General features: G+C 38.2%; 1 protein-coding gene across 4 annotated transcripts; it reads right to left on the reverse strand.

Annotated features, from left to right (window-relative positions):
• Positions 1 to 3,906: 3,906 nt before the first annotated feature.
• Positions 3,907 to 109,621, reverse strand: Pcdh19 (protocadherin 19). Of its 4 annotated transcripts, none has more exons than XM_021730693.3 (6): positions 105,761 to 109,621; positions 102,853 to 102,993; positions 101,841 to 102,168; positions 53,012 to 53,070; positions 44,556 to 44,725; positions 3,907 to 9,670 (listed from the first exon to the last, which is right to left on the reverse strand). In XM_021730693.3, the coding sequence occupies exons 1-6, from the start codon at positions 107,941 to 107,943 to the stop codon at positions 9,072 to 9,074; spliced, it is 3,480 nt and encodes a 1,159-aa protein (XP_021586368.1). In that variant the 5' UTR covers positions 107,944 to 109,621; the 3' UTR covers positions 3,907 to 9,071. The 4 variants fall into 4 exon arrangements, with proteins under 4 accessions (XP_021586368.1, XP_005331818.1, XP_005331820.2 ...); XM_005331761.4 differs by having other exon boundaries at positions 44,556 to 44,728; XM_005331763.5 differs by lacking the exon at positions 102,853 to 102,993 and having other exon boundaries at positions 105,761 to 109,620.
• Between the last annotated feature and the right edge of the window lie 34,558 nt (positions 109,622 to 144,179).

The raw sequence follows: 144,179 nt of genomic DNA on the forward strand, positions 1-144,179 counted from the left end.
ATGGTTTTTAAGCAGAGGTGTGATTTAACTGGTGGTATATTTTAGCAGGATCCCTCTGGCTGTAGTGTAAATAGAGTGATAAATAGAGGCAAGGAGAATAAGAGGAGACAAATTAGGAGACTATTTCAGTCATTCAGATGAGGGATGCTGAGGCCTGGACTCTATGGTAGCAATGGAAATGAAGAAAGTTTATCAGACATTTTTGGAAAAATTCCTGAGTATTGATTTGGAGGCATAAATTATTTCTGTCTTAGTCTCTGACACTATCCATATTTTTCTGCTAAAAGTAAAAGAAAAAATGCTAGAATAGTGTTGGCAAAGCATCTCAGTGCTTAGCATTGCATGTAACTCAGCTCTGACAACCAGAACCCTGTAAATTAAATTCCACACTGAGGAAGTACTGGGACACGAGGCATATTGGACAACAATACTTCAACAACAGGAATGTTAAATTGAGTTTTTCTTTCATTTCTATATGGAGGCCTCCTTTGAGCAAGATGAACCATTCATTACCAAAGGCTTTATGTATGCAGAAGGAATCATTCCTTTCCTCCCTTCCTTCCTTTCCTTTGACTGAACTTACTGCATAGTTCAGCTCCATGTCAGGGCCCTTTCTGACTTGGAAGGACCCAATAAAGGGATCTTGAGGGCCTAGAAATACCTTCTAAACTCCACCTGAACTAGGCAGGCATTCCTATAAACTGGTGCCTCAGTGCTCACAACTGCTTCAGCCACTTTTCCCAGCTGAATTTTTGCACCCCCTGACATCCTTCCCTGCAGTAACCAGCAGTTTTAATTTCTTTTTCAAACATGCCTCCCCTCACCACTACCATTACCACCCTGCTTTAGCCTTTAACCTCTCTCACCCTCTACCAACCTTCTGCATCTAAAAAAGTAACCCAGGTCTATTGTGAAAATATATTGAGATTGACTCCAGCTGTGCTGACCTGTAATACACATGAATACATCCTTGACAGATTGCTTGAAACCCAGAGGGACAGATGAATATAGGGTTACCAGACCTTCATTTCAAGGGCTGTTGACTAGCTAGAGTGCACAGACTCTAAAAGGAGCCACAGTCTGCCATGCATGACTAATGCAACTTGAAAGGGAGGCACTGTGTAGAGAAGGAGTAGGGAGAAATGTGGGAGGCCGATCAAAAGTACACTGGTTTGGGCCAGCACACTGGTACATGCCTATAATCCCAGTGGCTCCAGAGGCTGAGGCAGGATGATCACAAGTTCAAAGCCAGCCTCAAGGCCCTAAGCAATTTATCAAGACCCCGACTCTAACAAAATATAAAAAGGGCTGGGGATGTGGCTAAAGTGGTTAAGCACCACTGGGTTCAATCCTTGTTATTAAAAAAAATGTTGGCCTGAAAATACTGCTGCAATAATCACTTCTCTAGGCCATGACTTTGGGTTCTTAAAGATTGCATTGCAGTTAAAATGTTAATATGTTCTCTAGGATGAATCGCTACCTTAAGACAACAGCACCCACTATTAATACTCTAGTCAGAAAGAACTTATCAGTTTGGTTGCTGATTCCTCAGGAGGATTTGAAAAGGTTAATAATTTCTAAGTAGACTGACATGTGTTCGAATCCTAGTTCTGTCCCTCAGTCACATAACTATGTTGGGCAAGTTCCCCTAAGGACTCTGAGCCCCAATTTATTTGTGTATAAAACAGAGATATCATCATCTATTACACAAAATTGCTGTGAGAATAAATGGGATAATGATTGAAAAGTGTCTGGCATAAAATAAGGGCTCAAGCAAAGTTCTGGTTCCTGAAATCCTAGCAGAGAAAAGGCCTAAAAGGTATGGGATAGAGCTCAATTTTAGAGATAATTTAGAGTACAAAAGGAAGTAGGGGACATATTTTCAAGAGAAGGGAGATCTCTGGTTATAGAGAAAGGTCTGTACTAGGAAATCTGGACAACTAAGGGAAAATCAGGGCTTTGGGTACCTGGGGAAAGTTATAACACTAAATAACAAATAAAAAGAAAGTATGGAAACTCTGGTATCAATAGCACAGTTACCTTACTCCTCACTTTCAGACAAAACAGAGATTCCTGACAGGGCTCTGTGGAAGCTCGGGCAGTGCATTGATCACTAAGACTGATGGGTATAGTTAGAGCCAATAAGCCAGAAATGGCAGATAACTGGGAGAGTCTTGTCTCACCACTTCCCACCCATCCTCTTTCTCCACATCAAAAGCAGCACAAGGAAGTGTTAGATTCATGCAAGTGGGCAGTTTGACAAAGTGGGCAGCAGGGTTCAGAACTAAAACTCTAAGGAAACATCTCTCTGTTCCCATCCTGGAGAATTTTGTTTTGAGGCCCTATTTCTTTATAAGTGCTGACAGTGACATCTAGGGTATACCTTTATAAGTCATATCTATACCCCAAGAGCAAAATAATGAAAATGGTTAGTCATGTTTTTGTGTCTGGAGCAGCTTTTGTCTGCTGTCAGAGAGTATTGTCTTAGGCATCAATTATCACCAGGGTTTCTTGACCCCATACAGCATGCCAGTGACACATACAAGTTGTGTCACAAGCACTTGGTTACCAAAACGAAATACATCATTTTAATGATTTGCTTTGTTTTGTTTAATAAGTGTAAATGTATTTGAGTTGATGCCAATAAACCCACACTTAGGCAGTTACTACCATTACCATAAACTTGGATATGCCTGTCTTGCTTGTGTGAATCCCCTTCATCATGTGAGAATTTATTTTCTCTTGTTCATTTCTTGGAGGATCTTATTTTAAGGAAGAGTTGCCTTTCCTTTTTGTCCTGCCTATGAATGGTACATGGAAGAGGGTCAGAGTAACTTATTTTCTTTTTGTGTTAACCCAGAATCGCTCACTTTGCTTCCTATGACTTGAAGGCCTCTAAGTCAGTGACAGACTAACCACCTTCCAACATGCCTTTATGAACATCTGTGAAACTGTTTGAACACCTGTACATACACCAGTGTATATGTATCCATGTGTCCCAGCATGTCTGTGTTTGCATTCCAACACCTGTTAAACTGTAATGCCATCTCACTGGCTATTGCTTTGGCTCTAGGGCTAATTCTGTGGGTTATGATGCAATCTCAATTTAATCCAGGTGGATAGAGATAATAGTAAGATGGAAATCCAGGGAGTCAGTGGATTTCCTTGAGATTATTTTTAATTGTTCAGAGAGAATAGGTCATGCTGAAGCAATTTAGCCCCTAACCACTAAAGGCACAATTTGGAATGTTCTGTCATGCCCCTGATCCCGCCTCCCATGGCTCCCACCCTCCACCCCCTGCCAGTTGCAACCAGAATGAATACTTACAGCCCAAGTGCTAAGTCCCAGAGAATAATGGTTTGGATAAAGAAAGCTTGTCAGGGCTTTCTCTGCAGCCTTGTTATGTGCAAAGTCAGAGCCTCTCCTGTTGCTTTGCTTTCAAACCTGAAGGCATCAAAGGGGCAGCCAGGTCATCTTTGTTTTAAACTCTCTTTTTCCCTGCTGTCAGCCTCTACTATTTTTCACCTTTTTTAAGATTAATTCTTCAGAGAATCCCACTGTGAAGTTGCCCTGAAATGATTTATTTTAAAGAATGGTTTTAGTGCTCTTGTTTAAAGTACCACCCAGGAAAATCTTCACCATTATGGATGTGAATGGACCCCCCTCCTCTGGCAAAGGTATTGACTGACAGGAGTGGCAAGAAAGAGAGGTGCACAGGAATAACTGGAGTCTGAATGGAGGAAAAGGCCCCTCTAAATTGGAGAGTCAGGGTAAAATGGCAAAGACAAAAGGAACCTTTTGGGCCTGAACATCAATGATTCCAAGGATTCATTACCTCCTGGGTCTCAATCACCCCCACCCAGAACCAAGGAACACTCTCCAGACACATTTCATCAAACACTCAATAATTTTTCCATAATAGCCTTTAATACTAAAATGCATTTAATTTTTGAAGCAGAGAAAACACATTTAAGGGGGAAACAGAGAACCACCAGATAAAAGGAAACAATGTGGCAGATAACACCATTTAAAACATAACTGTAATAATTTAATAAAGCTGCTTTATCATCTTCATAAAATAGACAGAGTGTTGATTCTTTTTTGTCTTTTTTTCTTTTTACAATGATTCAATCACTGTGAAAATGTACATAACATACAGATCAGCATATACAACAATTTCATCTTCATATAATCAGCAACAGAGACTGCTTAATGAGACATACTGTACTTGCATCCCTCTAAACTTCCACCCTGGTTTGACAGGTAAACAGTAATAGTGTCATCAGGCTCATTCCCCTCACTAGAGGAGCGAAGGCGTAAGCCTTTTGCAACTAATACCTTAGCATTCAAATAGCATGAGGAGGTATTTGTTGCTGAATTTCTAGCTTGAGCTAGTCTGGCTCTTGGTCATTAAAGTCTGTATCCTAGCCTTCCTCAGCTGAACGCCAGCCAGTGCCAGTAAAGTCTACTTAACCAGTGCTGTAATGGTGTTAGCTGGTTTCCTTGCTAACTAAGGTTGACAGAGACTTTAGGTTAGTAACAAGGTCATCTTTAATTGCCAACACAGCTGGAGCAACAGTCAGTATCATCAGTTTTCCCTAATGACCTACAATGCTTTCCAATCAAGATCAGGTGTTTGTGGGTTTTTCTTCACCAAGAGCGCCTCACAATATCTATTTCAGACAAGGTGGTTGATTTTCTTTGTTTTACAAAAGCAATATGATTCCTATTTGAAAATAATTCACTTTTGCACAACAAGTGACCCACAGGCCAATTTCAGCCTCACAAGAAAACAAAGAGAGCTGCAACAACTTCATTAGGACAATGTGTTTTGCTCTGGAATATTTCATTATCAATATAAAGCCACCCAGTCCCAGCCCCACCCCCACACATCCCCTTTGAATATTACTTTATTACATACTTAAACTAAAGAACAACATCTCAATACACTTCAGTGTCAGCAGATACAATTTGACTCATGAAATGACATCCTTAAATGTAATTTTTCCAAGAAGGCAAACACTAGGACTGTATACAATGGACTTCTTAAGCTCATTTATGCCAGTTTTTCAAAGTCAGTAAGGGTCTTATTACCCTGGGTAAAGAGCCAAGTGGACCAAACTTGTCAGAATGCCTTGGGGAGCACTCAACATCAAAATGATCCCCATAAAGTGGTCCTTGTGATTCCAGCCAGAACTGCTATTATGTACAATAATAATTTTTTCCACCTTGGATGCCCAGCTGAGCTATCTCCCTTTACCCCTGCCTCTGCCCAAACAGCCCTTTATCTTTGCTGCTTCAAGTGGACCACTTTGTTTTCTTTTTAATGATATGATAGGTATATATAAAAAAGTCATCTAAATTCCCCCATACAATCAGTCAGTCATATGTGAAGTGACACATCGGGAAAATACTCTGAGTGGTTCTGTCCAGTTTTCAGAGTTCTGAGTTGTATTTCCTTTAACATTTCTCATTAGTGACTAGTGCATCACCATCTCAAGGAATTTGTTTGAATGGGTACCTTAGGTGAAATTAGCCCTATTAAACATGTTTTCTCTAGAGCAGTGATACACAAAGTGCAGTCCCATCAGCATCATCTGAGAATTTTTAGATATACAAAGAGGGAGGCCCCATCCCAGACCAACTGAATCAGAAACTGTGAGGGCAGGGGCCCATAAACCTGTGGTTTAAAAAGCCCTCAACCTTCAGTGGCATCTGATTCATATGGATTTCTGGGCACTATACCCATAGTTTCTGGTTCAGTTTGTCTAGGCAGGGAAAGAAGATCCCTAGTGATGTTGTTACTGATGTTCAAGGGACTACATTTTGAGAACCACTGCTCTGCAGGAACTGCAGGATCCCTTTGCCCATTACCTATTTTGATAATAAGATGGACCATAATTTAATGTGCTGGCTTTAAGAGGATCAAAGAAATGCTAAGTGCCATTCTGAACAGGTTCATAGACTAGTCACCTTAGGGAAAGAAAAAAAAAAGATACTACATTCCATCATGGCTCTCTTTTCCTATCCCTTGTTATATAGTATATCCCCCTACTTGTAGGAAAGCAATCAATCAATGCAAACTAAATCCCTTAGATTGCATGAAGAAGTTTTCTTTCCCAGGGAATTTCTGAAAACTGTTGTTTGAAAAGTATGTCAGACTCCAAAACCAAGGGATTCAGGATAAATGGAATAGAGCTCTTTAGGACTTAGGAACCAAAATTGTCCCTCATATTTAAGTGTGTAACATGTTTTTGGAAGGAAAATAAAGAATATTTGGCCTTCTGGCCCTTGTAACTTTTCTTCAGGCATGTTTAAAAGGAGGAAAAAAACATTGGCCAAAGAGAGATTTAGGATTCTTGCACAAATTTTCTATTTGCAGGCACAGCCTGCCTGTAAAATCAGCTTACAAAGCCCTCCTAGGATGCACTTGTACTTCTGGGAGGACGCATACATCAGAAAATTGTAGGGGAAAAAAAGATATTTTCTTAATGAGAGGAATCCTGTGAACATGCTCAGTAAAGGCTATGGAAGCAAAAAAAAAAAAAAAAAAAAAAACTCTGACTGCCCACTGAGAAGAAAGTATTTGGATAGGGAAAAGGGATAGGTTCACAGTTTAAAACTGAATTCTGGGGAGAAATGAAGGCGAAAGAAAACTCAATAAAAACAGCAGTATCAACGCCACTGCTACTCTAACCATTTTAAACTTGGTTGGCAAGAGGCATGGCAGTCATTGGAATCTCTGATTCAGCAGCCATATAACATTCCATAGTCTTGCACACCTGTAGAAAACTGTCAAATCTGACGTCAAAGTGACCTTGAGGTGGTAGCTAACAACATAATATCAGGATGGGTCAGGGTAAGGAACAGTCTAAATTCTATAGGCAGCCATCATAACTTAAAGAGGAAACTTTCATTTTTAATATGTTAATCAAATAGTCACTTGCAAAAAGAAATAAATACCTAATTCAGAATCTAACAAAATGAAATAAATCATAAGAGGAGAAATTATATGAAAGAGAATGAAATGGGGCAAAATAAAGATGTTATGGTAAATTGATCTCTAATTGTGTCAGTTTAGAGGGAAATTTGCAGCCACACCAATATTTTGCATGAGGTAGTATTCAGCACTGAATAAGAAATAAGAATGGATTTGTAGCTCAGTATAGGTTCTTCCTCAGAAATGTTCTCCCCTACCTAACCCCACCCCCACTGCTTTACCCACCCTCCTCCCTCAAAACCCTTCCCCCTCCCATAAAAGAAAATATTCCTAGTAATGTACAAAGCTAGAAACTCAGGCAAAAATAACTAAAACATTTAAAAGACATGACATTATTTACCTAAACTTAAGAAAATAAATTATCTTTTGCATTCTAGTACTCTAACCTAGGGCTTCTTTCTGGGTATTCCTGAATTTCAAAAAAAATGAAACAGAACAGATCCACAAAACTTGTTTCTCAAGAAACAACTCTTTTAAGACCAAGGCAGAAGGTAACATATTTCTTGAGTTTTATTTCTAAAGAATGAACTCTTAGGCTGCAAGAATACTATGTTGGCTAGTGAATATTAATAGACAAATTATAAATTGTGGATTTAGAGGAATGTTAAAACAACAACAAAGAAGAAATGTGCAGTCTGTTAATAAAAAAGGTGTATTCCTAGCCTACAGCAAAAAGAGTTAGCTAAATCTAAAAGATTTTTGTTTTAATAGTTTCTTGTTCACATTTTTAATCAAAAAAGTATTAGTCATAAAAAGACGAGTTCAAGTGTCCAAGTGTCTCCATTTAGAAGGCACAGTAATTGGATTAGTGATGCTGTTGCCTATTACCTGTCTTTTCCTAAATGTACATTTTGTACTGCTTACTCTATCCCTATTTATAAACCTAAGATACAGAGCAACATGGAGTTCTCGATTCAAGCCCATGACGTGCTTTACAGTCTAATTCCAATCATGATTGGGAAACACTGAATCAGGAAGTGTGTGTCTAAAGAGACACTAATTTAGATCTCAAAATAGATTTAGTCATTTTGAGTTTTAGATGATTGGAGACAGGGAATTTCTAAGCCTGGAACCCGATAACTTCAGGAGCAACTTTCCAGTTCAGGGTCTGAAAATTAGAAAAATGGATCTCATGAAAGTTTAAGCACAGTATTTCTGACAACTGCAAATTAGATAGCAGCATATCCAAAAATGACTTTCTGTGATGATCTATCATGGACCTGGGCAGAAGACTGAAAGGCAGGAAAAATACATTGCAAGGTGGTGAGCAATCACTACTTCATGGGTTAAAAAATGTGAGTATCCTCCAAGTACTCAATCTATATGTGTGGTGTTGCTCATTCATTTGCTGTCTCAGTTGTTTGCTCTTTGTTTTTATCTGTATTTTTATTATTTTTTTAAGAAAAAGAAACACCAACCTTTAAAAGCCTTTTTGCCATCACCACACACATAGCAATTTGCAATATCAAATACAACAATAGCACAGCTAGCAAAAGGGTTCTTAAAGCAGGGGTGTCCACAGCAAAGTAGCGGCATTAGAAAGTACTCGAGCTTCAGAAACAACCTTTTGGGGCTCGATTTCACATCACTGAATCAATGAATAGTACACAATAAATGACCATTAACTTGTCTACACTACAAAAAACAGTGGCGAGCTTATTAAAGGTGTCCAGAGCTTTTTTTTTTTTTTTTTTTTTGCTTTTGCTTTTTTTTAAATGTAATCCTCCACAAACAATGGTAATTTATATTATAATTTTGACATAGAAAAATATATAAATTCAAACACTTAATACATAATACTTTTCACAACTGAATTTGTCTCTGTTTCCCCAACATCAAGGCCCCATGAACAACTCAAGCCAAAGCTAATTTGCTCTAACTGAACACCCCTGCTGCCTGTTGAAACGAGAGGGATTGTCACAGAATGATAGTCATTTATAAACAATACATTTAGGGAAAGCTCTGAAATATAGCCACTCAAAAACCAACCATTGGTGAGCAATTAAAATGAGTAGCTCCTACATCTTCGCTAGCCAGCGTAGTTTCTTTCTCTTCTTCCCAGAGACTGGTTTAGAGAACGATATCCTTCAGACGCTTCACACCAGGGGACTCTTTGTCGCGACCCTCCTTCAGAATGGGGTTGACCTCATGCATGACTTTCTCGCTGTCAGCTCCACGGGGCTCAGCTTCAGAGGGACGGGAAGGGCCATTGTTGACATTATTGACATATTGCTCCAGATCACGGGCCGGGGGAGCCAGGGCAACGGTGTAAGACATGGAAGGCTTGGTGGGCAGAGGGCTCTTGAGGTGGAGGGGGGAGGTGACAGGGCTAAGCGCCTCACAGCCGTTGCCTGCCTCCCGGATAGCGCCGTTGACCTTGGGACTACAGACGGTTACATCGACAGTCCTCTTCCCTTTCAGGGTGGACTTCTCCTCAGCTGGGTGATCGCTGACATCTTTCCCAAAGGTTGCAAAAGTCCGCTTGGTGGGGCCACAGTCGTCGTAAGCTTCAACATCAGCAGCAGTAGCTTCAATGGAGAGCGCGATGATGTTCCTCACATGCTCAGGAGACTTGGAACGAGTGGGCATGGGATTCCGGGGCATCCAGCACCTGTCAGAGTGGCCAAGAATCCGGCATTCTTCTCTGCAATGAAATCCTTCATTCTGATCTGTTTGGAGAAAAGAAAATGTCAATTTCATCAGCTTTTCCCCAGGAATCAGTGTTACTCCCCAGTGTTCTGGTTTCTTAGGCATCCACAGGCCCTTCTGGGAAATGGTACTTTTAGATAGTCCTTTATTGCCTTTTGGGACAAGTGTGAAGAATTGTATTTTTAAAAGGCTATAGATCTCCCCCTATATACTCCTCTGTTTTTATTGTTGTTGCTGTTCCCACTGCTGACAAAACAAAAAACCTAAAGGGAAACACATTATGATGAAAAAATATATTTTAAAAAAAGTTTATCCTGAGTGTCAAGATGCTGAGAGTCAGCAATTTCATCAATACCTCCTATTAAAAATCATCTGTGTTTGAAAATGGATTCAGCAGAAGAGGGAGTACAGTTAGGGCAGGAAATCCAACAGGCAGTATATCTAAAAAGACTTGGCCATATTTTTGAGCAACAGAGGTGCCATCCACCCTTGTATCCTACCCATCACTGACACATAGTGCTTAATTTAAGTTTAGTATCCCACTCCCATTAAAAGTCCACTCACATAATTTCTTCTTTTTTTGAGAGAGAGAGAGAGAGAGAGAGAGAGAGAGAGAGAGAGAGAGAGAGAGAGAAGAGAGAGAGAATTTCAATATTTATTTTTTGGTTTTTCAGTGGACACAACATCTTTGTTTTTTTGTATGTGGTGCTGAGGATCAAACCCTGGCCGCACGCATGCCAGGCGAGCTTGCTAACACTTGAGCCATATCCCCAGCCCAGACATCATTTCTTCTTGACCACTATTCCTATCAGCCAATCTCCTCACTATACCATTTCTATGATTGGATTTTCCATAAGATGAACTACACTGAGATCCCTTCCTTCCAGATAACCCATATGCTTCAAATGGCCTATGCACACATCCCTCATATGTTGGGCATCATTTAATTAGATCCAAATATCCATCCCTCTTTATCTTTGTCATGTACAGTTTTATTAGGAACATATTCCTTAAACTAAAGAAATATAAACTGATGATGGGAATGTGAATTAGTATAGCCATTATGTATAATAGTATAAAAGTTTCTATAAAAATAGGTCTACCATATGATCCAGCTGTCACTATAGCAGTAGTGATAATTAGACACAATACCTTTATTTTATTTATTTTTATGTGGTGCTGAGGATTGAATCCAGCGCCTTGCACATGCTAGGTAAGCACTCTACCACTGAGCCACAAGCCCAAGAAGGAATAAGTTTTAGTGTTCTACAGCATAGTAGGGTGACAATAATATACAATAATCTATTGTATACTATATTTGAGAAAAACCAGTGGAGAGGAGCTTGAAGGCCCCAAACATGAAGAAAAGGTAAGGAGGTGGAAATGTTAATTACCATGATTAGTACAGACTGTATACATGTATTGAAATATTACACTGTACCACACAAATACATACAATTCATTATATGTTAATTAAAATCAAATATAAATACTTCATGGATTACTTTTAACCCTATTATTGAAGATCTCAGCAGCTAGAATTCACAGCTATTGGGGTGAATATTTTTCTCTTTACAGATTAGGTTCATTAAGGGTTAACTAGTTATTTAACTCTCAGAGGGGCTATCTACAGAGACTGTTTCACCAAAGCATGGCCCCATGGTTAATATCTGTCACTTCATTGGAAAACTGTTCATTTCAATGTCTAGTCTATAACCCTAGTTCCCCAGACCCATTTGTATTTATGTTACATTCTTGCATTAGGATGACCTAATGAAAATTTTCATCATTTTGCACAATGCATCAAAATATCAGAAGCCTAGCATTTATAGAAAACCTTGAGGCAGAGTTGGAGAAATTGAGGAGATTAAGGGAGATTGCAAAAATGAAAAGAGAGTGTGTGTGTGTGTGTGTGTGTGTGTGTGTGTGTGTGTGTGCGCGCATACCCAGGCACAGACTTGTACACCAAAAACAAGTTGGAAACATATGCTCTGACTGCTTTTTTACAGGGGTAAAAAGCCTGCAATTCAAGTTCTTGCTTGATATCAGTATTTATAAAACAAGCCAGCTTTGTACACTTGCATTTCTATTTTTGGAGTGTTTTCTGTTTGATTCTTGATTCTAAAGAGTAAATGGCATGGCAGAGCAAGGTACTGCTCTTCCTCATTCACCAAACACTCATTGGTGAATGGGCCCAGGGAAGGGAGCTCAAGGAAAATGGCTAAATTGGTTGTACATTTCAACATTTGGAGAAAAGGGATTGGAAGCAGTTAAAGGTCAAGGATCTAATCCAAGCTGAGTCCAGATTTGAACACAACTCTGGGCATGGTCCATGGCTTCATTTATTCTACTTAAAAGCCAATTAAAAATAAGACCCCATCTGTGTACCTGGACACAATTTGCCAATTTATCTTTAATAGGGACATTTTCTGCCCCCTTTCAATGATGGGGAATGAAACTTTCAGAGTTTTGCAAACTAGAGTGGGGAACTTGAGCTTCTCAGAAACTTCTCTACAAAGACCATGTTTACCTTCAGTTTACCCACTGCCTAAAAGAAATGAATTGCCCTTCTGAAAGGAAGAGACAAAAGTAATTTATTCAGCATCCCAAAAAATGCATTCAATTTAAGTCTACCAACCAATCTTGCTAAACCTACCCTATATGAAGTAGAGTAATATGCAATTATCTGAGATGACTTGTATTAACTTATTATATATACTACTCTTACCTCATGCAAGTTAAGACTTAAATCTAAGATTTACTCACCCTTGGCCTAAATCTGATACCTGTGTTTCCTTTTGTCCTTACCAAAGACAGTGAGTTGCTGCTTATAATTTTTTTTTGTTTCACACAATACTTCATGACATTTATGTCAATACAGTTAAAACAAATCTAACCTAGCTTTAAAGTATTTATACCCATTTTATGTATGAAAGAAAACACAGTTAATGTATAAAAGCAGGAAGAACATCTCTGCCCAGCAAAAGGTAACCTACATACATAAATGTACTGCAAATGAATTTCCTTTCAAAAATCAAAACTTCAGCTTAGTAAATAAATTAAGTGTTTTATTAAAAGTAAGAAATTTATAATATAAGAATGGCAATAAAGAGACCTGATGAAAAAAAGTGAAGATACTATTTCCAGAATGACAAAGTACTGGTAAAGATTATGTGCTAGACACCATGTATTCCAGCAGCTTGGGACAGAGCTATGAGACTAGAAAGGAACCATTTCATATCATCAAAAATAACTTGTTAAGATGCTGGCCCCTGCTTTAACACAGGTAGGCCAAAAATTCACTAACTCCCTGCTAAAATTCCTCTATGAGCCTATTTATGACTTAATATTTTGCTACATCTTTATCTGAAAGTATTGACCTAAACCTAAGCAAGATAAAATTGAAGAACCTAAAATCTACACATACTTGTGGAAATTCAAACACATTACTCTCTATGGATGAATTAATTTGAAAACTAGTCTCCCCTGCTTCTTAAGTTGTCCCTGGGATTTGCAAACAGAAAAAATAACATGAAGAAAGCATATAAATTTGGAAGGACTCAAATCTTGAGGCCTGAAAACTCCTTAGTTCAAAACAGATCCAGTTATTTTAGATGATGAAGAAAGAGGAGGAACAGGAAAAGTATGTGGAGGAGGAGGAGGAGGAGGAGGAGGAGGAGGAGGAGAGTGATAAAAGAAGAACAAGAAGCAAAAGCAACAGCCATCTCTGCCAGAGACAAGATAAAACTTCTTCGATCTAGACAGTAATACGTATTTTTGGTCACAGTTTGTCATTAGGGACCTAGGTAAGGGAATTGCAAATCCACTGGCAAAAATATATTAAATCTTAAATAAAATCTTAAATCTTAAAAGCATCAGACTTGTGAGGGTTTGGGAGGAATAAGAGGCAACAATGTCTAAGTCATGATGGATAAGGAAGTAATTCAAACAGAAAAAGGCCAGAATATGCTATTTTGTACACACAATAGAAAACTTTGTGCAGTGATTACTACCTTCCTTGGGATGTGAAACTGCTGTTTCTTCAGATGTGGGCAAACAATGTGCTATTATACTAGAAAGAATCTACCCATGGTCCCAATCAAAGTAATACAAGAATATGTTGAAAACACCATCTTCAAGTTTTTCTATAACTTTAAAGTTCTAGCAGAATAAAGGAGCTGAGGTTCTATTGGGTTTGTAGAGATATCAAGTCACGATGGATATTTTCAATAATCCTGGCAGTTCTTTACTGTGATTTGGAGTTTGGATGTATTAACTCAAAGATCCCAATGATCAGAGACAAAATTCCAAAGCTAAAATAGTTCAAAGTTACACTTATGCATTATCTCTTCAGAAGCAATGTGAAATCAATGATGCAGAAAAGTTAAGTTAAAATGAGTTCCAGTTCCTGCAAACTCAAATATTTGGCTACTTCTAAGTAGCACTAGTAACATAACCTACAAAAAAGTGGTGTGTAAATCAGAATACCTTCCTAGATTGTGCTTTTTACACATCAATTCAGTATAATCTGTATCAGTTCATGAAAAAGGCAATCTATGACCAAAGCAGGACCAATTACTATGAAATATAATGGAAGGGATTGTGGCATTAATTATGAAAAACTTAAGTACTATTAAAATTGGTCACATGTGCCTAATCAAGAAAACAGAAAAGCCAGGTGTGGTGGCACATAATACTCAGGTCCAAGTTTAAGGTCAGCCTGGGCAACTTAGTGAGACATAATCTCAACATAAAAAGGGATATGGACATAGTTCAGTTGTAGTGCATCCCTAGCTAAGTTCAATCCCCAATACTGTAGTAGTTGTACTAGTACTAGTAGTAGTGGTAGTAAAAAGAAGAAGAAACAGAAAACATAATTCTTGAGCAATATCACCCTTGAGCTACCTAACTCCCACTTATCTAAAGCAGAGATAACTAATTGCCTAACAAATATCTTTATTTTTTTAAATAACAAAGACTCTCTTCTATTAGGGATGGCAATATGTGTAGCTAAAAAGTCAACGAACATTTCTAGGTCCTCCCTGATAGGGATAACCATATAACTAAGATTGGACCAATGTTATGAAGGCAAGATGTCAAGAAAACTCCTTAAAAGAAGGGAGTTGACTTAGGTGGGAGACGATTTTGTCTTTATTTCTTGCCATTTTGTCTTTTCCAGAACAGAATCATAATGTCTAGAGCTAAAACATGCATCTTACTACTAGAGAAGCAACCCTAGGATGGAAGCCATGTGCATATGGATGGCAGAATAAAAAGATGCAAGGACCTTGGGAGATTGAAGATACAGAGCCATCTCATCGGATCTGAACTTCTTTATTATGTAAGAGCAAAGAAGCCTCCCTCTCATTTAGGCCATTGATTTATTTTCCTTAGCAGGAGAGAGGAGTCTTTATTACCAATAGTTAAACATAATCCATGACTGACACATTATCCCTGAAGCCCTAACTGCAATTTCACTTCCTCAAGGAGTTCTTTCCTGATCCTTTAGACTAAGCCAGGTTTCATAGCACCTCCCTTTTATAGCACTCATCATACTTGCAATTACCTCTAGATGGACAAAGATTATGTCTGTCTTATTTCCTACCCTGTCCACTGAAACTAGAAAAGGGTCCAGTGCAGAGCAGGTAGTCAATAACAGTTTAACTTAATTTAATGAAAAAAGTACAGAAAGAACAAAGACTCTTGATCAACAACCCAGATAACTGTGCCACAGATGTGACTCCAAAAAGAAGAAATAACTATTCTATCTGAAGGAAACAGTATAAAAACCTGCAAAGTAAACTATGTTGCTTTGTCAAAGGCAATAAAGTAAATGTAGAACTTGAGAAACATTAGTTCAAGTGTCAAGTGCCTCTGGGTGGTTTCTTGCACAGGATATGCAAAAGAGATCTAGTGTGCTTTGATGTCCAATTAAAAATATACTTGCTTGTACCTGAAAGTATTCTATCTTAACAATAGTTAACAGGGTGTGTACTGTGATAATTTAAGAACACAATAAGCAGAAAAGTCTAAACTGAGCTGAAAGAGTTGTTCAAATATTAACCATTGTTTTTGACATGAAACAAAATTGTCATTATTTCCTATAAAATAAAAGGCCAAAATGTGACCTATGATAAGCCTTTTAGACCCATTGCAGATATTGACTTTTTCACTAATTAAAATATACATGACAAAACTAATATTCCAATCTAATATGCTAGGGAATTGTGAAGAAAAGAAATATCCAGGAAAGATTTCTTAAATGCATTTGAAGGCCTTCAGGGGCAAGAGAAAGAATGCCTATCCTGTTTATGTAACTACAAGGCAAGTGGAGTAGCAGTGGGCTCAATGTAAAAGGAAGAAAGGAAAGAGGGAAAAGTGGAAGAAAGGAGAAAAGCAGGAATTACTAGTCTTCAAATAGTATATCTTGTTTTTATTTGACTGACATCTTAAGAACTGGGCTTCTTTGGGGTGTTTAGATACCATTTTAAACAAATCAGACATAACTTTTCTATGTTCATACACAACCAGTATAACTCCACATCATGTTCAACCATACAAATGGGATCCTAATGAGAATAAGTTATACTCCATGTATGTATAATAAATCAAAATACACTCTACTGTCATGTATATCTAAAAAGAACAAATTAAAAATATTTTTTAAAGTATCTGCTAATCATCTAGCAAAAATTCAATAAAGACTTAATGACAATTTCCCAGAACCATCAGAGTCTGTGATGCCTTGCAGGGGGGGATTACATTCACTTCTTAAAATAAAATTTTAGCCAGAAAAATATAACTCAGTATGTGCAACATCCAAGGGAACATCAATGAATGATGAGACATTTTTAGAGACGCAGGAACCAATGACACCAAACTATCCTGTAGCAAGTCTAATTAAAATGAAAAACAATCACAAATTATACTACAAACAGCTACTTGTCTCTTTCTCAATACCTTCTTCCCTTTCCTTAAGCAATTTTTTTTCTATTTTAGTTTCTCCATTAAGCTTTCTTTTTGTTCTCTTCCCTAGCCTCCTGCTTATTTGCAGCCCTTCCTGTAGTATTATGCTCTAACAGACAGCGGGGAGGAAGGGTAGGATGTCAGAACTGTGACTGGCATTAGAAATACCTATCTGTATTATTTGACAGATGCCAAAAAGTGCTATCCAAAAACAGCCCTTGTAACATGGGGAAAAAATCACATCCTTCATTTATATGGGTATACACATTAAGAAATGCCTGTTAAAGGAGGCAAGGTAGTGCATACCTGTAATCCTAGCTACTCAGGAGGCTGAGATAGAAGGATTGCAAGTTTGAGTGCAGCCTGAGCAATTTAGCAACACCCTGTCTCAAAATTAAAAAAAAAAAAGGAGCTGAGGATGAAGCTCAGTGGTAATTCACCTGGGTTCAGACCTTAGTGCCCAAAAAAAGCCTATCAAAATAAGAGAATACATTGCCAATTTGAGATCATCAGATTTTCTTTGATTATTTAGCTGGGCCTTGGGTGAAGAGGACCCAAATCAGAGAGTTTTGACAAGGTGAGAAAGACTAGACATGTCTGGGGAGTGGAGATGCCTTGGGAAGGATAAGGGGGACGGGGGATAGGGCACAGAAACAAAGTTCCCAAGGCTGGCATGAGGGATCTTGCCAATAAAGAGAGAGGACAGATACAAAAAAGCCTGCTCTGATTAGCATAGCTTTCCATTTTCAGGATGTCTGACTAAAGAGCAGGAATTCTGTAAAGTTTAGTTTTAGCTTTGAGATAGGGAATATAGCTGAAAAGATTGATGAACCCCCAACCTGTCCTAGTCCATTTGACAGATCAGCATCAGTTAACAATGTCACCCAATATTTGGCCTCTGTGATGCCAAATGGCACATAGGCCTCTCTCCTCATTCACAGTCTATGTACCTGAAATTCACTTACTCCCAGTGCAACATGAAAATAGATTAAAAAGATGCTCCTTTTAGAATTCAAAGCAATTGAATTATCTTCAATGGAATCTTTAGTGCTGAGCTGGTCGAAGAGACAAAGTTAAAACATATTGAAGTATAAGTGCTTGAGAATTTAATATTTATGATAGATGATAGTGTTACATGTACAGTCATATAATCTAAGTTGCAATTTGGGCAATCACAATAGTTCCTGGAGTTTTCATTTTTGTACTGGGGCTCAATTCAATTCGATCCAAAAAGAAGAGATTTCAAGATGTGTATAAGTATAAATCATTGGTGCTGATGCATGGGGAGCAAGGAAATGAAGCAAAAGGCTGCCTGGAAAATTGAGACTGAGAAATAAGAGGTGCTGACAGTGACTGAGATAAGCAGAGATTGACTAGACTGGAATCTTTGTATTTTGGCTTCTGTGATGGAGAAAATTACATGACAAAGTGCTGGACTTCATCTAGGTGCTTAAAAACCATTTGAAAAAGCATCTTTATAAGTAAAATATGAGATGACACAGATAGGCCACTGAACTATTCCCTAAAAGGAGGAACACTGAGATATCACAACTCTGAGCAACATGAGGCCATTTTCAAGAGTTTCATGCTAAGACACTCACAGAAATGTCCCTTAGCCTATATCAGTAGGATGCCTACAATACCTAGTCAGTTTTCTGAAGAGTTCAAACCAGTTGTTTGACTGTGTAGATTAAAAATAAGCTGTTTCACACATTATACAGGTAGTTATGCTACTGGAAAGACCTAGTCTTTAGATCAGGCTGATAAGCTCCTCTAAAACTGAAGTTGTATGCAACTTGGTTTTTCTCCTTTTCATGGAATTTAGGCAAAGTGTTAATGCATCATAAGCTTGTGGAAAAAAAACATTTTTATTATGACTGTGAGCTTCTTGATGTCTGAGAAAACAGGTAGTAAGTATGGCACAAACAATGCTGGTACAGAAAGCAAGAGAAGGTAGTACATGTAGTCCATGAGAACAAAAATCTTCCCTTTATAATGAAAATTTAATGCTGGAGGTTTAGAAAAAGGCACCCAGAAGCTGGTGTCCCCCTGACACTTCCTTCAGTCAAGTCCCAGGACACTCAGTTTTGCAGAATGCTTGATATAAGCCAATGAAAAAATATTGCAACTTTAACTTATAGATTCCTTAAAGCTTCTCGATGGCTAAAATATTTGTGGTATTTGGTGGGAAAGCTAAGAAATAGCATTGATAATTTTCCAATCACTTCTTCCACAGATGAAAAAGTAAATGCTTAACTAAGCCAGTCACTGTCTCTTGCAATATTTCAAAAGAATAATATGTCATGTCATCAACTGAGCAGTAATCACTAGAGACGATCACTGGAAGCAAATAGGAACATTAAGAGAATCAATGTGGATTAGGTACCTAGAATGGACTCTTTGTACTAACATAAACCTGGTATAAAAGGATAGCATTATCTCAATATTTCATCATAACTTCAGCAGCCATCTGGAATACTATAGTGCAATGACACTGCTTCTGGGTACAACAAACAGCACAATCACTGAAAAAAAATCCATTCCAAATATCTTCCTTCAAGCTAATAAATTTTACAGCAGTTTCAATCCTTTTTCATTGCAACAAAGAAAAGCTTAGTTCCAGACAAATTAAAAGTAAATTGATTGCCTTAGGGGAATCCATTCAAATATCACTTTTCCATGTTAGAAATCTTTTTTTTCCTAAAACATTAAGAAAGGGAGAGCAAAAAAAAAAGAGAGAGCAAAATCGTGGGTGGGAGAGTGAGATGGATGGGATGGATGATAGAGATAAAGAGTGTGAAAGGTATAAAAGTCAGTATACAAAAAAGATAAGCTATAGCAACAGAGGGAGAGGGAAAGACAACTGAACCCATTAAATCTTTGTTTGCAAAACGAGGTAGAAATCAACTTAAAATAAAATGCAAATGTGTCACTGGGGTGTAAGCTTAACATTTGTGCTGGAATTTATGAATAATAAATATGAATAATGAATACTAAAATTGAAGGGATCAAACACCACGTTCTATGTTTACTTGTCATTATCCATCTTTCATGGACAATACTCAGTTCATTTTTTTGTTCTTTTCCTTAAAATTACATAGAATTATTCTTTTTCAGTTGTCCACTTAATCATTCTAGTAGGGGAAAGCAAGCTGTACTTTATTAGGGCGTTGCCTCAAAAGCAATTGCACAAATTCAGAAGAAAAGCCAATTAATCAATTCTTTGAAGAAGTCTGATAATTTGAAGCCATCCTACATTTGTCCCAGTGCTCTTATTAAGAAGAAAAAGTCCTTTATGACTTTAGCACATGGATGTTCCATCATGAACCCCTGACCTCCAGCTTATCCAACTCATCTATGATGGAGAGAATGGCTGCTCCATCTGAAGCATCAGGAAGAACTTGGAATCTATTTGGGCCACAGCTAAAAGGATCTTTCTGAGTTGGCACAAACTTTTGCCTATGGGGTTAGCAGAAAGCTCTCTGGTTGATATCACATGAGCTAAGATACTCTGTCACAGCTCTAGAAAGATTTACATAGGAAACAATGCATAGAAAGCACACACACACACACACACACACACACACACTCAACACCAATGCTACCACCACAATTAGTCCTCGTCATATTTAACACTCATTTAAATTCACGAATTAAAACAATAAAACAATGGAAATCAAATGCTCTGCCTATCTGTAGATTATGTATCTTTACACCCTTGGAATAATCTCTTTTTCACAGCATTGCATCTCATTTCAATTTTATTATATTTGCCTCTTGTTGGTTCAAATGCCAGTCTTTCATAGCTAGGTTTGTGAAACACGGGGCTAATGAATGAATGTCATACTGTGGTGAGAGGAGCCCTGAGGAATCTAGTTCTGTGTACAGAAAACAAGACAGCATTGGGAGTAGAGAATTTGAAGGTTCATTCAAGCTTGCTTGATTTCCATTCTCTGAGATTCTAATTTGGCAGTTACAAGAGGAAGGGTGCTGATTTATTAAATAAAAGATTTTGGACTCTAGCATAAAAATATTCTAAGAGTAAACTGAAATTATTATTTAAAGGAAAAGCCTTCTTTAGCCCTGGAGCTTCCTTATCTGCTTACCTTTACTTTGCAATATTTTTTATTTACTTCTATCAGTTAGTGAACAGCAAATAATCTGGTTTATTATTAAAACTTCAGATAAAATAATCAGCTTTGGCAGTGCAAATGGTGCCTAGCTAAAGGGCTAAGGATCATCATTTGCTCATATATTAAGACAGCACAAGTCCTTCATCTATCCTAATGGCCCTGGATTGGTGGGTGTGGGTGGCAGAGAGGTAGAAAGGCATTGGAAAGAAGAGTGGGGCAGATGCAGAATGATATTTCAAAACTCCTGCTGTTGTTCAAAGAGCTCTCAGCTGTCTCTCTCTCTCTCTCTCTCTCTCTCTCTCTCTCTCTCTCTCTCTCTCTGTGTGTGTGTGTGTGTGTGTGTGTGTGTGTGTGTGTGTGTGTCTACACAGAATTATAATGCTGACATAGCTTTCTGGATAAAATGCTTATAGGAGAGTAACAAACAAGGACATTGACAAATGATTTTCTTCTCCTGGGGAATCTTTGTCCGCCTTCTTCTAGAGTTTATGCAAACTGAAAAGTTTATATTTTTAACACCCTGTTGTCCATTCCAATATAAGAGGTCAGTGATAGTTCAACAAAGAAACCACTCATGAGTAATGATCTTACAGAGACAAGAGTAGGGAAATGAACTGTTTGAAATGAGTCTAATTCTTTGTGTGACGGCTAATAAAAAGAAACATCTGAACACAGTGCTTGAGAAGCATTTTTGTACTGTTCAACAGACTGAAAATAATAGCCTTTTTTCTGGTCTGCATTACCATTAATAACAGCCTTCCCTTCTGGTCATGTGTGTTTACAGAGGGAATAAAGATTGATACAAGAGCTCATCTTTCTTCTGTACCACCCAACTAGACAAAAACTGGCCAAATGATTTTTTAGCATACATCAACTTTAATTTGAAAAAGCAAAATTAATCATAGCCTTTAAATATTTCAGAAATTACCTGGGAACTGAGGAAGCCAGAAATTGTTCAAGATAGTTCTCAGTAAGAGGTTGTTTGGAAAGTTAAAGGTGACACTCACATCTCATCTTTATTTAAGAAAGCTCTTGACCTCTCTTCAGAGAAAATCTTTCATCTTTTTGTATTTATTTTCTCCTGACCACACCCTGCAGATTGTCCAGGCCAGGGGAATAACCCACAACCTGCATGCTGTCAACTCACCCAGTGCATTTAAGATGCAATTGCCTTTACAAATTTTCAACATATTCAGACATTGCATAAAGGAAGTTTCCCCTGTTCAATAAACCTTTTATTCCAATCTATAAATAATAAGTGCTTTCATGAATTAATTTCCATTATTCTCATCTCATCTCCCTGATCTCCATTCTGTAGTGTTTATCTCATCTCTGCCATGACCAAAATACTCTCTCATCTTACCATTCACCCTATACAGACCTCATGTCTCTTCCTTCAGTTTTGTGGCCTTTTTTCACCACAGCAAATCCTTCTGCTTAAAAACTCATACCACCAAGAAAGCTATAGGGAGGCAATCATAGACAATAGAAGTGACCAAGTCTCTGCCAGAAAATCCACTGATATGGAAAAGGTCTGTTCTCTTGGGGCATTTCCTCCTTCCTACCAAAGAACCTTTAGAGTAAGCTGGATTGTTCTGTAGGGCCCCTCCTATTATTAGAAACAGCTGTGTCTGGTACGTCCTTAGCAGGATATGTTACCAGCACCCCTCACAAGAAAAACTTAAGAGGAATATTAAATGTACAGTTACATAGTCTGCACACCCTATAAAGAGAATTCACATTTCTCTATGAGAGGAGTAATGGTTAACATTTACAATACAATAAAATTTTTAATATTTCAATTCCCTCGAATTCTAAAATGCTGCCATGAATTTTGTGTCTGCCAAAAAAACACAATAACCAAAAACGCAATGGGGAATTCAGTAAATCACGCAAATATTTGCTCATTGGAAACTCACAGCCTAATGTAACACTGGTCCTCTCTTGTTCTTCATGTCAAGATCATTGGGCCATTGGCCAAAGCCTAGAGAAGTGAATTGGAATTCACCAATTCATCTTGGTGAATTGGAATCTCTGTGTCAGATACAGTCAGCCTGACTAATGGGAAGCACAGCTTGCCAAAATCTACAGCCTCCTTGTCTGTTCCACCCATCAAATATGCTTAGAAGTCCCATGGCACAGGCCAACAGTCTACAGATCCCAATCAACTATCAATAGTTTAAGTGTAAGTGATTGTGGATAAAGTACAAGCCAAATGTGTTTCCTTTTTAGTTGCAGGAATTCTAATGCTATTATGGCACCCATAATGCTCTCACCTAATGATTTAGACAAGAATCCAGGAATTGAGTGTTATGGGATGCTCTGCACATAGTACAATTACAACATTCAGTACAGCACTAATAGGCATCTCAATTTCAAGATCCAGGGACACCATAGGACAATACTGACAGGACTTCCCCACCCTAGTTGAATATGATGGAAGATGGAGGTGTTACCATATGCCCTGCTAGTCTTCTGGAGGAATGTTTCTCTTTCTTCAGGATCCATAGCTGGTGAACAAAGGAATGCATGTATACAGATCACAGTTTGGAACTCTCTAGTGAGTCTCTTATCTCCCTGCTATTCCAGTATTGCATTAATGGTAATTCATTGAATTTTATTTCCCTTTTTATAATTAAACACTTTTCATATGATTCAAACTCAGTGTACTCTATCAGCCCAGATTTTTCTTCTCATTGCAGAGCATCCCATCCTATAAAAAAGATTTTGTCTCAGAAACAGCATTTTGAAATGAGCTGCTTAGGAAAAAGGGATTGAATATCACTGACTGAATTATTCCTAAATGCAATAACACCGAAGTGCATTGAAAACAATGTTTTTCTTTCTTTCTTGATCAGGACCCTGTCCTTACATTCATATCCAGCGAGAATCCAAGTACCTTTGTGTTAACTCTTAGTCACCCTACCCCAAGAATAATCTGGAAAATCTGAGGCATCAAACAATACCTGATATCTCATAAATAACCTCACACTTTGGAGCTCAGGAATATGTATGCCCATGTGCCTCTTTAGAAGGACAGAACAATTACTAGATCTCAGACTACTGAACTGAGAAAGAGTCAACTTTGTATGTAATTGTGGGTGGTGGTGGGAACAAAGAATTAGAATGATCCATAATATTTGTATTTATTATAGAAAATCACACTTCCATATTAATAGTTCTCATATATCAGAAGTCTCAAGCATTATTTAATTACCCATTATTTAAACAAATCTCAAGAACAAAGCTGAGCCCAGATATCAGATAGGATGACAATAGTTTTTTCCAATCAACATAATATCTCTCTGCCCTTGCTTCCAGTGGCCAAAGAGAAAATCAAATGGAATATAAATACAGCTACAATTTTAGTAGATTTTATTGGATTTTTCTTGCCATATTTAATATTTTAGGCTTCCTATTTTGTCCAAAATCTTCCATTTCTTTGTTTCCTACTGCCATAACTGGAATACCATTGAGTATATGATTTTATATTTCACTAACTCTTTACTAGTCCTCATCCCTTACTGATAAGCAGCTATAAAACAGTATAATTAACTCCAGCTGCCCCATCTTCATTTCTGACTCCAGGAGCTGAGCAAGCCAACCCCGCAGGGTGTGGACTGAAGTGGGTGGAAGAATGTCTGGCTCCATCCCAGTCATGGTGTGCCTCTCCCAAATTGCAATCCTCCCCCACTAGACAATACCTAAGTTCTGCAATCATGTTTACACAGCTGGAACTAAGCAGACCCTGAATATCATGCAAAGAAGACTGAGTAAGACTGTCCCTTCCTTCACTCTGAATTTAATCCTATTTATTGAAAGAATAAATGAATGTATTAAACTTCCTGTGTTAGGGTAAGGGCTACTGAAAAAGAGAATGAGTGCTCCCCTTCTGAACAGAATGCTCATTACCATGATTGCAGCAGCTCACAGGTGTGAATATTTCTGTCTGCTAGTAAATAAGCAGCAGCCAATAAAATCTCAGTCCAGAAGGAAAAACCATACTAACTGAAAACACAGCCATCCACCTCAGAAAACAATTCATTGAATCACTTCCTTTAAAAAACGTCTTGTTAGATAAAATGCTGGCACTACCTGATTAAGGCAGGGTTTCTAGCCATTCTAGTCCTTGAGTGTGTGAGTCTGCTCTCCCTTCACAGAACCCCTGCCTTGGCCTGGAGTCTATCATACTTCTGCTGTCTAACATCAAGGAGAGACCTTACATGGTCCTAAAGTAAGGAAAAGATAGAATGTAAGCTTGGTACTGGGTATTTAGAAAGAATCCCTGAGAAGCTAAAGCTATAGGGACTTGTGAAGAAACTTTAACATTGCTAACTATGGGGTGCAAAAAAGCAAAAACAAAACGTTCTGCTGCAGCACTGTGCCCAAAGACAAGCTTCCATCTAGAAAGAATGAGGCATAAGCCAGATCTGTTCCTCACCAAAGGAACAGATTACTTCACTGCAGCACATGTGAAGTTGATTCCTCTCAGTGAAGTATACAAGCACACAGGACACCAGCCCTTTCCCAAAGGCAGTGTAGCCATGGGTCAAAGAATGTGGGGTTTAGGGGCTGGACATGTGACTCAGTAGTATAGCGCTTGCCTAGCATGTGTGAGTCCCTGATTTAAATGCGGGCTCTGAAACAAGACTGTCTTAGGGTTCCAGCTCTAAGTCTTAATAAACTGTCATAGCCCTGTCCTATGAAAGTTACTTAAACTTACTCTTTGGGCTTTATTGGTTTTGTTTCCATCTATAAGATAGGACTAATAGCACTGACCTCATGGGATTGTTGGGATGATTAAAAGAGAAAAGGCATGTAAACTGAGCTTTAAAAGTGCCTGGCACAAAGGAAGAATTCAATACACATTAGGTACTCTTATCCATCAGACAGCTCTAACTCTTCTGGATAGGTGATGTCCAAGTTTACATTATTCTTATACCATGTAGTTAACTACTGTTGGGATATGAAGGAAAGGATTCTGAGAAAGAGCTCACCTTAAAGAGAACCACTCCATCAGGTTTCACTGGTGACCCAAATGCCTCTGTTATTTTCTTGGATTATCATTACATTAAGATATAAATGCTATCTGGAAAGAGAGGACAGTTCGTTTTCAAGGTCCCTAAAAATAAATAAGGCTTTGGGGAAACAGAACATGGAACAGGTACCTTTTTGCATGGGAAGTGGGAAACAAGCAAAGAAAGGCTGAGAATGCAGAGCCATGAGTAGAAAATTAGTGATGAGGGAAACTAAGAAAAGCCAAAGACAACAACATTCAATGCCTATGCTCCCAGATGAAGGGAAAGGTGTAGTCAGATACAGCAGCACTGCATACACAATTGTGCCAAGAGTGGGACCTTGCACAAAACTTCTGAGAATGTGACAAATTACCCTGTGCTTTCTTTTCCTACTAAGCACAGAGCTATTATTTCTGTTGCAGATCGCATCATTTAAGTGGTGGTGGGGACCACATGCAGAATGCATTCAAATTTAAAAGACAGACCTCAAACAGGAAATATTGATGAATGTGCCTAATATGCTAAGTATGTGGAATTAAATTGAATGAGCAAAAAGAGGCTGCACCACACACATTTGGAAATGCAATACTAAACCCACAGTATTGAGTGCTTTTGGTTGATTAACAAGGGGCATAATGTGAGAGGGGAGTTAGAAATAAGTGGAGAAGCTGACTTGATATCATAAATGAATAAGATGAAATCCCAACAATTAGCAATGGGTGTGGAATGATAAGATTAAAGGCCAAAGGGGTAAAGTCAAAGCACTTGGGGAAAAACAGCAATATCTTTCTTAAATGCTGGTACATAAAACTAAAACATAAAGACTAATAGGCAAGGGAGCTTTTTAGAAATCATTGGCAACCCCATGACAAATGAAGGCCATTTAATTCAGGAACAAAATACATTTAGGACTTCTTATTCTCTATTTCTTCATCAAAACCATATCAGAGATACCAGGCTGGGTTTTCCTCATGGATCAGTGTCTCAAATGATTGAACAATAGAATCACTGGAGATAATAAGGTAAGTGGGGCTCTGAAAGATTGATAAGTTCCATACTTCATATGAATTAAGCTCCCAGAATATCAAAAGGCCTCAAAGGCAAATTGGGGCAACTCTGGCCATGGGATTTGGTACTTTTTCACAAGAAATGGGCTAGTAGTTCTGAACTAATGGCCAGTTAAGAAGTCAAAGAAAAGAGCTAATCATTCCATTTTGGGAAAGGAAGAGGCAGCTGCCAAAGCATCAGAGGGGAAACAGCTGTGTTCTTCACTTAGGGGAAAGACCTAATTAAGTTGAAAATTGCAAACTATTCAGAAATGGATGATTCAGTAAGGGAGAAGGAAGATGAGAACATGAATTGGGTGTACAAGGAAAAGAGGACAATTTCCAACAAAAATACACACACTTGAAAGCAGAGTTAAGTTAAACATATGCAAACAAAAGCCAAAGAGGAGAAAGAAGCTGTGAGTATTTAACACAAGCTAGCTCCACCAATTTTCCATCCTCATTTCCCATCCACAATGGAAGGATTTTTACTACTAAAAGCCTCATGACTAAGTCAGATTTCTCACCCTAACTTGTTCTTTAGAAATATGGGAAAATTCAGCCAAAATATGCTCTGCTTTCCCAATACTCCTTTCATGCTAAATGAACAACAGTAGTAGAATATTAGCAATAGTAAGCCCTGTATAAATCACTCCTGTCCAAACTCCTCAATACCTATATAGAAAGTGGGGCCCAAAGAAAAGAAGCAGAGTACTTGATATCACACATGGAGTTAGTGGCAGATCTAGGACTTGAGTTCAGAAACTTGATTGAATTTTTCCCACTCTTTGTACAAGAAAAAAACACAATAAAAGGAAGCGAATGATAGGAAACATCTTAGTAGTCAAGGGTGATCACGTTCCACATTTTGACAATGTAAAAAAACATATTTTAAAGATCATCACTGAGAAATGACCATCTCCAAACTGCCCATACATACAACACCAAAGAAGAAAAAGGAGGGGAGGGGAAGGAAGCAGCTACCACTGCCAATCTAGAAAGGCTGGGCCTCAGCAAATTTGCTGTCCAATAACCCAAAAAGAATGGAACCATCTGATAAAATCTTTGACATTTAGTGAAAACATCCAGCCCATATCAGCAGAAATGATGAGGGAAGCAGAAGCTAAAGACTTGAATTTCAACAGGTATTTTTGAAAGAAAAAGATTTGAACACCAATCTGAGTAAGAAGTCATCAAGGTTGGAAAGAAGGAAACAAGGAAGCCACAGTTGTGATTCAATGGGAGTGTGTAGTCAATGGAATGAAAAGTGACAAGGATAACAGCAAGCCAACTCAGAAAGTAAAATGTAAGAAACAAAGTGAGAGGCTAGTATCTGTACAGATACCAATGCTGTAGAGATGCCTGTTACTAAAAAACCCTCCCCTTGGGCTAGTTAGCCACACCAATTATTTCCTCCCATGTCACAGTAATGTTTCTGACTCCCCAGTCTTTCTGGTTTAACTGCTATGTTCTATTGCAATTTCCCTAAGCAACATCTCTTCTAAACTAGAGGAGGTAGCTCTTTTATAACAATGAAAACTTCCTGCCAGTCCAGCAGCCTTTGAGATTTCAAATGGAAAAGCAACAATGCCCTAGAATAGCATAATATATGGAAGAAACAAAAACTCTTTTTTGATCTGTGCCCTATCTTGGAATAAATCATTTCACCTCTGGCATCTGTAAAATGAGGTGGATAAGAATTGCCCTGGGAAGCAAAGATTGGTAGATAACATGGGTTCTTTGGTAGTGTTTAGAGAAATGAATTTATCAATACTTGTTCATTGAGTATCTTCTTTATTCATAGTATTATGCTATCAGCTCTGTGGGGAAAGGGGAAAAGTATTAAAGAAGACAACTATAGAGAATTTTAAAAAGCCATAAAAAACTTCATAAGGGAAGCCTGAACCATGACATCCAAACAAAAATTTTCATTCAGTCTCAATGAAAATATCTCTACTCTCTGTAATAATACAATAATGAATTAGAATTTGTCCCTAGAAGGAAAGGGGATAAAATTAGGCTGACTTGAAAAGAGAAGTTTAAGGAAGAACTAAATGATCATCAAGGAAATACTGTGTAAAGTGAGAGGGAAAGGAAGGAAGAGGGTGGGAAAGATTATAGTACAATTAGCCTTTTGCAACTTCAAGTGTTAGAATTTAATAACAAACTGTGAGAGGTCTCACACATTAGCCAAGGAGGAGGAGTCTTCTTAATCTTTTTTTTAAGGAAAAAATGGAGGTAGTGATCAACTAGAAATAACTACCTTGCTTAGGAGAGGAAGAATGAACAGATAATTAAGGCTGTTGTACCCTTAAGAATTATCTGGTCCCCAATATTGGGGTTAAAAGTCTCTCCCTTGGAAGAACTTCTCTAGTTCTTAGTTTAACTGTAATGCCTTTTTTAGACAGACAAGTGACCTGATACTTCAGTTTGATTCTCACCTCAAGCTTTATGACATTGCCATTGAGCAGCTTCCAAGGAAGGAATGCCAAAGGGAGGAAATTAAGATGAAAGAGCAATTACCCCCTCAAAGCAAGCACACCATACCATCTGTCAACTTGAGTATGGCACTCATTAAGATCTATTGGCAAATGGCTATGTGCTCAGGAATTTGAAAAGGTTGTGCCCAGAACCCAAAATCAGAATAAAAGAAGCTTACAAGTTAAAGGGACTCAGTAATTACCAACCCCCTCATTCTGCATTTTTTTAAAAAAAATAAGCAAAACATGAATTCACACCATACAAATCATAAACATAGATGTTGAAGAGTGTGCCAAGTAGAGTTCAGGATGAATTAAGTGTTAGACAAGAAAGGCTTCTTAAAGGACTCAAATATTGCCCTTGATTTTAAAGTGAAAGAGAGACATGGAATTATGAAGAAGGAGAGAGAAAACCAAGGAGAATGTTTCATTAGCATCATCTTACCAACATCTATGAATGCCTACTCTAGAATAGGCATGTGCTAAGTGTTTTATACATATTATTTCATTTAATCCAAACAACCTCCCTATAAGGCAAGTACCACCAACATCCTGCATTCTGTAGATGAGAAAAACAAAGACTAAACAGACAATCAATTCACTTATAGTCACACAAAGATTCATTTGTGGAATGTAATGAGAAGCTAAACCTTGGTTCTCAAGTCAGTCCCCTTGCTGCTAAAATAGATCATGCTGAGATCAAAGTGTTCAGGTCAACAGGTCAAGGAGGAAGGCATGAAAAAAAAAAAGAAAGAAAACACTAGCTATCTGATTCATAATTATACTGTACTGGAAAAAGCTACTGCACATATATAAATATCAGTTTGGTTATTGATCTTACCAACATTGTTCATCATCCCACTTATAAATATATGAATTGAGATTTTAAGAGGTCAGTGACTTGCCCAAGGCTATATGATGAACAAATACTAGAGTAAAAGTTAGAATTCTCATTTCCCATTAGGCCACATGACATTAAATTATTTTAGAGTCCAAAATGATTTTGGACTATTGCATACATCATATGGACTTGAATTTTTAGGAAGGCAAGAGTTATGTACTTCCATTTACATTGTCATCATGGAATGCAATATTCAAACTATGAAAGAAAGTTATTTTCACAATGAATCTGCCTTTTTCCAAACCATGATGTTTTTGCATGTGTTTTAAGTTCTTTTTGCATATCCATAATGGCCCACAGTTCTGTGTGTGTGCATGTTTCCCCTCCCTCCTTTCCATTTGTATATCAAACAGAAACATGTCATGAGGTCTCTCACAAGCCAAAATATTTTATGTCACAAAACCGCAGCCTGCCAGCTAGATTCAACACCCTAAAACCAGTGAAGGTGAGACATCTAACTTACTTAAAAACAAACAGCTTTAAACAAAACAGTGGTACAAAAAGTTTGTTGTTGTTTTTCCATTTATCAATTGTGAATCTGAGTTGCTTTCTCCTGGGATTTATATAGAGAAAAATGTTAAGTCTTTTTTTGCAATCATTAACAAAGTCATTTTTCCACTACAAAAAGAGGCAGAAATCCAAAGCCACATAAATTCCCATCATTTCTCAGATGACAGTGTCCCTATGGACATGCTGTGAGCTCATTCATATGGCAAGGAGATGTGACCTTTCAGGTAGGAGCTGGGCATTTTTCAGCCTTTTGTTAGGAAAAATGAAAAGGAGATCCTTTGCAGGGTGACTTTTTAGAAGAAAACTAGAAATGAAAAATGCATCTTCTCATTTATTTTTTAATGAAAGTCTGGGCATGAGGTGGGAATGACAACAACAACAACAAAAAGATCAAAATGATGTCTGCCACCCATTAGCCATTTAAGAACAGTAGGGCAAGAGAAGGAGGATAACCTAGAGGAAAGAGAGACCCTGGGGGATGAGGTGTACATTTTTTGACACAGGGAAGGGAAAACAGAGTCAACACCACCAGAAAAGAACAGAGTTTTGCTCATCTCACCACAAGTGCTCAAGAATATGTGCCTTTTGCTATTTAGATGGACACAGACCTCTGTTTAAACCTTTGGTAGGCATCCTTTAAATTGTCAAACCAAAATCTAGCCTTATTCTGAAAAATAATTTGATACTGAAGGCAGCTTTCTAACATCCAAACATTTCACAGTGAGTAATTTAAACGACAATTACCTCATGCTCCTTTGGACACTGACAATTCCCTCGGCAAACACCTGAGGTTGGCACCCCTTTTCTGTGCATTTCCCTTTTCTAAGATTCTTAATGTTCAGTGTTCTAGAAAACATTCTCCCCACATCCTCATCAAATTCCAAACATGGGGAAAAATATCTCATAGCAGCTATTTACAACTAAGTGTGAATTTGAATAGATACATTGCTTCTTCTTATGGGTTGCTTGAATTTTGAACAATAATTATTAAATGAAATGCCTTACCCTCTGTTAAAAGGATAACAGACAGCAGAAAACAGAATAGGAGTTCTAGGTGGTGGGGACCCTGAAATCATACAAACTGAAATATCTCATCGACTCAATGTACTTTCTGTTTTGGACACTCATTGGGTACAAGGAAGAATGCTAAATGCTTTACCTGGATCATCTCACAAACATCCTGGTAAGCAATTTCTATTATTACTTCCATCTTGCCAAAGAGAAAATTGAGTTTAAAAAAATAAGTAACTTGGCTGAGGTTAATGTCTTTAGGTGGCAAAAGTAAACATGAAATTCAGATTTTTTTTTTACCCAAAGTCTATACTCTTGGCCACTATGGTCTTCTGTTTGCCTTTAGGTTTACAGGCAGACTAGCAATGCATTCTTGAAGATAATGGAATAGTGTGGAAGTATTTATACTAATTAGGACTTGCTCATTTTAGTTGGAGCCTCTATCTGGAAGACTCCAATAAGAAAAAGAAGTCTCCAGTTTACCTATGAGGATAAACTAGATAGTATATATTAAAGAATCTGGATTATAACCCTCAAATCCCTGCCAATCTTAGTTTCAACCACAAATATTTGTATCTTACTTCATTTTTCTCTTATCAAATCACTCTAACTTTCGGAACTTCTTTCAATCTACTAAGATTCTGACTTGGTTCAAGTCAATTTAAATGGCTATCATTTCTCTCGACTTTTTGGAATTCAATTCACTGTTGGTGTAAGTGATAAATAATACCATAAAATGTGCTCCCTATTGCAATGATTTCATGGACTTTTTAGTACTTTAAACATGATGCATTGATATCAGAGGAAACTTCAGATACCAAAGGGACTCTTGGTAATGCTGCAAGTGGAATACTAGGATCTGTGCCTGAATTTTAGCCTGTAAAGCTTCTGGATGATTAACATTACACTTTTAGAGGTACCCCTTTTGCAAATCACATAAAACAATGTCTAACATTCAAAATCTCACTTATTTCATAGACAACCAATTCCTAATCTAGAGATTCTGCCACATACGGTCATATAAACCATTTATTTTATGTAATTTTTTCTTTTATAATTAAATTATTTATTTATTCTAATTTGTTATACATGATGAAAGAATACAATTTATTTCATATTACACATATAGAGCACATTTTTCAAGTCACTGGTTGTACAAAGTATTTTCACACCATTTGTGTCTTCATACATGTACTTAGGGTAATGATGTCTAACTCATTCCACCATCATTCCTACCTCCTTGCCCCTCCTTTTCCCTCCCTCCCCTTTGCTCTATCTAAAGTTTCTCCATTCCTCCCATGCTCCCCCCACCAACACCATTATGAGTCAGCATCCTCATATCAAAGAAAACACTCAGCCTATGTTTTGGGGGATTGGCTTGCTTCACTTAGCATTATATTTTCCAACTTCATCCATTTACCTGCAAATGCCATGATTTTATTCTCTTTTAATGCATCTTTTCATTTATTTTTTAATGAAAGTCTGGGCATGAGGTGGGAATGACAACAACAACAAAAAGATCAAAATGATGTCTGCCACCCATTAGCCATTTAAGAGCAGTAGGGCAAGAGAAGGAGGATAACCAAAAGGAAAGAGGAGAGACCCTGGGGCCTGAGGTGTACACTTTTTGACACAGGGAAGGGAAAACTTTAGAGTCAACACCACCAGAAAAGAACAGAGTTTTGCTCATATATATCAAAGTTTTGTGTATATATATCAAAGTTTCTTTATCCATTCATCTGTTGAAGGGCATCTACATTGGCTCCACAGTTTAGCTATTGTGAATTGTGCTGCTATAAACATTGATATGGCTGTGTCCCTGTAGTATGCTGTTTTTAAGTCCTTCGGGTATAAACTGAGGAGTGGGATAGCTGGGGCAAATGGTGGTTCCATTCCAAGTTTTGCAAGGAATCTCCATACTGCTTTCCAGATTGGCTGCACCAATTTGCAATGCCACCAGCAATGTATGAGTGTGCCTTTTCCCCCACATCCTCACCAACACTTATTGTTGTTTGTATTCTTGATAGCTACCATTCTGCCTGGAGTGAGATGAAATCTTAAGAGTAGTTTTAGTTTGCATTTCTCTAATTGCTAGAGATGATGAACATTTTTTTCACATATTTGTTGACTGATTGTATATCCTCTTCCGAGAAGTATCTGTACAATTCCTTTACCCACTTATTGATTGGGTTATTTGTTTTATTGTGTGTGTTAGGTTTTTTTAGTTCTTTATATATTCTAGTGATTAGTGTTCTGTATGATGTGTGAGGGGTAAAGATTTGCTCCCATTCTGTAGGCTCTCTATTCACCTCACTGATTGTGTCTTTTCCTGAAAAGAAGCTTTTTAGTTTGAATCTATCCCATTTATTGATTCTTGGTTTTAATTCTTGCACTACAAAGTTGGGGGCTAATCCGACATGATGGAGATTTTTTATTTAGAATAAAAGAGAAGTAAGACACTAAAAGGTGCAGATCGATAAGCAAAAGCACAGGATGAACACATGGGTCCAACATGCTTGAAACACTTATAATGCTCTTTTTTTAATGAAACACTTCCTGGTGTAAACACTAACAAAGAGGGAGTGAGATGGGGACTTATAGGAGCTGCTTCTCCATCTTCATCATACAAATAGAATAGTTTCAATTTGGGGTATGCCTATTTGATAACAGATCATTTTGAGTTAAACAGTGCTTCAACTCAGAAGACATTTTTTCTTCCCAGTAGTAGTACAACATTTATTCCTTGGCTCATCACCCCACAGAAGGGAAGCAAAACACACCTCTTACACTCCTCAAGCAAAATCTAGAGGAATTCAATCCAAAACAGAAGGCAGACAGGCAGTCTGGCAAACAGGACTACAGCCTGGAAATGGGTACCTTCAGACCGTCAACACATAACAGTGGTGGAAACATCTGCCACCCACTTCAGTACCACCAGAATCTGGAGAGCATTATAAATTATACCAACTGCATCAGCAACTTTTTCTGGCATTTTAATTACCAGAACATTACAGATTAATCATCTCAACTTGATTTAAATGGCAAGTCAGTCATTTTCCTTCATAAGAGGAAACACTACACAAACAGAAGCCTTAAAGTGGACTGTGTTTCTTTGAAAACTCTATTTTAAACCAAAGATCCAGGGCAGATAGCTTTATGGGTCTCTAATTAACATCACAAAGGCAACACCAAAAGGTTAATAAGAGATGGTTAGTTAGGAGTGGAGGTTTCCTGGTGCCAGCTCCAGCCTCTCAGTATGTTCGCAGACTCATTAGCTGCATAGATTGATTATCAGCTGAATTCAGGAAGTGCTCACTTGCTGTGTTAGCAGAAGGCTAGTGTGATTTGATACAACCCTCCAGCTAACTAGCACCCAACAGTAAGGTAATGTTTTCTACAATCAAAGAAGGAAGGTTTTCGTTGCCTTCAATTTCAGTTGACATCAATTATAAATCTGAAGTGTTTGGTGAAGCTCAGAGAGACATAATGAAGCCTTCTCAGTTGACAGTTGGCACAAACAAAGGTCTGGCTCTACATCTTTAAAATTCACTTTGTGTATAGGCACTGTATTTCTGAATTCTCATCTTGCCACTAAACAAAATTATCCAGTGTAAGAAAATTCAAACTTAATAGAGTACTCACAAGATAATCACTCAACTTTTCTAAAATGTAGAAACAGTCTGATGGGCATTGAATCAAGCAAAAGAATTTGCACTTCGGGTTCACTCTGGACTTTGCTATCGATTTGTGTTCTGGCATTTATAAAGTCCTTAAACATTTTGTCCATTGGGTTTTCTTCAGAAAACAAATGGAAGAAATATTTATATGCAGCATATCTCTAGAATACAATGGCTCCTTGATTTAAAAGGACTAAATTTTCTGGCTAAAGATGATAATAATAAACGTTCTCCAAGTTTAAAATAGTTTACTTTTACATATGAGTGACGGCTCAGCTTCTGCTTCTGACTTGCTTGGTTTGTCAATAGTGTACAACCTGACTCTTATAAGCTGGAGGCATTTTTGTTTCAATAAGCTGATTTTTAAATTAAATTAAAATCAAAACCACTCTTTTGGTTCACCTCCCAGATTAGAGCAACTGACAGCCTCATTAATGATTAAAAACAGCAGGTGGTGATGCCTTGGAACAGTTTGACCAGTCTAAATATCTTGGAACCTACATCATTCCTCTTTTCCTCTTCTGTGTACTAAAAGGGAAAGACTCTTGTTCACACAGGTTAGAAACTCTATACAGACTAAAAAAAGAGGGAAGAAAGCAAGATGTCCAGCACCTATTAAAAAGGGGGAGAGTATGAGATGAGAGAGATGGAGAGAGTAGTCACACAAAGTTGGAAAATAAATCTCTGGCACTGGATTTGAATTTGTAAACTCATGCCTGGGAAGCTGCCTTGCTACAATCAATTAAGGCTACCAAGTTTTTCCAGGTAATCAGAGCAGTGTATGCCTACAGGTTTCTACCTTAAAAGGCATATTATAAAAGTTATGTTTTTATTCAAACCAGATTACAGTTACACTCCTGCATCACTTAAAGTCTAGATACTAGACTACAATTTAGGAATACTCTAGGGCTTAGCTGATTTAAATAGAGGCAAAGGAACTTGTGTGAGGGGTTCTAACTTCAGTCAGGGTAAAAAACTTCCTGGTAAACCAAGGAAACTAAAGAGTCTCAAAAGCTATTAAACTGGGTACTACCAAAGTTAAAAAGAACTAAACTTACAATAAGACACTGTTGTCTGTTCTTTCATATTTAACCACTTGCCTGTTTGTCGTCTAATCTGTTACACAGGATAACAGACTAGAACTATTATTTCTGATTACGAAGCACCCTTAAGAGACAAACTGTCTCTCAAGAGGCAACCTCATTTGACAATGTGAATTCAGCCACAAAGAGTTCATATTCAGATAGACTCCTTTAGCACCTTCTGGATTCATTACCTTTCAGTCTCTGCTAAACACCATATTTCACATACCTACAACCATACAAGTAGATCTTTGACCCATATTTTTTATATAAAGTCCAGCATTTGACATAAAACCCCAAATCCCACAGTACCTTTTCATTTTGTTACCTGCACACCCATATCTGTAGCCAAATGATTTGTTCCAGACCAACTATGGACCCTACCTCATCATTAATCTCTTTAGCCCTAATTGTCAATAACTGCTTTGTATTCTCTAGAGATGATAATTGATTGGTTTATGAAATTACATTCTGCCCAGTTGCAAAAAGAGTCAGTTTTGTCCATCTGCCTTGAACTAAGGTGGACAAAACTTGAACTAAGATGGACAAAACTTGAACCATCTAAGACTGGTGCAATGATATATGCCTATAATTCCAGTAACTTCACACACTGAGGCAAGAGGATTGCAAGTTCAAGGCCAGCCTTGGCAACAAAGCAAGACCCTCTATCAAAAGAGAAAAATAAAAAGGGAAGGTCTGGGAATGTAATTCAGTGGTAGAATACCACTGGGTTCAATCCCCAGAAATCCTCAGAATCCTCAACAAATAAATAAATAAATGACCACCCAAGACCTAAACCTAGATTATGTGACTTAGAGATGGAGAGAGTAGTCACATAAAGTTGGGAAATAATCTCTGGCATTAGATTTAAATTTGTAAACTCATGCCTGGGAAGCTGCCTTGCTACAATCAATTAAGGCTACCAAGTTTTTATGTGAGAGCTTTCAAAACATCTCCAGAAGAACCTGTCCATATGTCCTTGAAAAGCAACTTTTCTCATGGACCTAAATGCCTGTCAAACCTTGTCTGATCTGGTGCTTAGTTGTTTTTTCCAGAGTGCAGTTTTACTGGGGGCAAACTTTGTAGGAAAAAAAGGACTTCCATATGAAAAAAGGTATGTATCAAATGAGCTTTTCTTGGCTCAAAGTCTACTGAAAATAAGACATCTAGTGAAGACAAGAGATTAAAAATCCCTGGGCAAACCCTAACCCTGGATGACAAAAATCATCTATGGTAAGGGAAGAAAGCCATCTCACAAGTATTTTGACTACACAATAAATAAATGATATAGAATTTTGGTATGATAATTTAAGTGGCTTCTTAAATGATGACTGGATTTAATTCTCCATATTTCTTTCATAATAAAGGGATTAGAGGAAAAATAAAAAGGTACTCTTTAAATTCTTAAATGCCATGTTTAGATTCAGGTTTTTCCATCCTGATGGAGTTTATTTATGGTTCTTAACCATCTTAGGACAGAAATAATATTACATAAAAAGAAAGACCCAAAGAAGATAATGATCTTGATATTTCAAAGGGCTTTTTGAGCATATGAAGCAATCTACATGATCTGGTCCCATAAGACATCTTGACTTTTTTCTCATCTATTATCCTCTTAGCAGTATCCCTATTTATCATGGCCTACATAATTTGCTTTTTCATGCAGCAACTGGAAAACATTCACCCAGCAAATCACCAAAATAGAGCATAATTTTATCTAGCATACCATGTTGGCAACTGTCTTCCACAATTCCGTCAATGGGATTCCATTACACCAAAATTTCCTTTTAAATGTGTTTTGTTTTCTAGTTCAAGTAAACTTAATTAATTTCTTCACTGATCCTATGTAGCCTATTCCATACTGGACCATTTGTGCTACTGCGCCATAAACTCCTAGAGAATGAAATTCTTAATTGTTCAGTGTGCTCCCTTTATATAGCCTCCATGCTCCAATGCTTTCCAAGTATTTAGAAACACAGACATTCTTAGTGTCAACTAGTCAAAAAAAAAAGTCCATGGCATTCATTTTCTTGACAAATAGTCAATCCCTCACCACAGGTAATAATTTTTAATTTTTAATTTTTTAATTTTTTTGGGGGGAGGGTACTGGGAATTGAACTAAGGGGCACTCGGCCACTGAGTCACATCCACAGAAGTAATTTTTATTTTATTTAGAGACAGGATCTCACTGAGTTGCTTAGCACCTCACTTTTGTTGAGGCTGGCTTTGAACTTATGATCCTCCTGCCTGAGCCTCCTGAGCTACTGGGATTACAGGTGTGTACCACCATGCCCAGCTCTACCACAGGTAATAAATAGCAACAGCAAATTTTAAAATGATCTTAAATATGAGACAACTAAAAGTTCCAAGGGGATATCAGAAAAACATTTACACATACAAATTGGTGTGTGTGTGTGTGTGTGTGTGTGTGTGTGTGTGTGTGTCTATTTGAAAGAAAACGAACAGGTGGTATTATTCCTGATGTACTTTATGAAAAAACTGATGGTGAATTGTCCTGAAAGTATCTCTAACCAAAGTAACCATACCAATAAAATGCTATCAAATAACTGCTAATAGCATAGATGTTTCCATTAGTTAAGAACAACTTTTTATTCAAGCAACTGTCTTGTCAATAAAATGTAAATAATGCTTTGGTAAGAATCCAATTACCTGGTGCAGCAATGTAGTCGAAATAAACAATGCTCCAACTGTCACATCTCTTCCTACAGAAATTGCTGAGATTGGGAAAGGATTAAGTTTCCAGGCATCGAAGGCAAAGAGGGACTAGCCATTGAATACCATTGAATGCCTCTAAACCAGAAAAGGACCTGGGTGTATCAGAGATTAAACCTACCATTCTATGGTGAAATTAACCAAAATTGAGCAGAAAATTCAACCTCAAAGCAGGCAGGTTTTTTTTAAAATGTTTGCTAATGTAATACTGTTCAAATTAGAACATCAAGGAAGAATTTTCATGATATTCTTATTGAAAAATAAGACCTTATTTGCAATAGTCTTCTCATTTTTTTCTTTATTGATACAATATTAACAAATTTTCTAATAGTTGCAATCCCTATTCTTATGGTCTTTAAAATGAAAATTGTTTATTTTATCATTCAGGTGAACTTGGTCATCTCAATAAACCCCAGGTAAGCCAAAGTAAGTACAGTGAATTACAGTGAATAGCACTTCCCAGAGCCCAACACATAGTGAGCCCTCAAAAATATTGTTGAATAAATGAATAAGGTATATCTGTAAATAGATTAATCCTGGCTAGTATTAGTAATACTTGAGGCAGGATGAAAGAATCTGAAAGTCACATAGAAACACTATATACACAAACCTATGTTCAAATAATTAAACATTTCACTCAGTATATTTTCAAGAGAATGAAGACATTTTTTTAAAAAAAAATTCTATATGAGCAAAACTAGGGAAGAAATAACCGCATGAATTGCAAAACAGTATATCTAGCCTAAAAGATGCTAATTCAGGTCCAGGGGGATCTAATCAACCTCTTTGTTGAAGTAAAGATAAAACTTTTTGACAGCAAATGCTATTCTGATAAAATGGAATTTTCAATTACTTTATGAACATCTGGTCTATGCTACCATTTCTGGAGCCCAGCAGCACACTGCTTTGCAATGTCACAAAATATTCTCCATTGAGAACTCCCTATTTTGCCAAGAGATTAATTGAAATGAGTGTTTGGAAATTTAGTGAGGTGGAAGGTGAGTCAGGGGGATAGGTAAAAGGATAAAGAAAGGGATATTTAGTCACTGAATCACAGTTTCATTAAAAGGCTAGAGAAAATGAAATTGCACATTGTATAGTGTTGAAAGTGTAAACAGCTTAATACACCTGTGGTTAACATTATACTATGGGTAGAATGCAGACTATAGAACATTTTAATGGCTAATTTTTATAAGTTTTACTCCATGTATATATACCTTTATTTTATTTATTTATTTTTATGTGGTTCGGAGGATCAAACCCAGTGCCTCACATGTGCTAGGCGAGTGCTCTAACACTGAGCCACAACCTCAGCTCCCTTCATGGCTAATTTGTAGCAGCAATTGCATTAGGCACAGATCAAGTTCTTCAAATCCATGTTTTGCACAGAAAATATGTTGAATGATATTAGGTGATAAGATTGGTAAATAAACAAGTTTAGTAAAATCCAGAAAAACCTACACTTCCAGAAATAAAGAATCATTATATTTCTTCCAGATCTGAAAAGGAGATAAATGTTACTGCAAATTTCTGTACATGGCTTCCATTTGGTATCAATTAACATGGGAGGGAAATCAATTCAGTGTGTACTGAACTCCAAATTGGGTGCATATTAGAGCAATTAGAGTCATCTTCTCAACTAAAGAATTTATAATCAATAATTAAAATCATAAGGAAAAAGAGACTGGGTATGATTTAGAGCAAATTAGTTGGACTTGGGTCTAGAGTACAGTTCTACAACATGATCCCCCAAAACCCCAATTTCATATCAGGACTGCATTTTTAAGTAAGCATAATGGAATATCCAAGTCACCATAAATGGTCATGCAAAGAAGCAAGGAGGAGCCAGAAGTCTATTAACTTCAGCACTATTCAACTCAGAAATAACCAGGATAGGAAGAATTTCAAACCCAGTCATATCCGAAATCATGCAACAAACCCATGAGCTTCAGGCACCTCTGACCATCCTACTTGTCAATTGCTCCTCCTAGAGATTTACCTGTAGGAATTGTATGAGGCAAAATTCCTATCCCCACCAGAAGGTAGTCAGTTTACCAAATAAATTCAGGGAGGGAAGATTTGATTGTGACTCTCAAGCTCCAAATGAGGCATTAAACCTGCTCAAAATGACCACATTTACTTGTTGTCAAGGTCCTCTGAGAGCTATTGGGAAATAGCATCTTAAGCAGTACCATGTGCCAGTTAAAAAAGCACAAGTTAAAGAGTTATTTATTCACATTCATTTCTGGGAAGCCATGATGATAAAAGCCATTGAACTAGGGAGAGACATAAATTCCTGAGCATGGTGGATGACAAATAAGTTTGTAATTCAGTCAGCTGGCAACCAGAAAATTCAGTTCAACTAGTTCATCAACCTACTGACCTGGTTTTAGACATGTTAAGAGAGATGCCAGGATTGAAAGTAAAACAGAAAGCAGAGATTCCTATCATTCCTTCTTATCTCTACTCTGATCCAGCTCAGATCAGAGTAAATCAGAGTTTGGATGGGGTAATCAAAACAATCCAAACTATCAATGACTAAATACCTGAACTTTGGCCTCTGCGTTAAAAAGTCTTTTACATATTCCACTTCCTTCATTGAAACTATTGATTCTGAATTCCAATGGCTTGTAAAGTTCTCAGAGAATAGTTATTGAAACTTAAGACACTTGGGCCCTTACATAAGTCATAAAGTACCCTTAGCATTCACACTTAGCATTCTTCTGCTACTGTATAGTATAGTTATAAGTACAAATCCCAGAGGAACTTTCAGCAGTGTGAAGAAGCACAGGGCCCAGTGTCTCTCAGAAAAGGAGGAGCAAATACAGTTTGTATCACTTCTTTGAACACTAGCAACACAATAATAGATCACTGAACAAACCATTCCTGCTCAAGTAAAAATGAACAGATGCAGAAAATTTTCTTAATTTTGAAAATTCTGAGACTTTCTATCAATTACATGTCCACTTACATGCAAAGGAAGATGCAGTATCAATATTGAAATTAGAAATGTCATAGAGCCACAGATAGGATATCCAGGGTGAACCAAACTACTCAATACAATGATATAAGGTCCACTCTATTGGGTGAATCTAGGCCAAATTTGGAGTGGTTCTAGCAGAACCAAAAGAAATATCAGGATCAAAGTTTAGGCTGAGAACTTCAAGATCAGGCATGTATGGTAGATTCACCAGCAACTGCATTCCCACAACTGTTCCTTAGGATAAAATGAAATACACTTACCATGTGAGTGCAGGTTGAGATAATAAATCTATGAAATGTTAATTGCTGGAATCGTTGCTATGTTTTGAGGTAGTAATAATCAACCCAAGATTGTGGTGACACAATCTGTGTGGCAAGCCTAGAGTTGATTTGGGACATACAATTAAATATCATTATGGAAAGCTTCAGAAGTAGTGGGATATCACAAGGTACAGACTATGTAAACAAGACCTTCATACATAAATTTTAGCCACTCAAGTTGTAAAGAACCAACCTAAGGATTGGCTCAAAGTTCAGCCACTTCTGGAATAATGGGAAAAATAATGAACATGCATCTGCAAATCAAATACTGAGAAACAAATGAAGAAGTATTGCCAAAATGGAACAGCAAAAAGTACATCTGTGCATGTGTGTGTGTGTGTGTGTGTGTGTGTGTGTGTGTGTGTAATCATCTCTTATAATAGGAGAATCTTGGGATACTGTCACATCTTGCTTTAGAATATTCTCGTTATTATCCAATCTACACAATATATAATGCATCCCATTTGTAAGAAACAGAAAATCTAGCTACAGTTCACTTATATTGTTTTCCTAGAGAAATGTGCTAAAAATTAAAACAGATGTTGTTCTAGCCAGGCATAAAGTGAGAATCAATTATGACTATTTCTTTTCCTGGAGTCATTTCATTTCACAGAGCATCTAACTAAAACCCTTCCTGATATAAATGAAAAAGCATTTCTTTGAGACACATGCAAGGAGTAAACGATACATATCTGTCTGCATCCTGTGACACACTGCTAATCCTCTGAGAATTAAATTGCTCCTGTTTCAGTTATATAAATGTTTATTTTTTTTATCCTTAGTCATAGTAAGGATTGCCAGAAAGTATATTATCTCGGCAGATGTCACCACTCACCAATTAGGGAAGGCAGCAGTGAATAATTGGTAGTGACCTCTCTATATTATAGACTTTGACACTTGGGTCTGCTGGGGAGGGAATGGATTAGCAATTTAATAAAATCTACAGTGACTATTTTTCCCATAGAAAACATTTTGTTTTGTGAATCATGCATTTTTTGATTCATTTTCAAAACCAAAACAAAAGCATTTAATGATGTTTACAGTGAAATGAAACAGCTGAAGACCAGCACATAATCACCATATTTTGTTTCCTCATCTTTAAGACTTTTAGCAGTAGGACTTCCAGCTGAGCTTGAGCCTAGCTTCTCTAAGACATAGCCAAGTATTCTGAAGCTTCACTGAGCCTAAACACTAAGTTGAATTCATACTTCTTAATTGAAAAGGACAGGCTGTTTGCACAGCATGTTTGCATCAGTAAAATATTGAAAATGACATTTGTGCCCAAGTCCATCTGAACATTCTGCCTTCCTGAACTCTGCTAATGCTTTTATATCCTGATTTCTGCCTAGCATAATTTTAAAGAGTGCTTCTTGCTGAGGGATGTGTGGCTGAGTTCACAAAAACAGATCCTTCTTCATACATGAGGATGCTGCTCCTGACATGTGCTTTCCACATTAGTGGAATGTTTTACATTGATTCAGCTGCATTCTCTTGCCCTGGTCTCCCCTATGACTGATGGCATGTATTCATGTGGCAGCCAGACAAAATGGGAAGTTCAGTACTTTCAATCCTCAGTAAAGAGCACACACAATCTGTAGTCAGAGAACAGTGTCTCTTCCAGTAAATCTAACTAGCCTGATTGGGAAATAAAACCTACCCCTCTGGTCTCATTAGAGTTGTGTTCTATGCAACTTAATTGATCAGCTGAATTCAGGCACCATCGAAAAAAGAGGCATTTATTCCTGGTGAGAAGGCATCTGCTCATTTCCTGTGTGCTCGCTCAGTGCAGTTACTTTTGAAGTGAATGCACTGCACGCAATATGTATATGGTGTTATCCTGTAAAATGACCAAACAGTATATGATCCTGAGGGAATCATTCAGAGAAGCAGAAGAAGAATCTGACTAGATTCTGCTGTAGGTGTTGCCGAGTTATGAACTTAGTGGATAACTTGATACCACATTCATTAAAGTAGTAAAATGTGCCTGCAAACATTCTGGGTTCTTTGGAGTCTATTGTTGTAACTTGCAATCAGTCAACCCTTACCATGGTCAGGCATCTGAGATCCCATGGAGGTCACACTGGTATTCAGCACATCATTGACAGCAGTATCACAATACAGGCTCCTCTGGACATCATGCTCACTGTCAGTCTGGTCACTCTCCTCATGTCCACTATCCTTCAGGCTGTTGCCCTCTAGGTCCTTGAAGGTGGAGCTGCTGGGTTGAAGAAAGAATGTTCATTTACGACTGTGATAGATCTGACTTTTAAAATCTTTCCAAGCCAGGATGATGTCAGTTCTGTAATGGAGCCAACAGTGGCTAGATTGCCCAACAGAGCAGGGATGAGGGGAAGAGAAATTTTTGTTTAAAGATAATGGAACTTAACATTGCAGAGAAGTTCCCACTATTGGATGCTGATGCAACTAATATTTTCATTCACTCATTTTCAGTGCATCGCTATAAGCAAGATATAAGAAGATAAAAATCTAAAACAACCACCTCTAAAGAATGCTGTCATCTCAGGATTTTTCTGTTTTAATACAATTGAATTTTTAGTGAGAGATTACTATTCCTGAGTAACTGTTTCAACTGCTTAACATTAACTTTTTAAATCATCACAGCTCTATCAAAGAAAGGTGCCATATTTATAGATGAGATAGAAAAGATACAAAGAAAAATAACTTGCACAAAGTCACATGGCTGACAATAAATTTATCATATCTAACACCAAATCCAGATAGTCTATCTCCAGAGCCTAGAACTTAACCACTATGTATAATGCTTCTCCAAATATGTCTACTAACCAGTGGTAAAAAATAAGAGTGGAAGAAGTTGATACAGCACAATTAAAATAGAAAAGGCTGTCAGAATTAGAGAACCCAGATCAGTTTTAACTGAAAAAGGAAAAAGGACAGATTCAAAGAAAAAGAAGAGGTGAGAAAAGAACCTTAGTGTATGGAAGGTGTGATGGATAATTCTGTGTCATTTTGACTGGGCCACAGGATGCCCAGCTACCTAGAAAAGTGTAATTTCTAGATATGTCTATAAGGATGTTTCCAGAAGAGATTAGGAATTGAATTGTGAAATTGAGTAAAGCATGTGACTCTCCCCAGGGTGGATGGGTATTACCTAATCCCTCCTAGGCCTGAATAGAACAAAAAGGCAAAAGATTGAATTTGCTCTCTGCCAAATTGTCTGAGCTGGGACATCAATTGTCTCTTATACTCATTGTTCCTTGTTCTTAAGCCTTGAGAAACAAATTGGAACGTATACCACTGGGTATCTGGTTCTCAGGCCTTCAACCACATTGCCAGCCTTCCTGGTTCTATAGCTTCTAAATGGAATATCACAGGACTTCTCGGCCACCATAACTGCATGAACAAACAACTTACAATAAAACTTTTTCCAGACAGATGTAGATATTTAAATGCCTATTGATTCTCTTTCTCTGGAAAACTCCAATATAGAAGGTAAGATAAAAGTGAGAGGCAGAGAGCAAGCATTAATGTAACTGTGGATATAGGTATACTAAAATCAAGAAAACTGTCAGCTCAAGAGTTTGTGGGTAAATTTTTTCTTGCATTTATTAAACCAATGCACCATACAAGGCACTAAGCATACTAGCCAAGAACTCCACATCATTTTTCACAGAGAGTAATATACAAAGTATACCCATAAAGAACTCACCTGCTATTTATAATACTTTGTACATCTTGCCTGAAACTGCAATTGTGCTACACCATGGATCGTACATTATGCATCTAAAATAAGGAGTGGATGGTGAATCCATTCCCTAGTTAGTGAGATAGCAGCAAAGGCACACTCAAGAAAATGTGTTGCTGTCCTAACAAGGAAGAGTGGCACACTTGTGAATTAGGACAAGCCCCAATAGACCTACTGTGCCTCTGCAAAGGGAGCCCTGTGGAGATAGTACTGCAAACTCGCTTGATCTGCTCAACTTTAAACATTCACAGGCCTGACTCTCTGAGACTTTCATAAGAACATTCAGTACATATGATGAAGAGCTGTGTCATATACACAATAAATACACTGTAATTCTTTGCACTTGGCCAAAAGGAATCACAACTAATTTTTAACATATGACCCACCTAGGTGCTAAAAACTGGCTGACCTGAATTTTAAAAGGAAAAGATCAAGAGGGTAATAACTGGAAAGCAAAAAGTATAAGAAAATGAAGAGTAGGATAGAGAGAAGACCTGGCCTGTTGGGTAATTATTTTCAGAAAGGAAAACTGAGCATCAACTTACTTCACTAAAACTAAAATCACTTAATAGGCCAGCTCACTCAGATAACTTAGCCCTATGAACATACCAGGATGCAGCTCTATTAAAACAAAATCATTCTATAATTTTTTCATGGTCAAGAAGACCAATTGGAAACACTTCATTTGAAGTGTCTTATAATTTCTAGCTTTATGGTACAGATTCTTTAAATACCAATTCCACAGTTTAAATAGATTCAAAGTTTCTACTTTAGAAAAACAATTAGCCCTGCCTACAAGCACTCATATTCTTCAAGAGAAGGGACATGACCTGTCTGGATGATATCACAGACTGTTCCATTTTGATAACAAAAATTAACTTTTCAACCTGTATTATCTGTTATCTGAAACGTAATGAAAAGTTATTTAATCCCCAAAACAAAACTGGCATATTAAGCCAGAAAATTCAATCCTGAATTTACTGCATTTCAGCAGTTTCCAAAACTTACATAAAATATATGATGGTGAGGGATAGAGTGCAAGGACAATGTAGTTGACCATCCTTCAGAGCAGGGTTTCTTAACCTTGGCACTATTGACATTCTTGGCCACATAATTCTTTGCTGTGGCTGTCCTGTGCATTGTAAGATGTTTAACAACATCCCTGAGCTTTATCCATGAGCTGACAGTAGTGGCCCACAAGAATAACAATCATTTTGTCTCCAGGGAGATATTGTCAAATCTCCCCCAGTTGAGAACAACTGCTTTAGATTCTCTAAACTCTATTCCTGTAACAGACTATACTGGGAAAAGCACTGAACTTGGAATCATTAGGACACATGAAAATCTGTCATCTGCCCCTTCATCTATGTGATCCTAGGCTTGATATCTGATGTCTTTGAGTCTCAATTTCCTTGTCTGTAAAATACAGTTGCTAAACTCTCCTTCAAAAGACCATTTTGAGGATTCAACAAGACAATACACATGAAGTATCACATATACAAATGCTCAATAAATATTACAATTTAATATGATCATTACCTGCATGGTAATACCTTCATTGAATTGTAACTAAATATTATATCCATGGTTTTTTACCAGATTGGTATAGGAAAATTTATATTTAAAGACTATTTCTACATCTTCTGTAAACAACAGTCAGACATTGTCCATAATGTTATTTCTCCTAAAATTCAGGAACAGAAAAAAAGTAGTTATCTCAAATATGTACACTTTCTTAATTGAATAATGAGAACTATATGACCTGATACATTTATTTTTCAGTCTTGGCATCTCAAAAGATGCAAGGTAAATGTAATCTTGAATTGCACTGAGTTACCTCCCTGGATGCCAGGAATCTCTATCTTGCTTCTCCTAATTGGTTTTTGATCTGCCTTTTTAAAATTTGATCATCCATTTTATATGCATCTGAATGTTATAAACTACCTCAGAGCTTTTTTCTTTAGGCAAAAAGGATAGAAATAATAAAACAAAACTGTAAAGGACTAGCTACTGGAATCTAAGGGACTGTAGTGTGAATTTGAGAAGTTGTGTATTCTCAAAAGGAAAAGCAAAAGATATAACCACTACCCACCCCCAAACCTTGGAATAGTTAACTCATTTAAGGATCACTTTGCTCATCTGACAAACTAAGTACCACTGACTCTGATCTTGTAAGGACATTTATTGGCTTAATGAATGGATTTGTGTAAGGCAGTTTAAGACTCAGTGAGCAAGCTGCTACAAATTGTAAAGCAGTCTGATAAATGGCTACCCACCCAAAACAAATAACAATTTATGTCAGGCATTAAAAATGCGGATTTCACTTACTTTATTACCTGTGTACCTCTTGGGAGATGAAAGACTTGTAAAACAACTTTTGTAGGACAATAAATTAAGGGTACCTGTTTGCAATGGTATTGTAAATGCAAATGTTTCTATTACTGTTCTGGTGGCCAACAGGACAGGTTCTCTTGAAAACACCTTAACAGGACTCTGCATACAGAGTTACTCAGAAAATATTTGATGAATGAACATCATACACATTCTGATCTGTATCTACCATTTAAAATATTAGAATTCTTTTAAAATATTAGAATCTTTTTCAATAATATGAAGAATCTGAAAGGAAATAGGCCATATCTTCAATACAACTGAGACTAAAAATAAGAAGGGGGTAAGAGTTGAAAGAGTATTATAACTGTGTTTAGGAATCTAAGGAAGATCCTAAAGTGGTTTCTAGACCAGCTGTATCACAATCACCTTGGGAACCTGTTAAAACTGGAGATTCTCTAAGAATGGCGCTAGAGACTGTATTTAACAAGTCTCTTAGGTGATTCCCAACACACACTAAAGTTCAGAAATCATTGGCTTAAAGGGAAGTTTAGCACTAGTTTTTTAATGAAAAAAAGCTGAGGTTTCCTTCAACTTCTTTCTTCCATTCATTCAATAAACATGTACCAAGAACTTACTATATTCAAGGCACCATACCAAATGCTACAAAACCTCAGGACAATGTTGGTGATAAAGGAAAGCACTGTGCATGGTTTAGGAGCTGATGTTTATTTTCCTTTCCATGCTGCTTCAGCATCTTGTTCATTTCTTATTTTATTTCCTTTGATCTACATCCTTAGGCCCTGCTTGATATTGCTCCAAAAGCACTACAGGAGTGGATATCAGACAACAGCATAGAAAGCAGGCATGAGCAAAGACAGTGTTGCATCAGGGGCAAAGTTACCACTGCTGGCTTTCTTCTTCTGAGAAGATAGCAAGAAAACAAATACAGCAGGAAGGAAATCTATCCAGAATAATTTTCAAAATCTCTTGGTTTGCTAATCTGGAACTCTTTTATAAACCTCCTTGAGATACCTCCAGACTGCAGATGATGTTCTGGAGAGAAAAAAAAAACTACAAAGATATAATGCTAGATTCTTTATTTTAAAATATTATGGAGAATGTGCCATATATCTTCCTGTTCCCTTCTAGATTCACTCTTGACTCTTCTCAACTTTGATTTATGCCTATGAAAAATCTCCTTGCCCTGTGGCATTCCATTGGGATTAGCCCATGGAGGACATGAGAAGGAGGTCAGAGGGTAAGAGGAGAGTGATGTTAGGGTATTCATTATCTCTGCTCCCCTCTTGCAGGGTCACTTAATGGTGACTGTATCCTTCAATTGACTAGAAGTCACTATTATTCTGTAGTCAATGTTCCCTCCTTGCTCTCTTCCCTAGTCTTTTCAAAAGTATTTTCAACTCTATTGTTCTTATACCAGAATACTGTGTTATCTCTTTCCCAAGTCTTTGCAAATAGTCCCTTTGTAAAAAAGAACTTTCCTTAAATTATTATAATTCAGTGTGTCAACTATATCATGTAACTATTTCCTGATTGATACAGGAAAAAATTAGAGAACAATGGCAGGCCTGTTCAACTATCTAAGGTAGATATATATGAAAGAGGAAAAGATGTCCCTGTATAAATAGATTGTCCAAGAATGCCAGGAAGAATGATCCAAGAAACATCTTTGGATGAGTAGATAATGAACAGATGATGAGAAAAGAGATAGGAAAACAAGTTCACAAAGTAGGCTTGAGATTAGACTGGCATTTTCAAAATTAAAATTTATAATCCATTTAAGAATTTCCTGGCCAAGAGTTTTTCCCATGCATAGATATGGATCTTCAAGAAACCACATATGGAAAAAAAACCCTTTAAACATTGTTGTGAGCTATTTGAACATACTTTGCCTGATTTGAAAACCTGGTATTAGTAACTACTCTCTTTTAACATTTTCTCCACACTTTATACTTATAATGGTTACTCCACTGGAAAGCATAGCATACAAAATAGCACTCTGTATCTTTCCAGGTATTGTTCTTTGTTTAAACTCAATTGACCCAATAAATTCCAAGGCCTTAATGGTTTTCCAAAGCCTTTGCAGTCCCATAACAGAAACTGGCAAAAATGCATGTATGTCTCTCTGCTTTAAAATATTTTGTCTTAATGAAGAAGGTCCTTAACTCAATGTATGTGCCCATCAATGATCAAATGTGTAAAAATATTGTACTTACATACTATTGTTATTTAGTTGTAAGAATATTTTGTCTCTTAAAGTCTTATAAGAAATATATGCAGGACTTTGCATTAAGTGAAATGTGGCAAGCAGATATTAAGTTGCAGGAACATTTGATTCACATGTGGAAGTCAGAAATTTAGTGAGTAAAATTTTGCTCACCAGATACTGTGTTTTGTGAAGGGTTGATATTATAGTCAAAGTCTCCATATTTTTATTTTATTGAGAATAAGAGGGTAAAGAGTTTTGTTTTACCACATGGTCAGTGTATTATGTTTTTCATAAAACTAGTAGAAGGAATACAATACCTTGTAAGCACAAAACTGATAATTATATGAAATAATGATTGTGTTAATTCATTCTATTTAGTCATTTTACCTTGTATATATAATATAAAATACTATGATATATTTAGTAAATAAACGAAGTTGTATTTGTCAATGAAAAAAAATGAAGAAGGTCCTTAGTGAAGACTTAAAAACTCCTATTTTTTGTTTCAGCCACCATCAAGCCCTATTAATTCCAGGACATGCCCTCTCTCTCTCTCTCTCTCTCTCTCTCTCTCTCTGTGTGTGTGTGTGTGGGGGGGTGTTATAAAGTAATCAAATGAGAGATTCCCAATTCCCAGTGAGTCAAAAAGCTATTGTGGAAATACACATATCCCAAAAGGTAAATGTTTGACATAAGTTTTAATTTCATCAGTCTGCCTTTTAAATTGGATATTCAGGGTTGACCTAAGACATGAGGGTCCCCAGGAGTCTTAGCTTTCTGCTAGGCAATGAAAATACGACTCATGTTATCAGTTTAACTTGGTCATAGAATTCCCAAGTATCCAGAAATAGCTTGCCCAAGGGACCTGTAAGGATAAGGCAAGTCACTGTTTTCACTAGAAATTTTTAAAGAAGCTTTGAAAACAACAATCTTGAAGCAGAAAACAAAGCAGACCTCTACTGCAAAGCCACTCTAATCAGTGTTTATAAAGATTTTTCCTTCCCATTAAAACAAATTAGTCAGAGAATTTTAAATTCCTCACTGTTTGCTTTATTCTGTAGACCAAAAAATTATTCTAAATGGATTCTTCCCAACCCCTCAGAAAAATTTCAAACTATACTATGCTTGGTATACAGTGCTTTCTATTTTCAGATGATTAATGATCATCACTTAAGGTCACATGCTGTCCCAAACTGATACAGATAAACGTAGCATGATGTGGGGCGGGGGGGGGGGGAGAGTTACTGTAGCACCATAAATTAAATTACATGTGAATTCAAGTTACTTGTACAACAAGCTAGTTTATTATGTGAATCCTACCCTTCCAGTGATTTATGTAAATTTATGGGATTAGAGCCAGCAAAACAATAGAAGCTTCGGATCTTCTCTACAGCAGCTTTAATACACCCTGCTTGCCTTTCTATTTTGTTTCCATTATTTTAACAAACACACTCAGTGTTCAATTTTAGCTGCCAAATAACCACTGGACCATTCAAGAGGCTATTTACATGAAACTGTAATAAAGGCATCATCTGAGTGGTCAATTCTGGATTATTTTTGTCACAAGAAAATTTCTCTTTTGCTTAGTTCTCTCTCTTTAGAAGGTTTTCTACATGTCTTTTTTTTTTTCCTATTGGATGACTTTGGTGCCCACTGCACCAGGTGAAATCTTCGTCAGTATTCACAGAAACACTTCTAAATATCTTTAAAAAGAGTACTAAATCAGGCAATTTTCTTTTCCTGTCTCATCTAAAAAAAAGCATTATAAAACATAAACAGTTAATTTTTCTGTCATTAAAATATCTTTAAAATTTCAAAGTTGTCAAAATAACAGCAATCTCAGAAATCACTGGAAACTCCATAGGAAAAAAACTTTTAAGGCCTTTAAAATGAACAGCAACAAGTATTTTGCTAAACAAGATTTTGGAAGTTTTCTAATATTTCTCATATTACATTTTTAATCAATAAAACTATATTTTCATATAACTCCAATTTTATTTTTAATTGTGAATATGTATACATACGTTTTAATGGAAAGAAATATGATAAAATGCCAACAGGATTACCTTTAAGTGATGGAATTTCTTAAATTTTTCAAACTTTCTGCAATAAGCATATAGGCATTCATTTTAAAATCCAAAAAAAAGTATGTTTTTTTAAAATAATATGGTTTTCTTTTTTATATTAAATCAAGCTAGGTAAGCAAATCAACATACCTTTTGATTAAATGGGCTCGGCTGTTCACATAGTTGGAATCAAAAGAATAATTTTCAGTCTGTAATAAGAAAAAAAAAAGAATTAAAATGTTACACAGATAATTCATAAGAAGAATCCAAGTACCTACTTAAAAGGATTTTTTTTAAATAGGCAAGAAGCAATAAATGAATCAGAAACTAACGCCATAGTGGGGCCTGGGAGGGGTGGGGGGGGCTATCCTCTGTGGAGGTAGCAAGTCACCCCTGCAGACCAGGACAGACTTGGCACAAACATTTCCTAGAATAGGGCTGGCTACTGACCATGCAACCACTTATACAGAAGAGACAATATGACTCACAATCGTACAGAAACTAATTGCTTCCCATTCCCCAGTGGAGACAATTCTATGCCCATCAAATTGACTGGAAGTTCAAAGGTATTTTTATTAGTAGTAGATAATTAACATGTTAAAATATTTATTCCAAAGATATGGAAATGCAGGCAAGGTAATCCCCCACTGTGGATTTAAACTCTGCACTTCCCTTTGTTTTAAGATATTTGCTCAGCACTGGTTATGCAGAAGACCTTCTTTTATCACAAATATAAAGGCAAACAAGTACTATGCCGAAAACAGGGTAAAGGGCAGACCACAGGGGGTACCAAAGCCTTTCATGTCAGACATGAAGTTTGCAAGCAAACCCCTGTCTCAGTTTTTATCATTAAAACACTACTGTCTAATCTGGTTACAGTAGACTGCCAGAGCAACAGTTTTACAAAAGCAAATGCAGAATACCTGCCAGATGAAAGAGATGGAAAAACCGTTTATGAGCACCCAACGGCTGGATGAATTGAAGGGGGGGAAGCACCTCTTAGAAAGGGTGGGAGATAGGGAAGAGTCTACACTGAAGTAAGACAATGTCCTAGTAAAGTAGACCTTACCCCCAACACTAAAGTACAACTCTTGTTGAACCATTGTAGGAACTGAAAAATGCCCAAACACATCTCCTCTACCCTCCTGACCTCCTACAAGAAATCCCTACAATGCCCACCTTTCCTTGAGGGCCTTCTGCAATCACTTCAACTGAAAATGCCTGGAAAAGGAAACACAATAGCTGTCTAGAGAACAAAATAGCAGATACCTTTCTGATGATTACCTGTCACACATTTACTGCACTAGGCTCTTAGATACAGTTCTTGCTTTCAAGGAGTTCACAGTTTGATAGAGGAGAAAATGAGACTGGTAATAGCAGATCCAGCTCCCACATAGGCACTAAACAGCCAACAGTCAGAATAAGGACCCTAACCACCTAGAGTAAGTAAAAAGTGGGCGGTGAATAGTTGGAAGAAAGGAGAGAATTGAGAAGGAAACTAAAACCCAACAGTGCCCTATATTGACTGGGGTACATCTGTGCCGCTTGCACATGCCTCTCATTGGAAGACACACTGTATAATATCCACTCGCACTGCTTTTATCTAGAAGTTTATATTCCCTTTAATGTAAGCCACAAGCAATTTTTGGTGCTGTTAGAAGTAATGGTTTGAGAGAGTAATAACCAAAGGGGTCAGTTCATTTCTGATTTGTTCATAAGAGAATGAATGGCAAAATTGTTGCAAATATAACTACAGGAGGAAGAAGCTAACTTGAAGGTCTGTGTTGGGAATACAATCTAAGTATTTGATAGGATAGGTTATCCATCAGTCAGCCAAACAACAAATGCTTTTTGAGTCAATTTATTTTATCAATATAAGAGGGGGAAATGGGGTTAATCAAATGTGCTCTTCTATGATGATCACTACAACATATAATTTAATGAGTGGAAGTTCCCCATCCCCTAAAAATTAAAATAACAGTTCACTTATTCATTTCACCATGCAAACTTGGGTACATTATTTAATCTCTGTGTGCTTCAGTTTCCTCCTCTGTAAAATATGGACAATACATGAAACCAAGGAGATTACAGTTGCATTTCTCATCACTCATAGTGGGAATCCTTATTCTTTGCTATCTTCAAAACTTGAAACCCCAAGGAGGACCAGAAATTTGACCTCATTCAAGGCAATAAAACAAGAGCACACGTGTATTCTATCAGCCAGGTTCAAACTTATCAAATCACGTTTTGCAAGAAAAGTGGTAGATTCCAAATAAAAAGGAGAGGAAATCTAGAGGACATTGGCTTTGTAGGAAAAGCATGATCAATATCCCAAGCTACTGTTTTTTATTTTTGTCACATTTTTGAAAGTCAGTTTTCAAGTAGAAATTTTTACATGGCTTTGCATATGAATGCATCTAGCCTGTGTTCACTGAGCACAAATATGGAGCTCTGTGGATATCTGGTCCCTCATCAAAAAACCAGAACCACATGTTTAGGCAAAGAAGAAAATTCAAACCAATTTTATCTCTGACAAATATACTATTTCTTGGTTCTAATGGAATAATGTATGTGACCACAAGAATTCCCACCTTAACAGTCCCTACCCCCAAGACAAATCAGTTAACTCGGGACAGATGCTACAGGAATCATGGACCACTGTAGGTAAAAGAATGTCATTGTAATTTATCACTTTCCTCTCTTTTTCTGTTTTTACTCTACCCGTTCATTTTTGCACTGCCCATTCTTATGGGTCCTAACCTTCTAATGTAAATATCCCTTCCCCCAAATCAGCACAAACCATAATGGGCAAATGCCCCGTGCTTCATCCTAAATGTCATTGGTAGCACTAGTCAATGAGGCAGGTACCTAGAACCAACTTTTCCAGAATGATTGGGGCTAAACAAATTTGTACATTGTCTTTTTCCTTTGTAATCATTTTCATCTCTCTTTATGTATGAAGCAGTTTAGCTGCAGTTATAGGAACAATATATGGAACAGAATCATTTTAATTGGACAGATACAATCTTTTGGCCTCATTAGTGCTATATTCCAAACAACTGAGTTAAAGGCCATAGGTACCTATTATATGGTGGGTCTCTATCTACTGATATCAAGTATTCTAGTTTATATTTGTTCTAAGTGTGTGCTCAAGCCCAACCCATATGCACTGAAAGAGTAGATTTTTTTTCTCACTACTGGTGGAGCATAGAATAAGACTCAGACCTCCCTGAACAAGGAAACAATCTTGTGTTAATAAATAGTTTTCATGTCTTAAGCCAGTGGTTCTCAACCCTAAATGCACATTAGAATCATCTGAAGAACTTAAAAAAATACTGTCACCAAAGATCCACTTCAAGAGACTCTGAGATAATTGACCTGGAGTTGGGCCCAGACATTGGTATTTTTTAAAGTTTCCCAGATAATTCTAATGTACCTTCAGGGTAGAAAACTAGTGTTGTGAACAAAGAGCTGGTGACAGGCTTTGACCTGATATGCTGTGTTTTCTAAAGCAAGCCCAACTGTTAAGGAGATTGCACTTTTTCTGTCAAATTATCTACTGACGTTATCTCAATATATGATAAAGAACCAGAGAAGGAATTCACTTTTCAAGAAATAACACAAGAGCTTTTCTGTTTTGCATGAATGTATTGGCTCCTGGTTAGCCTTATTTAATCAAAATTTGTTTGACATTATTCCAATCCCATCTTTAAGTATTCTAAATGGCAAATAACATGAAACATTTGAGAGAGGAAATTTTCTCTAAATGTCACATTAATTTCACTAGGAAATGTCCCCATCTCTAATGAGACAGGCAGGTTAACAGAGAAACACAGAAAAGAGATAAGAACAACATTTGTTTCTAAAAATACCTAATTTTGACATAAAAATGGGTCTACAGCAAACTTTTATTTCCAGTCTTGATGGCAAATAAGTCACTTTTTATCACTTAATATACTTCTCTCAAATCCTTTCTCTAACAAGTAGCCTTTTTTCTAGGAACTCACTTACAGTAGGTTTCTCCTTCGCCTAGTTTTAATAAAATCTTGATTTTGTACAATCCCTATAGAATAAATAATTCTGCATAGCTTGGTTTTCCAGATAACTTATGGCTTTCCCCTTTAAGAACTGAAACTCTAATTTAAAACCCTAACCATTATACCTTATTTCTAGAATGTATCACAATGTTGCTCATTTTAGAGTAAAAAGACATAATTGTACATTTTATTTGTTATTTTGGTGCACCCTTCTAAATATAAATCATTGTGCCCTGAAGGTCTTGCCTATATATTCAATGACCCCAAAGTACTGTTTTTTTTTTTATTTCTTGCCTTTAATTTTCAACAGCTGTCCTTCAACTAACTTGTAATCAAGTATTCAGTGATGCTACTTATCAGTGATGTTAGAACAAAAGCAACTTCTCTTCCACTTCAAGTTCAATGCTTCTACTCTACCATGCTTTTGGAAACTACATAATTACATTTGTAAGAATAGACTGGAACATGAGTTAATAAGTTTTGAGTAGAGAGCTGAGATATTTTTGTCCTAAGAGGGAAATTACATGATCTTTAATATATGAACTTCTGTGCAATGATTTGGGTTTTGTTATTTGCTTGTATTTTACCTGTTCAGAAGCCTTCTTTGCTTACTGCTTTCTGTTCTCAACTCCCTTCTGGATATGTGAGGCTTTTAGTGAGACTTTTGGGTAGATTATATTTTATTATGTTTCTATGTTAATAAGTCTGGCACATCAGAAGTCAAATGCTTCCACTTTGTCAGGCCCCCAAGGTACCAGAGAATGCCCTACTTTAATTGTCATTTTGCATTACTTTTACAGTTCACTGAATTGTGCCCTAGTCTCTGGAAGAGTGACTGCAGCTCTCTCAGTACCACATTTATCACCAGGGAGACTTCAACCCTGAGGAGAAAGAAGCCCAATAAATGTGGATATCTAGGACTAGACTCTTTGCCTACTGGCATAAATCCCCAGGTCACTACACCAAGCTAAAAAAGGTTGCAGACTCTTGGATTAAAATAGAGATTCCTCAAACCCAAAGGTTTGCATTTGAAAATGAACAACCTTCTTAAATTACACTTTAAAAGTCCCATCAAACTGAAAACATTATAACTGCAATTTGCTAACTAATTGGTTTTTTAAAAATTTTTAAACCCTTAATTCATTTTAGCAATACAAACCAGCAAAAATGGAATTCCAGATCATATGCACAGAAAAGTTATTCTAAAGTGTTGGTTATTTTTTAACTGCTAACTTCCAGTAATGTTAATTGTGCCTATCGATTCAATGATGAAAAGACCCATAAACTTTTCCAAAAGGGGTTGCTGTTTTAAATGCTCAAATGGCCATCCCCTCACAAAATGATTTTTTGGAAATGAATCGACAAATGGCTTTTTCTTACTTCCTATGCCTAATACATAAAAATGAAAATGCAAATTCTACATAAAGATAAAGCCGGCACGCCTCTAGCTAGAATGTATATTCACAGACTCATCCATCCAGACAGCAGCAGATGAAGTGGGAATTAGTGAAGGTGGAATAAGGCACCATCCCCATAGTTACCATCACTGGAAAGCTTATATTTATGCCAAACTTGAAAAAAAAATCTAAGTAAGCTCCTACTAACCACATCTTGTAAGTCATATGTTCTCCACATACCACAGCCTTAATTCTCATACACAAATTCATGCAGTTTGACTACAGAGAGCAATTTGGTCTGGTGGGGAAACCTCGACATCCTCTCCCTATTTTTCACTGAACTCACAGATGACCTTGGATAAGTCAATTGGTCCCTCTTAAGACTGCTTTATCCATCTATAAAATGAGGCAAAAAATCCAAATGATTTCAATGTTTCCTTTCAAACTCTAAAAATTCTAGGCTTCTAAAACAAACTGATTGTTATTAACTTATTGGTTCACTCATCCATTGAATAAACATGCACCAAACCCTGAAAATAGAAAAAAAATGCATAGCCTATGCCTTCAAGGAGCTCATTAACGAATGGACCTCTTACTAGGGATGGGCAAAATGTCAGCCAATTAGATAAATGAACATACAGACTTAGACAGTACTACCTGCAGATACATGCACATACTCGTACACAGGTTCCTGGAATACAATTTAAAGAATTATACCAATACTTTATAAAATTCAAGAGCACCCTAATGATTTGATGAGCACACATGACTACCATAGGAGAATCTGGCCTTTATATTTGTTACATCTACACAATCCACATGTTATCAAATAGATTTTAAATTATTACCCTTATTAGAAATAGCTCATATATCTTTCCATTTGGTTCCATTTCCCCAGTATCCATCACCTTTACCACCATTCCTTCATCTCCATTTGCCTTTTGCTTTGGTTCCTTCAGCAATATGTTATTTGGATAATCTTCCTTGTCCACTATTTTCATCATGTCACTTCTCTTTTCAAGACCTGCAGTGACTCCTTATTATGATTAGCATTAAATCTAAATGGAAATCCTTAGCTAAGCAGTCCTCCATACAAGGCCTCTACTTCTGCATATCCAATTCTCTTCATTTCTAATATATATCCATCATTGATCATCCCACATTGACTAGTATTTTCTCAGCACTTTGTATATAGACTATACATGTGATTGTGCACCTTTGGTTCCATGATTATTTCATGTGCACTGTGTCAATTCATCTTTGAACTGGACTGGCAGTTCTCTTTGCCATCTGCTACAATCCTGGTCACTTATTATTCATGTAATTCAAAAATAAATGACCAGAGAAAGATGGAAGGGGTTAAGAATGAGGTTACTTATCACAATTAAGGTAGATGGCCAATTCTATAGACCAAAGTGATCCTATTTCTTAAGAAAGTATCCATTCTGTATACTGTCGTCTTCTGTAGTTACAATTTATTCTCTTATCATTCCCAACCTTATAAGTACACAGCAGTGTGGATATAACTGTCACAGATAAGATGACACGATTAAGTGCTTCCTGCTCATCTAACTCCATCAGTTCTGCCACGTCTCTGAGAATGGCAGTGGTAACACATGATAATGATTTCAACTCAGGGTAGATAAAAAAAATATTATATGAGAAAATAAAATATGTTCATCAGAACATAGACCTCTGACACACAACTGACAGTGTGGCAACTACTTTTCTATATGTGGTAGAAAACTCTAGGATTCCACTGGGTTTTAGTATAGGGCTATCAATGGGAAACACAGGCTATGTGGTTAACATACAACAAGTTAATTTGAAAGAGTTACGCTCCTTCTGGTCTTTCATTATCAGTCTTGAAGTTTTGCCTGGCACCACTGAAATGGTCAAACTACCTAGAATGGGGCAAAGATGGCCCCAGGGAAAATGCTTTCCTCTGCTCTCATTTTTGGGTCAAAGTAGTGCCTTTAGAAGGACAACCTAATTACAGGTTTCACTACAAAGGTCTCCTTGAGAAGCCTTGCTGTTTGCTGTAGGAATTCATGCAACTCAGAGGCAAATAACCTGCTGACAGACCAGGCTATACATTGTTCCACTAAACAAACAAATAGAGCCTTCTGAATAAGGCCTTTGGATGCTTTGCTAAGTCCTTTATGGGGTACAGTGTACTCAGAAATAGTATTTGCTTATAGAAAGCTCTCTGGAACCTGTCATGCCTATTGTATGTACAAATGCAAAATCAACAAGGCCACAGTGTGAGTAAAGTAGCTTGAGAGTAAATAAAATGAAGAATCTAGTTTTGTAAATCAGACTATATCTTGCTACATAAACAAAATTCAATCTGAGGACTAAATAGCTATCACCCACATATGCCTGTGGAACAAATCCTAGAGTTCAATCACCATCCCAAATATGTAAGTACAACATATTAAAGCTATTTTGCAGACACAGAGTGCCTTTCATCTCCAAAATCAAAGCCCTTTGCAAGCAAGTACCAACTGTTATTCCTCCCCTTAACAGCCAAGAAAACAAACATACAGGTTAAGTGCTACAGCCACATTAAATACTGACTCAGTTAGAACATGCCACAACAAGAATGACAAAAAAAAAACAGAAGCACCAGTCTTGGCATAACCTACTACTGAGATAGAAAGCAAATATAATACAATAACATCAGATCAGTCTGCTTTATACCTGTTTTTCTAAGAGTGGCATTCTTGGCTACTTCCAGTAAATGGGTAAGAAGAGTATAGCCTAGCAGTTAGACAAAGGAAAAATGTGGTACACACTAACTGGAGATGGTCCTCCAGACCTAGTTCAAGGACCAGGACACATAGCCCAAGAGCTTCAGGAGTAAGGTGCTTTGTTCCCTGGAACTTTGACAATGATTTATGAGGTGGCTTCAATTCCAAAGTCTATAACTTGACACAGTTGGTCCAACGGCAATACAAACTCCACCTAAGACTTCCCCAAAACAATGAGATCCAGGGATCCACAGTATAAGCTCTCCTGGATCCAGCCAATCATTAAGCTCCTCTGGCTCAGAGAAGGCCCAGCAGTCTCGGAACCTGAGCTGGTCCATTCTTTTCTGCTAAATTCTATTTTATCAGTGTCTCAATTCCCAGTAGTTAGCAGCTACAGAGCCCTGACTGCCTGCAGAGTGCAAGTTCTATTGAGCGAGGCTTGTCAGCTGAAAAGACTTTCAAAATATTTGGAGGGAAAACGGCAGGTGGCCCTGTGCCTGTGGGCCAAAACAACACCCCCAAATTCAGTTCCAACCCCAATCCCATTATTTACATTATACATCACTTAAAACCCAGTTGCCTCCACAAGCTTATTTAAGAATGAAAGAGTAATAGCCTTTGGCATATCGGTCTAAATTCATTTCCCTTGTACCAGCTTGTTGCTCAAGCCTGTAATATGCGATCATGCTAGCAAGAGACAATGGAGTAATATACCATCTTAGAAATAGCAAATGCATTAGCTTCTAATATTGATGTTTTCTAATTAGATACAATATAATAGATCATTTTCTTGTTTGTGGTCAATGAAACCCTCCACAGCTCTCTTTTGGCACAGAGATTTTGATTACTGCTATGGCAAACGGAGTGGTGTCTCAGTACACTGGAATGAGTAGTCAAAGATGTAGCACACACAGCATCCACATATATTTACTGTCACAAAAATATAAATAGATTATTTATTTCTGACCTTTTAAGTACTAATTTCAAATTTAATGAGGCACAATAAACATTTCTCAAACTCAGGCTCCATGGTTGCTTAACATTGGCAACCTTCTAATTATGACTGTAGTTTAAATAAAGGGCACTTGGTTCTGTGGAAATTATTAGGCACTGAAGGAAACCCACAGTAGCCTCCAGTTTCTAGCAACAAAAACAAGCACTGCAGCAAATCTCTGTTGGAGGCAAGATAGAGCTTACACTTTAGCATCACTTTGTGAACCATAAATTAAAAGCAATAAGAGGATTCAAGGATGTAATGGAAATGTTTACTCATTCTCTAAAACCCCCTACCCATTCTCCAAAATTCTAACAGACCTCATTTTATGCAGGATGGAGGGACGAGGAGAGGTGATGGCGGATTAGAATTTGTCCTTTTGAACACAGAGATTAACCAAAAGGCTACTACTATATGACATAATAAGAGTGCTGGCAGCCCTGTACAAGAAAGCATAATTACACCTCACAAAATGGCTAATATCAGCAGCTTGAGAGTGTCACAGTATTAGCAATCTGTAATGCAGTTATGCAGTGCACCTCCAGAACAATTACTAATGCTCCTTGTATTTGTGTGGAACCTTTTATCACAAAGATTTCCAGAATGTTTAACAGGCTATTATAAAAAGGGATCATTTCTCCCCATAGCTGAAACACAATAGTCATTCTGCACCAGTAACAGTAAATATAAAAGGTTGCAGGAGAGAAAGAAATTACTAAACCTTAGAGAAACTATAAAGGAGAGGAATTATTTTTAGATGGGCAGAAAACAGATACCCAAGTTGGAAACTACAGCTGACAGTAGCTACGTTTTCTACAGAGCTCATAACACAGAACTGAAGAATTTTCCTTCTCATACAGCCAGCAAGATTTCCGTAAAGTGCTTAATTTCTATAATAGAGCAGGTGCCTCCTATTAATAAGAATTTGCATTTGAAAATGAATACAATGCACAAAACTTTTTCTTTTCCTGAAAGCCTTTTTAGCCAACATGAACTAGTTAATCCTCTTGCTACCATTATGAGCTAAATAAATATTATTAATTCCATTAACAGCACCTCAGAAGAGGTTAAGAGATTTGGCCTCTACTAGAAAGAGGCATCTAGCATCTGCAACTAGAATTTGAGACTCCTCATGCTGGGTCCTGTGCTCACACTACCAGGCCACACCTCATTAGGATTCTGGAAAATGCAATGAAATGGAAGTAATTAGGACTGGCTGACTGAGTATACTATTTGGGAGAAAAAAAATTCCCTAGCCTGCTTAAACATGACAGGTCCAAGGGCAGTGAACACAACTGTAACAATTTCCTCCTGAAGGAAGATTAAGAAATAATGAGGGGGAACTCCTCACTCTCCCTCTTCCATCAGATTCCCCACAGCAAAAAAAAAAAAAAAAAAAAAAAAAAAACAGAGACAATTACAAATTTAATTGTCAAAAGAGAGAGAGAGAGAGAGAGAGAGAGAGAGAGAGAGAGAGAGAGAGAGAGAGAGAGCGCTGTTAGAAACAACACCACCACATTGTGTCTGACAGCATATCCCCTTCAACGCATGCCTTCCTTTTCCTACCCTGTTCTCAGCTTCCTGCCTCCCAGCTCTTTGCTGGTCAGCTTTTCAAATGGTCTTAGAGACACCTGTCTCTTCATTCACTTTTATGTGTTCACACCCTTCTCTCAACGTAAACTGGTATACCCACTCCATTATCCTGCTTGGCTCAATACTTGTGTCTACTTGAAAATGAACATTTTGTTTGGAGCTAAACCAGATGTGAGTAGTCACTTCTCCCTTCACACACACACACACACACACACACACACACACACACACACAAATTTTGTCACCGAAAGGAAGATGTATCTTTGGGTTAAGATATTTAAAATTGCTTGTTCCTGGTATACCTAAGCTTCAGTTAAGGTCTAAAATCACCCAGGTGATTGTTTTTACAGACATTTATAAGCTTAGAAAAGATCACAGAATATTAAGAAAAATCCCAGACAGTCTCCAAAAACAGAACCTTCAAGATAATAATAGAAAAAGTTCTTACTAGCTGTGATACCTTGTATACATCATGGAATCTCTCCAATCAGCTCTAACTAACTTACAGAATTGTTACTAGAATCAAATAATATAATGTATGCTCAAATATTCTCTAAAACTAAGAATCATCAGACAAATGGTAGGTCTTCTTATTATCAGGTAACAAACTTGATTTTTCTTAAATATTTATTTCTGTCTACAACTAAATTTCCATTGAACACTGTGAATGGCTTGCTTTTTAAGCTTCCCTTCTCTGCTAGGATATTTTACCTTATTCTTGCCCTGACTGTTGTATCAGAAAAAAAAAAGAATATTATGGTGTGCAATTTTTCTTTTGGCTCTAACCCTTCTGATGGTTGATTCATATAGGAATAGAAGGAACCTGACCCCCTACAACAGACACCTGAGAAAGAGAGAGAGAGAGAGAGAGAGAGAGAGAGAGAGAGAGAGAGAGCGAGCGAGCACTAGCTTAAAGAGTGCTAAAATGACCTCACACCATCTGAAATTATGAGAAAAGCAAGATTTGAGACAATTTAAAACCCTTTATAAACTAGTTTTCTTTCGCCCCATTTCCTTCCTTTGTTATGATTGAACTGTCACAGAATATCTTTTAAAAAAAAACTCATCCCAGGGTTAAGTAAAGCACATTAGCATGCATAATTCAGAGCTGTCAGCTGGAAATGAGCCATTCTAAGGCTAGTACAGTCTGTGGATAGGAAAACAGAATTAAAGGACTGGGGCAGCTGCACCAGAGCCCACTAGGTATTGCCTTGGAGACTGACTATGGACCCACTCTACCATTCCTTTAGACCTGTGCTGTTCAATAGCATAGATACTAGCCACATGTAGAAATTTGAATATTTAAATTAACAAAAATGTAATTACATTAAAATTTTAGTTCTTCATCATAGTTATCACACTTCAAGAACTCAATAGCCATATGTAGATAGTGGCTACTGACTTGGGCAGCATAGACAGAGCATTCTCATCATCACAAAAGTTCTTTTGCACAGCAGTGCTTTAGAGGAAGATCTTTGGCTTGTGATTCAGCATTCTTCTTTTCTGAAATGTTATACACTTAATAACTCAAGGAAATATAAGGAGTATACTTATATCTCTCATATCACATAACATGTTTTATGACATATTTATCTATCAATCTCACTACTCATTTGGCAAAGTACTTCTTTTTTTTTTTTTTGTACCAGGGTTTGAACCCAGGGGCTCTCAACCACTGAGCCACATCCCCAGTCCTTTTTCATATTTTATTTAGAGACAAGGTCTCACTGAGTTTCTTAGGGCCTTGCTAAGTGGCTAGTGAGGTACTTCTTATGGGTAAAGAATATATCTTTAGGGGCTAGGGTTGTGTCTCAGTGGTAGAGCACTTGCCTAGCACATGAGAGGCCCTGGGTTCGATCCTCAGCACCACATAAAAATAAATAAAATAAAGGTATGCTGTCCAACTACAACTAAAAAATAATTTTAAAAAGAATATATCTTTAATGTCTGTGCCTTCACTGCCAATCACTGTTCCTGACACACAGCACATGCTCACTCACTTCTGTTAACTAATTAATAGTGACGTTCGAACCATCTATGAGATAGGAACATTTCTCCTCTTTCATAAATTAAGTCAGAAATGCAAAGTTTGCTAAGCTCTTTTAAGATAGGCTATTGTGCTTCTAACACATGTATTTATTTTAACATTTCTCACAAATTGACAAATAAGGGACTGGCTTAAGCCAAAAAACAACAAATTGTCTGTTTCCTCAACCCTCTATTTCCATCTCTATCATTCATCAAAGTATCATTTACAAACCTAAAAAAATTAAAATGCCATGCTTAGTAATATTAAGATGCCAATGTGTGATATAAATAATATTGAACATAATATAATTTGACAAAGAAAGTGTTTTACAATTTAGCACAATGAGAAATATCTGTTGGGCTATGTATTTCAATGACCCAAATTTAAAAATTATTTTCTCAAATAGCATGTTATATTGGTATGATGATTATTTTAAGATAGCTTTGACCTGTATTCTATTCTAGTAACTATGTTTTGATAAGTACATAGGCAATGTATCATTTTCCCTTTTAAACAGATGGAAAAACCAAGGTCCAGAGAGTTTGTGAATCCATGACCAAATAGCCAATTATTGGAAGAGTCAGAGCAAGAACCAAACCAGAGGATTTTCCACGATACAGACAGTAGGAAATGGAAACCCAGTTAGCTGATTTACCACTTTTGCTTTTAATCTATGGTCACTTCCGAGATTTACCCTTCATAAAAAAATACATCCTTTCATGCAACATTAATTATTTATTCAGATCATGATTGAGCCTTCAGTTGCTTTACTGCCAAATGTGGTCATTTGAAAAGGTTCCTGAAATCTTTACAACTTGACAATCCTACACTATCACAGCAGGCTTTGAAAAATTCTCTTTTGGGCCCAGGATCATTAGAGAATCATATGCCCACATAGCATTAAAATTCAGTATAACCTTAGAGATTATCTAATATCTAATCTTTGTCTTTCTCTTTCTTCTCCCACCAAATACACACACACACACACACACACACACACACACACACACACACACGAAAAAAGGGGCTCAAAGAATCTTACCCCAACCCCAAAGTCACACAGCTGGTTATTAGAAACCCAAGCCTGGGTTCAGAACTCATCTATTCTGATATCTAGGTCATAGTTTATCCTTCTCCATTTGCCTAGCGCCTTCCTGTTATTTCTCCTAATAAGTCCCAGAAGAATAAAACCTAATGTTTGAGGTCTCATCAACTCTTGGGAAGAAAAAAGTGAAACTTGGTGCAAATGATGTATGTAAATCACTTTCTGTCAATATCCTATCATTAAGAAAAGTAATTGTTCCTAGGGATATTGTAGAAACAGGATGTATGATCTACCCAAGGAAATAGACTGTCTTTAGCTAAGCGATCAGGAGAATGTCAAATGATAAAGCTTTGTGAAATACAGCCTCATTCTAGCAAATGACTTGCTTTGTTGCCACTTAAATTGCTCATCTATAATTGCTGGAAATAAACTGCAACCAAAATACAGTATCTTCTATGAGGTTTGCCCACTGGGGATTGTCTGATCATAGTGAAATTATCCAAAAGGTAAATTTTCTCATTTTTACTGCCTCAGTGAAAACTCTGGCATTAGGCCATTGAGAGTAGCTGGAATGATGGCAAGTATTGCCTTCTGATGAGGAAACTCTTTTCTTCTCTAAATAGGACTAAACAACTGTTAGCTTATACTTCTGAGAGGAAAAACAACTATGTAGGAAATGAAAAATCATCATCTTGAAGTCATACCTTTGCAGTTCAGATTTCACTCATTCATATTTTGTGATCAATCAGATGGAGCTAGGCTGCTATATCTATTTTTATGAAGGATTGCTGGACAAACTATGGTATAAACAAGATTACAAGGAAAGTGTTTAAACTACTTAAGAAAATAAATTGTTTTTAAGCACTTTAGAAGCAATTTACAAACAATAAATATGTTAATTGCACATCATTCTTATTTATTCATTAAAACAGGTCCAAGGACTTCTACTTGGCAAAACTTCCTGGCAAGGGCTTTATTAGTCTACTTCTTATTATTCTATGAACTTGAAAGTAATAAAATTGCATTTGTTTTCTATCTATAATTCTGACAGGCCTTCCCCCAAGTTAGTCTCAATTAATCAGATTTGATTATACTATATAAAGGCTGAACAAAATGACAAAGCCACCAGCCTCAGGTCAAAATATGTAAGTCACAGAAGTTCCTGTACCATGTTTAAGATCCTTCTTTGCACAAACTGTAAGTAACCATTAGTGGAAAAGGGTGGATGAGAGAAAGTAGAAGGAAAAGCAAAAAGAGATCATTCAGAGGCCTCCCACAAGTGAAAAGATTTTCCTCATGCTCCCTGGCTATCCTTGACTGACTGTTGCAAAACAAATGGCAGCTAGTACAGCTCGGGCTGAAATAATTTAATTCTACTCAAAGGATAGGATACTGTTCAGTCTAGGTGAAGTCTCCATGATGGACATAAACTCTTCTACTCTCAAGGAACTTACTTTTGAAGTACTGAAGATGGGTAAATGAAGAGATGATTATAATGCAATGCCATAACTGCTACCAAAGTTATACCTTAGTCTGTTTGTGTTGCTATAACCAAATACCTGCAGTTGGGTTATAAATAACAGAAATCTTATGACTTGCAGTTCTGGAGGCCATGAAGTCCAAGATCAAGGTGTCAGGAAATTTGATGTCTAGTGAGAGTTGTTTCGGCTTTTAAATGATACCCTATTGCATCCTCCAAAGAGGATAAATACTGTGTCTTTACATGGCAGAAGGACAAAAGTGAAGTAGCTAATCCCTCAGGTGCTTTATAAGGGCACTAATCCCATTAATAAGGGCAAAGTCCCCATGACTTAGTCACCTTCTAAATATACCACTTTTAATACTATCACATTAAGTCTTAGATTATAACACATGAATATTTTCTGGGGACATATATATTCAAATCATAGGAGGTAGTATATGCACTTGTGCCTTGAAAGCAAGAAGGAGAAACCAACAGAGAAGAATCCCCCCCATCAGTAATATGTGCCAGCAGAACTGCCTTCAGACACAAGTAACCTGTGGGAGGATTGAACTGGGAAGAACCTTTGGTTTGAGGGAGAAGCATACTTCTCCCTGGTTTTAATTCTTGATTTTGCAAGTTTCTTATGAGTTCTTGGGGGTGGTAGGGAGGAGGAGGGATGAAAGAATGAGGAGAGGGAGGGGGAAAGAGAAATGGGGGAGAGAGAAAGATGGGGAGAGGGAGAAACTTAAACAATGCTTAAAAAAAAAAATCAAGCAACTTCCCTACAGCTACAAATCCAGCTGGATTTGGGTTGGCTCTTCTACAAAGTTTGGAAGACAACTTATCTTCCATTCTAGTGTCACAAAAATCAATGTCCAAAGGGGTACATAATTAAACCACAGAGACTTATTTTTGAGCCAGTAAAGGTTTTATGTAATGGTCAGTTGTTCATGATTTTCAAATTATTTTTCCAGCCTTTGCAGATGAATGAGCCCTGAGACAAGTCAACTGTATCTCAGAGAGTCTCTGCAAACTTGTTCTAGTCCCCTTGGCAGAGGTAGGAAACAAAGATCAAGCTCTTTGTGCAGCAGCTTGTAAGTAGAGAACTTCACTTTCCTCAGTAGTTCAGACTCACTCTCAGCCCTCCAAATAGAGATTACAATATAACTTGCACATTTGGTGGGGAGCAAAGAGAGTAATTTTCTTTCTTATGTAGTTTAGGGATATGGGTTTATAATTGATCTCTTCCTCTTCTGATCAACTAAACATGTGCCTTTTCTCCAAAAGAAGCTAAAAAGCTATTGGGTCACACTCCAGTTTTCCAGGTGCTGCTGAAGCCCTAGTTATACTCTCTCACACCAGCTGTGTACCATCCCTAGAGGAAGGGTCCTATACAGTGCCCCAAAACAAGGGAAAGTCACAACAACAAACTAGGGAATCCTGGGTTTGTTCAGAAACCTGGTCTCTACACCAAGAATGATGTTTCTGTTTTCTCTTCCTGAATAGCAGTCTGGGGGAATCTGAAGCCAGTCTTTTTCTGTCCATAAGGCCTTAGGCTAACAATGTATACATTGTGTTGCTGTGCAAACAGGGATTACTTTTATCTCTTCCTCCCCAAAGTTTTCTCTGTCTTGCTTTTAAAAAGACATGAAAAGACTGAGAAGGAAGAAATAAAAATATGAATGACCACACCCTGTTTGCTCTAAAAAGAATTAGGATCCTACAGCAGTTGGCCATTTTATAAAATTGCCTTTTAAAATTTTATTTTCATAAGTTACTATTTCTTCTGTCATATGGGCTTATCATCATTATTATTACTATAAATGCCTTTTAGAAAAAGCCTACAGCATCTGGAAATCTCAAATTTTCCCACTATGTGTTCATATTCTCAATATCACTAAGAAGAAAACAAGCCACATCTAAAGTTTTTCTCAGACATGAATTATTTCCTAATCCAATTAAAAGCACACGACTACAAAGCAGCAAACAATGTTGTCTTAGTCTGTTTTGTGCTGCTATAACAGAATACTTGAGACTACATAATTTAGAAAGAGCAGTGATTTGGTTCCTTATAGTTCTTCAGGCTATGAAGTCCAAGATCAAGGTGTTACCATCTGGTGAAGGCCTTCTTGCTGCATCATAACATGGAGGAAGGCATCACATGTTGAGAGAGCAAGTGGGGGACAAACTCATTCTTTTATAAAGAACCCACTGTGAGGATAACAAACCCAATCCCACAATAATTATATCAACCTATTCATGAGGATAGAACCCTCTGATTTCAATAACTCTTAAAATTCCAGCATCTGAGAAGGATGAGGCAGGAAGATGTGAGTTCAAAGTCAGCCTTAGCAACTTAGTGAGACCCTATCTCTACATAAAATACAAAAACGGTCTGGAGATGTGGCTTAGTGGTTAAGCACTCATGGGTTCAATCCCCAGTAACAAAACAAGCAAACAAACAAATAAATACATAAATAACTCTTAAATACCCAACTCCCAAGTACCACTATATTGAGGATCAAGTTTCCATCACATGAACTTTGGGTAATATATTCAAACCATGGCAGATGTCAGGGAAATGGAAGACAGCATAGCAGCCATCAGTCCATCCTTTCTAGAACTCTTCTTCTGCTAGTGGTGAGCACCTGATTTTTAGTGATAAAAAGATTAAACACAGAGCACTTTAGATAGGGAAGGGAAATCATCCTGGTCACCCAAAGATCAGGCTCTGTCCTTATGCCTGAGAACAGATTGCCCTTGCTGAATATGTGAAAGTTATTGTGCAAGTCAACCAATTAGGTGCTCCTAGGATAAAACACAGTACATATTTTTACCTAAATTAACTAATTCAGAAGGCATGCTGGGCACAATGACATATACCTATAAACCCAGTTATTCATGAGTCTGAGACAGGAGGATTGCACATCTGAGGCTAGCCTGGGAAACTTAATGAATCCCCATCTACAAAAATAAAAAGCTTTTTATAGTTCTGGGGATGTAATTCCATAGAATATTAGCCTAGCATATGCAAGTACCCAGCACCACAAAGGAAATAAAAAAACCAAATATTGAGAAGATTTTATGATTTTGTGATATTTCAGTCTTAGTCTCTTTTTTTCCAACACATTTGCTCAGTGTAGACAACCAATGCAAAAGTTGGCTTCATGCAACTGACTTTTTGCTTCTATCATAATTAAGCAATATGAATGTTGTTCCACAAATCACATGGTCTCCAGGGCCTTTGCCAGTTTCTTGACCTTGCTTGAAGCTCATTCTAGTCTGGAAGTGTTCTACTTAAAAGAAGGCATCCAGAATTGAGTATAATTCTCCAGATATATTCTGAGTAGCAAAGAATTCACAGGAGTTAAAAACTCCTATAATCACAAAATTATATTTCATTAATGAGACCTAAAGTTGGATCTGTTTTAGCAGCCCATTTAATGTCTCTCTAGTTGCATCCCTTATAACATTTCTACCCTTCCCAAAGACCCCTTCCTTTTCAGTTCCACAAGCTCCAGTCTGGACAGATATCAGCTTGGAACTTCCAAAAAAGACCACTAAAAGGGCAAGCAGAGCCACTGAAAGGAAAGTGGACCAAAAGACAAAATAACAGACCCCCCAAACAAAAGAAATTCTTCTGAAAAGAAAAGGAAACAGCCCAGTTAATGGTGTTGCCAATGTGCCCAGATAAAGAGCAGAATGGAAGATTGTCATATATCATGGCATGGATAAGGATATCATAGCTGTATCTCCTGCACTCTTCATTGTAAACAACTAATTACTCCTTCTCAGGAGTACATCACATCACACTAAAGGAAAAAAAAATCAACCAATTCATTATCTACCTAAGAAATAAACCAGAATGAAAAAAAAAAATAGCTGAACTGTGTTTCACAGCTGTCCATTTGGTTGACTTTTATTGAAAGTCAGACTCCTAGAAACACTTTCCTCTGACCCAGCCTTTTGTTCTTCCATCTCCCCCTCAGCTCACCTCTCTGCACTATTAAGAGTTTGGTAAATAAAGTCAATTATTCTAAAAGTGCCAAAACTCTCATTTCAACTGGTTTCCCAGTTAATGTACCATAGCAAAGAAATGAATCGTTATTACAAGGAACTAAAAATAAAAATGTTTCAGAGTCCATAATTGGCTTGTCTTGTTGGACTTTTTAGGGAGCCAAAGTACCAGTTCCAGGCTATTAGCCCTTGTTTTGTAGGAGAATAATATATTTCCTCATTAAAATACTTTGCTCTCCACAGTTTAAAAAGATGCAGTTTGTCCTCCAATCTTTGGTTTTTAGGGGATTTTGAAGCTTTGGAGGCCCAATGAAAAGACAAGAAAAAACAAATAGGCACTATGCTGTGAAATCAGACATTACCTTCATTAATACTTTACTTCCTCCTAAGTCAGTTTTCTAGCAGCTCCAAAATTCACCATATCAAGAGGTCATTTTTTTTTCAAAATCAAATGGCCATGTGTTTGTGTGTACAAGCATCTGTTGAATATCAAATGTCAGTAATTAGCTAGGTTAGAGGCCAAGGTATCTACATGTAATTATGGCAATAAGACAATTGAAATCACAAATTCAGGGATCCTTTGACACAACCTAATCTAAATGAGATTTGCTGCTTTGTAATCCGTGTCATCAGGGCCCTTCCTATGAGAATCCAGTGAACCCAAATGTTTCATGGTATGTCTGTGGCCTTTTACTTAGTAGAACTGTTACCTGTGTCCTAGTCTTCATGAGTGGTACATGTTATTATCTTGTATTTCTTTTCCTCACACTTACTATGATTGCAAGTAATTATCTGCATAATCATTTTGTTAATGTCTGTGTCCTACACTATAATCTGGGCTCCAAAAGTGTAGGAGCAATGACTATTTTGCTCCAAATGTGCATCACATGCTTGATAGGATACAAGGGTAAGTAGAGTAGATACTAATGAGTCAATGAACCATCAGCTTAGCTGGAGAAGAAAGTCTGTGTGGAGTGATGAGAAATAAAATTGTCTAATCGAAGCTTTACCTAACCACTCTCTTTAAATTTGTGAATTTTCTTCCATAATCACTATTGCCCTTTATCTGTCTTATTTATCCTATATGACACTTATTTTCTAAAATATCATATATTTCATCTGTAGACTTTTTTCAATTATCTCTCTCTCCCTATTAGAAAGTTAACTCCTTGATGCTAGGAAATTTTATCTGTTAACTGCTGCCTAGAACCCTGAAAATAGACTTTGAGCATGAAGTAGGTAATTAATAAATATTCATCCACTGAATGAATGTTTTGTCTAGAATAAGTGATTTGTTGCATTTTTTTAAAAAAATACTAAATGATACCACTGCCCATTTTAAATTTAGTAATGACATGTCAAAGAAATGGGCCTAGAACCCTTTTACCAGTTATCAGCTTAATACAATGTCAGAGCATGGTCCCGATCTCTGGTTTGCTAGAACAGGGACACCCAGAAAACCCTATCCACCTCCATCTCCTTTGCATCTTGTGTAGATTCCAAGCACTACTGGCCACTCTGACAACACACACCCTGTCTTCCCCAACAAAGCAACCGAATATAAAATAGAGAAGAAGCTTCCTTAGACCCCAGCATGACATTGGAAGAAAGTGCTATAGCCCATTTCTAAGGTATTAACCTAATGCCCTCTGCTAAAAGCTTTTTACCAGAATTGCTCCCAAACTTAAATTTTATGGGTCAGCCAGAATGCTGGCCCCTGACCTAAAAGTTTACCAAGCTGATGGTTCATTGACTCATTAGTATCTACTCAATTGCCAAAGAGACAGGGAAGAGACAGAGACAGAGAAGCAAGAAAGAACTGGCATTTCTATTCCATGGAAGCTTGAAATGTGAACAAGTCATCTGGAATTTTAAAGTCCCAGAAGCCTCTCACTTTGCAGGGGTGGCGGCAGGGCCAGGGGTGACTCCATTCTAGCTGGTGGAGAAGATATGACTCTGAATCAGAAACTTGGGCTTCTGATTGGTCCCAATTGTGTATAACCTTCGAAAAATTACTTAAGTTACATGTACTTTGGTTTCTTCATTAGTGAAACTAGGATAATAATGTTTCCAGTTTCCTAGGGGTTGTTGTAAGGATTAAATCAGTTAATAAATGAAAATCATTGAGCCCAGGAACTGACATACATTATGTGTCCAATTAATGTTCTCAGTTCTCTTCCCTCCCCATATCCCTTCCCTTGTTTTATGCAAGAAACAGGAGAAAATTAATCTGTTCTTCAAAATTTTTACAAAAAGCCTCAAATTCCTTTTGTGAACAATGGTAGCCTCTGAAAGTATTATCTCCTTGAGGAAAACTGGTTTCATTTTTAACCTCTCCCTAGCTCTCTTCTTTGTACTAGAACCAAGTAAATGACTTAATATGCTGAGATACACAAGAAGAAATTTGGACTTTACACTTTACTTTTTTAGGGAGGAGAACTAGAAAGCTCTTCAGAGCTATCCCCTTTTTATTTTATTGAAAAAAGAGCAAAACCACCATCAGGCAATGTTATATGATCCCCAAGGCATTAAATTAAAAAAAGGCCTTCAACAAAATTAAAACTTGGAAAACCTCTGAGGGGCAAAAACCCAGGTGAGAAAAACCGACAACTTCCTTGTGAAGGAAAATAAGAAAAGAAACTGTTGAAATGAATAGGCAGCAGAGCATGGCTATAAAGTTCTAGATGAGGAAAAAAAAAGAAAAAAGAAAACAAAGCAGGGCTCTGATAAAAGCGAAAGCCAGAGGGACAGTCCCTTGGGAGCTCTCATAGGTAACTAAAAGAAAAGCAGCAGCCTCAGGGAACTATTTAGCTTCTCTTCTTAACTACATTATTTTTTCACTGTGTTTGTTGGCTTTGAAACATCCAAATAGGAAAATATTCCTTAAAAATAAGGGTTTCTCTAGGGGAACCACCTTTGGAGGGTGGGTACCTTTCATTGATTTGAAAAGTAGCTTTCTTAGTAAAAGTATCCAAACTTTCATTTAAACTTTACCTCCCACATTTTGATAATACTTAGGCAATATCTTGGGAAAATGGGGCCAAATAATAGTTATTAATTACCCCAATTAACCCAATTCATAAAGACATATTTGTATGGCTGTCATGACAACTGCTTTGACTAACTTGCCAAGAATAGCTTAGCTGTCCATTCAAATAAATCCCTGATAATTACCAATCTAGTTTACTGGGCTTGTGTGATAATAATAATTAGTGCTACTAAGGTCGCACTAAACAATTTATGAATGATGCTTTTTTTGCATGGAGATTATGTGAGTCACAGGCAATGTATAGAATGTTCAGCATTATGCTATGAATGTGAAAGGGAGTGGTTCGATTTCAGGCAGTGTCTGACTCTGGTCTTTATAGTTAGAAATGAGAACCGGGGAAAGTGGAGAATTTTGCTGTTAAATAAGGCATATCCAAGGAATGGCAGATCACAATGGAACTGACTGTTTCTCTGAACCCATAACCCATAAGTTATGGTCACAAGTCTTGGATTCAAAAGAAGATGAAATATGAAACACTTGAGTTACAGAAGTACAGGCCTTAGTAATGGTGTTTGTGAGGATAGAAAGATATGGCAATATGCACAGAAGGAGCTCAGTGAAGTTTGGAAACAGTGTAAGGGAAAAAAAATCTGTGTTCAGATGTGCATGTTGAGCCCTATGCAATAAGGACAAGAAGACTCAGAAAAGAAAACCTGTCTACTGGTGATGACTATGATCAAATAAGTAAGTAGGACATTTCGGTTGAGATCTATGTGTTCTTCTAACAAAATAATGACATGGTCCAAATGCTGTGACTAGTAATACACCTTTGGAAAATGAATTCTGAATACTGCTGTCACTTTTTCATACTGGTAAAATCTCTTTACACTCACAATTAGATTAGGAAATACAGATATCATGCTCTGCGTTTTGGACACATGACACATTTAACTAGTTAAAAAAAACTGATAGATTGCAAAAGTGTTGGTTTGGTCACCTCTTTCTCTCTTTCTACTTTGCCTTACTTTTGTTGTTCTTCTTCAATGGCATTTTTTAAAATGGCACAAGATTTTGATGTCAAATAAAAAAAAAATTAAACCAAAGTCTGGATTTTTATTTAATTCCAATAACAAAGAATTTTACATTTTAGCTAGGTCATTTGCTAAGCCATGTTTCTTTTTAATCACTATTTGTCATTTCATGCTTCAGACTATGCTATGAGTACTATGAGTACTTTTATATCAAATTAGAAATTTGGCATTAATGAAGCACTCGGGTTGCATTGGCAGAAAGAGATACAAAACACATCCCTATGTTGCTGGTAAACGTAGACTTTTTAAAAAAATCTCCAGTAAATGCAAGGAAGGAAGGTTCATTTATGGGATGTAATCACTGGGATGCTACAGTAAAGCAACTGGAAAAGCTCCTGGCACATGATAAGTGTTTAAGGAATGCAAAGCTACATGAAGAAGCAATTAAGCAGTATTTACACTATTGTGAGACATGAGATTGTGAATTTGACCCCAACTAAGAGCACAACTGTTACCTGTGGGAAACTATGACTCACTCCATTTTGTATTACTTTTTCCCCCTTCATTTCAGAGATGAATAAAATTACACAAAATTTTGATATTAAAAAGTAAAAATTGGGCTGGGGTTGTGGCTCAGTGGTAGCACGCTTGCCTAGCATGCATGAGGTACTGGGTTTGATTCTCGGCACTACATACAAATAAATAAAATATAGGTCCATCAACAACTTTAAAAAAAAATTTTTAAAAAGTAGAAATAGTCCCTAGCCCACATGTAATGTGAAGGTATGGTTGAAAGTAGTGTACATAATAATCTTTATGTCTCTGTGTCTAATATTTATCTCTGGAAATCATACTTTTTTTCATATTGTGCTAGATCCATATGAAAGCAAGACTGTTAAGAGACCCAAGAGTTTTACCCCAAATCTGCCAATAACTGCAGTGAAACCTGATAAAAAATCTTTTTACACAATTGTGCTTCTGATTTTTTTTTCATTATGGGGCAGATGAGTGCCATTATGGTGAACAAGTTGCCTTCTAAGGTGCTTTATGTCAAATACCACACTGTTTCTAGGAAAGGAATAAAACCAACACTTACCATTCATGCACATAGTTCATCTTTTATACTGCTCTGTCCTGGCCCCACTGCAGGAGAATGTAAATTCCTTGAGGACAAGGATTATTCTGCATTCATTTTCGTGAATCCTGCATTTACCTAGCACAGACCTTGATGAACAGGTGCTTAATTCCACACAGCTGAAGTAAACTGAATCTCTGAGAATATATGGCTGAATGAGGCACTGAAGTGTGAGGTCAGAGCTTATGGGGAGCCGTGCATCAAAAAAATGTGCAAGAGAAGTGAATCTGAAAGTGTGTAATTAACATCCCAGTGACTGTCAATGAGAGAGAGAATCGACACTTTGCAGCACCAAACACAACTTAAAAAGCAGCAATCCATGTAAGGGAACCTAATACTCTACACATTGTAGAAAGGAAAATCCTGCTAGGCAGTGAGGTGTAAGGGAATCTAATCCACTGTGAATGGAAGTCAGCTTAATAGGGTTTGATGTGATTGGAAATGCAATGTACTGAAGTAGATGGAAACCCAATACAGAGTAGTAGTGAAGAGGGAATAAGCTTTGGTGATTAACCAGACTGGTTACTGGAAGTTTCCTTTGTTCCAAAAACACAAAACCAAGCCGGATAAGTATCCAGCCCAGGAGCAAGTTTTTTGAGAAAGGGCAGAAATGACCCTTACTATACAAGCACTTCTCCAAAGTCATTCATTTATATCACACAAACCAAGAAGTAGTGTAGGCCCAACTCCCAATCATTCTCCCCTAATACAGAAGCCATCTAAAAGACAGCAAGTTGGCAGCACCACTTGCTGCATCAGAAACAGTTACTGCGTTAAATGTCCTTTGTGTTTACAGTATTAGTGTTTTGCTGGCACTGAAAGCAAGAATGCTTCTTTTGGCTTTGCAAGCTAACATGAAATCTGCCCATATGGATCTTCAAGACTGGAGGGGGGGCAGCCTAGAGTCCCAAAGGGAAAAATTGAAAAGAATTTTAGTGGGAAATCATTCTGCTTTTTAAAATAACCTGTTCTCCAATACAACTCTTTTCCGAGCTTGCTAATGATAAGGAAATGTACATGAAAAATAGCCTTTAGGAGCCATAACAATTATTTATGAAGAGCTATAACTGTGCCTGATGCTTTACAATTGGCAGAATATGCTAAACTAAACCTTGCCTGTTCCTCCAGTATAGTACTCATTATGAGACTAGTTGGTTATAAAACACCCTACACTTGTATTAACAACGTTATTCAGCATAACCACCAACAGCTAAGCAATTCTTTGTGGCACAAGAATTGTTTGAGTCATCTAGTACAAAAGTCAGGTTAAGACATCAGAAGGAGATTGGCATTAGGGGCAGATGAATGTGAAGTGTGTGGGCTTTTGTCAGAAGACTACACTAAGCTTCACACCTCCTTACTCCCTGAAGCTAGGCCCCGGATGTCTTCTCTGATTATGTCATTGACACAAACCAACCTCCAATTTCGTCAGCAATGCCATGCCAAGACATCTTTGGAGGAGCTTAAACTAGCTCTCCTCAGCCTCTCACAAATCATATACAGAACTGTCAAAGACATATGTGGATCATTCTCTGCGGCTAGTGATGTTGGAAGCAGACAGGCCACAGCTGGATTCTCTGACCTTGAACAGAGTGAAGAGGGCACACAGTTAAGAAGAGACAATCCTCTTTGGACTTCAGCAAGGGGCAGATTCAGTGAAGAAGTCAGATTGGGGAAGAAGCTGCATCTCCCCTTGGCCACATCATCCTCATTATTAGGACATGTCAGGAAGCGGGGCAGCTGCTAGCAGGACAACAGCCCGGGGAAAGCAAAGAGCCCAGACTGTTTGCCTTGCTATTGGCAAAACAAACGAGTCCTTTCCAAACGAGTAACGTAGGGTACTAGGAACTCTGAGATCTGTCACATACACACACACACACACACACACACACACACACACACACACACACACACAGTTTCCTCCCAGATCTCAAGGAACACAATCCTTTTCTCTTTTTATCTAAACAGTAGCTTTTGCCTACCTTCAAAAAACAGGTGTAGAATACTTGTCCTTGATGGGAATATTACAAAGAGAAGAGGCCAGAATGAATCCCTGTCTCTGAGGAATGTAAAGATGAGATAAAGACAATGAAATCACTGTGGCCAGAGGTATAAAGGTTGGATTTTGGTGCATCTGTGCGCCCTCTGCTGACTGTCAGGCAGAACTTCAAAGAAAAAAGTTGGAGCAGAGAGAACAGGAAAAGAGAAACTAAGACTGGAAGCAGGAAATAGAAAAGAAGCCTTTCTTTCCTGGGGCCTGCTGTCTATATATTGAGAGTGAAAATGGAGAGAAGGGATTTCTTGTATTCTTATCTATCAAGATAAGCCAAGAAGAAAGATAGAATCATGCATATTGCTTCAACCCTACTCTGATTTCATGTTGTGGATATAACTAGTTAAGCTTTGCATGCCCTACAAAGACCATCTTATTGAGCTGCATCTACATACCACTCAGGAACATGGCTGGGGGTGAGGGCAGGGTCAATACCAAAGGCCATAGAGGAGAAAATGGATTTGAGCCACAAACTATCCACCTGAATTTGGCTGCAAGCTGCTTCTTCCTTAATGTTTCCATGGCTGATTTTCTGAAATGAACTTGCTCTTTGCACAATTCATAGTAGAATCTAGTGTTACAACCACCACCCTCCTGCCTCAGCTCCTTTCCACTTTTTTTTAATCAATAGCTATATGTTGGATTCGAGCCTTCAGCACTCAGAGCATCTTGGGAAGAAAGAATAAGTTCTTCATATTAGGCCAAGGATTTAATTCCAGATCCATACTTTGAAAACCACAATGCTACTCCCTCTCAGCTTCTGACTATCTTCCCAAATCCATTCCTTTTGACTTTACAACTCATATTCATTCTTCAAGGGTCAGCTCAAATATTACTTCCCTAATCCCCCAGACTAAGTGGGATTTCACCATTTTTCTCTTTCATAAGAATAAGCTCTTTTCTTTACAGCACTATAATTTTATATTGGTGGCATTTTGTCTCCCTACTCCATAAAGACAGAGGCTATGTCAGTTTTTTTTAAAAGAGAGAGTGAGAGAGGAGAGAGAGAGAGAGAATTTTTAATATTTATTTTTTTTAGTTCTCGGCGGACACAACATCTTTGTTGGTATGTGGTGCTGGGGATCGAACCCGGGCCGCATGCATGCAAGGCGCTACCACTTGAGCCACATCCCCAGCCCCGCTATGTCAGTTTTGTTGGCCACAATTTAACCAGTATCTAGAAAAATACCAAGAATAGGGTAGACACTGGGAAAAACAGAATTAAATCAATTAATATAACCATACCAAAGCAAACTAATCTGTTCAACGAAAGGATTTATTAATATTGAAATAACCCTTAAGAAAGCATTTTGAAATACTTCCCCTAAAGTATGTTTCCTGGTTTTTATTCCTCCCAAATACCCAGATATACTTAGTCACTTTGAGAAATGCTAGCAAATATTTTGTGCCACAGCCTGCTTTCTGCTTCAATCACCTTTAATTTTGTTTTCAAATTCCAAATCAAAACCCTTTTCTCTGCTACAACTTATCACTGCAAGTGCTTATGCTATGTTTATTTAATTGTGCAAACCAAGGAATCAATAAAACATTATATTGATTACATAATTTCATTGTATCCTGCAAACAGGCCATAAGCTGATACTGAACCAATTAATATTGAGCTCTATGTATTTTCCTTTGGTCTACCAGTCACATGTGATATTTACAAAGTCCATTGTTCAGCAATAAAAAGATCCTGAATTATTTGATCTATTTCTGACCTTCCAGGTGCTAAGCAGTCTTCTTTTTTCACCCATTTTGAAATATTATCTATTTTGAAATATTTGACCACACTGTATGCTATATGCAATATATAAAGTCAAAACCAAAGAAAAATGTTATTATTTTATTTTTGTTGTTGTTGTTGTTCTCATCATTTTTTAATTGGTTGTTCACAACATTACAAAGCTCTTGACATATCATATTTCATACATTAGATTGAAGTGGGTTATGAACTCCCAATTTTTACCCCAAATGCAGATTGCAGAATCACGTTGGTTACACATCCACAATTTTACATAATGCCCTATTAGTAACTGTTGTATTCTGCTACCTTTCCTATCCCCTACTATCCCCCCTCCCCTTCCCTCACATCTTCTCTCTCTACCCCAAATGTTATTATTTTAGACCCCCTCTTCCTACTAGTAGCTGAGTAAATATGTAATATTGCCTAGCATGTAAATGTTTAACACTTATAAGCAAAAGCCAGAAGATCTTAGGTTACCAGAACTTTATTTATCTGACTTAAAGATGGGTTAATACAAATCCACCAACAGAGACATTTAAAGTTTTTTCTATGGCATGTGTCTACTGTCACAAAAGGCAACATAACCTGATAAACTGAAATCCCCAAAAGACCAAGCCTATTGTGGTCACAAAAGATAATTTTTTTTCTCTTCCACTCATCACAGAAATTAAATTTCATTCAGGGTTAATGTTTATTTTATTTGCTGTGGAGGGAGTTTTTCTCCCCTCTGGCTTTTACATGAAGAGAAAGCACATCCCATGGAATATTTTAGGTAGACTGTCAAGGCTATGGAGCACAATGTATGTGATGCACTTCTCTCCACTACATTGTTATCAATCACTGAATTACCTTCAGCCAGAACAAGAAAGCCAAAACAAAGTGGGAGGATCCATTTAGTGCATGGAACCGCTTCTAAAATTACTTTAAAAGGAACCATCCACCTGAAATGACTCATTAGATAAGCCTTGTATTTTGTACATTTCACAATAGTTAGGATGATGTAATATAGGCAATTACACACAAGCAACTAGAAAGTTGTCGTCCAAAATAGCTACAGCACAGCTGAGGTTTACTCTGGGTCTGTGGTTTATAGCAAAGCAACAACCTTCCCTATGAACAAAGCCACTACAAATTCAAGGGAAATTCTGAGCTGCATTAGGATATCATTTTAATTTTATGCGCATGGATTACAACTCTATAACCTAGAGAAGGGGAAAAAATCAGTTTGTATTTAAATGAACAGAAAGCAGTGGTACTCAACTGCTGACTCTATGGGGAACAATATCTAGTCATTTAAAAGAGCAAACTAGTATATCAAGGCTATGTACAACCTGATTAGGAAATAGTCACAACTAGGTACCTATCATTTTGTTGGCAATGATTCACTTACAGTAAGAACATGCTTGCCAGGATTCACACATTTCATTCAGGCTAAGTATTATGGTAGACAATCACACTTTGTTCTCCTCCCTTCACCAAACATCCTGGCCCTTCCCTAAAGCCCTCCAGAAATATAAATTGGTCCCCAAGTGGCCAAAGTACAATTCGGGTCCCTGCTCTAGGCCACTATTTTTCATCCCCAAATTAAGGACAGGGTATAAAATATTCTCAGAGAAGAAATAGAAGGAGCTAGTTTCCTGGGTAGGAGGAAGGTATGTCTGGGCCAGATCACAGTCCTGGGAACATGAGCTCAAAAGTTCTTTACTTTTACTACCTATTTAAAATTCATATGTAAGCTACTTGCATGAAAGAAAGAAGAAAAAGCAGTGGCCCTGAAACAGATCCCAGGTCTGTGGAAGCAGTAGATCACAGGAGAAGAAAGACTTAGGGTAGTATTTATTAAAGTGCAGGTCACAACCCCAAGCCAGTGTTCCATGAAATTGCCATCTCCAGAGCTTCCTAGCTAATGGAGATGCCCAGCACAGAGTCACGCAGGAGAAAGTTGAAAAATGCCAGATTAAGTCCTAAATTGATATCCACTAACTCTGGAAAGAAAATACAAGGGGATAACATCAGAGAATGACTTTTGGCTCTCTAACCAGCCCATCTAGGTAACTCTGATTCATGTAGGACCTCCTCCAACTTCACGGTTGAACTAGAGATGGGTGTCACAGTATAAAAACAAGGAGAAACCTCCAAGTGCCACTACTGAAAAGAATAAATGCAGTCATATAAAAGAGACTTTGTGGAACTAAGAGGAGAAAAGTATGCTGGAATGGAATTGATTTGCAATAATGAAATGGAGGCAAATGTAAGTTTTCCTTAATTTCATAATTGGATTGTCTTGCCCTCTATAGTATATTGTCAGGGGCAATAAGAATCTAATTGCGGGCCTGGGGATGTGGCTCAAGCGGTAACACACTCGCCTGGCATGCTTGGGGCGCTGGTTCGATCCTCAGCACCACATAAAAATAAAAAAAATAAAGATGTTGTGTCCACCAAAAACTAAAAAAAAAAAAAAAAAAAAATCTAATTGCTTCCTTCCAGGTTGAGAGGTACAAATCGGATATTTTCCTAGACAAAAGTTGATGATAATTAAAAAAAAGCTAGCTAACACTTACTGAAGACTTACTATGTGTCAGGTGCTTAAACACTCAGATTGTTCACAAAAATCTTATGAGGTAGGCACTATTGCTCTCATCTTACAAATGAGGAAGCTGAAGCATAGAGAGGAAGTTGTTTCCGTAAAATCACTTAGCTACTGATTCTACCTTTTAAAAACCAGATATAACACATCAAAATAACTATTACATGAGCACCCAAGTGACAAGCCATGTCTGAAAACAGGACGCGCCTAGGAAAAAATATAGAAGCTAAAGTTAAGAGCTCTCCTAAGCAAACTCCATCAGCTTTATCTGATTAGAAAATGCAGGGGGAAGAGAGCCCATTCAAAACAACAGATAAATCATTAAAAGGCCAAGAATAATCATAACAAGAAATGTAAGAAGGGGCTGAGGTTGTGGCTCAGTGGGAGGGCGCTTGCCTCACATATGGGAGGTACTGGATTCCATTCTCAGCCCCATGTATATATTAGTAAATAAAATAAAGGTCCGTCAACAACTAAAAAAAAAAAATTAAAAAAAAGAAGTGCAAGGAGATCTTTACAAATGTACTGATGACATTATAATGAAGCATAACTAAATGAAAAGATGCCATATTCATAGATAAAAAAGAAAAAAACATTATAAACATGTCATTTATTCCTAAATTTATCAGCTTGACACATTTCCAATCAAAATCCCAACGTAATATTTTTTAAACAAAACATGGTTCCAAAGTTACTCTGAAAGAATAAACAGAAAAACTAGATTTTTAAAATACAAAGAATAAAGGGAAACTAACCCTACCATATATTAAAATCTATTATAAGGTATCAATAAATAAATCAGTGTGGTAGTGGTAAAAAGTAAACAAAAAGATCTGTGAAAAATACACAATAGTTTGAGAAAGACTGTAGTTTACATAAAATCAACATAAATAGGCTGGGGATGTGGCTCAGTGGCAGAGTGCTTGCTTGGCTTGTGTCAGGCCCTGAGTTCAATCCTCAGTATGGCAAAAAAATAAAAAGTCAGCATAAATATTTTTAAGAAGTACCAGAAAGCAGTAGAGAAGGAGATGAAATAAGTGGTACAAAGCAAACCAATTAACCAGTTATAAAAGAATTTTTTAATTGTTATCTCTAACCATATAAATTATCTCTAACCAAATAAATTCCTCATGAACTAAAAAAAGCTATGAAAGCATTAATTCATGAAAACAGTGAAAGAAATGCAGTTTATATAATTTCTGGATTGGGAGACAGTTTTATAGCTCAAAAGCAACAGAAGAAATCACAGATTGAAAGACTGATACATTTTTCTACATGATCTCAAAATACTCTAAGTCAAAAGCAAGCATAAACAGAATTAAAAATCATCCAATAAACTGAAGAAAAGTCTTTGCAGTAAATGAAACAAGGAATTTACCTTTATATGATGGCTTTGATCCTCAGCACCACATAAAAATAAATAAAATAAAGGTATTGTGTCCAACTACAACTAAAAAATAAATATTTTTAAAAATAAATATTTCTTCCTCCTTTTTTTTACAGAAGTTAGTGTATGCCCTACACATTTTTTTAATCTTCATCTTTTGTTAGCAATGCATATAGAGATTTTTCCATATCAATATATAAAACATTTTTAAAACTTTTCTACTGCTGGACACACACATTGCTTCTTTTTTTGCTATTTCAAATAATACATAAGTGAATATTCATATGTATTAATATGTGTGTATACATATATAGACATACATATATACACATATTTATATATGTGTATAAATTTTTATATATATAAAATTTTATTTATATATATATATAAAATTTTGCACATAGTCAAGCAGACATCATAGAGACAGTATGAATTCCCTAAAAGTGGAATTGCTGGGTTAAAGGGTATATGTATTTGTAAACTTAAGATTGTCAAACTGCTCTTCATTGGGACTTCTACCCATTTATAGAGAGAATGAGATGGCCTGTTTCCCCACTGTTTTACCTTATTGGAGATAACATTTAAAACTCTAATAATTGGACCAGGGTAGCACAGTGGTAGACACTTGTCTAGCATACTCAAAGCCATGCCTTTGTTTCCCCAACACCACAAAAAAAGGTGATGGTAATGTTTTATTATTATCAAATAAGCAAAAATAGACTCTTACACACTGCAGGTGGGCAGGTAAGTTGGTACAACTTTTCTGGGAAAAAAATATCTACTAGAAGTCTTAAAAACATAAACCTTCAGATAAAACAATTTACTTCTACAGAATTTATTCTAAGAAAGCAATTAGAGAGTACAACTATATTTATGTACAAGGAAATCCATCATAGTTTTGTTTTTATAAGACAAAAATTTAAATAACCATAAAGTTCAATGTTAGAAATTGATGAAAAGCAAAACTTATCTACAGAACAATATATAATTCAGCAACTAAAAAAATCTTGCTTGTAAATATTTTCTAAGGACATAGGAAAAAGTTATCATATAATATAAAGATACAAAAGAAAACAGAATAATCTCAACTAAAATTTTAGAACATTAAAACTGGGGAAGTTTATCATTAATTCAACCTATATTAAACATTTATTTTATGTCAGGCACTGAACAGAGAATTAACCGTAGTTGCCCTGAAATGGTAGAATCATGGATGATTTCCAAACTTCTTCTATTATTTCTGTACTTTTCCACTTTAGACATAAATTGATTTTATAATGAGTAACCAACAAAAAGAATCATAAAATATACTAGAACTGTACTTACTTTTCCCCTAGAAAGCAACTGCTTTTTTAATAATGGTCAAATTAAAGTCAGATACTATACTATAGTCACTGTCATGATATCAGCACATGTGTCTAAAGATATTAACCCAGGGGCTGGAATTGTGGCTCAGTGGTGGAGTGCTCGTCTAGCATGTGTGAGGCCCTGGGTTCGATCCTCAGCACCACATAAAAACAAAATAAAGGTATTGTGTACAACTACAAGTAAAATAAAATGTAAAAAAAAAAATTTTAATTTAAAAATAAAGATATCAACCCACTGAGATTAGCCCCTTTTGCAAGGGGCTTTTACATATCTATGACTCAGTCTCCCTCATATAGGCACTGGGAAACAAGAGCATCTAAAGCCACAACAATTGATTCTGTTCTTTTTCTTAGGCAATAGCAGCCACAGGGAGTGGAGGATGGAGGGTACTTCAAGACTTTTAGGCCTACCTAGGATCCATAAACAAGTTCAAAGTCAGGCCTTCACCCACATCCTAAACAGCATTTTAGGAAGGCCTTCCTCAGACTCAGTCCCAAACCCACACTGACTGGCAAATGTAAATAGAATTAGAATTTTACAAATAAATGTTCTTACTTTTGATCTGTCACCTTAAATTCACTTTAGTAGTATATGAATTTTTATAGTAATACATAATTTTTTTCAGCTGGAACACTGCTCTGCTGCATTAGCTTCTTTCAAATCCTGGCTTAAAGACAATTAAATATTTTAATTTCCTGGAGATTCTTTTTTAATCCAAACAATTTCATCTTTAAGCCATATAAAGGAAAATGTGAACTTTTTTTAAAGTTACTTCCTAATCGAATTTAAAACATTCTCAATATTTCCTTAAATGAAGACATTTACATTAAGGAACTTAGATTAAAAAAAGAAGGAGGAGGAGGAGGAGGAGAAGGAAGAGGAGGAGGAGGGGAGGAAGGATTTCCCCTCTCACACACAAAAAATGTAAAAGATAATTATTTCTATCAAATGCTTCATATGATAGCATTAGCTAACTTCCAACTCAAAGCTAGATTCATCTAGTTAAATGTCTTCACATAAAAGAAAAACAGTCCTACTGAAGGCCATGGTCTCCATTTATCCAAGGGACAGACCACAGAATACGGCTGGAGATGTTTTCCTGTAGCAGGCAAACATTTCATCCACAATCAGGATGATGTTGTACAGGGTTCTCATATATTAGCTATGGGGTGGGGGTGGGGGTTGTAGCATCTGTATTCAGGGTTTTTTCCATGAGAATTTTCTTTACAATACCTAAATTGTTCTTTTGTCTATCTATGTGGGGCCACTGAATTAAATATTTTTCACTTAAGTACAGTGCCTAGTATGTGAGAAGTGTTAAAGAAATTTCAAATAGATGCTGGTTTTCACATTAATGTTTTTCAAAACTAGGAGACTAGATAGAAAAGTAATCAAATAAATTTACCTTTCTTAAAAGGTTGAACCTGTTCCACTTTGTTGTGGAAAAAATGCATTTAGTTGAGGCTGCATTTGAAATTTTCAGCATCTTAATGACCACCAACTTATTAAGTTTCTTTTTTTTTTTGTCGTTATTCCAAATTGTTGGGGCTATTATCTGTAAGCACTATATGTGTCTCGGAGCCACAGGGCAGGAGCATGAAATCAAATATTGGAGAATATTTTAAATTGCCCATTTGATACTGAAAAAAGGGCTCTGATAAAAATAGTTTTCCAAAAGTGGCCCTTAGATGAAGCCTATATCATTTTATAGTGTTAAAAACCTGTACAGGTTGCAGTTAAATGTTACTATTTTAAAACCTCTTGTCCTATAAATAAAACTTGTGAACCAGATGTTTAACACTGATGAGATAAGCCTACTTTCACAAAGTATACATGTGGGCAAGAAGAATTAAGGAGGAAACATGTTTTTCATAACATTTTCTCTCAAATTTTAAACTTAAACTTTAAAGAAGATGTATTGTTAAATGTGAGTCTTCATACTTTTTTGAGAAATAAAAAGATATGATCTGACTGAAAAGTGAAAATAAAGAACATGTTTGGTCTGTTTTTCCTCAAGACAACTTCTTTGGCTCTTAATATTTACTGTAAAATATAGTACTAAACTTAGATGATTGCTTTTATGATCTAAAATTAATATATTCTCAATGTAGAAAATGTGGGAAATTAGAAAAGTGTATTTAAAAATCTTCTTACAACCTGAGATAAATGTTAATGCTGTGATAATTTTTCTTTCAGTCTTTTTTCTCTGTGTGTTACTGTGAGTATAGTGTGTACATATCTGTGTATGTGAATTAAACAATTGAAATCCATCTATAATAGGCTCTTTTGTTTTCTCATTTTTCTCAATTTTATTATAAAAACTTTCCTGGGTCATTAAATATTCCTCAATATATTATTTTAATGACTGCATAATATTCTGGCATATGTATGTATGATAATAATTAACTATTCACAAATGATGATATGTGGGTATTTCCAATGTCTTATTTCTATAAATTATGCTGAGATTAACACCTCTGTACATGAATTCTATGCAGATGTAAAATTATTTCCTTAGGATAAATTCCAAAATAGTAGGTAAATTCTAAAGAGTAGATATTTTAGGGCTTTTAGTATGCATTGCCAAATTGCCCCCAAGAAAAGTATATCAGTTCCATCAATTATACTCCATATAGCAGTGTACCATAATCATGCCCTTGCCACCTCTGAATTTGTTTTAATCTTTTCCAATTTGATAAGTAAAAGATGACATCTTATATATCAAATTGTTGTTTCCTTGAGCTGAGTTCATAAGATTGGTGAGGATGCAGTTGTGGAGACTTCAATTCCTATATTACTTGACATTTTAAAAAATATGCATAGTTTTTGCAATTAAAGTTAATAAGGGCTTTCCATTCCTATTATTTAATTACTAAGACTGAAATATTTTCATATGTCTATTGACTATTTGTATATACCTATTTGTGTTCATTTTACATTTTTATATTTTGGTTTGCCTTTGGTGATTTTTAAGAGGTTTTAATATATAAGGGTATTGCTTAAATGTCCCTTTATCTGAGAGGTCTTTCCTGATGTTCCTAGAACAACCTGCTTCCTGGCAGAACATGTATGGTTCATTCTTTCTTATGTTTCTCATATTACCATCCAACTTTCTATTTATTATTTGGCTCAGCCCTTAAAAACACAAACCCAATGCAGGAACACTGTTGGATGCCCAGCACCTTGAATAGTGACTAGCATGTAATTAGCCTTATATAACTATTAGCAGAATCAATTAATGAATTAATTAACATATGTTCTTTATAAAAACAGAGTAGAATGGTAGTTATCAGGGAAAATGGAAATATATTAATTAAATGGTACAAAGTTTCAGTTATACAAGGTAAGTACTAGAAATCTCATATGCAGCATAATGACTAGAGTTAACAACACTGTATTATATTCTTAAATTTTACTGAGTGGATAGATCCTATGTGTTCTCACCATTTAAAATGGCAGCTATATGAGGTGACAAATATGTTAATTAGATTGATTGTAGTAATCATTTCACAATGTATACATATGGTCAAAACATCAAGTCATACACCTGAAGTATATAAAATTTTCATTTGTCAAAAAAAACTCGATAAAGCTGAAAAATGAATGCATATCTGTGTATGTATATATCTCTGACTGCCCTATAGATTTAAAATATTTTCTCAGCTTATGGTTTATTTTTAATTTGGCTTATTATATTTTGGAACATACAGACATTTCTAAATTTTATATAATTGGAGCTACTGGTATTTTTCTTTGTGTTTATTTGAACTGCTTCTATGCTTCTGAATTCCTTTTCAATTTCAAAATTATATGGATATTTATTTGCTTTCTTCTAATAATTTCACTGAGTTTTCATCTTTACCTCTTTAAATCATGTGGAATTTGTGTCATATAATGGAAAATAAAATATTTTTATATTTATTGAATAAACCTTGCCTTCCTCCATTGATTTAAAGAAAATATGTTTAAACTCACATTTTATCTCTTCAGTGACAAGATACACTCTGAGGGGAAGTACTGCTTATGTTTTTTATCTATATCTCTCAGAGGTGAGTACAAGGCTGGTCAGTAAAAGATGGTCTACAAATATTTGGTGGATGGATGAATGGGTGGATATTCTCAAGCCAACATAATTTTTTTCAAAAAAAGCCTAACTACTAAAAAGTAAGTATATTCACTAAAGTCTGAAAGCAAATCTTCAGAGTGTCAAGTTTAACCTACAGTAAATAAATATCCTGTAAGAGCAAGGCACTTTAACCCCTGTAAGCTAAACTCATTGGTAACAAAAATACTTAATGAACACCTGTCCTCAAGGAACTCTTAAAAAATTATTCTTTACAGGCTTATAGTAGAAGAGTCCTTCCCAAGGTTGAGGTTACTGACTTCCCCTTCCCCTGAAGTAGCAGCTGATTTCCAGAAAAAAAAAATAGATTACTTTGTTGGAGACAGTGCTCAAATCCTGCTGAATGCAATCCACCAGCCTCCAACATGCATTGGGTTTAATAATTCTGGAATCAAATCCAGTTTAAAAGAAAATCTACCTCATTTTTGGCTCTCAAGTAAAATCCCAAGTGTCCCATATTGATTCTGTAAGGCTCAGTTAGCCTCCTCCTATGGCCTGAAATTAAAAATAACAACAACAAAAATACATTTTTATTGAATTCTGGCTCTTTGCTTATAATCTATAGCAAACAGCAAAATGAACAAAGCCTTGCTGAACTGCCTCTCATGCCAACAAATCCCACAAAGAGAATGACAATCAGTGAAATATATTGTTAAGCATGAATTTTTAGCTAAAATATTTATCTCTGTTGCAAGGTATTAGAATGAGAAAACCTTCAAAGTGGAAGCTTCAAGCAATTGCATTAGAAGTTGCATAATTTGGTTAGACTGACCTTAGAATGGAATAAAAAGTTGCTTATTTCCATAATGTTGGCCTCCAATGGTATAAAAGGTTAGATAATTTATCATGATACACAAAATAGTTCTCAAGAATAACTAACTTAGAAAGGAGATCTCGGTGACTTCCAGCTCTGTGAATTCTTAGTGTGAGAATCAACATAATTTATACTTAAGTGAATTTGCACTCTCCTGAAAGGTCTAGTTTGCCAGACAAGATGAGTGTATCTCCCATTCAGCCCTAGAACATGTAGACCAACTGAAACAAGGTTAGCGTACTCATTGATGCATTTATGGCAGAAGTCACATTGAACAGGAAGACATATTTGAATGAAGAGGCTATTGAGTTTTGATGTATAAAACTCACAACTTAAATGACATGCAGAATATGTTGCCCTCATTTAAAAATTAAAGGACTCTATCTATTGTATCACCTGCCATATCTGTCATTTGCCCTCAATACCATCTATAGAGCAGCCATTATCATCACATGAACTCAAACCTTAATGCAACCAACTATATGAAGCCCTTCAAACCAATGCTACAAAAATTCAGAGAATTACACTCAGAAATGGAAAAAAATTGGAAATCCCCTGATCCAACTTCTTCACATATTGTTACAGGTTTGTTGCAGTTTGGCATTTGTTGGGATTTTTCAGAATTTTCAATGTCTTAGATTCTGATTTCCTTAGTAGTAACAGGTTTTAATAACTAAAGCTCATGTCTCATAAAGTTGTTAATTTTGCTTCATCTGTTTTGCTAACAACTTCCTCTACCTTCCCCAGATAAGCAGATTTGTGCATTTGTTACTTTTGTGGATATAGTGAATCAGGGTCACTCACATATTAAAGAGAACTGTCCTGATGGGGTGTGCTGGGCTCAAAGAGTGAGGAAAGCAAAATGTTGTTAGCATCACACATTTTTTTTATCTCATTCTTCCAAATATGACATCATGCATAGCTACAAACCTTTGCAGTCCAGAAATCATTTTCCATAACTCTTCTTGTGGATACCTGATAATCAGATGTGGAAAGACCAAATCCCCAGATTGTCATTTCAACAATTCCCAGTGCCATGGTATAGATAGTTTACCATCTTTATGTGGTTTCATTCTATCAGGTTACTAAACAATGTATAGTTAGTGCAAAGGCATTTTAGTTTTCTTCCCATTTCAGCATTTCCTGACAGTATTTTTTACAATAAAGTGCACACATTTTTCCATTTCTAAAGAATATCCAGTAGAAGCAAAATTAGAAAGAGTGACCTAGAGGTCTAAGAACACCCATCCCATTAGTAAACTCACAAGCCATACAGAACATTGGTATTGCATCTATAACATTTGAAATTTGTTTTTAAGGAGCTATAGCTCTAATAAATTGTTTTGCAATTTAAAATTGGGCAAAATCCCACAATGATAAAAACCATTATTTAATACTAATGTCATTGTGTTCTATCCCCTAAGCTCTTAGGAACAAACAGTACCATTAGCATACCCCCTCACTCAGAAGTATATACACTTCAGAAATAGGAATGTACTAATTAAAGAAATGATCAGTACAGCCAGGTCATAATCAATGCCAGTCATATGAGAATTTTGTGTCTTCACAATGGCTTCTGTGCCTAGCAACATAGAGGAGGAATTTAATCTTCCAATAAGCCAGGCACCATTACCTGTTGCCAAATGCATTTGTTCACCCCTGCATTCCCAGAACCTTGCTTTTCTCATGCATGTCAAGTTTCAAATACAAATGTTAGATTACATATATTTTATCTATTAAAAAATACTTAAAAGCTAACCAATTCTAATTAATGCAGTCTTATATAGTCTCCCTACTCATGAATTACCTATGTATACAGGCAGCCCAAACCAGACTTCTCCAAACTAAGTAAATTAAAGAGGAAGAGGAAGGCTTGAAACAAAATTAAGCCCAAAAGAGACAAAAAGAGAAACAAAGCCTCAGAAAATAATTTCCAAGGAATTGAAGATATTCACTATAAGATATTTTTCAGCTGAGCTTTGTGCACAGCAATGATTATATGGCTGTTTCTTACTCAGAGATCTCAATTATGAATAGTCACAGAGAGATCTAACCTTGGCATACATCAGGGTGTCTTGGTCTCACATTTGGAGGATATCACTGACTCTGATTAGGCTTATGAGCATTTCCTCAGGGAGGCAGCCAGCAGAGGGTTCAGAGAGTGGAGAAGGGGGCCCTGAGGACCTAAGATCATAGACATGTGTATAATCAGCACAGCTGGTAAAGGCTCCATCACAAGAAAGTCATATAAGTAAGGAAGAGAAGCAGATACACACACACACACACACACACACACACACACACACACACACACACACCACTTCCCAAAAGAGGAATCTAACCTTTAGATTAAACTTTTCTTCCTGCTAGCTTACACAGGGAATTCATTTTATTCAAAAGAGCAAACTACACAATCTAAGAAGAGGTGCCCTTCATGCTCTGGAAATCAGATTTAGAAGATAACATAATCCAGAAAGCAAAGCCGCCAAGGCCAGCGCTGGTGGTAGTTAAGGAGAGCAGCTTGCCACAGAACAGTGGCCAGATGGGGCCCAGTGGGAGAAGCTGAAAACTGGCCACCATGGCACTCAAAGACTTAATGGAGCATCAGAAGACTATGCACACGAAGGCAGTGCTTAAGCATCTGACAATTAAGAAGCCCTGGTGCTAGTCCATGAATGCTGAACTCAAGGAGAACACAGGTTTGACACTGAATTCTCACCTGCTTCAATCCCAAATGGTCTGCTCACAACTCTCAAGGTACCTGTTCCGGACACCTGTCTGTTAATCTCTGTCTCACAGTTTTTTCATGAAAAGAATTTTCTCTGTTCTTAAAGGCTGAATTTAAAGAAAAAATCTTAAGAGACTCCTTTCATTTTCCAAAGTAATTCCAGTGTTCCACCCAATCCAGGAAACCCTCATTGACTTGAGGAATTTTCATTACCTGGCACATCAAGTTGGAGCCACATCTCTTCAGGAACCAGCTCAAGAAGAGAAGGCAAAAAGTATTAAAAACAATTTGTGGTGGGCTTCCATTCTTTCAGCAAAAGGCCTACAAAGAGTGGAGGAAGTACAACAGGATGGAAAGAGGATACACTGTAATATTTCGTTTCATTTTTTAAAATCTGGAGCAAATATAAATTACCGAAATTTTTAAAATCTGGATGCCATGTATCTGTCTTTTCTGTATATTTTAGCTGTTACATAATTTCACTTTTTAAAATTAAATGAAAATCAACCAGAAATTAACCAGTGAGAATTCAAAGGCCTGATACCAGTCAAGGAAATAAGGAATTACCTCACCTCATGAGGGTTTTGTGAATCTTGTGAATGTAATGAAACTCACTTTAAGCAAACAAGATATGTAAAAATTCCGACTTACAAAGGAAACCAGGTAGAAGTTGATTATACACATTATACAAGGACACTTTCCTCTAGGAAAGAATCCACCACAGGGTTACTTTAAATATAGAATGCCACCACTGTGGTTAACATGAGGTCTAATTCACAAAACAGACATTCACTGACTGAATAGCTTTTCAGGAACCCAACTACCATCAAAGGTGTATCTATAGATCCTCCTGGAGACCTCAGTCAGGTTTTCTCTTCTGTGACAGAAAACACAGGATGCACCTGAGGAACTACTTACTGTCAAGCAACACGGAGTGTATTTTGGTTGCAAATGTTGTGTCTTTGAGCAAGTCATTTGCCTTTTCTAACTCCATTTTTCATACAGTAGAAAAGAAACCTTGGTCCTTTCTGACAATTCTTCCAGGAATACTATGAAACTGCAATGGTCCTAGCTAATATTTTAAAATTAAATTCTGAATGATAGCAAATGAGATTTCTGCATGGGAACCCAAGCTCCTGGAGCTGGCAGAGATGCCCTCCCTGCAGCTGCAGGGCTTTCATCATTCCCCTGGGGTGACACAGGGAAATGCTAGCACACCAGGTACACCCACTGCAAGGTGAGTGACCCCACTACGCTGTCCACACAAAACCACTCAAAACTACGGAACAGCTAGAGGAAATGTAACTTGAAGAGCATTTCCCTCCACAAGCAACTGATCCTCTGGGACTTTCACTTCAAGCCTCTGAATTGTTTGAAGTAAATGAGGCTCACATTAAGGGACAGCCACTCACACATGAAGAAATGAAGCCTCCTCTCAGAAGGGGAAAATGGCTGCTCCAGAGCCAGCCTCCCACCTCTCATACACAGGACTCTTGTACAAATGGCTTCATCCACCCATATCTGAGGCACTTGATCCAGCCAATCATAGCCTTCCCAAGCCCTAGAAGCTGAGACATATATGCAGAGCGGTCAACATCTGAAATTCTAAGCAAACACCTCAAATCCACTGCAACACCATTAATGAAAAACTCCAGCTTTCTAAGAGGTGACTTCATTCTCTTTTTTTTTTCCAGTTCTCTAATTCCTCACAAGCAACCCCTTAAGCCCCCAGTTTCAGCCTCTGGGCACAATACATGGAAGCTACAGCAAACTTTGGCAAGATAAGGGAGGAAGAGGTCTCCAGCTTCTCCCACCTTGTAAGTATAACAGAGAAAAACCAGGTGGGGCTGCTGGGGCCAAAAACAAGTGGTCCTCTGATAAGAAGAATTCCAGTGCCTCAGAGCCCTCTCTGGAAAATGTCCTGCCTCCAGCACCCGAGGGAGAGAAATCTCAGGATCATTAGCAAGCACTCTGGCTGAGCTCAACTTTAGTGAAGGTGTATAGGGAGAGAGGTGATCTCTAAGGTAACCAGTTAATTGCCAATAAGGAATGATAATAATAAATTAGCAAATACTAATGTAAACTAACTCAGTTCTGCAGCAGTTGCATGGAGACGACAGAGGAACAGTTTATTCTGGAACACATCTTGCAAGCTGATCCCCGCTGGGAAAGGCACTGCCTCAGCTAGATGTGTAACAGGGCAAATAAACGTACAATGTAGGCAATGGGTTTCCTTAGAATGTCTAATAGTAGAATTGGAGCCCTTGATTTTTGAAGAAAAATGGAGTGAGTATGCTTGGACAGATGAGGGCTCCATTGTTTTCTATTGTTTCCTTCTGCTGCCTGAGGGTTATTTTGATCTCTAGACTCAAATGATTCCAACACTCCATCATAATAAGGAAACTAAAATTTATAAAAGCAAGCTCACTGGAGAATTTGTTTTCATTGGTAGTGATATGTTGTGTCATTCCATGCTATCCAAATAAGCTTCATCATACCTACTAATTTTCTAGTGCTCTCTCAATCTGCCATGTGATAGATTTGTGGCTGTCCTTATCCCAGAGTTTCACTCTAATCACTGCAAATCCATAAATTTTAAATTGTGTTTAAGGACAAAACCATGCTGAGATATTTATTTCTTTTTCATTTTTCTTCATAGTCTAACTGATGTTTTATTGTCATTATTTGCCCTAAGATGACCATGCATTCATTCAGCCTTTTTGTGGTAGTCTTTTTCGAGGATAACTGGAAATATTCAATTCAGCCTGCCACACATGCCCTTGTTCTATAATCTTTTCCACTGCTACTACATAACTATTCATGAAATTGTTGCATGAGTGACCACAGCAGAGCACACACAGAACCTTTAGGACAAATCATATCAAAGATGCTACAGATTTCAGGCAAAAGGTAGGAAATATAAGGAAAACATTCAAGAGGCTGGGGATGTAGTCTCAGTGGTACAGCACTTGCCTTTCATGTCAGGAGGTCCTGGGTTTAATCCCCAGGATGGGGGTGGGGGATAGAAACTCAAGATGAGATTAAAATTGAAGCCAAATTTTAAATCCCTATGTACCTATGACTGGAATTTTAGAAGGTCTTGGCTACTATAGTCACTCCTTTAGAACTGTCAGATTAAAAACATTCAGCATCAAAAAACTAAAACTTAAAATACACCACACAAAAGAGAATGAGTATTTTTTTAACATTTCACCCCTCCTGAAGTCAGGAAAAGACCCCACCCAAGTCTCCATTCCCAGCAGAATACTATATGACATACTAAGTAACACTCAAAACAAAACATATTTCTAGAAAAATCTTAGGAAAGTGACCAACCTACTATCTTTCTTCATATTCACCTTCTTTTTCAAACTCCTTTCCTCTTTTTTCCCTTTTTCTCCCTGTATACACACACAGAGCATACTTTCATTCACACACACACACACACACACACACACACACACACACACACTAAGTCTGAACTAAATAAAGCAAAACACTAAGACCTCAAATTTCACCCTCGAATTCAAGATATTTTAAAAATACTGGCATCACTAATTCTGCAAAAGTCTTGTATAAACAACAAAGGCATCCTCCACTTTGCCTTCTCAAATTTGTGCACAAACCCACAAAATCCACATAGTTGACTTTCCAACCAATACCAGAGGACAGGTAAACAATGATATCAAATTCTATGCAGGATTATCTCTGTAATATGAGAAGTTAAATTCAAATTCTCTATAATTGTGCTCCATTCCCTTTACTCTACTTACCTAACTGCTTCTAAATTCATGTTCCCCATAGTATCTAGAGTGAACATTGTTCAGATGCAGCTAGGTCTATATGCTGATGCAGAAACCACCCTCAGGACTAGGGGTGTGACTCAGTGTTAGAGTGCTTACCTAACACATGCCTAAGATTCCCAGCACTAACACCAAAAAAAGAAAGTCACCCACAATTCACCAAACTTGGAGAGTCCAACCGTAAATTTACATATAAATAATGGCAGGAGAAGGAAGTTCTAAAGAATCTACAAAGTAACAGGTGATTAGAAACTATCTTGTATTTTAAGATAGTTTGACCAGGCCTAGTGGCTTGCACCTGTAATTCCAGTGACTCTGGAAGCTGAGGCAGAAAGATCACACGTTCCAGGACAGGCTCAGCAATTTAGTGAGGCCCTGTCTCAAAATAAAAATTCAAGGAGAGCTGGGGATGTAATTCAGTGTTAGAGCATCCCTGGATTCAATCCCTAATACCTGAAGTAAGAAAATAGAAAAGAAAAAGAAAAAAGAAACTATCTTATGTTGCTTTCAAGTGAAATCATATGGGTGATCTTAGCTCCCCAACTAGACTATAAACTCTCTGAGGGCAGAAGTTACGTCTTATATTTATTTGGAATCCCTATGGTACATGCTACACAGCTGAGCATAGTGGATGCACTCCAAATGCTTACTGATTTGATTTAATGCCCCTGTGATGAATTTCAAAGTACAATAGAGTAAAGCAGCATAGGAAGCAAGCACAGTAGTTCTGACTCTGCTGATGTATAATACCCTGCTGAGTAAGTGCTCTAAGGGACTCTACAGTAATGAAGAAAATGGGTTTGTCACAAAAGGGAGCCCAGTGTCCAAATCTAAAGAGAAAGAATGTTACATGCTCAGGAAAGAGATATTATCCTGAATTGAAATTATCTGTATATTGTGTGTTTCCCTACAAACTCCCTGGGGTCAAAGATCAAGTGTATTATTTAGTTTCCCTAGGAAATAGTAAGTACTGTGTCTGACATGTTCTAAATGTGCAATAAATGCTAGTGGGTTGAACTAATGAACAAATGAAAGAATTGTTTAATGAAATCACATGAAGGACAAAAGAAGTGATACAATATGATTTAGTAGAAAATTTTCCATAGAATCTTATACTTATCACATCATACAACTTATTATTCAGTTCCCTAATTGTTTAATAAATGTTGTTTTCTTGGATGGATTCCTTAAGTAATGAGGAAAATATAAAGAAAGTTAGGGAATGTAGCAGGATATTATTATCCCAGGAATTCCACTGAACCCTATAATAGTACTTATCATTCCATATTGCAAATCACCTATTTACTTGTCTCCCCATTAAATGTGCATTCATTGTCTTTTTTCATCTGTGCAATGCCAGAGCCTAGAGCAGTACCTTAACAAAAGTAGATGCTCAACAAATACCAGTCGAACACATGAGTCAACCATGCCTGCTCTTCTATAGATTTCACTGGATTTAAGTATTTTATCCAGTTCACATTCAAGGGCTTCTAGTATGGAAGAAAAGAAGAAGTGTCATTTTCCCCATGCAGGGCTTTGTGACAGATACAGATCAAATGGCCTGACTGTGCTTGGCTGAGTAGGCTTCTGCCTTTTCTGAGTGGGTTTTCAATTGAACTTTCTATGAATGCATATTGGAAATACACACTTAACTTCACAGTGTCTAATACATGCTATCATGGACCTGCCTACTTCTCCACACCAACTCTGTGTGATTTTGTTAAACAAGTAGAACATCTGGCTTTGTGAGTCAGCAACGTCATCAGAACTGAGACCTTAGGTTTTCTAAATATTTGAAGTAATACATTCTTCACTCTGCCCATAAGAGAATCTCAGAACACTAAGTTCTTAATAAAACCATGATATAGTTATAGAGCTCCTGCCTCTTGATTGTATTTCATAGACACTTGTACTTGCATTTTTCTGGTGCCCTGAATTGATTGCATGAATGATCACCAGGTCATCAGAATTCAATACATTTGTCCATCTCCCTAAGCAAGATCACTATCAGCAACCAAATCACAACCTTGGCATATTTCACCTCCATTGTTGAGTGATCAGTGTGAAGAGTCTGGCCACACCCCTTTGTAGGTATCATCTATACAGAACCAGCTTAAATTCCTCTTTGGTTATAAGTGCTCAGCAAGACACACTTAGGTATACACACCATTGTCAACAGTGATTCCCAATTGCCTAGTAAAGAAATACACCATTTTAGGGGCACCTATGAATCAGACCCTTATACTACATAATGTCATATTATCCCGTGCATGGTAAATGTACCCATTTTTGTCTAAGAGACTCAAACTACATAACAAACAGTGACATTTGGATTCAAAATTGTGATCTATCTGGTTCCACTACACAGAACTGCCTCTCTCCCTCTCCACTGCTGAACTATTGGTGGTCTTCAAATGATCCTCCAAGTAGTCTATGGTCTAGGCCCTAGTAGTATTCAGGGATATTAATAATTACAACTGAGCCTATCTAGCACAATATTATACTTTCAATAAATTTTTATTTATGGAGCTATGAATTTATAACCTTGGTGCTTTTGTTGCCAGCAAACTACCTTCATTTGTTCATTAAAAATACAGTTTTTGGGAGCTATTAATTCTGGTGGGAACTAATTTTCAGGGGAAGCCATCAATGTAAGTGATCCTAAGATCCCTTTGTCCTACAAAATTGATATAAACACTATGCAACCATTTTATGTAAACATGATGGCCTGGGTATACCAGGCGGAAATATTTCTGAAACAGGAAGGTATCACTGAAACAGTACTTTGCTAGAAGTTTAGCACCCTGTGCCCTCCCTCTCTTGATGACCTGCTTTGTGAGTCTGAACAAATCTCTTAGCATCTCTGCACCTTTGTTTCATCATCTACTGAAGGACCATCTACCAAGATATCCAATCTCAAGTATCAAAGGAGACAACAATTGTAAAGGTGCTTTGAAATATGTTGACGTACTCTCCAAGTGTACAATATTTCTTTCATTCGTGGTCTGAATGGGGGCACATGCCTCCCACTGCACCAAATTTCCAAACAAAGAGGGAATTAGGCAATTCATAGAAAAATGAAAACAACATAAAAACTACCTTCCACCTAGCCACCCACCACCATCATCTGAATATCACCCTACTATCCTGAAATATTTCAATAGCCAACAAGCATCTGACCACATTGTGTTTTTAAAAATCCTTCCATTTGGAAACATTCATTCACATTAAAGGGAAACAGAATTAACACAAATGCATAGCTAATTCCTAAAATGTTCATATTAGTGACAGTTTCAACCTCCTCAGCTGTCAAATGTTATTATCAGAACTGCTGAGAAATGGCAAAGTGGCTTTCATTTTTTACTTGCCTCCCATGAACCAGCTCATCCATATTCTTGGCAAGATGCTAGAGAACAGTGGTGTGAGGGGGATAAAAAGAAAATGGGGGCTTTAGGAGGCTGAATAACTCTTACAGGAGAACATTGCCCCCACTGGAGTGTTAGAGGGTTTCATTCATTTTCAACATTACTTAGTGATACTTTCTAAGCTATTTCAACTGGCATATTGTTACCACGGGCTCTCAAGCATGTGATATTTGCAACAGGTGGAGCAAGCTTGTATTATGCCAGGACACCGTAGTGGACTTTCAAAGGTTTAGACCCTTTGGGTTCCTGCTTGCAACACTGGCCCACAAAATCCATATATTTTGGGTTACCTTTTGCCCCAAGAAACACTGATAGCAAACCTAAGTAAGGAAGTGGGCTTAGGCAGAGAAGTTCTCCCTGCCGCTGCAGGGGATTGTACCAGCATAACAGTCTATGGTGTACTGAACAGCTCAAAAAGAGATCTGTGAAGACCTCACAGAGCTACTCATCTACACTCACCTCAGGCAGAGGCACACCATTGATGATCAGATCTGGCTGCTGGGGGCCCTGGCTGTTGAAAGAGTGATGGTAGATATGGTTGGCGCTGGTATTGCGAGTATTCTGGTTCTCTACATTCAGGAAAGTGCTCTCAGAGCGGCGGCAGCCCAGGGGCAGCGTCTGCTGGTGGTAGTCGAAATAGTTGAGGGAGGAGGTCAGGGAGGAGCAACTGACAACGTTCATCTTGTCTGTCTCCTCCACATCCCGGGGTACCAGGCGGATATCATTCTTACTGATTTTTTTCTTCTTGCTTGATTTCTTTTGATGCCCATAGGAGTACTCAGCGATTCTATGTGACAGAAAAGGCAGCATGAATTGATAACACCCTCCCAAACCATGCACTGATTAATAAACATTAAGCATCCCAGAGGGTTGCACCCCATCTCCGCTCCAGCTCCTTATTCTGGCGCATTACATCATCTGGTTTCTCCCTGTGCTTTTCGCATGCGAAAACAAGCTGAGGGCCATGAAGTTTTCATATTGAACATAGTAACCTCCCCCTACCCCCACCCAAAAAAGTTTCTATAATCTGGATCTGGAATTTTTCATTTGAGTGGTCAGTGAGCAGGGGTGGGAGGATGGGGAAAGTTGAGCCTGTGGGAGAGAAAGCATTAAAATGCTTAAATCTGGAGCTTCCCTGGAACCCAAAACAACTTCGGGGTAAAGTGAGAAGCAAACCCCAATTTAACACAAAGAGGAGATGGAGGGAAATAAAAAATAAACTGCTTGCCAGTTCCTCCAGGTATTTACCATGTAGCAAACTCCCTTAATCAGCTTCCTCTATGATTGACCTGATCAATTTTGGACTGGGGTAGAAGATGAGATCCTGTCCTTTGAAGTCTCCTCAACTCCTGTCCTCCACACCCTCCGCCCTGCCCTAGCCCAGCTCCCTTCTACTCTCCACCCAGCCCCCTCCTCTTACAGAGAAATCTGATAGCCAAACCCATTTGAATGAGGGGAAATGCCTTTTTACCTCTTTCCCCTTAGGCTCACTTTCTCCTCTGCCTTTTTGTCTTGCTCCTCGCTAATGGGAGAAACCGAGATGCAATGCAGACACTTGCTGTTTTGTCCTTTTATAAAACAGCCGAGGAGACAAGTGATGGTTAAACAATTACTGCAAAGGAATTTAAAGGTTAGTGCATTCAGCATCCTTCTCCATTCAGGTGTACCTACAAGCAGCTGTGCTGCAACTGGAACATAAAGAGCTCAATTTAATTAACACTGACACAGACCCAGCAACGTGCACCAAAGACACCAAGCATTAAGAGACTTGTCAAAAGAAATACATTAAAATGTAGGCAGATTATCAATGTCACTTATTACTTAGCACATAATGATTTCAGCTTATTGTTTAGAAATTCAATTTCTAGGCAATAATCAGCAAAACAATAGGGTTAATAAATAATACAGGTTGATCTTTACAAGGGAAAGACTGCCTGTATTCTCGCTCTACAAAGCTAATTGTCTGAATACAAAAAGGGAGCCCAATTCAAGCAGCAATTGCAGATCATCTTGCAAGTCTCATAAATGAATGCATTTCAGGAAGAGGCTCTGCAGAAGCTGAGAACAAGAAACCTCTGCCTAATCACATGGAAAGAAACGCTCCTGAACTTTAGGTTTCTAAAAAGTCTGAGCAGATGGAGAGACTGCATATCTACAGAGGCAAATAATTGCTCTGTCCCTGGGATCTACCTAGAGCTAAGCAGTTGAGTTCCCCTCACCCTTTCACTCTGTGCCCAGGCAGACTTGCAATGATGGCAAGCTGATGCTACTGGGGATTGGGAGCGGATTAAATCCCCCCAAACCCCTGGAATACGGTTGATTTTCTTTTCTAATCTGTTTACAGAATCAATGGGAAGTTCTAATCATTTTGTTTACCCATGATGAGTAAGTTTGGCAATGCCCCATCCAATTATTCAGCTGAGGCATTCATTGCATAGCCCTTTCTGTATTGACCAATTATTTAATTAAACTGTACTTCATTAATCCCAAACCATCACAGGGAAGAGAGTGCTTTACAAAATACACATTTGGGTGAAGTTGGAGAGCACTGAGATTTGCACTTTTTTTTTCCAAATTCAAATGCTCTCCTCCCTGTTTTAATGATCTCCCTGGCAAGCACTCAGAAAGAGCTCTCACTTCTAGTCATATATCACCAAGAGGTGGCAAAGCCTTCAATATCTTTATTTCAAGCTGATTTCTTTTTCATCAAGGAAAGGGTCTTATGCATTTACTTTATGCTGAGAAAATGGCTTAAAAAGAGTCCCCTCTATCATTATCTCCATATAAATAAAATTTTATTGACCCTGCATTTTTCTCCTATAAAAATCGCCACTGGCAGTCACAGGTTTCAAAGGTAAGAGCAATATTAATTTCCATTTCTCCCATCTGAAATGACTCGGTGCTGAAGGAAAGAAAAGTCATGGCCATTTCACTAGTAACAGGATTAAAGCATTTATGAGGCATTGCAGCTGCTCTTTTATGGCACCTGATTGATATTCATGTGTGGTTAGCATTTGTCTACTAACTTGTGTAATGCAGAGAATAGTAAAAGGGAAACAATAATTGCATGGCTGTTACATATTCAGGGAGCTCTGATTCACAGAAGTGTGCATTTCAGATGGTGTCAACTACAAATCTGACCTACAGGAACATATTTTGACTGATTAACATGCAAGCACAGATGGCACAAAAGACAAACTGGATGTGTAGGTGTGTTGAAAGCACACACACACCTTGGTTGGAAATAGCAGCATCATTCATTTTCAGCAAAGTAAAGAAACAACTTTTTTTTCAACTGTTTCGATGAGACACTGCTGGAAAAATTATATATTAAGTTGGGTTCTAGAAATTCTTGGACTTATTTATACTATCCAATTGTAAAGAAGAACTTCAGCAAGACCCTCTAATGTGCTAATCCGGATTGTTTTTTAAATGCTATATGTCATTCTAGTTTCCACATTTCTCTTCCTTTTCTTCACCCTTCTCCTCGTCTCTCTTCTCCCCCACCCCAATATACACATCCTGCACACACTTCAAGAGAAATTGTAACACAATAGCCCATAGTGACATCCACTGGTAGCAACCAGATCTTAATGCCACAGCACAGTTCCACATAAGAGGAAATCACCATAAACTCCAAGATTGCTATTTTTATTGAAACATCTGGATGCAAAGTCTTGTCCCTCATTGGGAAGTTGGGTCTTTATACACCAACCTAACAGATATTTGAAAACATACAGATGCCTGACAGAATTTCACTTTATATACTCAGATGTTTAGAGATTAGATCAAACCAAACCAAGAAGAGACATAAAAACACTAATCACCTGTTCTTTGTCCCTTACTCTGTTTCCCAACTTGAACTCCTACTCCCAGGCACTCTTCAGAGTTTATCACTGCAGCAAAATAGGGCAGCTGCCAGCATTCCCTCTCCTTTCAGTAACTGTCTCCAAATCACTGTGCCCTCGAAATCAAGTTATGGTTTTGCTGAAAATGTGAGTCTCATCTCTTCTTATCTCTTCTCTTCTTTCTCCCTTTCTCTTTCTCCCTCCCCTCTCTCCTCCCCCGCCCCTAGTTCCCATAACTTCATGGAGACAGCTGTGCAAATTTTAAAATGATAATTGCTTTTCTGCTCATCATCATTATGTGACAGAATCCATTCAAACAGTAAATGATTGTCTTCCAGCAAATTGTCAGATCAAAAGAATTGATCAACTTGGACTCTCACAAACTTTTCCCCCCTCCACAAAGAAGCTGTGTGAGTATGCTGCATGCAATTAAGTGGGAAACAAAAGCACTGGGGTTTTCACACAGAGACACAGATACTCACACCTTACTCATCCCAGACAAAGAAGAAAAGAAAGAAAAGTTGGCTCTACCTGCAGTTGTAGGTTCGGATCTCTTTGTTGTCGCGCTTGCACTTGATTGCCACGAAGATCATAGTGACAAAGAGGATGCCAGCAATAGAGCCCAGGGCGATAATGAAAATCAAGGATAGGTTCACTGAGCCCATTGACTCTTGGGCATCAAGAGCCGGGGAAAGGTAGATTAGGACCAGCGCAGAGGCTGAGAGAGACGTCTTGCCGTGGTCATGGGCCACCACAATAAGCTCATAGGAAGCTTTAGAGCTCTCGCCGAAGGTGCGGGTGGTTCTGACTTCGCCATTAACCTGGTCTATTTCAAAGAAGCCGCGGTCACCCTCAGTCATGTCATAGGTAACTCGACCATTTTCGCCCTCGTCGTAGTCGTCTGCCTTGACAACAGTCACCAGGTAGCCTATGCCTGAGTTTCGGGGGATGTAGACCTCAGCAGTGCCATTGATTAATGGCGGGGCTGTGATAACTGGGGTATTGTCATTGACGTCTAGGATGATGACCCGCACCGTGGCGTTGCTTTGCAGTGAGGGCAGGCCACCATCCTTGGCCAGCACCTTGAATTCAAATGCCTTGGTCTGCTCATGGTTGAAGGATCGCAGAGCATAGATATCACCCGAATTGGGATTGATGGAGACATAGGTGAATACAGGCATGTCCCGCACCTGCGACGGCACTATCTGGTAGGAGACACTGCCATTGAGACCCAGATCAGGATCGCGGGCAGACACAGAGAGAAGATAAGCGCCGGGAGTGTTATTCTCCTGCACGATGACCTGATAGTAGGGCTTAGAGAAGTGCGGGTGGTTGTCATTCTCATCAGTTATGCGCACTGTAAAGGACTTGGCACTTTGCAGCATAGGTACGCCGCCGTCGCGCGCCTGAATGGTAAGATTGTACTGATCGTGCTGCTCACGATCCAGCCGACCGTCCACCAGGATAGTGGAGAAGCTCTCATACTCCTGCAGGCGAAACGGCACGTTGCCCAGCAAACGGCACTGCACTCGTCCATTGAGGCCTGAGTCGCGATCGGACACCCGAACTAGGGCGATCACGTAGCCTGGGGGGGCGCTCTCACTCACCTCCACAAGCTCACTGTTGACCGACAGCAAGTTGATTATCGGTGGGTTGTCATTCGTGTCCAGCACGCTGACGGTGACCTTGCAGTGTGCTGGGATAGAGTTGGGCCCCAGGTCCTTGGCCTGAACGTCCAGTTCGTACACGTGGCCCTCTTCATAGTCTAGGGCACCGGTGACAGTGACCAAGCCACTGTGTGGATCGATTTGGAAGAGCTCGCGTGTTCGGTCGTTGACATAGCCATAGAAAGAGTAGACAACCTGGCCGTTGGTGCCCTCGTCTGGGTCACTAGCATTAAGGCGAATGACAGGTGTGTTGGGAGGCGAGTTCTCAGGCACGCTCACCGCATAGGTGGACTCGCCAAACACCGGGTTGTTGTCATTGGAATCAGTCACCTTGATGCTGAGGCCCACGGTGCCCAAGTGCGGCGGGTCTCCGCCGTCGAGTGCAGTGATTCGAAAATTGTAGTGCGACTGAGTCTCGCGGTCTAGACTTTTCTCCACCACGAGTTCAGCAAAGCGTGAACCGTCGCCACGCGTCTTGATCTCCAGGCCGAACAGTTCGTTGGGCGTGAGCTCATAAGTCTGCACCCCAAAGCTGCCAGAGTCGGGATCATAGGCGCTGTCCAGCGGGATACGTGTGCCGGGGCTGGCCGCCTCTGATATCTCTAGCTCAATCTGTGCCGCTGGGAAACTGGGCGCATTGTCGTTCAGGTCCTTGATCTCTACCTTAATCACGCAGATTTCCATTGAGCTGGACATAACCTCGAGAGAGATGATGCACTTCGGGCTCTGACGGCACAGCAGGTCGCGGTCAATCTTCTGCTTGGTGACCAGCAGGCCAGAGCTAGGGTTGATGTCCACCAGGTGCGGAGCGGAATTGGACACCACACGAAAAGCGGAGGCCTGCCGGGGGTCCAGCGCGAAGCCCGCCTCTCGCGCGTCCTTGGCCACGTTAGCGATTACCGTCCCGGCACGCTGCTCTTCTTCCACTGAGTACTTGAGGTTAATGAGGGCGGCCGCCTGCGTCCACAGTACGGCCAGCAGCAGCAGCACAGGCAGCAGGAGTGACTCCATGGCTGCGCGGGGCTCTGCTTGGCCTCGCCTCTCCATACCCCTCCGAGGCCGACGCCGCCGGCGCTCCAGCTTCCCGCCGGCTCGGGCCGCCTGTTGCGCGCGCCCCGTGGCCCCGGAGGCCGCGGGAGGAGTCCCGCCCAGGGCGGCCCGGCGGCGCGGGGCGTATACCCGCGCCGGCTCCAATGCTGAGGTTGCGGTGGACTCGGCGGGGGCTCGCTGGGGGCCCGGGGGCTCCAAGGGGCCGAGGGAGCGCCGCGCGGCCCCGAGCCCCCTCCCTCCAGCCCGGCTACTCAGTTTTCCCCCTTCAAAGTTAGCGGGACGCGACTGGCCGCAGCGGCGCAGGGCTTCGGGTCTGGCGACGTTTGCGAAGCCGAGACCACCCGCGGCTGAGTCCTGACAGTACTTAGAGCAAAGACTCAGAGGGCCCTGGGGGCGCAGCCTTTCAGGCGCTGCCCGACCCGCCGCAGCGCACCAGCACTGGGGCTGCCGAGCGCGTTGTCTGTGCACCTGGCATGCGCAAGGACCTCCCCCCAGCGCTCCCAGCTCCCTGCGGAGAGAGGACCCGCCTGGAATGCGCCCTCCGGGGTCTGGGGCGGCCACACTGGCCTCTTCAAGGCCTGTTAGGGAAAAAGAGGGATCTCAGGCGAGAGTCTGAGTTGCTGGCAAGGGCTGCGGGTGCCCAGGGATCTGGCTGAGCTGGATGGCGGTCCCGGGGCTGGCAGAGGAAGGGGGAGGGGACTTAGGCTGCCGAGGAGAAAGCGTGCTCCCCGGCGCTGAGATTGGCTTCGGAGGGCTTGGGAGGCGCGTCTGTTCAGGATCCGAGGTGGGCACGGAGTCTCCCCTACAGAGCAGTTGAGGGGCTGCGGGCGTTTCTCGGAAATCAAAGTTATCAACGCAGCCCAAGCCTCCACATCAAGTTTGTGAAAACGGGGAGATGGCAATTTGTCCAACAAAATCAAAGTCCGGGTCTTTCCAATGGCCCGGTGGGGGGAGGGAGGTGGGGAGTGGGGAGGAGGGGAAGGGAATCTACAACAGTACCGACCAGGAGAGGCGGGGCAGCCGCCGTGGATACCCGGGGCTTCTCCTCCTCCCTGGGTTTGGGCTGGGGTGTTGCTCCAAGGGTCACCGCTGCTGTCGCCGCCGCTGCCGCGGGAGGAAGCCCTCTTAGTTCAGTCGCATGTCGCCGGGGTCCGCCTTGGCAGCTTCCACGGATGACGGTTTTGTCGCCGCCAAAGTTTACTTGCGGGAGCGTCTTGATTCCATCCTCCCGAAGAAGCACTGACCGCACTGCCTCGGGCTCCCTCCCTTCCGGGCACTCGCGCGCTCGGAAGGTCTGTCTCGCTTTTTGTCTGCCTCGGGCTGTGTGTGAGAGAGAAAGAGTGAGTGTGTAGCGTGGGGAGTGTGAGTGTGGAGTATGAGCGAGCAGGAAGAGACGGGTTTGGGGTGGGAGGTTTCTGATCTTAGATGAATCTGCTCAGCTGGAATGCCGCGGAGAGCAATGCGCCCTGGGCCCGCGCTGGGCTAGGGACGCGGATGCCAGCGCCCCCCGGGCAAGCCAGGCATGGTGCGCGGGAGATGTGCTGCCGTCTGCGCTCACTCGTCCGTCTCCCCTCTGCGCCAGCCGCCGCCGCTACTGCTGCTGCTGCTCCTCCTGATGCCGCAAACTACTGGCCGCGGAGTCTGGAGAGAGCCGGAGAGACCCGGAGCAGCCGAGCCCGGCTACGCCAGGCGTTGGCCAATCAGCGAGCCGCCCAGCGGGCTCCGGTCTTGGGGCGGGACCAAGGCACCGGGGGCGGGGTGGGGCGGGGCCAGGCGGAAACTTACACACCGGCGGGACTGAGTGGTCCCCGGGCCTGCGAAGCCCATTCGGGAGTCGGGGGAGGCCGGATAGGTGGGATAGGCAGAGGAAAGAGGGCAGGGTAGAGCGGGAAGGGGTTGGGCTGGTGCTGCGGCTGAGTCTCCTTGGGAACCATGTGCCTCTCCAGTTTGCAGAGATTGCAGGAGAGACGAGGATTTGATTCTCTTGGCGTGTTTATCTCCCTCACATATCTTCGTATCTTGAATATAATATGCATTCTCTCTCCTCTTCCCCCACCAATTCTTTGTCTCATCATCCTGGATTTCCTGTTTTCCTCTCTTCCCATTCTTGGGTAGTGTAAGGAAGAAAGGGAAACAGAAAGCACCCTGGGGTGGTCATTCACCCAACGCTTGGCCAGTTGTGTCTTCACTTCATGGGGGCCAGTATCCACCCAGATTATTATCCCCATCCCTAAAACCCTGGCAGATGCCGCACTCCCGCCACCCACCCACCCCCCAACACCAGCAGCAAGGTCCCTGACTGGGTTCAGCTAGCTCTTTTCTGTTGCTTGTTAATCAAACTGAATCTGTGGTGCAAAGACTGAACCTCGAAGAGATCTGGACACATTTTACTGCCCCTCACCCCACTCTTTGGATAATTTAGCTCCCTATAAATAAATTGTACGTTTGAGAAAAGCCGGCGGAGCGAATGCCGCCGCGCTGCGCCGCCGCCTCACCTCGCCTTGCCTAGCCGCACCAAGCTAGAAGACCGGAGAGCTGGACAGACGCTGTGGGGTGGGCGCGCCATTCACAGAGGTCTCTGGCAGCTGGGATCCGGTGTTGGTGTGCTGGGCGCCCCAGCCTTCCCACCCGGCCTCAGTCTCAAGGGGCTGCCAGTTCCCTTTGGGCGGCTGCGGCGGCTGCGGCTGTGCCAATGCTGGGAAACAGGAGGCCAGCGTGGCCAGGACTGACATCAAGCTTAGCCTGCCTTCTGGATGGAAGGCGCCCTGGGGACTGAAGGGACTCCTCCATGCCCTGATCTGAGGCTCTTAATTAAGGTCACCGGCGGAAGGAATCAAAAATCACTCCCGCTGCACAAGTTTTATTTTTCTTTTTTAAAATCATGTATTGGGGGCAGGGGAGCAGTTTCTGAATTCCAATTCTTGGAATCACCCTTCTGAGTGAGTTGTCTCGGGTATTTTGGGAGTTTTGGGTGAGCAAACTCCTAATTAGCCCAACGATAATTGACCCGACTTAAAATGAGAATCACTTTTGTCCTTTAAAAACATTAAACAAGAAAAGGAAAAGGCATTTGGACACACAGTGGATTTTCTCAAAACTGCCATCTTCTTGCAGAGAGCAACTCAGCTGTTTTTTAAAATATTTCTCCTTCCAAGGGGAGCTAGTTTATCTTGTCGATGGGAGGAGGGAAAGATAGCTTCCTCCTACAGAAAGAAATTTGGTGAGTAAGGTTGCGACCCTCCGAACGTACATCCAAGGCCAAGGGGAAAGCGCGGAGATCCTGTTCCGCTTTCCGCGAGGGGGTCGTTTTACTCTTTCATATCAGAATGCAATTCAGCCCAGACCATCAGGGAGAAAATTGAGGCGTCTGCAATGAGTATCGTTTAATTTTGATCATTTAGAGATGCTGGTGGACGTCAGAGAGGGTAGCTCAAGGGAGCCCCGTGGTCCGCTGGGTTTTCTGCAGACAACGTTGGAAAAATGGGCAAGTAGAGGAGGAGAATGACAACATGGCAGGCAGCGAGGGCGCACCTCGCGGGCTCCGCTAAAGGAAGGGTTCCATTTGATATATCACAGTTATTTACCTTTGATGTCAGCGAGTGGGGATGAAGTGCATCTTGGTCTAATTAAAAAGGCCTAAAAAGGCATTTGAAATGGGTTTGCTATATGATCATGGGAAGAGAGTTCAGCGTTTGGCAGCTTTCTAAAATATTGCCTAGACTATTTAAACACAACAATTAACAGCATGCTAAAGTGTTTGCATGCTATGCTTAGAAGCTTTTAGCTGTAAACTTTAAGGCGATCTGTTCCCCTTTAAGTTAAAAAAGGATGATGCTGCTTCCTTGTGGTGAAGGCTGTCAGGAACCCGCTGATCAATAAAAGTAAACTGGCGCCTCCACGGCTTGATTGAGCGGGAGCAAAGAGTCTGAGAAGTAGTCTCGGCCATTAACAATCCCCCAGGTAACAAGAAATGGAAGAATTACTCAGGTAAAATGATTAACATTGCCGTGGCATCTGAAAAGATGCACACAAGAAGATAAGAAGACTGTGGACCTCTTACCTTAGGGAAGGCTAATAGAATGTCTATATTCTGCTGTCTTTTAAAGATAAATAGGAGAATTCAATTCATGTAGAATGTCATTACTTTTGTAATCACAATCACATTGTAAAGACATGCTCTGCATTTGCAAAGACAAATGCTCTTTACTAAGGCAGTGGCACCATTTCCCCCTGCTTCCTGCTCACTGCTCACTGCTCACTGCTCACTGCTCACTGCTCACACTCCAGGAGTCCCTCTTTTCAAAGTAGAGCACCCAAGTACTTCCAGCTATCAAACTGCTTTTACAGAAGCCAGATGCTGAGAGAGGCAGGGGCGTATGTATCTGCTTTCCTTCTTTCCCATTACCTCCCCACCCCCAAGCTCAAAGTGACAGTTACGCCCCCCCCCCACGCACACACAATAGTTCTTCCATCCCCCAGTCAATTTCAACAGATAATCCTTATACCCTTTGCTCTCTGAATCTTTTTTTAAATTGGCATATTTGATCATGGTAGTCCAACAATGCTATTGACTAAATGAGTGGCCAAGAACTCTTTCATGATCAAGAATTTATTAACTAACTGAATGAAACCGTTCTGCATGTAGATAATAAACACAGAAAGAAAGTTCTCTTCATTTAGCTTCCGTTTACTTCAATCCTGAAGGGAGCCCCGCCTTCCCAGCCTCTTTAGAGACACAAGAGGGACATCTAGTGACCATCCTCAGTATTTTTTATACAACTGCTGTAGAGAAACACTAGGCTCTGGGTACCAACTATAGGGTTACACAACCTGCCTCAGCTCTCTAGGCCAAAGCAACTGCTTGGGTCACTAAGCTCCCCAATCAGGACTGGTGAAGAGATTGTTTTTGTTTTTGTTTTTGTACCAAGTGTGGTGGTACATGCCTGTAGTTCCAGCTACTGGAGAAGCTGAGGCAAGAAGATCACAAATTCTAGAACAACCTGGGCAATTTCATAGACCCTGTCTCAAAATAAAATTTTAAAAGGTCTGCAGTGGTAGAGCACTTGTCTAGCATGAATGAGACCCTAGGTTAAATAACGAGAGAGAGAGAGAGAGAGAGAGAGAGAGAGAGAGAGAGAGAGAGAGAGAGCTTTTCATGTTTAGAATTTTATTATCCATGTTGCTAAAATAGTGCTGAATGGCAACAGAAGAGACCAAATTAAGGACATCTTTACCTTTAAATCATCCAGCGTGCCACAGTAATTCTTGTTGCCCCCACCAAGATTGATAAGGGGAGGTTTGTTCACAAAGTTTAAAATTGATAGTAGGAAATAAGATACCAGAATATGAGAGATTGAAGCACTGACAAATTTAAGGGAGCTTTCTGATATGTTTTTAAGGTGTTTGTTTCATCCTCCAAAGAAAATAGCCTTCGAATAGCTCCAAGTCTCTCTATCTTTCTCCCTCTCCCCTTCTCCTTTTCTTCCTCTTCTCTTGGCCTTTGTTGCAGAAAAGTGGATCATCTTCTAGCTTGCCTTTTGTTGCATCTCATGGCATCCTATCCCACTGAAATAATTTGACCAGCTGCCTGACAACATTCTCTCAGAAAGAAAAGCTTGACTTAAAATCTAGTCAAAGTCACTCATACTTTTTCTGCCTACTTCTCTGATCTCCTTACTTAGGTTATAATACCTAGAGAGAATCAAAGAATAAAAATGTTGAAAACATCACAAAACTGGAAAGTGTCATTATTAAAGACATCATCTTATTTAATCTTCACAATATCCCTTGGAGGTAAAAATGCTTTGCAGATGTGGAAGCAGAGTTGCAAAGGAGCAATTCAGTGATTTGCCAAGATGACCTCATTACACAAAACTCAACCATTTCCTTTGTGAAATCAACAAGTACTGGCTGTGTGCCCAGTATTGTGTTAGGGACTGAGAATTTTTCTAAGATGGACCTTGCCCTTGTGAAGATTAAAACTCAGTTGGTTAATTTAATAACACATGGAATTCTATGTACTATAAATATTCTTTGAGAAGGAAGATGAGGTATGTAATGTTGAAAGCTTCCTGAAATTCGAATCCCTTCTGCCCAAAAGGATTGCCTGATTTCCTCCACCCCTCCTCCTACTGTCCTAGGCAACACAAAGAAAGTCATCAAGAGCAGCAGTCAGGGATGTAAACCTGCTGGGCAAGGGTGGGGTAAGGTTTCTGGCCCTTCTGAAGAGCAGGAAGACAGAGAATGGGACCAGGAAAAGTCTTTGAGGTCCCTTACACTTTTCCTCTCTTCTTGCCAAGTCCCACCCCCATTCCTATCCTGTGACAGAGGATAATAGTGAATTTCAGGAGCTGCAGCAGATAAAGTAGAGTAAGTGTTAAGTGCTAAAATTGTTCATCATGACCCTGATGCCTGCTTTTACCAAGAGATACAAGATAAGAGAGGTGGTGGACAATGGTGAAAAAGAGACTAAGAAAGTTACTAATCACTCCAAGGCTTCCCATTTCTACACTCCCTGGAAAAATTATATCCAAACCCCCTCCTTGCCTTATCCCCTCTTTAGGAATGCTATTTCCCACAAGACCAAACCCCTGCTGCTGCCAAACTCATAAATGTCCCTAAATAAACACACATCATGGGGACCATTTAATTAGCAAAGACTAAATCAGCAGATACATTTCAATAAATGACACTGCTCTCTAACACTTTCTGTACTACCCTGCAGTGATCACCTGTGATGTTTTGACAGCACCATTTGGGCTCTCAGCATTATCGCCTCAGCCTTTTCATGTGAATTCTCTCCAACTATATCCCAAACGCCAGTCTCTTAGGTGCAACCTCATGCCAACTATTACTGTTCCCTACCACCATCGCTTTTGAAAACAGATAACTTTCCCTTCAAAGGCACTCTGATCAGTTCATGCCCAGCCTTCCACCACTACCTCTATTGTCCCAAGGAGGGTAAAATGACATTCCACAAAGGAAATGCCTTTTGACAACATGAAAAATAAAAACCTATTTCCAAATTAGAGACCTTGAAAACCAACTGAAATATGAACTACAATGTTAAAAAGAGGAAGCAATTGAAAATGAGCAGGCTACAGATGACTTGTCTTAGGCTAAGTTTTTTGTTTGTTTTTGCTTTTTTCACCACTCTCCTCAGCCTGTAGTGCTACAACCTAGTCAAAAGATCTCAGGAACCCTATGCCTTTGTAAACTCCCTTCTGATTATACAGTTCCTGATAGAAATTTAGCTTTTAAGTCTCAGCCTGGACTTCTCTCTGTTTCTTTTGCTACTTGTGGAGTGGTTTCAGTGGTGCCAGAAGGAGATAGAAATATCACTGGAAGGAAGAGTTGAGAGTATTAAAGAACCCTGACCAAAATGTCATCTCTATACAATGGACTCTGAAGATAATTTTCCAAATTAAAAAAAATAGTAATCTACCTGATTACCTGGGGTTGTAGAAGGCTATTATTTTTAGAGTGGCCCACAAGACAGGAGAAAATAAACCAGACCTTTTGAAACATTGAGATATATAGTGCTGCTGGGGTAAGCATGTGAACTCCACACTACAATGCCTTGTTGCATTAAGTTCAAATGAATGATAATAGCCAAAGAATTGGTAAGAAGAGGAATGTAAAAGTCAATCTGACAAGCCAATGTCCTAGGCTTCTCCAAGTATCTTGAGCAATAGATGATCTTGTGGAGGCACCAGACCTGCTGTATTCTCTTTAATTCTAGCTGACCAGGTTGGGACTAGATTTGCTTTTAGTTCCTTCAGAGCTTCATCTAGAACTCAGTATTGTCCTTGTGTAGCTCCCTGAGAGTTCTAGCTGCTCCACAAACTGATCTTTCACTGATCTAGGAAACTTACCAGTTGGCTAATGTCAACTTAAGTAGGAAAGAAAGAAAACTAATAAACATGAAGAACTGCCAATTTGACAGCTGCAGTTACATTACCTGGGCTAGCAATGTAAGTACCAAAGGCATGTCACGTATGCCACTAACAGCACAAGGCACAGTATCTGTTCAGGTTGACAAGCCCTGGCGCAGTGGTGAGTAAACTGAAAGAGGGAGATCCCAGAAGGAGGCAGAGAGAGCACCACAAAGGGGACAGATAGAGCAGAAATGACAGAAAAATCATTGTAGCAGCAGGGAAGTTATCACCTTTTTTGAATGAGAAGAAAACAATGACTTGCCAGCTGGGAAAGCATCCCAATTTGGGGTCCAAGAGTTTGCATATTGGTGCACTGGGCTTGGGGGAAAGCATATTAATTTGCGTCTGTTGCCTCCAGCTGGAGCCAGAATGGCCATAGAGGGCCAATGACCTTTCTTCTAAAAGCTGGGAGTAGGGAGGGGTAGGGAGAGTGTCCTGTATCACAGGAGACACCAGCTGGGCTGAGCTTGGCTGGTCTCTTTCAGCAAAGATCACAAAATGCAGCGACATCAGTACCAGGCAATATCTACTCAAAGATAGCAGCCTAGGCAGCAGTGATCAAATTAAGTCTCGCGCCTAATGATGGGTTGGTGAGAGAACTAACAGTCTTAGAGGGGAGTGGGCCCAGCTTGAGGCCTGTTCAGCTCTGCATGTTCTCTGCCCTGGGAAATGGTGGAACTTCAGATAGCCTTGATGTCTAGCTGTGCAGTTTCATTTGGGGGAACAGGCAATCAGTTCTGGAAGGCTGACCGAAAAGAGTGGACAGGATGATAGCTCAAAATGAGATCCATCAATGACTTCGTTGCAGTCCCAGCCAAACAATCAAAAGCAAACAGTCAGCTTCTAAAATCAATGCTTCGTGAGATGATGAGCCAGCCAGTGGAGTTTACATGGGGGTGGGATGGGAAGGAGGTTGGAGAGGGGAGGAGAAAAAAATTCCTTCATTCAAGCCACCCACCAAAGCAAGCAGCTGCATTTCCTTGAAACAGCAGATTTGGTTCCTAGCAAAATCAGAACTGCAGTCTCCAAGCAGAACAAAACAAAGGAGCAGGGGGCGAGACATTTTTGAAAACAGGAAGGCGTTTTGGCAACAATCACAGGAGGGCTGGTAAGCCATTGTGCTCTTGGGATCCATCTGCTGAGCTCCAGAACATCCTCCTTATACTCCACCCCCATCCAGCTCTCAGATTGCATGCCCAGGGTCAAGAGCAGGGTCATTCAGGAAGAAACAGTAAAGTGAAAAAGACAGATTCAGCCTGAAAATGAGAAGTGAGAAAAACGGACCTGATTTCTTCCATCCATGGAGGATGTGGTGGGAAAGAGAGGCCAGCCCTTCTGATTCTTGATGCTGCTGCAGGGAAACTAGAGGGGGATTAATTAAATTAATGGAAAATACATTTAAAAATGAAAATCAGTATGCAGCTTCTAATCAGCCTAGAATTTACTGCTTTGAGAGACCATTGATGGGAAGATAGTGACTGCATCTTTAAGGACCTGAATAACTTTATAGCTATTAATAATTTTGCTAGTTATGCAATATAAGTGAACACTAGCAAGGTAATCAAATTGCATGTTCCTTAGTGGAGATCAGGGCAATCTGGAAAAAAATTAGACATTTTTTCTTCAATACAGTGTATATGAAGACATCTTCCCCAGACCTTTATTTTTAATGTAGAAAGGACAAAAAAACAGAAACACACACACACACACACACACACACACACACACATATATATATATATATATAAAATTTTATTTTTAATGGAGCAAAATATTTGATCTCATAGTCTGTGAAATTACCAGATTAAAACCTCAGCAGAAATAATCACCTATGAGAGTCAAGAAAGAATTCACAATGCTGAGTTTCATATCTGTTTTGTACATTCCTGGAGATTCATGCACAGGCATTCCCCGCCCCCCTTCCTTTATAACTCAAGGCTTTGAATATTACTTAGTGGACCATTAACCTGTTCCAATATAGCATTAGATTTTTCTGGCCAAGGAGAGTAAAATAAAGATGCTTAATTTAGTTCCCCTTTCCCTGAGAAATAAATAGCTGTCACACATCCAGAACAGCAGGGTTCATGAAAAGCTCTGGAACATGGAGATCAATGAAATCTGTTTGTCCCTTGAGAAGAGGAGCTCTACATAGAGTTTAACCAAAAATTTCCTACCAGAGACAGTCCCTGGTCATCACGAAGCCTTTGAAGACCCTCCCAGGTTTCCTGTTCAGTCCATTTGATCTCCAGTGGATATTAAAACTGTTGTACAGCAGTTTTATAAATGTAAATTACTCTACAACTACAAAATAATTATGACCAATCTAGGCAACTGATTCCTTATTTCTGGTAGTTGCCACAGATTAGTCTAAAACAGTGGACTGAAAGGAAAATTCAACCTTTGAAGCAGATGTATTTGCAAGGATAATGGTTATGATGATGACTACCTGTTTTTTCCCCTCTTCCTTCAACTTCTCATTCTGATAACTAATGTTGGCACATAAAAGAACCTTCACATTTTGATACATCTTTATGTAATGTAGATCTCTCATAAATTGTGATTATTCTTGAACAAAAGTTCAATATTTTAAATCTCCATTTTAAGCCAACAACCTCAGGAAATATTGATTGCCTACATTTGATGCTTCAAGATAGAGAATACATAATAGCAGGAGACATGGATCCTACCTCCCAAGTGCTTAGAGACTAGTTGTAGATATACAAGAAGAACTACAAATACAAGGATGTATCTAACAGAACAGTAGTGCTCAGCATTGGTCTAACCCAAGTTACAGAGGGGTGGCTGCTAACCTAGAAGCTGTCAGAAAGTCTTTCCAGTGAAGGAAAGGATATTTGTGAGATCATATACACTGAAGTAAGTTGTGTGTGAAAATATAATTTGGCTCAAGCATTCATTCCACAAATACTATTTAAGTGTTATGCTGTAGTTACTAAGGGCACAAATTATGGAGCTAAACAGATCTGGACTATGTCCTGGTTCTACCATTTCTAGTTGAGTGACCTTGGGAAAATTAATATAATAACAATTTCATAAAACTGGGATTACATGAGATGATGCTTATAAAGTGAGATACTTAAAGCATTTCATGTTTTACATGCCTAGTACAAATAAAGAACTCAATAATTTTTAGTTATAGTTATTGAGTACCAAAATTCAATGTGCCAGATACAATTCAAAGTACTAGGCTACAACTAAAGAAAAGAAGAGAAAATCTTTACCCTCAAATATCTCATAGAAGGTTTATGTAACAGAATAATGGGAATTGAGGTTGTAAAGATAGGTAGAGGCTATTGTGCAGAGCCTTGATTGCTAGAATGAACCTTATGTTGAAGACCAGTGGAGTCACTAAAGGCTTTTGTTCTGGGAAATAACTAAATATAACTTTTATGATTTGTGGTTTATTTCAAAGTAATAATATTGGTTTCCTCAACCTTCTTCCATTTTGCCCACATTTTAGATTAAGTCACTAATTCTTTCACAAGCCAAATCCCAGTTTACCATATACCAAAGTAGCATGACTAGAGTGAGTTCAGGTTTATGGGCTACTGAGAATGAGTAGTAAAAGAGACTGGAGTATTGTAATCCAGAGGAGGTTGATATCAGCTATGACAGCTGAATATCTGAGGCATTGTGTCAAAAAAAAATCAGGAAGTCCAAAAATAATTCATGGAAGTACAAGACAGGATAGGTCAGGAAAAGATGCTATATACCACATGTAGTTGGAATCTTGTGCTGGTTCCCAGATATCTGGTCACCTGCAACACAGAGTACAGAGAACAGGAACTATGACTTGGAGTCTACACGAATACCCAAGATTCATCTCTAAAACACTTCATGCTAGGGTAATGGGTCTTTATAGTTTACAAACAAACAAATTACTTAATGTGTTTGTACCTACTCTAGTGTAAACTTCAATCATCTTGCTTAGTTATAGCTTGGATGATTGACTTGGGCTCTGAGCCAGACCTAGAAGTGGGTCACATTATTAGACCTAGCCAGAAATAACTGGAGAAAGCAAAAGTAATAGTAAAAATGAATGGTTGACATGGATTACTGTCTGGAATGTGTTGTCCTGGCATTTTGTTTCTAGCAAATGTTCCTTGAAATAAAACATTCCATTGATTGAGATCTGGGAGCCTTTTTGTCATAAAGAGATTTTATAGCAATGGAAGCTTGGAGGAATGAGATTTATAATATCTGAGTTGTTTGGGGAAATTTCTTTGAATTATCAGTCATTTGCCTGGCAAGTATTCGTTGAGTTCTTACTGTGTGCTAGGCACTGTGCTAGGGAAATAATGGTGAACAAGACAGTTTTATTTTTTCCTTTTTTTTTTCCAGTTCTAGGGACTGAACTCAGGGGCTCATGCATGCTAAGCAAACACTCTTACCTTAGAGCTATACTACTGGTCCTGACAAACAGTTTTTGCCCTCATGAAATTTTCAGAACAGTGAGGGAAATACCAGAACACTCAAAAAGACCAAAAACACTAAGTCCTATAAGTAACATGAAATACAGGACCTAGGCTCAAGTGATGATGATGATGAGGAGGAGGAGGAGGAGGATGACCATAGGCACTGTTTTAAGTGTTTTATGCATTATAACTAATGTCTTTACTTCAGAAAACTCTGTAAAGTACATATTATGTATATGTAACAGGTAAGGGAACTGAGAGGTAAAGGGGAAAGTAACTTGCCTTATGTAACATAAATAGTGGTAAGCAGAGCCAGGAAATTGATGTCTGGCTCTAGAGCATGTTTTCTTAACTATTATACCAAATAAAGGAGGTTGGAGAAACAAATTTCAGAGCAGAGGATCAGGAAAGGCCTCTCTGAGGAAGTAACATTTAATATGAGATCTAAAGACCCTCTAAGTCAGCCTTCATTGATAAGAATTCACTAAGTGCCAAGAGATTACCTATCAAACAAGCTTGATTTTCTTCAAGATGTGTATTAGAGATTAGACAAGGAAGGTCTCAGGAAAAGAAATATCAGTTTCACCAAAAGTTTCTACAGTATAAGGAAAAGACCAGAGTGAGAGGTTAGTATATGACCAAGTGGTAAAAATGATTAATTCTAGAAACCCTGACAGTATATCTGTAAAACCATAGATTGCAATGATTTGCATACTCTTGGGGACTGAAGATCCTGGAACAGAACTCTCATGTGTACTCCCATAATTTCTACGTCTGTCAGTTCTTATGACTGAACCAGAAGTGTGATATGTTCCAAGCCTATGACTTATCTCTCGTTAGGTTTTGCCTTAGGATAATGAAAATTAAATACGTATCTTAGAGCAACCAGATGATCAATACCAAGAAACAACCTCTTCCATGTGAATGCAAAGTAAACCTGACTTTAAGGGTGGACCTAGGAAATAATAGCTTTCTTGGTGTTATCCACAAACTTTCTTTAGGCCTGATATCTGGGTCAACTTTAAAATTCAGAGGATCATTTCTTTCTATAAGACTGCTATGGTTTGAGTATATATGTCCTTCTAGTATTCATATATTGGAACTTAAGCTTCAGGAAGTGATTTAAGTGATGAGAGCAAAACCCTCATGAATGTGAATAGTAACTTTATAAAAGAGCTGAAGGGGACTACTTAGGTTATTTATTTATTTTGGATTTCCATCCCTTCTGCCATGTGAAGACATGCCACTTGTCCCTTCTGGAGGATGCAGCAACAGAGCACCATCTTGGAAAAAGAGAGCAGCCCTCACCAGACACTGAATCTACAGCACCTTGATCTTGAACTTTCTAGCTACCAGCACTGTGAGGCATAGACTTTTGTTTTGTATGAATTACATAGGCTGAGGTATTTTGTTATAGGAGTACAAATGGCTTAGGACAAAGACCTAGCCATCTTGTGCTAGGTGAAATTTATTTTTTTAAAAAATCATTACTGTCTCCTTGAACACAAAGAACATAGCAGACTTAGCAACTAAATTCATTTTAGTCTGGACTCACAACCCAAATCTGCCATGAGAATGGACAATGGTGGCTCAACATCAAGAACCAGCAGTGCAGATGGAACCAAAGAAGTAAGTGGCAAGGACCTCAGCATAGATTGATGATAGGACTAGAGCAGCCAATCAGCTTTCCAGTATTTCCTCAGTCTTATAAAGTATGACTGTGAGCTCCTAGTGTAATTAACAAGGAGGCTCTCAGTCTCTTTTGATACATACATGTTCTCAGATGTGAGTTTAACAAAAAGAGCTGGAATTCAGTTTGGACATAAGATTAATCACTTCTTTTTAAATTATTTTAATTGTAGATGGACATAATACCTTTATTTTATTTATTTATTTTTATGTGGTGCTGAGGATCGAACTCAGCACCTCACATGTGCTAGGTGAACACCCACATGTGTTGCTGAGCAACAACCCTAGCCCCTTAATCATGTCTTAACACTGGTCAAACCTGGGTTACTAGTGCACTGTTTTATTACTCATAATGAATAGCTGTGGCTGGTAAAGAGTAAAAATCTGTCTAAGGATTCATTTCTGCCAGTCTTGAAGTTTCATTCAATAGCCCAGGAACCAAACTCCATTCCATAATCAAGTACCTCCCAAAATCAGGAGGCTTCCAGATTAAAAAAAATTTCCTCAGACAAGAGAATAAATTCAGTATTTTGTCTGTGGATGACTGGCTCCTGGGAGTGAGATGAGGACAACCCCTGCTGAAATATCGCCAACCCCAGGTGTAGGACGTACAGCTTTATTTCCAGAAGCTGAGGCTAACTACTAAGCCTTAAAGCAGCTCAGCAAATGGCTGGGATCAGACAAGAAATGAAAAGTCATAGAAGGTGTCTAAGTCAGACTTGGGACTATATCTGAGGTTCCTTCAAGCCTATCCCTGCTGTGATCCAGTCACTTCTCCATTAAGGCCCTCAGATTTCTTAAAGGAGTGTTCTGGCTAGCCACTTCACGATGGTCTCTGCATTAAGTAAGTCCCACAATGTTTTCATGTCACTTGGAAGGCCCAGGATGGATCTGGTCTGTTCTTTTGTGAGCTTCTATTTCAAAAAAATAGTGTCCCTAGCAGAGATTGGAAAGCTGAGAAAGGAAAGAAATGTGGAAAGATACAGGAATAGTATTCCTTCTCTTTGGCTTTGCTCCATTCTTCCATTTCTAGTTCTCAGCCTAGAAAAAATAATGTAAAATCTCCCAGAATGGCTTTGACCTACTCAAAGTGATGGGGTGAACCTGTAGAGGAGCTAGGATGCCACCTTCTTTTCCTGTCCACCACCCAAAATCTTCATCTCACAAAGGATGTGCTGGAATGTGGAGCTAGTTTATCCCAGGGAGATATATTAGTTTCTTGTAAATTGATTTATTTCCTCAGTGTAGCATCACAGTAGTGACAAAGGTAAAGAAAGGTCTACCAAAGGAACAAAGGCAAAATTGATAAAAGGAAAATTCAGGAACAAACTCAATTCCTTGTATATCAAAGATGAATAACAATGGTCTCCTATATTCCTGTATTCCTAGAAAATTCATTTTCTTACAAAATAATCTCACATTCACTGTTGCATTTGAGACTGATAATACTATAAGTTACAAAATAACTGTATAACAAACGAGGAAACTAAAACTCAGATGATTATGAGACTTGCCCCAGGTTCTCATCTAGGAAGTAAACAGAGGCCAAGACTCAAATCCATACTCAAATTCTGTCTGACTCCATACTAGCTCTTTCTACTATACTTGGAGCTATGGCCTGAATGTTTCTGTCTCCCCAACATTCATATGTTGACTACCTGCTCTGATGTAACTATATTTAGATATGGGAACTTTGGGAGGTAATTAGGTCATGAGGATAGAGCCCTCATTTTGGGGTTAATGCCCTTAATAAGAGGCATGAAGGAGATGATCTCTCTACCACGTGAAGACACAGCAAGAAGGCGGCCATCTGCAAACCAGGAAGAGGGCCCCCATGATACCAAATCTACCAGAATTTTGATCTACTACTTTCTAACCTCCAAAACTGTGAGAAATAAATCTTTATCATTTAAGCTACCCAGTGTATGTTATTTTGTTATAGTCACCAAAATTAACATATGTAGTTATCCAATCATCACGAATACAAAGACCTCTTTCCAGATCAAAATGTTTCAGACTCCCACAAAGAGTGGTTGTTCTTTTAGTCACCACTAATTTAATAAAATGAATAATGATGAGTATCCTTTCCAAGTAAATAATACTTTTAAATTAATTTATATTTTAATTATTCAAATACTACCAATATTCATTTAACAATACTGAGTACATTATTTTTAAATCTACAGATAATTCTTGGAGTATATAAAGATTTATAGACCCTGAAAAAAATGTTGAGGGAAAACTTCACTAAACCACCAAGTCAAAAGAACTTGCTTCATACCCTAAACACTAAACAATATAATATAGTGATTAAATGCTTAGGATTGGGTGTAACGCTTTCTGGATTCACAATGGTATCTATGGTAAGGTGCAGATGCTCAGTTTTGATAATCTATTAACAGTATTGCCTTGGGCAAGTTAATATTCTGATCTCAGTCTCTCTTCTCAAAATTAGGATAATAACAGTACCTACCTCATATAGTTGTTGTAGAAATTGAGATTGCACACATAAGATACTTAACATAATGCCTGACATGCAGAAAGTATTCAAAATTTTGCGTATTATCAGCTACTAAGCAAATGTATTATTTTTATTAGTTTACTAAAATCTTCTTCAATTATTCAATCTATACAATGGAAATTATATTAGTTTCCCTAAAGCAGGCAGTTTATCATGATGTCTTGAAGTCCCTTCCAGTCTATGATTCTATGATATATGGTTCTATGACCATCACTGACTCATCCTAACTGCAGGACTGCTACTAACTTCAAGGAATGATAGCAGGGAAATCTAGAAACAGAGATGTCTATGACAATTTGAATAATTCAGAACAAACAAAAACAACTCATCTAATCTGGTATGACCTTATCTTAATTTGAATACCTCTGTAGAGTCCCATTTATAAATAATGTCAATTTTGTAGGTATTGTGTGGACATGAATAGGAAGAGGGCACTGTTCAACCCACTATACCATTGAATATCAATCTGCCTCAGTTTACTCATCAGCAAGTTTGTGAGGATAATTATAATCATGGTAATTCCAAATATTCCAGAATTCATCATTTTTATAGTTTTGAAGCACAGTATAATCAGGGGAGACTGAGTTCACAAAAGAAATTCAGAAGTATTCAGGATTATAGTCTGTTGTCCGAGCAGATTAGCTTGAAGTATTAATTTACCAGAAAGTCCCAACTCCCACCTTGTGCCAATACTATGGTTAGCACAATGAGAGCAGGAATCAATTCTTTTATATATTTTAAACAAGTAACACCTTGCACTGTAGGTGCTTAATAAATGTTTATCATCATCATTATCTTAATTGTATCATACATTGCCAGCAGAGATAGCTAGTGCTCATTACAGCTCTGTTTTGAGACAATCTCAGTGGGGGAAACCAGAGAGGAGGATTGTGTTCTCCACATGACATAGATTGCCCAGTACATCAAGTTTTGCCTCTAGACAGTGTCCATGGGATTTTAATACTGCAAACCCCTTAACATTTCAATCTGTCACCTACCTCCATAATTACAATATCCTAAAACACAAAATGCCATAAATCCCAAAGATAATGATTTTTCAAACTTTTTTTTTCCTGGTGAAAGAGATATTTTTAAACATTTTCCTGGTAAGAGAGAATGGAATATTGAGAATACAGATAAAAATAAATGCAGGAGAGGATGTGGAGAAAAATAAACTTTCACACTCTTTTGGGCATCATAAACTAGTACAACTGCTGTGGAAATCAGAATGGAAGTCCCTCAAAAGAACAGGCATGGAACCACCTTATGACCTAGCTATATTTTTTTCTCAGTATTTTGTTAGAGTCTGTAAACAAGTCAAGATGGTGCCTGGCATTTTGCAGAGGGAGTGGTTTGTGAAGTAACACCAGCAAGCCATTAAGTGTGGAGATTCCTTATTGGTTGACTGCTGTATCTAGTTTATGTTAATTAAGATAAGCTGTGTGCAATGTATATATACCCCTCCAGTCCTACAATAAACGGCTCCCACTCCTGCTGTATCAAGGTACACAAGTTGCTCGTCACCCCCCCCCCCCCGGTTATTTTGCTGCAGCCGGACTGTGGCAGTATTTATCCTAAAGAATTAAAATCAGCATACTATAGTGATACATGCATGCCCATGTTTATAGCAGCACAATTCACAATAGTCAAACTATGAAATCAGCCTAGGTGTCCATCAATAGATAAATGGCTAAAGAAAATGTGATACATATACATGTATATGAGTTTTATTCAGCTATAAAACATGAAATAATGTCATTTGCAGGAAAATGGATTGAAAAGAGACCATTATGTTAAGTGAAATAAGCCAAACTCAGAAGGTCAAGGGTCATATGCTTTCTCTCATATGTGGAAGCTAGATAGGAAAGAGGAAAACATAGGTTGTAGGGGAGGGGGTATCTCATGAAAACCAAAGGGAAATCAATAGAGGAAAGGGCCCAAGGGGTGAAAGGAGGGGAGGGGGAGAGGGGAAGTACTGGAGAATGATACAGCCAAATAACATTATAATATCGTGTACATGTACAGATATGTGACAACAAATCCCACTATTATGTACAACTACAACGCACCAATAAATATGTGGGAAAACGGGGCTGGGGTTGTGTCTCAGTGGTAGAGCCCTCGCCTGGGATGTGCAAGACACTGGGTTCAATCCTCAGTACCTCAAAAAATAAATAAATAAAGGTATTGAGTCCAACTACAGCTAAAAAAATATTTTTAAAAATGTGGGGAAAAAAGTGGGTTTATATGGAGGAAAGACATACACATACATAAGGAGGCATCCAGGTGTCAGGGAAAACAAACACTGCACTAGAATTCAGAAATGCCAAACCTAATCCATGGATTCACTATCAGGGCTCCAATAACAAATTGCTATAGTCTGGGTGGCTTAAAACAAGACAAATTTTCTCACAATTCAAGAAGCTAGAAATCTGAAATCAAGTTGCCTGAAGGGTCATGCTCCTTCTAAGGGTTCTAGAAAGGAATTTGTTCTATGTTTCCCTCCTATCTTCTGGTAGTGGCAGGAAGTCCTCAGTGTTCTTTAGGTTGTTGCTGCATCATGCCAATCCCTACCTCTAACCTTACATGGCCTCTGTTCCATCATATGTTCCCTTTATCTCTGTATTCAAGGATCCCTCTCCTTTTAAAGAGAAAGTCATTCAATTTAGGGTCTGCCCTAATCTGATATAACTTTACCTGAACTTGATTAGATCTGCAAAGATACTATTTCCAAATAAGGCCAAATTTACAGGTTCTGGGTGGAAATGAATTTCAGGGTGGGGGACACTACTCAAACCACTGTACCAAGGTATGTCAATCTGCCCATACCTCAATTTCCTTATCAGTAAATTGGGGATTATATCTTTGGCCATGTCTAGTACACAATCATAAGACATTTCTTTGGGGAAAACAATGTGTCCTTGTGAGATTTTGTGCCCAGATATATGTTTCTAGAATCAGTTTGAAAGTTGGAGAAGTAGTTTATTTCCCCTTTCTAAATTACAAGTCAAATTCACTAATGGTATTTATGATTGCTCGCTTGCTTGCTATAGGAGGGACAGTTTAAAAGAAGCAAAAACACTACATGCTACAAAACTAGAGGCTATATATATATATATATAAAGAGAGAGAGAGAATAAAAGAAAATTGTTCAGTATAAATAACAATAGATATTTCAGAGGTAATCGCTTTTCAAAAATAAAATGTGCTATCTTTAAATATAAATAACTGTGTTGAATCACAATAGTGAAGCATTGGTTTTGACTTTGGAATGTTTTTTCAGAAAAGGAATCCATATCCAAATATTACTCCTTAGTCCCTGCTATGCTTTAGATATGAGGCATCCCCTGATAATTCATGTGTGAGAAAATGCAGGAATATTTAGTGGTGGAATGATTAGATTATGAGAGCTGTAACCGAATCAGTAGATAATCCACTTAGCGGATTAATAATTTGGTAGATTAATGGTTGAGAACTGTGAGCAGGTATGGCGTGACTGGAGGACATAGGTTACCAGGGACATGCCTTTGGGAATGATGTTATCCCTGGCTTCTTGCACTCAAGCGTTCTCTCTCTCTGCTTCCTGGCTGCCGCGAACTGAGTAGTTTTCCTCTGCTGTGCCCTATTGAAGTGATGTTCTACCTCACCTCAGTCCTAGACTTATGGACCTATGGAGTTGACCAACCATGGACTGAACCTCTGAAACTGTGAGCTAAAATTAACTTTTCCTCCTCTAAGCTGTTCTTATCAGGTCTTTTGGCAATAGTGATGAAAAAAGCTGTCTACAACCATCCCCATAGATGACATAAACCTAAGGCTGGGGTAAGATCAGTCTCTGGTTAGTTCAAGTAACTGCCTTTGTATTCAACACTCATTTAATAACTGAATACACACTGTAATGAGTCCTATTCAATTTCCCTGAATCACACATAGAGGGGAGTAAACCAATAAATTTATCATTATTTAAGGCTAACCATCAATGAGCTCTAAGGTTAAGTTGAATAAATGGAATACTATTGGTTATAGCTTCCTTCTGCTGGAGGCTTTATGTCTTTCTATTTGTTTCAGTGAAGTTGATTGTCATTGTAACATGTGCTCATGTGGGAGGAAGTATACCTCATACCAGCAATACTTTTACCTTTACTAAAATGAAAACAGCAACACAGAGAACAAATCAAGAAAAACCCCATTGGGCTAATCCTAGAGTAGTTTCCCTTGGGCCCTCTTAATTCTTAATGATGGATTGTTCTGCCACACTACAAGACTGAGAAAATTCATCCTCTCTTTCAGCCTAAGCCACCTACACTTTTGTAATAGCTTTGTTCAAAGGAAAAAGAGAATTGTTTCATATGAAAATTTTAGGCAGCCAAGCAAAACTTCTGATAATAGTTCTCCAAACAACAGCTGGGTGTCAGGTTACACCTTTACATTTTATGACTTTGGGATGTCACAATGGTCCTCTTCTTAGATTAACTAGACTGACTTTGCTAGTTAAGCATTAAGAGGGAGCCATGTAGTTCAATCATTTTGGACCAGCCTTTGCAACTGGGATTTCTCTGGTTCTTCCCAGAATGACATAGGCTTATTAGGGTCAGACTGGAAATAAGGAAAGGTGAAACTTGTTTGGAACATTCTCTAAAATATGTTGTAGAAGAGAGTTGTGAGCTTTGGAATATGGAATCTCTGCATATAGAGTTCAAGTGGTGTCTCTGCAGAAGTAGCTTCTTTCCCTCCACACCCCCACCCCCCACCCCACCCCCTGAGGCTTTAGGGCTCTCACCTTATCTGATTTTCTGAAAGATATTTAAATCATTTAATATTTGCAACCTAAAAGGCAAAGTAGTCATGACATCAAACTCAGATTTTTAGACTTTCTACATTTATTTTCCAGGTTAGTATAATTTTCACTTTTGAGTTACATATAAAGAGAATCATAATCTTTTCAGTGTTTATTAATCTGGCCAGTACTGGAGCACACAGAGCATATGGTAGGAGCATTGTTAAAAGATGTTGGAGGAAGAGGGTATAAAATCTTTGGGTCTCCAGTTGAATAATTCTTGCTACAAATAAAGCCCCTTTTCCATTGATCCTACAAGAATCTTGTGTCTCTTTACAGCAGGTTAGTTGGGGGACTGAGGCAAGACTTTCAGACTAGTTTTCAGAGAGCAGATGCTAGCTGGTGAGTCCTGTTTACCAAGCTATGACAGGTCTGCCAAGCAGAAAGACCCCATGGAGATGTTGTGGGTTGGAGACTTGTGACTATAGCTGTTCTGAGATGGTCCAGGGCTCCAGAACTGCCAGGCAGGCACCTGCTCCCAGCATTGAGATTAGGAGAGAAACCATGCAAACAAACATTCTCATCAACCAGTATTTAACCTCCTGTTGTTCAGAGTTGAGATTTCTTGATTCACTGGGGATGATGGGAAAAGGAAAGAATCAGTAAGGCTAAAGCCAAAGAGGTTAAAGTTCACCAGATGAGAACAGCCAGTACAAAGCATATTCAACTTCACAGAATGATTAGGGGTCACATTTCAGCCACTCAATCATGAAAATGAACCTCATTGAAATTCTGCATGCCTCCTTAAACAAACACAGGTTTCAATCTTCACCCCAGGCTCTTGCCTGAGTCTACATTAGACAAATATGGAAATCCAGTTCAGGATTTTACTTCCACTGTCATGGACTGAAGAATTAACTCAAAGTCTGTGCCTAGCCTAACAACTCATCCCTACTCAATCCAGGGCATTCACTTGAAATAATTTAGTAGCAGGGGCTTTCACCTCTGGCAAGCTAGGTAAATCCTGGATTAGCAGTCCTTGTCATTCCTAAATGGCCTGCACATCTCTTGCTGCTGGGCCTTTATTAACAAACCTCTGAATAAACTGAAGAGGAAATAAACAAGCCTCTTACTGTGCACACATGTACTCACAAGCTCCTTCACGTTCCTCTCTGTTTCTCTTGCCTCCTGAGATTCTCACTTCATGCTGGGTTCTTTAAACAGCATTTTCCTCAGTGCCGATTTACTCCAATAACATGTCTACTTCTTTCAGCTTCCCTCTCTTCAACTCCTCTTTCTTTGCTTCCCAACAGCACAAAGTCATCATCCCCCACAGATTTTGTTTTGTTTGCTCTGACTACAGTGACAATTCATGCTCAAAAATAGACCTCTCTCTTTCCCTACCTTTTGCCCTCCCCTCCCAACATGAACAGCCCTAAATAACAACTCATGCCATTTCAGATGACAAGATCAAGGCATGTGTGTGTCACAATGTCATAATCAGATTCAAAGGACTGAACAGCTCCATTTCAAAAAGGATCATGGAGAAGGAATTGACATGGGCAGGTGGGCAAGGAGTTGTGAGTTGGTGCCAGCTGGGTGACTTTGACAATTTCATGATAGTTTCCTATACTTCTGTGTTCCCATCTGTTTAAAAAAAAAGATAAACATACTGAAATGCCAGCTACTAACTCATTTCATAGAAGACTTATAAGTCAGTTGCCTAACAGAAAAATTCTAAAAATGGAATAACGAGCCCTATTAATCCCTTTTTGGAAAAGCAGGAAGAGTCTTAATTATAGGGGGAGAAGGTGCTAAATTGTGCCTCCATCAATTTGTCCATGAGTCTCTTCTCATTCCATTCTCTCTTCACAAGTGCCATGGTCTGAATGTTTATGTACCCCCAATATCCATATATTAAAATTTAGGAATACCCCTAATTAATCCTAAATTAGGATTAACCCTAATCCTACATTTAATAGTTATTAAGCAGTGGGGCCTTTAGGAAATGATTGAATCATGAAGGTAGAGCCCTCATGAATGGAGTTAATGCCCTTATAAAAGAGAACCAAGTAAATGTGAGGCACTTCAATTTTATTTAAGTATTCCCAATATAAGTTATATAACTGCATTAAATATGTGTCACCAGTTTACATCTGTGCAAGAGATGGCCTAAAAGCTCACCCCAAGAAATCTCCACCTGTGCACAAGTGACTCATCAAAAAGCTGAGGAGAACAATAGATATGTTCACTACATATTTGATATGGAAATGTTACCAAATGATCTTAAAGATAGATTGAAATCTAATACATGATCAGAGACTACTCAAGATGCAGTTATTGTACTCTGACAATTCTAAATGCACTTCAGTAATCATTGCTGTGGTTTGTGCCAGTTTAAAATATGTAACAGAATATTTCATTATCACTTAAAGATATTTTGTGTACATTTTAATTTATTATACAAATTATTTTAAAATAAATTCTTTAATGCTCAGTAAACATTTTGACTAGATTTTAAAAAAGTAAATAAATAAAAGAGAATCAAGTAAATCCATTTGCTCATTCTACCACATGAGGACACAGAAAGAAGTCAATGTCTATGAGGAACGGGCTCTGACCAGACCTCCAATGCACTGACACCTTGATGTTGGACATCCCATCAATAAATTTATGTTTTTATGTTTTTCCCAATCTAAGAAATGTTGTTATAGTAAGCCAAATGGACTAAGATAATAAGATATCTCATAGTTAAAACTTCAGTCATCACACTGATGACTTCCAAGTCTGTATCTCACATCCTGAACTCTCCACTTACTTACTAGGGCATTCACTTACTTACTAGGCATCTTGTAAACTCTTGACTATCCTGAAGTTGATTTATCTCAAATCCTTTTTTCATATTCCTTAATTCATAAAGAGAACCAATATCTACCCAATTATCAAAATAAGAAACAAAATTATCCTCTCCCTCACTCCTACCTCTATCCAATCTACTTCTATAAAACAAGTCTCTGTGTCTTCCTCTCCATCCCCCCTGCTACCACTCTAGTCTTGATTGCTATCAGTTTTCCCTCCTATTATTGCAACAGTCTCCTAACTTGCCATGAACCCTTACTTTTGTGTATGATCCTCCATATACTTGTCACTGCACTTTTCTCTATTAGCACTATTTCTCTCTTCATCACTATTACAGTTAAATACCTACTAGTGGCAGGCACTGAGTTAGGATCTCAGTATATGTATTTCCATTTCATCATAACAACAACCATTTGAGGTATGTACTATCATTATCACCATTTATAGGGAGGAAAGTAAGGCTCAAACAAAAGTAATTTGTTCAAGAACAAACAGCTAATTTGTTGTAGATCTACCCATTCCACTAGCCCATGTCCTTTCCACCACATTGTACTGCTCCCCCTTTTCTATAATTAATATCTAGTATTCTTCATTAGATTTATTAGCTTTTCTCTCCCTCCTAAACTATGTTTTGAACATAGGCATCATCTTGTTGTGATTCACAACTGAATCCTTAAGACAAAGTATGATGTCTATTGCCCAGTGGGTACTCAAGGCATAATCATTGAATAAAATAATGATTCATTATAATTTAGCAATAATTGTCCTCTACAAGCTCACATCTCAAGTTTTTGCACCTTGTATCCCCACCAGGGCACTACTTCTCATATTGTACCTCATTTGAGGCCTGGTTTGGAACTATTACCTAGGGAGACTGTGTCAGACTTGTTCTGCTGATTCTGTCTCCACTTCCCTTGTGATGGCCTAAGATACTTTTCAACCTGCTAGGTCTTCTTGCCTAATAATACTTTTTCTCAGTCTCAGCACAGCCAGAAATGTGTCTGAGATGGCATGAGTCCCAGTTACCAGTTAGACGGGGTGGAGGGTGAAGGATGACTTACCTCTATTTTCTTCAACTTAAAGGGCACAATACAAAACACTTTTGAGCTAGTCAGGGAAAATCAGGCTCACCAAATATTATACATTTTTAACTAGTAGAATTTGGCCAAGAGCCACCCATTTTGTTTAATGATGCTGCACATGCTCTTGGCACTTGAACTCTAATAAGGACTGTACAGGCACTTGGCAGCAAACGTCCTATCAAGAGATTTTGACAAATAAAAAGCAAACAAAAGGACAATTTAAATGTAACATCACATCCACTCAGACTGTCACTCAAGTGCCTTCCAGTGATCTGACACCAAATCAATAGTATTATGGTTCATTGAAGTCAGATCAATGGCTTCACAAAGTTTCAGAGCAGCAGCAGAAGTACAATAGCAAACTTCATGTCTGCTGTCTATTATTACAAAGGAGGTAATCATTGTCTGGCTTCTCTGAGTGCCAAAGCCTCAGCACACTATGCCTGAGAACTCTGGAACTCTAATTGAGTTGACAGAGTATGTCATGACATTTTCTCTCCACCTACCTCCTTCCAATATCCTGCCTTCTCCTGCTCCAGGAACTCTCTTTGAAAACATTTTCCCCACCTTCACCTAGGAGTAGGGAGAGCCTATCTTACAGATAGGTAGAAGAAGCTCTCTGAGAAGCCACCATCAAAGTAAAAGTTCCCAGGGGATAGACTACTTCTAAATGCTAGCTTAAGTTTGGAGGGTTCAAATGTCCCATGGTCCCTTCATTACTCATGTATTCAAGTTCACTTGACCTTATGACCAGATGAGAGGCTTATCATTTCAACTAGTAGAGGACCTTCTTCCAATAGTCTCTTCCCACTTTTTCCATTTCCTCATGCCCTGAGTAATTAACACTTGAGAGCACCAATTTTCCAGAAGTTTATGTAGAGGAGTTCAATCACTTGAACAATTTAATAAGAGTTATGCAAATATAAATCCCCGCAAAAAAGTAAAAGAAGAGAAAGCATAATTTCCAAATGTCTCCAGTACCCTGAGAAGGGGTACTACAGGAGTATAATAAAGTTGAAAGGTTTCTACTCTTAGGCCAAAGCAACATTAGACAGGTAGGTCAGACAGGGGATACATCCATTTCAGGGCTCAAATAAATTTTTCCCCTGTGCCAGAGCACCTGTTGTACTCACCAGCCTAGCCAAAGGCTTGCACATCAATGAGATGACATGAATTATTGAAAAGCTTCTGTATAAAATGCTGCACTCTGCCATTTCCTACAAATCAAATTATTGAGGGAGATATTTGATTGTAAACATATTTAGAAAATGATTTCATTGTCTTTAGGTTGGTTTTGCTTGCTTCCCCCTCCCTTAAATTTCATTTGCATTAAAGTGATACAAAGTTAAAAAGGTCACACACCCACCCCCAACCAGGACCTTGCCCAACAGCCACAGAAGCAAATAAATTCAATCAGCAAAAATGAAAACCTATTATAAGCAATAGAAAACCCTTTAAATCATGCCTAACATTTTTAAAACAGAATTGCTGCCTCTTCACCCAGGCCACTAACACACAGTTATCCTGAAAACAAATGGCTTTTTTTCATGTGGAGAGACCCAAATTCTATTTATAGTTCTCAAATTGCAGACCTAATGGGGTTAACCAGGTTCCACTGTTAGCTCAAGAAAGTTCTCCATTTCAGTCACAGCTCACTTTCAGAGCCTAATGTCTCTGGAAGTGGAAGCATGGCCCCACCCTGCTGGGTCTCACATAGGCTATACCCACAGGCACAAAAGCCCACTCAGCCTGGGCTGAAAGAGATTCTGCTTCTTGCTGCCTTAGGCAGAACAGTCATCAGAAAATGAGACACTAGATGACCCAAAGGCCAAATTGCTCGTGTTGAGATACTTACCTAATGGCATTCAACTAGGATGCCATTGCCTAAGGGAGCCTCTCAGCAATGCCTTTGGCTCTAAGCACTTGAAAACCAGAAAGGTTGTGGACTTCCCTGCTGTGACATATGGTTACAAGGAGAAGACTCTGGTAGTAAGAGTGAAAGATATGTTAATTTTATATTCATCCCCCCCTCCAAAAAAAAAAAACAACTATGTATTGAGTGCCTGTTATATGCCAGGTATTGAATTTAACCCAGAATTATGAAGTCCCATCATCAAAGTTCCAAAGTCCCCAGACTCAGTTTCCACTTGAAAAGTGCAGTAATGCAGGCATAGGTCATTAAGGTGTCATGAAATTTGATGTGTTAGAAATGAGCTTTTAGATAAGTAAATTGGTAATTGATTTAGCATGTATTCATTGATTGCTCATTTCTACAAGGAATCTTGTACTAGGCATGATGACCAATGGGAATGGGGTTAGGGCAGGGTACAAGGGCAGAGGAAAGTATGATTTCTTCCATTGGGTTGCCTAAGATGGCAGTGGGGATACCAAGAAAAAACAGAGACAAAGCCCAGTATTCATTCATTTGTTTCTGTTTTATCTGCAACTAAATAAGGCTATTTTATTTTAAATGTATCATTCATTTGTTCATTGAATATTAATTGAACATCTGTGCACTCATCACAATGCTATGCAACCTAGAAAGATAGAAATAATGGCTTACATAATAACAACAACCACTAATTGAGAATCAAATATATACCAGGCTCTCAGCTAAGTGCTTTTGCAGGTTTTTTTCAATCAAACTTTCACAAAATCACTCTTTGTCAAATGAGTTGGTGTATAATAATGTGTGGAGGTCATTTTAGGCACAGATAAGAATATCATTGCAATAGCTAATGGTGTCTTACATGTAACATAAATGAAGTGAACAGCTCCCTAGGAAGTATGGTCTTGGGAAACATTACTATTTGGTGATTGTTGATTATAATTTTTATTATATTCATTGTAATGATAACAATTTCCATTATGTATTAGCAATGCCAAATGCTGTGCTAGTGACTCTCCATGCATTATCTTCTTTATTTTTACAAAGCAACTCTACAGGGTGTTATTATCCCTATTTAACAAAGAGGAAAACTGAGGGACAGGTGGTAGAATAACTTGCCCAAGACAGAACAGCAAGTAAGAGGTAGAGTCAGGACTGAAACTAATCTGACTGCCTCCAGAGTTCTTTATACTACTCTCATTTTAATGTCCCTAATTAAACTTGAGGTGTTTCCATTCTGGTGGGACAAATGAGACATACCCAACAACATGTTAAATATGTGATTGTGGAAATGTAATTTAACAACTTAGTTTCCTTAGATAAAATAAGGATAAGAATAACTTAGTATAAAATAAGGATAAGAATAACTAAGTTAACAAACATGAAGATAATTTTGATAATCAAGTAAACTGTTTTGGAAACCTATTTAGATAGTATTGCAAATTATAAAGCAAATTTTAAAATAACATATGCCATAACCAAGGCAAGATTCAGCTGTTTCAGTAGCCAGAACCCTAACCAGTCTTCTTTGTGTATTTTTCCTTATAAACCCTTTAGTAGTAAGATCCCAAACTCTAACCAAATAAAGGAGGCCTTAACATTTTCTATCCATTCTGCCTAAATGTTCTTCTCCTAGAACCTCCTATGCCTGTGATAATGAGCATGAATAAAATAAAATTGTACTATGTCTGCCTTCCCATCCCTTATTTTACTGCTTTATTTTGTCATGGTATTTATTGCTACCTGAAATTGTCTCATTTATTCCTTGTTTTTTATTGTCTTTCTCTACCATTAGAATATATCCACTTCAAAGGAAACCACTTACATGTTTTTGTATCCTCAGTTCCTCAAACAGGGCCAAGAACATAGAAGATACTTAATAAATACTTGTGTAATGGCTGTAATAACAGTACATGGCAATGAAACAAGAGATATTACAAGCAAAGCTTTATGAGTATGTCCAAACCTAAGAACTAGAAATCAAAAGAGGATGCAATTACTCTGAGATAAGTCAGTAAAATACCAGATGTGCATGCACTTGAGTTCCTCCTTGAGGAAGAGAAGCATTTGAATAAGTGAAGGGCAGCCAAGAGAATAGGATGAATGTCATCAGGAGAAGACAAATGGAGGAGTGAATACACCTTGACCCAGAAACAGTGGACAGCACACTTTTTGGTGGGGTACAAAAGTCAGAAATGCACAAAGCTGTGGGTAGGTCAGAGAAATCCTTGAGTGGCAGGCTAAGAAGCTTTGTGTTTAAGGAGACTTTTCCTAAGGAAAGCATTGAAATGTGATTTTTTTTAAGTGAAATAGGATTTGGAAGGAAAACATGCTTTATTTTCTTTTCTTCATGGTAATTATCATAGACATGGGAGGCTGTATGCAAGAGCATTTCAGGCAAAAAGAATAGCATGTATTAAGGTCCCAAATCTTCTTTTTTGGGTTATAATATGGGATCTAACAACAAAGTGCTCCTTTATCCTTCCTTTCACAGGTCAAACCGTAATAAACATATTGTACTCCAAACTCTGGCTGTGATTGTTTTACTATATCACAGACTTCTTTACACAGTAACCTCAAAATAATTCTACAAAATAAGGATTATTAGTGGAGCATGGTGGTGCATGACTATAATCCCAGCAGCTTGGGATGCTGAGTCAGGAGGATCAAAAGTTTAAAGCCAGCCTCAGCAACTTAGCAAGGCCCTAAGCAACTTATGGAGACCCTGTCTCACAATAAAATATAAAAAATGGCTGGGAATGTGGCTCAGTGGTTAAGCACATCTATGTTAAATACGTGGTACCAAAAAAAAAAAAAAAGGATAGGAATTATTATGCTCACTACACAAATTCAGAAACTGAGATCTAGAGTGGATAAGTAACTTACCCAAAATTCTACACCTAAAAAATGGTCAAGGCTAGAGTAAATAATTTTTTGACAGGAAAATTGTTCTAACATGCCCCTTTCCCTTCCCCAGCTTATCTTTATACAAAAGTTGTGCTGCCTTTGACTAAACCTCAGGTCCAAAATCACCCCAATAAGGTAGACAAGATCCAGAAAATCATTGCCACTGATACTTTTTCAGATTTGCAATTCAAATGTGCTTCCCTGGAGTAGTTCTTCCATTTTGATTTAAGCTGCCCACATCCCCCAACAAAATAAGTTCCCAGTACAATGGCCAAATTGATCTTCAATGGTCTTGAAATATGCATTTAACAAACCATGGCCAGGAGGCACTGAATTTGCATCTCTTCATGAGGCATCTAGTTAATATTGTGTTACTGAAGATTGTGGAACCCTTTCCCAGCAGAAACTGCAACTAAGCAAACACTAATAAACAAGGAAGGCCAATGCAGTCCCTCCGCATTGGATGCTATTACTTTCAGTCCAAAAAAAAAATTGTAATGAACTGTATAGGTATCATCAGAAAATGTCTAAAAATAGGCCTGTAAGTTTGAAGGATGTGAAAGGTGCCAGAAATAACAATAGAATCAACTTGTATATATATATTTAGAAATGCTGAGGAAATTCAAGGTTGCTGTAAAACAGCACATGTGTTAAAATTTTAGGGATTGATACTCCTCCAGCAGGAACAGTATATAAAGCAAAAGAGGGCTGAAAAGCACTAAAGTTCCTCTTTGTTGTAAATTATTTCTGACGGTGGGTGGTTGTTGCTATTTATGAAATTAAATCAATTATAGATCCAGTTAGTAGAAACACTAGCATGATGTGGGGAGGAGGAATAATTCTTTGCCTAGGTTTACTTATTATATCACAAGTAAGGATCACATTTTTAGTTGAACTACATATATTTCATTTATTGATTGTTTGCTCTAAGAGGTCAATGGACATAGATTTCCTGTCATAAAATTTTAGATTTAGAAAACTTTGGTGAAACATAGTTATTCTAGGATGTGGCAGTGGTGGGAGTGTTCTAGGTCTTAGGAAAGGAAAGTCAGAGGCAGATGAAAACACCCTGAAATTCTTTTACCTACAGCATAACAGAACACATTCTACATAAGAACATTTCCCAGGTGACTTTTACAGTTTCCTTGAAATGAATTAGGTCACTAAATCAGTGTTCCAGTTGCCTCTTAAGCCTTTAAAAGCTCAACAAAAACACAATTGGTAATATGCATATACAATGTGCATTGATTTTAAAAGGGAAACCTTCAAGAAATTAGCAGTAAATAGTCCAAAAATTAGTTCCATGCAGGTGGGAACCTTGTCTCATTAATAATTGTATCCACCACAGGGATTATCACAGTGCCTAGAATTTTGTAGGTCTTGATAGAGTTTCTTATAATTGAATTGAAAAGGGTGTGTAAACCAAGTAGAAAGGAATTAACGGTGGCAATCCATTGTAAAGATATTTTTAAATACACACACATACACACATATGTATGTGTGTGTGTGTTATTTACTTGTAGGTGGACACGATAGCTTTATACTACCTTTATTTTATGAGGTGCTGAGGATCGAACCCAGTGCCTCATGCATGCTCTGTGAGCTCTTTATTATTGGGCCACAACTCCAACCTCATTGTAAAGCTATTTAACCATGCAAGTTACATCCTGACTACACCAAGGGTGCTAAGCTTTTGATCTCATGTGGTTCTTTTTTTAAAAAAATTGTAGCTGTAGATAGAATGCCTTTATTTGTTTATTTTTATGTGGTGCTAAGGACTGAACCCAGTGCCTCACACGTGCTAGGCAAGCGCTCTGCCACTGAGCTACAGCCCCAGCCCTTCATGTGGCTCTTTTAATTTGAGAATGAAGGCCACTCACTTTCTCCTATTAGGAGAAAGATTAACTACACCAAGCCCTATTGCCTACTCTTTCCCTGATACATGGCTTCATATCATATATCATAGGGTGAAGAAATCTGTCCATTTCCTATCAACAACTACTCATTTGAAATGAAAAAATCCTATGAATAGTCACACGGTCCACTATTGTTCAATTATTTTTATTATTTTTTTCTTACTGAGAAATGGCTTTAAAATTTCCACTACACTTAGCACAAACTATTTTTTTCTGAACTTTATTTTTAGAAAATACAATTTATTGAACATTGGTTGCTAACAAATATATCCCCTTGTTGTCTCTCTTTCCTACTTTAGTCTTGAGGGTTATGCTTTCAGTGACATGTTTACAAGCCACAAATTTTGGCTAGAAACATGTTTTTTTTCTACCAGGGTTTGATTGCAGGAGTGCTCAATCACTAAGCCACATCTCCTGTCCTTTTCTAAAATTTTTCATTGAGAGACAAGGTCTGACTAAGTTCCTTAAGTCCTCACTATGTTCCTGAAGCTGGCTTTGAACTTGTGATCTTCCTGGCTTAGTCTTCCAAGTCACTGGGATTACAGGCATGTGCCACCAGGCCTGGCAAAACATGTTTGTTTGTTTTAAGTTTTTTTTTAGTTGTAAATGAACATGATATCTTTATTTTATTTGTTTTTATTTTTTTTTATGCGGTGCCAGGGATTGAATCCAGTGCCTCACACATGCTAGGCAAAGCACTCTACTACTCAGCCACAACCCCAGCCCCCAAAACATGTTTCTTTATAACATAAACTCACCTATCTGGATACAATGGAAAAAAAACAAATGGCACTGTTGGCCAATATTTTATATCAAAAAATCCTAGGTGCTATGATTTGCATAGGGTTGGAATATGTCTCCTCAGCATTCATGCATTGGAAGCTTGGTCTCCAGTGTGGATGTGAGAGATGGTGGAACCTTTAAAATGTGGAACATAATAGGAATTGGTTGATGTACTGGGGTACTTCATTTCAGAAGTAGTAATTCTCATGGGGTGTTGATTTAGTTCTCAAAAAAAAAAAAAAACAATACCTGGTATAAGAGAACCCGTTCTTGCTCTTTGGCTTCCTGTCTTGCATGTGATCTCTCCCTCTTGCACATGCCCCTGACATTCTCATGGCATCCACTGTGGCACACTCACCAGAGATAAGCAGAGGCCAGTGCCATACTCTTGGACTTACAGAACTGTGAGCTAAATAAACCTCTTTCCTTTATAAGTTACTAAGCCTCAGGTATTTTGTTATATAGAAAGGTAATACTAGGCTATTAATATAGAGGATATTCTACCCAATAGTCAGGTACTGTTAAGACTTCTAAACAGCCACATGTGGGAACCGAGGCCAAGATTAGTTCCAGGACCTCCCCACTGGCCCATGTGGGAGCCCAGGATAATGTTAGGCCCAGGACTGACCCCACTGACCATGCCGGTGCCAAGGCTCTGGCTCAGGACTGTCCCTGACCACTGGCAGACCCACACCAGAGCCCAGGCCTAGCCCACCTTCACATTGGGACACTGCAGCTATTGTCATAGCCCTCCCAATGCAGAACAGTAGCCTCCATCTTGGGACAACAGATAGGGCCTGGAGGCAGCTGCATCTCTGAACAGGTGGATCACCCTTTCAGCCCCATCTCTTAAAGAGGTTGTAGCCATCTTGGGCCACCCCCACTGCTATCTTGAATTACTTCTGCTATTGCCACCACCACCTTTAGTTGCAGTAGCATTTATCATGGGACACCAGCTGAGGACTAGAAGCCCAACACCAAGGTGAGGTACGGGTAATCTACAGAGACAGTACAAGATTATAGGGTAGAATCTGTAATATCTCAGATCTGCACTGCAAGGAAGGAAGACACATAGACAACATGAAAAGACAACAGAGGAAAGTTATTATGATAAAATATTACAATAATAGAATCTACAGACAGCATAGTTGTTGAAATGTCAGAGAAGAAGTTCAGAATGTACATAATTAAAATTATCTATGAATTAAAGAATGATATAAGTGACGAAATACAGGCAAAAATTGATCACTCCAAAAAAGAGATAAGAGAGCAAATACATGCAACCATCAATCACAGCAACAAAGAGATAAGGGAGCAAATACAGGCAACCATTGATCATACCAACAAAGGGATAAAGAGTAAACACAGGTAGCAAAAGAGTACTTCAAGAAAAACATAGTGATTCTGAAAAAAAAACAACAATGAGAAATCCTTGAAATGAAGAAAACAATAAATGAAATTAAAACCTCAACAGAAAGCATCACCAACAGACTAGATACCTTGGGAGACAGAACATCAGATAATGAAGACAAAATATACAATCTTGAAAATAAAGTTGACCACAGAGTAAAGATGGTAAAAAAAAAAAAAAAACATGAACAGAACATCCAATAATTATGGGAGAGCATCAAAATACCAAACCTAAGATTTATTGGGATAGATGAATGCACAGAGATTCAAACCAAAGGAATGCACAATCTTGTCAATGAAATAATATCATAAAATTTCCCAAACATGAAGGATGAATTAGAAAATCAAATACAAGAGGCTTACAGGACACCAAATGTACAAAATTACAACAGATCTATACCAATTATAATAAAAATGCCTTGCATACAGAATAAGGATTAGAATTTTAAAGGCTGCAGAGAGAGGAATTAGATCACATATAGGGAGACTATTCATATCTTAGCAGATTTTTCAACCAAGACTCTCAAAATTGGGAGATCCTAGAACAACATATACCAAGCTCTGAAAGAAAATGGATGCCAACCAAGAATCTTATATCCAGCAAAATTAAGCATCACAATTGATGATGAAATAAAAACTTTTCATAATGAACAAAAGTTAAAAGAATTTACGGCAAGAAAGCCTGCACTACAGAGCATTCTCAGCAAAATATTCCAAGAGGAGGAAATGAAAAGCAACAATGAAAATCAGCAAAGGGAGCTACACTAAAGTAGAGGCCAATCATAGCAGAAACCAGGTCAAGTTAAAAACCAAAAATAAACCAAAATGTCCAGGAATACAAATCATATTTTAATAATAACCCTGAATTTGAATGGCCTAAATTCATCAATTAAAATACATAGATTGAAATATTGGATTTTTAAAACAACCCAACAATATGCTGCTTTCAAGAGACTCATCTCACAAGAAAAGATATCTACAGACTGAAAGTGAAAGGGTAGGAAAAAATGTACCACTCAGGTGAACCACATAAACAAGCAAGGGTTTCCATCCCTCACACCAGATAAAATGGACTTTAAACCAAAGCTAGTGAAAAGGGAAAAAAATGGATATTTCATACTACTTAAGGGATTTATACATCAACAAGACATAACAATCATAAATACTTATGCCCCAAACAATAGGTCATCTATGTATATCAAACAAACCCTTCTCAACTACAAGAACCAAATAGATCACAACATAATAATACTGGGTGACTTTAATATACCTCTATTATTACTGGATAAAACTTCCAAACAAAAATGAAACAAACAAACTATAGAACTATAGTCAATAATTTGGACTTAAAGGACATGTATAGAACATTTCATCCATCAATGAGCAAATACACTTTCTTCTCAGCAGCACATGAATCCTTCTCCAAAATAGACCATATGCTATGCCACAAAGCAAGTCTTATCAAATAAAAAATAGAGATACTACCCTGCATTCTATCTGACCATAATGGAATGAAATTAAAAATCAATGATAAAATAAAAAGTAGAAGCTACTCTAACACCTGAAGACAAACAATATGCTATTGAATGGCACATGGATAACAGAAGATATCAGGGAGGAGATAAGAAAGAAATTCTTGGAGGTAAATGAAAACTCTAATACAACTTATCAAAATCTATGGGACACTATAAAGGCAGTGCTATGAGGAAAGTTCCTTGCATGGAGTTCATTCTGTGAAAGAAGAAAAAGTCAACAAATAATTGACCTGGCATTATAGCTCAAAGCCCTAGAAAAAGAGGAACAAAGCAACACCAAAAGCAGTAGAAAACAAAAAATAATTAAAATAAGGGCAGAAATTAATGAAATTGAAACAAAAGAAAACAATTTAAAAACTTTACAAAACAAAAAGCCTGCACTTCAAAAAAAATAAAATTGACAAACCCTTAGCCAGCTCAATGAAAAGAAGGAGAGAGAAAACTCAAATTACTGAAATTCATGATGAAAAAGGAAATATCATGGCAGACACTATTG

The sequence above is a fragment of the Ictidomys tridecemlineatus genome, chromosome X (assembly GCF_052094955.1).
Source record: "Ictidomys tridecemlineatus isolate mIctTri1 chromosome X, mIctTri1.hap1, whole genome shotgun sequence".
Taxonomy (NCBI): Eukaryota; Metazoa; Chordata; class Mammalia; order Rodentia; family Sciuridae; genus Ictidomys; species Ictidomys tridecemlineatus.

Excerpts from the sequence above, each read along its gene's own strand:
- Pcdh19 (XM_005331761.4), bottom strand. The coding sequence starts at position 107,943 with ATGGAGAGGCGAGGCCAAGCAGAGCCCCGCGCAGCCATGGAGTCACTC. Across the intron at positions 102,994-105,760 it reads ATCCGAACCTACAACTGCAG|TAATTGTTTAACCATCACTT; the intron begins GTAGAGCCAACT and ends ATTCCTTTGCAG. Across the intron at positions 102,169-102,852 it reads GTGAGCCTAAGGGGAAAGAG|AATCGCTGAGTACTCCTATG; the intron begins GTAAAAAGGCAT and ends TCTGTCACATAG.